At 41.9% G+C, this 112,855-nt stretch overlaps 1 protein-coding gene, 1 long non-coding RNA gene and 1 pseudogene across 3 annotated transcripts; 1 reads left to right on the top strand and 2 right to left on the bottom strand.

The window, feature by feature from the left end:
* Positions 1-11,718: 11,718 nt before the first annotated feature.
* Positions 11,719-52,444, bottom strand: LOC142834050 (uncharacterized). Of its 2 annotated transcripts, XR_012907493.1 has the most exons (4): positions 52,392-52,444; positions 20,092-20,218; positions 19,841-19,901; positions 11,719-11,961 (listed from the first exon to the last, which is right to left on the bottom strand). It is a non-coding gene; the product is annotated as an uncharacterized LOC142834050 (long non-coding RNA). The 2 variants fall into 2 exon arrangements; XR_012907492.1 differs by lacking the exon at positions 52,392-52,444 and having other exon boundaries at positions 20,092-20,501.
* Positions 52,445-60,383: 7,939 nt separating this feature from the next.
* Positions 60,384-85,106, bottom strand: LOC142833649 (HAUS augmin-like complex subunit 8). The gene is made up of 10 exons (XM_075945288.1): positions 84,936-85,106; positions 79,532-79,581; positions 76,764-76,816; positions 65,651-65,717; positions 64,636-64,694; positions 64,285-64,350; positions 64,043-64,201; positions 63,593-63,734; positions 62,348-62,510; positions 60,384-60,607 (listed from the first exon to the last, which is right to left on the bottom strand). Exons 1-10 carry the CDS (start codon positions 84,962-84,964, stop codon positions 60,484-60,486), a joined length of 912 nt encoding a protein of 303 aa, XP_075801403.1. The 5' UTR covers positions 84,965-85,106; the 3' UTR covers positions 60,384-60,483.
* A 20,935-nt stretch (positions 85,107-106,041) lies between these two features.
* LOC142834432 (OTU domain-containing protein 6A-like) lies at positions 106,042-106,917 on the top strand (annotated as a pseudogene).
* Positions 106,918-112,855: the final 5,938 nt, after the last annotated feature.

The following is a 112,855-nucleotide window of genomic DNA, read 5'->3' on the forward strand; positions in this document are numbered from 1 at the left end:
CCCCCAAGATAGAGCTCCAGGCTAGCCAAAGCTATATATAGGTAAACCCTGTTTTGGGGTGGGGGAGAAAGAGGGAGAGGGAGAGAGATGAGGGTAAAGAAAGTGTCATATAAGTTAATATACAGAAAAGAGTTCTGTAACACAGTTGTTTCTAATTTAGTCTATTTTTCATTTTGCTGGACTTTTGTACCTTTATTATTATTACAAAAATAATATAGCATCTATTATAAGATTAATACAGTCAGGTTCAAAGGCATATGCCTGTTATCCCAGTTTCAGAGACAGGTGAGAGATAGAAGGATTGCAATTTTAAGGGCAGCTTAGGCAACATAGAAAAGACCCTAGGGTTGTAGGAGGAGATGGATATAGATGCACATAGATAGTAATCAGAGAACAAAACTGCCCTCATTGTCAATGTGGCAATTTCTCAGAAAATTAGGAAACATCCTTCCTCAAGACCCAGTAATACCACTTTTGGGTATCTATTCAAAGGATGCTCAATCATGCCACAAGGACATGTGCTCAACTATGTTCATAGCAGCATTGTTTGTCATAACCAGAACCTGGAAACAACTGAAATGCCCCTTGACCAAAGAATGGATAAGGAAAATGTGGTACATTGACACAATGGAGTACTATAAAACAGAGAAAAATAATGATATCTTGAATTTTGCAGGCAAATGAATGGAGCTAGAAAACATCATTTTGAGTGAGGTAACCCAGATACAGAAAGACAATTATCACATATACACACTCATAGGTGGTTTGTAAACATAAAGTAAAGAAAACCAGCTCACAAATCAATCTCAGAGAACCTAGACAACAATGAGGACCCTAAGAGTGACATACATAGATCTAATCTACATGGGAAGTAGAAAAAGACAAGATCTCCTGAGTAAATTGGGAGCATGGGGACCTTGGGAGAGGGTTGAAGGGGAGTGGAGAGGTATGAAGGGGAGCAGGGAAAAATGTAGAACTCAATGAAAATAATAATAAAAAAACATAATCTCAGTCTTTTCTTGGATTTTATTAACCAAATAGTTTTTGATATTTAATATTCCAACAAATTTAATCATTGAAAATGTGCTTTGATATGTTGTCTTCCCCTTTAGGAAGTATTTAAAGAAAGAATTGGCTATATGCACGTTTGAGGTATTAAAATCTTTGGGTCCCATCACTAGAACTCCTTAAAGAACTTAAGAATATAGTAAGTTTTTAACCATTGTGATGTGAAGTTCCTTTGTTTCAACTTTAAGAATAGTAACTAACCTTTTACTTCTGTGTCACTTTTCAGGCTGTAGAAGGTGATCATACTTCAGTTAGTATTTTGGGCATTAGTAATGTCCATCCTCTCTTGGTTCTTATCCAATGAATTCCAGAGCTAGAATCACATGACCTACAAATATTCATCTCTGATTGGCTGAAAAAAAATTGTTGTATTAATAAACAGAGCCAAACTATGTGTGTGAATGCAAACATGGGAATGAGAATCATTGAAACCCTTGAATCCCATTCTTCCCTACATCGAACTTGTGCTGAATCCATCAACTACTACGATTGCTGAGAGTAGATGAATCTGAGTTTATTCACCCATATGCCATTCCTGTGACTCATGCAATTCTGACAATGGCACGGAAACTCAATCTTGAGAGTGCACTGCAGTATTTTAATTTGGAATTTCTGTGCCTGCCATTGAGAAATGGCCTGGGTCTGCATTTTCCTTCTCTGCTTGGTTTTGCTTAGATCAGGATCAATTACCCCTTGACACTGCTAACAAAGGAGGAAAAAGAAAACAATTATATAGGTAATGGTACAAATTGTGGAATATAAATGAAGATTGTCACATTCTTAAGTAGGATAATGTATCTATAACAGTTTATATGAAATTTTTATTTTGTGCCTGTATATAGTTTAGAAGTGCTTTATTACTTTTAAAATAGTTCTGTATCTTATATATTTTCCTGGCTAAATGCTGAGTAACTTTAGGAAACAAAAATGAAAGTAGTATAAAAGTGGAGAAGAAATAGTAAACCGTTCCACTGCAGGAGTTGTGTTCTCATGTAAAACATTCAGGCCTCAGGTAGCTAATAATTTTTAATATGCCTTATTATTAAAACTTTTATGTGTGCTTTCTGGATATTTGGAAGACTTTAAAAGATTTGAAATTTGTGGTTTTGTTCTAGCTCAGAGGTTCTCAACCTGTGAGTCCTTTGGGGGCCATCGAAGGACCCTTTCACAAGGGTTACCTAAAACCATTAGAAAACGCAGATAATTATATTTGCTTTGTAACAGTAGCAAAATTACAGTTATGAAGTATCACTGAAATAATTTTATAGCTAGGGGTCACTACAACAGGAACTGTATATTAAAGGCACACAGCATCAGGAAGGTAGAAAACCACTGTTCTAGCTTGATAATGAAATCCCACTTCCAGTGTTACCTTTTATAATTTTTTTTAACTTTTATGCCAAAATGGATTTAAAAAATGACTGAAACCAAGTCTGTTGTATAGCGATAAAATTAAGATTGCAGCATTGTTGATAAAGATATTTGTAATCACATTATATGTTCACGATGGTGAACTTCAATGATGAAGAGACTTGTCTACTTTATTTCAGAGGTTCTGATAACATATATTTTTGTTAGTTTTTTTTTTTACAGGTAATGGAATGGGTTTTGAAGCTTTTATCACTCACTTAGGTATGTTGGTTGTGGCAGTGTGCACAAAAAGAGAATAAGCAACAGTTATGTTCCTGACCACAGTTTCTGTGATTCTCTCTGGGTAAGACTTCAGGATGCCACCTCAAACTCTTCATTCTATCTTTCCTTTAAGATGTATAACAGTTCTCACCTTTAATCTCAGCACTCAGGAGGCAGAGGTAGGTGACTCTGTGAGTTTCAAGGACAGCCTGGTCTATAAAAGCTATTTTCAAGGCAGATTCCAAAGCTACAAAGAAACCCTGTCTCAAAAAAGAAGTATAACAGTTTGATGCATTTATAGGAGACGGTTTTGTCTGCCAATATTCATTTCTAATGAATTAATGTTAAATCAATGTATTTTTGTTGCTTACTTCAAAAACATAAAATGGTTCTCCTTGAAGAAAATAATTTTAAGAATATTTAGAACCTTAGAAAATGCAGAAGAAACAATTTTTGTAAGTCTCTGATAAAGACTTAATTGTTTTACAGTACATGAAAATTGTTACTTGTTTTGAGAACATCATTGAGTCAGCATTTTAGCTTTCCTTAATATTTTCTTCACACAAAGTATGAAGTAATAATCTGTAAGCATATGTCATTGCAAAGACATGATGTAATTTTAGTCATTTTAATGTGTGCTTTACTTCATTAGCACAACATAACCATTGTTCACATGCCTGGGCAAAGGCCCTTTTGTCAGAGCACCATCTATATCTATGACAATGGACAACAAAAGGTTTCTGCTCCTCTCAGATTCCCTGCCATGAATGAGGTCAGTATATGTAGCTTCTTTGTTTTTTAGGACCCTAATTGATTGCAAAATCCTAAGAATATTTAGAAAATACATTGTAAATATTTTCCTAAAATGCTATGATATACTTTTCTATCTCTGTGAAATATGAACTAGTGATGAAGTAGCTTCAAGCTTTATTCTCCACACAGGTTAGAAAAGCTTTTGGAGATGGGCTAATTTAAGAAAGTCATCTAGATGAAGTAGAATATTTGTCAGAATGATTTTCCTAGTAAGTTTCTTATTTCTCATCATGACTATTGAAGGTAGCTTTTAATTAACATTATACTGTTACATAATACTCAATAAATTTTGTAGGGGAAAAGTAATTATCTCTCTTTTAGATAATAGTAAAGCTCTTTTAACTTTTAAAAATAATGCCCATTGCCGCACAGTAGTAAATCCAACACTCAGGAGGCAGAGGCAGGTGGATCTTTGTGAGTTCAAGGCCAGCCTGGTCTACAAGAGCTAGTTCCAGGACATGCTCCAAAACAAAAGCAAAAAAAAATTCAACTTGAAAAAACAAAACCAAAAACCAGACAAACAAAAATACCCATCAAAAAGACTTACTGATTCATAAAAGTAATGTCTGGTTTATCTCAGTTAAAAATAAATTTGATGTTGATGCCTTAGGTATATACTTCTCTATTTATGTTGTGATCCTGTTGAAAAATTGACTTTCACTTCTATTTTCAAAGTATTTGCTTACTTTTATATAAATGATTTCCTCTTATTTTTACTTAATTTTTAAATTTAGTTATTTATCTTTCCATCGGTTGGTATCAAACCCAAGCTTCATACATGCTAGACAAGTACTCTACCATGGAGCTACATGTTCAGCTCCATAGTATCTCAGTTCATCGTTTAGTTTTGTGTTTTTTAGGATAGGGTCTTATTATCAGCTCATGATCCCTTTGCTTTGGCCTTCACCAATGCCAGGACTTAAGTATGTGCTACCAGCTTTACACTGTTTAAATGTGAAGAGAGAGATATATTTCAAATTGTATGATTTTAAATAATTTTTGTCATTTGTTGTTTAATTTTTAGAAATTTACTTCCTGTTGCAAATTGGTTCAGCTGAGCAAAGAACCACTACTCCTCCGCCATCATTAATAAGAAAATGTATGACTTTGTCTCATGTAAAATGTTAGCTGCTGGGTGCTGTGAGCTGACACATGGAGTTACAGCCAATGGCTGTGTCTCAATCATCTGAGCTGATTAACTGTGTCAAGCAGGACTGAACATATCTGCATGGGAGAGTTCACTAATGGAAACTAAATGCTTAGTAGTTCAAGCTCTCCTCCCTAAACTGTACACCCACCGGTGTCTGTCTTCATTCACACGGAAGGAATTAATATATGATGGAAAATCACACACTGTGACCCATCAGATCCTTCTTTGTAATGGACACCCCTGCCACCCATGACCTTAAACTTCAGTCTGTGATCTAGCTATTGTCCAATATGTCCCCTGCAGTGCACACTGTACACTGTTCCTACTCTTCTGGTCTGAAGCTCATGACCTTAAACTTCAGTCTGTGATCTAGGTATTGTCCAGTGTGTCCCCTGCAGTGCACACAGTACACTGTTCCTACTCTTCTGGTCTGAAGCTCATGACCTTAAACTTCAGTCTGTGATCTAGGTATTGTCCAGTGTGTCCCCTGCAGTGCACACAGTACACTGTTCCTACTCTTCTGGTCTGAAGCTCGTGACCTTCGACTTCAGTCTGTGATCTAGGTATTGTCCAGTGTGTCCCCTGCAGTGCACACAGTACACTGTTCCTACTCTTCTGGTCTGAAGGGAGGAGCCATGCTCTATATGACTCAAACTGATAATTTTAGAACTCACAATAAAATCCAGAGAAGCTGGAGGACACTCATTTACTCATCTATTATCCTTCTCACTGAGCAGTTAAGGCCCAGTCTTGAAGCAATTGCAGAACTTGCTTTCTGGGCAGCAGGAGCAGGATTAGGTGTTCAAAGCAATTCTCAAATATGTAGTGTGAGATAAGCCTAAGCTACAGGAGACAGAAATAAATAATCAACAGAATTTGAGAAAAAATGGAAAGAAATTCTTAATGACCTGGAAATAATAGGGAATAGAAACAAATAGATTAGAGCAGAAATTAGAGCATTTAAAGTAAATAAAATTTAAAAAGTGAAAATAGCAATTATCTTTTAAAAAACATAAATATAATTTTTTAAAAACACAGTTATACTGACTTTGGACAAGAGAAAAACACTCCCTGGTAAAGAGACTGACATTAAAAAGGCATGACTTCACCATGCCCCATGTGCAGTGTCAGCTGCTGAGACCTGTGACCTGAAACACACAGCTGCAGCTAATGGATAGAATCATGACAGGCAGGATTGGACATATAAGCATAGGAGAGTTCCCTTGTTAGAAAGTCAATATTTATTGACTCAAGCTAACCTTCCCGAATTACACAGCCCAAATCTAGCCTGCCTTCATTCTCATGACAGATTAACATATGCTGGGAAATTACAAAATCACTGATCCTGTCACAATCAGGTCCTATTTCATAATGGTGACTCCAGCAGCTGTATGCCTACCTACAGTGGATGCAATAAACTATTCCTCCTATTCTGGTCTGAAAGTGGAAGCCATGCTCCGCATACAAATCCTTTTCCTGTTACTGTAATGGACAGTTGACTACATGTCTTAAATTTTCAATTTTAGAGCTCAGTGGTCATTGTGTTTTCATCCAAGAATTTAGTTTAATTACAAGGACAACAAGGTCATTGCTCTGGGGAGCAATGGTGTGGGATCAAGGCTACCTAATCCAACAAAGAAATGTTTTTCTCAGAAACATTTTTCTACAATGCTTGAGGTACTGCTATTCTAGAATTAATATGTCTTCCCAGTGATAAATCATTCACACACTTAAAGTTTAATAGACATAAATTCCGTTAGTAACAGTATGCATTCATGGTGGTTAATGCTAAAAGAGGAGACCACCTGGTCCAGATTTTGCATTCCACATATGCTGTCATCCTTAAGTCTTTTTTTTAGGTTCAGGCCTGAGGTTATACATTGAACAGTGTAAATAGGGACAGGAGAATGCAAGTCTAGCCACTTAGGCAGATGGAGATTTACAGAACAAAACTATCTTTGAGATTATGCATTATGATAAAAATAAAATATATCACAATGTATGACTTAAAAGAGAAATAGATCTTAATATATGATCTAAATGATATATTTAAGATGTACTGATGCTACAATCCTCACATATACAAAGGACATAGAATACAAATTAAAACAATGTTATGGGAAAGTCACCTATCCACACTGTGATTGTTCTTAAGTCAACAGCTGTTCTGAGCCATTCTAACCTCAAAATAATCCTTCTTTTGCCTCCAAGCTAGCTGTCTCAGAGAAAGGCCACAGATGCTTTTTTGATGAACAGCCCTGATTGGTGTTTATTTCAAGTCTGTGACATTACTGTACAGAATCTCGTTTTTTAAGTTTTATTTTATGTATATGGGTGTTTACCCACAGGTGTCCCTGTGCAGTACCCGCAGAAGCCAGATAAGTGAATCAGATCCCTTGGAACTGGAGTTGCAGGAGATGGTTAGCAACCATGATTTTTGGCAATGTAACCTGTGCCAACTGCAACAACACCCAGTGTTCTTAATTGCTAAGCTATCTTGCAAGCTGCATTTTTATTTAAAATTTATTCCCAAAATTTTCTTTTCTAATTCCTTCCTTAAGTCTGTATGAATAAGGATGTGCAACTATATTAATAAAACCTGCTGAGTCCATTTCTGTTGGTTTTGTGTTATTGTTTCAGAACTGAACATGTTGTTTCAGATACATAAATAGGGATCTCATCCCCGCCTGAGGCTAATTCACCCAATTGTAGGAGAATTGCAATCTTTATTGAGCAACATAATTCTGACCCTTAAGTGACTTAGGCTGACTTGGACAGAAAACATTATCAAGAATAAAAAACTTAGATTGGCAAATACCTCATCTAACATTTGCTGGTGCCACAGCCCTGAAGTTGTAGGGCTGCAGGAAAGACTATGGACACTGTCCTGAGCAAACCACAGGCTCCCTGGGTTCAATGGGCCTTCCACCATATCCTACTGACCATTCTCATTTTAGATGACTTTGAAATCCTGAAATTCCTGCCTCCACTTTCTAAGTACCATGGTTATACATCTGTAACCATGCTTGACTTAGTTGGCTTTAACTCCATTTAATCATTCGTTAGAAAGTTGGGGTGAGTAAGATGAGCAGTTACACTTAATTATATTAAAACTCCACCAATCTCCATGAGCCTGGGTTTCAACCATCTGTAGAATAAAGACAGTACTGTGCTCTAGTCTCTTGATGAATTATAATACAAAGATAAAGAAAAACAATTTTGCTCATAGTTGGAAGACAGTGGACCTTAAGACAGGAAGGCTGCATTTGATGGGAGTCAACTGTTACTTAGATCAACCAGTCACACGTTATTGCTATTAATGGCATGTTCATGGGACTGAATAGAAGGCTCAGCACTTAAAACACTGGCTGCTCACCCACAGGGCCTGACTTTTGATTTCCAGCACCCAAAAGACAGCTTACAATTGTCAGTAACTCTAGTCACAGGGGATCAGACAACATCTTCTAGTCACTACTGGTTCCTGGCATGCCATTGGTATACTCACTGGCAAAACTTATACACTTAAATTAAATTTTATTCTTTTCTAAGGTAATAGACACATGAAGAAAACCCTTTTAACAATATGTAATCATATATATAGATGTCTTTCCACCATTTGCATATCTGGTTCCCTAGGAGGCCAGATGAATGCACCAGATCTCTAAGACTGGGAAATACAAGTCATTCTGAAGAATCAGATATAGGTGCCAGGAATTAAACTTCAGTATCCAAGAGGAGCAGCACTACTGAGCCAACTCTCCAGGTCATAATAATGCTAAAGATGAAGATGAGCTACTATTCCTTCTGTCTCCTATCACTTGAAGGTGAGGAAAGTCCCCTCTTGATGGTTGTCAAAGAATTTAATGGATTTCTTTACCTCTCCATATTGTTTCTGAGTTTTATTGTTAACACAGTTCTCTTGATGTAAGACTATAAAAGCTTCTGTTAAAACCATTCAGAGTCCAGCCAGATTATATTAGGAAAAGTTCCAAAATTTGAGATAAGATTTTATTTTTGGAATTTTTGACCCAGGGTATGTCCACAGAGCCATAGCTGCAATGGAATTCACTATGGGCGCCAAGATGGCCACAGACTCAGAGACTGGCCAAACACAATCCTTCAAGTGCTAGGATTATAGCCATACACCTCTAAATCCAGTTGAGGTATATGTTTTTAAATGACCTATCATTGAATCAGAGAATGAAAAATAAAGTATGATTTAAAAGGGACCATCATTGTTCAGATGAAGAGTAAATTTCTTGAAATTCTGTAATTGAAATGTGCAATCATTTAATATGTGCTCAATAATTGGGTCATTGTCTTTACTTTATTAACTTTATCCATGTAAAAATGTTTGAAGAGTGTTTGTGTGTATACACCTGGGCAACTCACAGGTGTCTATTATTTTCTTCCCCTATGTGAGTTTTAGTGATGAAACCTAGGGATTTCTTTGACTGCAATTGGTCTCAATTGCACTTATTCAGGATTAAAAATTATTTATGTGTGTAGGAGTGTGCATATGCCACTTCCCAAGTTTAGAAATAAAAGAAAAAACTTGTAGGAGCAATATGGATCACCCAGAGATAGAACACAGGTCATCAGGCTTATCAGCAACCAATTTTAATGAATGAGACAATTAATTGGAATTCAATTGTGGTTTTTGAGAAAGTGTTATAAACAAATGTTTAGTCCCCAGAATAAGCAAGTTAAAAAAATGTTTGTGCCATGGACCGGCTTAGGGGAGCCACTCAGACCATGGGAGAAGCAGGGTCCTGGTAACAGGAAGGCACAAGTTCGGTGAATGACAGACAGACACAACACACAAGAGAGTGGTTGGAATCTGCTGCGATTTTACTGAATTCATGTTTTCATTATATAGTATTCAAACAAAGAACAAATCAGAAGGTCAGGTGTCATTGGTTGACACAGTATGAAAGCTTCTTTTAGTCACATCAGCAATATCTAAGAAAAGTACATTATCAGGAACAGGTGTTAGACATAAAGCATCCTTAGAAGAGGAAATCTTGTCCTTGGGACTGTAAACCTCAGACAAGTGGTTTCATCTTAAGAATAGAAAGTTTCTGTCTCATTATCGCTATCATGGCCCTTCCTCTTCCTAACCCTTTATTTCATCTAGTGACCAAATATACCTAATCAGTTCTCTGCACCTGTTGAACTATACTTTTTAATACCTTCTTATGCAGCAGACATCATGGGGGTTGGGATCTAGCAAGCCTATCCATAAAGTTCAAAGTATTATATAACAGTTTTTGTCCATCAACATTAACCCATCTATTCCCTTGCTCATCATACACCCTGTGTATAACAAAGGTTCTGCTGTAGTCTTATACATTCCCATACTGTGCTTCCTTATCCCAGAGCTGTTTCTGAAGAGAATGATCCTTGTCTTGAATATATATAAAAACTATCATTATTATGAAAGAATTTGTGCAAAGTTCATATCCCGCATAGCCATCTAATCGAAAAACCCGTCTATGCCTCAGCGGTGGCTAATACCAGGCTGTCTTCCATTGACCTCCAGGAAGGCTAGTCCCATAGGATACATAGCTCCCATCCGGTATAATGACATATGTCATGTCACAGAGATGACACTGGAGTTGGTGTGGCAGTTTGATCATACAAATATTTTCCTATGCAAAGAGGATTTTGCATTCAAATTATACAGTGTTCATCTGTCTTGTTTACAATCTGAAAAGAGGACAATAGTTTACTATTATAATATTCCTCATAATCTTATTTGAGGACCAGGGAAATGGCTCCATGGGAAAGGTCTGTGGTGTGCAAGGATGGAAAACTGACCTTGATTATCATATTAAGAGGACCAAAAGTAGAAACTGCAAAGTGGTCTTCTGGTCTCCAAATATCTGCATTGGTCCTAAAAACCCATAATCACATTGCATACACACTGTAAATCTTTGTTACAAAATAAATCTTAGTGCCCTTACATTACCTGACATCTTTGGATAATTTCCTTAGAAGGCAATTCTTCAAGATAAAATGGTTAACTAATTGGCAGGGAAGCATGGAACATCAGTATTATGTATATATATATATTCTAATATATATTTACAACACACATATAAAACATCAAGCTATGGTATGAGATACACAGTTGAATGTTCATTATCCTACTTTATTACATCTCTACCAAATAAATGAAAATACTGTTTTGAGTACACACACGAGATCATTAATGTTTCTTATATTCTCTTCTATTAAGCATTTTTAACATTAACATTGTTAAATTGTGTTGACCAAAGAGCAAATGTTGTGAGTACTTCATCTACCCTTAGACTTGTACTAAGGAGGTAGACTCATGAGGATCAAGAGTTCAAATATATCCCTGAATCATTACTAACATTTAGGCAAAACTGAATAACAAACAAGAAAATCTCAAGGGAATTTGTGGAAATATGAAAAACAAAACCAGGAGCAACAACCCACCACCATTTCATAGATACTCTTACTTAAAAAGTATGATCACACACTGCCTGATATTTAGATAAAAAAATGAATCAATTAGATGATGGGGTTACCATTCTACACATTATAGTAGAAAAATACAGATTAACAAAAGTCACGGAAGAAAAATAAGGACCACAAAATAAACTTTACTAAATGGATTTGTCACACATGGAGCACACTTTAGTATCTACCTCAAATGTTTCAAAGTAGAAACCACAAGGCAGTGATCTCTACCATCAGTCTTCAGTGAGCATGGTAAATAATTTACTTCCTTCAAGGTTATAATGAAAAATAAATGGACCATTATTTTTTTCTTGAAGCTGAAGACAACTGTAATGTCTAAAGCCTTTACAAAATCATTTTCAGAAAGCGTTTTCTTTTATGTGAGTTTATTCATATTTCTGTCTTTTAATTGATACACATAGGCTTTAAAATATTTAGAGCACTAGAAACATGGCTGGGCAGTTAAGAAATGTTTGCTACGTGGCCCAAGGTCTGATTTTTTGACAACCTCCTGTAATTTCTGCAATAAAATCCTAGCATCTAATATATCAGAAACCAGCATGCACATTCACATACCCACACAAAGCACACTGATATCACATAATCACAATTAAAACAACTCTTTAAACATATTTTCAGTCATGAAAGTTTTTCTCATGTAAGAATTCATTCCTATAATATAGGTGTTAAGGCACCTAATGGCTTACAGAGTTTTTCTTCACCATGAAGCAATCAGGCAGGCTTGAAGTCTGAGAAATCAATCCTTCTAAGTTGATGGAATCATTTGGGAAGACTTATGAAATGCTGTCCTGCTGGAGGAAATAAGTCACTGTGGGTAGGCTTTTCTAGTTTACACCCTCTGCTTCATGCTGTAAGTTAAGGATTTGAGTTCTTAACCTGTTTTAGCTGTCATGTTAGACAGTTGTAGCAATAACACTTTCTTTCTTTCTTTTTTGAGAAAGTGTTTCTCTGTAGCTTTGAAGTCTGTCCTAGAACTAGCTTTGTAGACCAGACTGGCCTCAAACTCACAGAGACCCACCTGCCTCTGCCTCCTGAGTGTGGGATCAAAGTATGCACCACCACTGTCCAGCTGTCATGTCACTTTCATGGTGATCCTGTATGTATCCCGCTGGAGCCAAAGGCCAACTTAATTTTTATAAGTTGACCTAGACATTATATCACAACAGAAAAGGAACAAATATAAATCAATAAAGTTTTACACTTGAATCAGTGATTCCATTCAATTGAGGAGAAATATAAAATCTAAAAGGGTTACATTACTGTTTAAATTCATAGTGCAAGTGTTACAGCTCGGGGGGGGGGGGAATTATCCTGACTGCCAGAAGTCAGACTATACCTACAGCTATGAAAGGAAGGTAGTCTGGATATTTATAGCTGTGTAGAGAAAGATACCCTGATCTGATGTGGGATTCCCCTCTGTGTGATGTGATTACCATTAATGAATAACGAAACTGCCTTGGCTTGTTGATAGGGCAGAACTTAGGTCGGCAGGGATAACTGAACTGAATGCTGGGAGAAAGAAGGGAAGAGTAAGTGAGATGCCATGGAGATGCTGAAGAGAGATGCTGGGAATTTTACCCAGTAAGTCACAGCCACAAGACCATACATAGATTAATAGAAATGGGTTAAATTTATATGTAAGACTTAGCCAATAAGAAGCCAGAGCTAATGGGCCAAGCAGTTGTTTAATTTATACAGTGTTTGTGCGATTATTTCAGATCTAAGCTAGCCAGGTGCCTGGGAACCAAACAAGCAACCTCCCTACAACACTGACTGTCAGAAGTCAGGCTATACCTACAGTTGTGAAGAGAATGTATCTTGGGATGTGGGATTCTCCTCTGTATGCTGTGAACATGATTTATTACCATTGGTAAAAAAAAAGTTGCTTTGGCCTACAGCAGGGCAGAATATAGTCAGGCTGGAAGAGAGAGAGAGAGAGAGAGAGAGAGAGAGAGAGAGAGAGAGAGAGAGAATAGGTGGAGTAAAAGAGATGTAGTTGTTCAAGCAGAAAGATGCCAGAACAGAACATTACTGATAAGCCACAGCCTGTGATGAGATTAATAGAAATGGGTTAATTTAAGATGTAAGAATTAGTCAATAAGAATCTTGAGCTAACAGACCAAACAGTGTTGTAACTAATATATTTTCTGTGTGACTATTTGGGTCTAGATGGCTCCAGAAACTTCCTGAACAGTCTCAAATTACATTCCTGGATATCTACAGCTGATAGGAAAGCTACCCTGACTGTTATTAAGTCAGGCAATGCCTGAAACTGTGGAGAAAAGGTATTCTGAATAGTTATAGCTCTAAAGAGAAAGGTACCCTCACTGACCTGTCAGGACATACCTACAGCTGTGAAGGGAAAGTATACTGGATACCTACACCTATAAGGAGAAAGGAATCCTGACTGTTGAGAAGTCTGGCTATCTCCTTCTGCTCCTGATTTGGACCTTGAGATTTCTGTCCGGTGCTCCCATGTGGGTCTCTGTCTCTGTCTCCTTTCATCATCTGATGAAGGTTAATATTCATGAGGATGCCTATGTGTTTGTCTTTGGATTCACCTTCTTATTTAGCTTCTCTAGGAACATGAATTATAAGCTCAATGTCCTTTATTTATGGCTAGAAACCAAATATGAGTGAGTACACCCCATGTTCCTCTTGGAACTCAGGACCAAGAGGGGTGCACCCACACACTGAGAAAATGAGGATGTTCTATCGGGAACTCACCAAGGCCAGCTGGCCTAGGTCTGAAAAAGCATGGGATAAATCCGGACTAGCTGAACAAAGCGAACAATGAGGAATACTGAGAACTCAAGAACAATCGCAGTGGGTTTTTGATCCTACTGCATGTACTGGCCTTGGGGGAGCCTAGGCAGTTTGGATGCTCACCTTACAAGACCTGGATAGAGGTGGGCAGTCCTTGGGCTTCCCACAGGTCAGGGAACCCTGATTGCTCTTCGAGCAGATGAGGGAGGGAGACTTGATCGGGGGAGGGGGAGGGAAATGGGAAGCAGTTGCGGGGAGGAGGCAGAAATCCTTAATAAATAAATAAATTAAAAAATAAATAAATAAATAAATAAAAACCCTGGTTCGATTCCCGGAAGTCTGGCTATAACTGAAGCTGTGGAGGGAAGGTAGCCTGATAGCTAGGGCTCTGAAGAAAATGGTAGCCTGATTGTTAGAAGTCAGGCCATACCTACAGTTGTGAAAGGAAAGTGTACTGGATACCTACAGCTATGACAAGAAAAGGTATCCTTGTAGAGGCCCCAAACCATGAGCCTATTTCCACCTTGTCTGAAGGTCAGAGTTTCAGGGTGGCAAAGTTGTTAACAGGTGTGGTTACACACCCTGACCTAAGGTGTGGTTGTTTTGTGTTTTGGACTTTAAGAAGGCCCAGGCAGATAAATCCACTCCCCCTTGAGCAAAGGTGAGAGAATTCAAACATACTTCTGCTCCTTCTTTTGAATTAAGATGTTTGGCCTAAGGAATGACTGCCTTTAGGATCCTTGGTCTAGGGTCGGTTCACTGCCTGAATAACAGAATGTTTTTCTCAATAATCAAGGACTTGATGGATCAAAGTATTGAAGCAAGTAACTGTTCTAGTTGTCCTTGGCATTGTGTTAAAGCAGTCTTCTGTCTCCCCCCCCCATTGTATTGGGGTATAAACATAATGGGAAATTAAATGCAGGCAGATTTACAGTATTCACTGGAACTCCCTGCCAGTACTATCCTATGCTTCTGCTTTATTATTTTCACTTGTGTCTTCATTCTCTTTGCTTATTTTTCTAATCCCCAGGCCCCTACCCTGGTAACTGGTATACTTGTCAAAGATGGTCCCTGACAAACACTGGCTATTGGGAAGTCCGGCTATATGTGAGGCTGTGTTCCAGTGGGAGATGTTCTCCATGCAGGATGTAGCAATACTGCTCCTCTCCAAAAGAGCCATCACAGCTGGGCCCTGCTTCATTCTGCTAAGAGAGCTTCAGAACAGAGATGTCCATGGCTGTTATACTCCACTTCCCTAAGGGAGTTTCCTAGCAGAGATGTTCAATGCTTCTCTGTTTCACCCCACTAGGGAGTTTCCTAACAGAGATGCCAAATTTTTTCTCAGCTTCAGCCCAAATTGTTACTTCTCTGCTTCACTGGAGTTAATGGGAAACTTGCAGAAATGTTGAAGTCGCTGGTGAAGAGTTGCTACTTCTGCTCTGCTCCTTTAAGGGAGTTTGCCAGCAGAGGTGACCAAAGCTTCTCTGTTCCAATCCACTACAAAGTTTCTTACCACTACAGTGAAGGTTTTCACCCAAAACTCATTCAAGAAACTTAATTGGAAGGGAAGAATCCAGGAGAGGGGCTCTCTCTGCCAGGGCAGAAGCCAGCTGAACATGTACAGAACTTATATAGGACTTCTTAGTCACAGAGTATTCCCAGGGAGAAGGTTCTCATGGTGGGAATTGGTTAGATGTCAATCTCTGATCTTGAACAATGCAGAGATTGGCTGGATTTCATGTTCAGGGGTTGGTAGATCTTGAGCTTAGGGATTAGCTGGTTTTGTGCTCAGTTGGTCAAGGGTAGAGTGTGTTTCTTTGGCTTTTGTTTTAGAGTCAAAGTGTGTTCTATCACTTGCCTTTTATAGTCTTTTAAGTCTGATTTCAGGGTCAGGTGTTTCTTTCATTGGCTCTGGATTCAGAAACAAAGTGTATTTCCTTGTCTTGGTTTTAGAGTCAGGATGTATTTCTTTGTCTCCAGTTTCAGAGTCAAAATTATGTATTTCACTGGCTCTGATTTCAGAGTCAGGATGTGTTTTTTTTTGGCTGTCCCATTTACCCTACACATAGGACTTCATAAATTCATTTTACCATGAGTTTGTAAGTACAAACAGTATAAAAACGACATCATAATGCTTGAAAAGATTGTTAACACTGTCAAATTAATTTCTACAGAAGAAATAGCTCTGTGTTGTAGGCAGAAGATCCTTGTTCATTCCTGGCTGCCTAGACCCAAAATAATGACACAGAAACAATATTAATTAAAACACTGCTTGGCCTATTAGCTTAAAATTCCTTTTTTTTTTGAGACAGGGTTTCTCTGTGGCTTTGGAGCCTGTCCTGGAACTAGCTCTTGTAGACCAGGCTGACCTCACACTCACAGAGATCCGCCTGTCTCTGCCTACCTAGTGCTGGGATTAAAGGCATGCACCACCACCGCCCAGCTAGCTTAGAATTCTTATTAACTAACTCTGACATCTTTTTTTTTTTTTTTTGGTTTTTCGAGACAGGGTTTCTCTGTGGTTTTGGAGCCTGTCCTGGAACTAGCTCTTGTAGACCAGGCTGGTCTCGAACTCACAGAGATCCGCCTGCCTCTGCCTCCCGATTGCTGGGATTAAAGGCGTGCGCCACCATCGCCTGGCTAACTCTGACATCTTAAATTAAGCCATTCCTATCATTTTGTATTTTACCACAAGACTTGTGATTTACCAGTAAGATTCCAGGGCATCTGTCTCCAGACTCCAGATACATGGAGTCTGACTCCACTTTCTTTTCTCCTCTATCTCTGCTTGGAATTCCTGCCTTGCTCTATTCTGCCCTGCTATAGACCCAAAGCAGCTTTTTTTTTATTAAACAAAGGCAACAAAATATATTCACAGCGTACAGAGGGGAATACCAAATCACTTTGTAGCTGATTATAAATGTTTTGGCTAAAGATCTGACCAAATACTGTATAATAAGAAGTCCTCTTTTTTATTTCAGGTAGTCAATGTCTACTGTAATATGCAAAGATTTTAAAAGATTGCTGCAAATAAAAATTTTACTCCTATATAAAGCACAAATTTTACCACACTGAATATATTTATAGGGTTTCTCTGCAGTACGATTTTTTTCTCATGATTTAGATTATTCATACATGCAAATGCTTTATCACACTGATTACATTCATAGAGTTTATCCCCAGTGTGTGATCTTTTATGCATTTGAAGAGTACTGTGACGTACAAAGGCTTTACCACACTCATTACATTCATAGGGTTTGTCTCCAGTATGTGTTAGTATGTCTTTGAAAATGACTATAATAAACAAAGCCTTTACCACACTAATTACAAACACAATGTTTCTCTCCAATATAGGTTCTTTTATGCTTTCGGAGGTTACTGTGACATGCAAAGGCTTTACCACACTGATTACATTCTGTAGTAATAAGGGCGGTGGGGCTGCATTCCCAGCACCCCGGCCGCCTGCACTGCTAGCTTATGCCCCGAAATAATTACACGGACACTGTATTCTTTTAAACACTGCTTGGCCCTTTAGCTCTAGCACTTATAGGCTAATTCTCACATCCTGATCAACCCATCTCTAATAATCTGTGAGAACCGGTCTTACCGGGAAGACTCTAGCCTAGTCCATCCTGGGTCTGAGCTTCATGGCGTGTGTCTGCCCAGGAGCGGGGCATGCCATCTCTCTGAGGTGTCTGCCCCGAGAGGAGAGCTGTCGAGTCTGAGCTCACTTCCTCTTCCTCCCAGCATTCTGTTCTGTTTACTCCACCCACCTATCTTCTAACAAATAAAATGGGCCAAGGCAGTTCCTTTATTAGCCAATGACCTTCCTCCATCAACATTCATAGGGTTTCTCTCCAGTATGGCTTCTTTCATGCCTTTGTAGGTTACTGTGACATGCAAAGGCTTTACCACACTGGTTACATTCATAGGGTTTCCCTCCAGTATGAGTTCTTTTATGCTTTCTGAGGTAACTGTGACATGCAAAGGCTTTACCACACTGATTACATTCATAGGGTTTCTCTCCAGTATGGGTTCTTTCATGCCTTTGTAGATTACTGTGACGTGCAAAAGCTTTACCACACTGGTTACATTCATAGGGTTTCTCTCCAGTATGGGTTCTTTTATGCTTTCTGAGGTAACTATGACATGCAAAGGCTTTACCACACTGTTTACATTCATAGGGTTTCTCTCCAGTATGGCTTCTTTCATGCCTTTTTAGATCACTGTGACATGCAAAGCCCTTACCACACTGGTTACATTCATAGGGCCTCTCTCCAGTATGGGTTCTTTCATGCCTTTGTAGATTACTGTGACATGCAAAGGCTTTACCACACTGGTTACATTCATAAGGTTTCTCTCCAGTATGGGTTCTTTCATGCCTTTGAAGATCACTGTGACATGCAAAGGCTTTACCACACTGGTTACATTCATAGGGTTTCTCTCCAATATGCCTTTTTTCATGTGTTTGAAGAGTACTGTTATGTGCAAAGGTTTTAAAACATTGATTACATTCATAGGGTTTCTCTCCAGTATGAGTTCTTTTATGCTTTCGAGGTAACTGTGACATGCAAAGGCTTTACCACACTGGTTACATTCATAGCGTTTCTTTTCAGTGTATGTCTTTTTATGCATTTGAAGATGACTGTGATGTGAAAAGGCTTGACCACACTCATTTCCTTTATAGGGTTTTAATCTAGTAGGTGTTTTTTCAGGCATGTGAAGATGACTGTCACATGTAATGGCTTTAATACATTGAGTATATGCAGAAGATTTCTCTCTAGTTTGACTTTTTTCATGCCTACAATGATAATGGTACATGTGAAAGCATTACTACATTTAATACATTGTTGAATTTTTTATCTGTATAAATTAATTTTACAATTTAGTCCTTTTTTAAGGAGGAATTAAATGTTAACATTTTATTACCATGTTTACAATTTTGTTTTTCCCCATTAAGGCTTGCTTTTCATCTTTGAAGATACATGATTCACATTTACAGAATCTTTTTTCTACATGAGAATTTTCGTGTATTTGAAGAGAACTGAAAAAACTCAGAGCTTTACCACTCTTATTGCATTCATGTGTCCTCTACTGTGAGTGATACTACATTTGCTAAGTAAACTAGGACAAAGAGAAATATTTGTACAGTCCTAGTACTCATGGTGCTTTTCTGAAATGTGAGATTGTTGATATATTAACAATGAGGCTATAAAACTAATTACTTGTATACTTTTATATCAAATTCAACACGTATACTCAACATGGAGACTGCTACACATCTTCTGTTTGTTCTGAGAGAGAGGTATGCTATATCTTTTCACATCCCTATGCTCATGTGGCTTGTATCCAGAGTAACATATGATATACCTAGTAAAGGAAGAATAACAAATACAAGATTTCCACATTGAGATCACACTTTATGTCCTCATAGACTTGTGGCATCTGGATTAAGGCCTCTCCACAACAGCTGCCCCTTGATTCATGACTCTAACTGCCCCCTCACTGAACTTAACACAGTCACAAGTATATGGGTTAAACTACCTTTTCTATGTACTATTAGTGTAGTAGAGAGTTTTAGAGATATACTTATCATCTTTTCAACATGTATATCTTTTATAATATGAATAATATGAAATAAACAGACAATTTTACAGTATAGTTCTCATTGTATTATGATTCAAATGGTAATATAAGTTAAGACATTGTTTCCTTGACTTCTTTCTTAAAAGAATGACTTGCAAATGCAGTTCACCTATCTGAAATTAAGGTATATGTTTTTGTGAGAATTTAATAATTATCAATGCATGTTATTATATACACTGCTGGTGTTGTTTAAAACATATAGGATGTATTACAATTCTTCAGAGGTATATTTGTATATTTATAAATGAAAATTACCTTTCATGTCTTCTAGAACTTTGACAATGTTCTTCAACATTATGGTCTTCCCAACTGTATCCTAAAATATAGTGCCAGACATTATATATTAAAAATTGTAAAAAAAATTTAGCCACCATTTGTAGTAAACCTTACAACCATGCCTGATTTATTTACCCCATTCTACTTTCTCAATCATATTACAAAAGAGCACCATTAACCAATGAACAGTTGTCCCCTTATTTGAAACATGAAAGATAATTCAGCCCTACCTATAGTAGTGAGGTTTCTGTAGGTCTTCACCATCACATCTTTGTAGAGATTCTTCTGGGAAGGATCCAGCAAAGTCCATTCTTCCCAATTGAAGTCGACATGCACATCATCATGGGTCACTGTATTCTAAAATATGCCATACATGTGTACAACCAAAAGCACGATTCTGACAACACTGTAAATGTATACTTCTTTGACAGTATAGTCATATAATTCTGGTGCTCCCCATACTTACTCCATGACACAGACATCATAATTTAATCACCAAGTCACTTTAGAAGCAAAATGAATAGGAGGCTCACCTCTGTCATTTCTGACCCTTTGAATGGGATATCACCTTACAAGAGAAATGCCTACTGACCAACAATGAAAGATATGTAAACAGATCAAGAGTACAGAGTACAGATAAGAGAAACTGTATGAAAGGTTAATACCTACCTACAAAAAGAAAAATAAGATGAAAAAGCCAGATGTATTGAATCATACCTCTAATCCTTATACTCAAAAGGCAGAGGCATGTATATCTATCTTCCTCTGAGTTGAATACCAGCCTAGTCTATGCAATCACTGCTAGGACAGCAAGAAATACATATTAAATATCTGTTTCACATGAAAAATATCAAACAAATATAAAAGAAATAACTCATAGGTTTTTACTGGTTTCTACAAAGAGTTATGCATTCACTTGAACTCTTTATTCATCTACCAGAAACCTGAAGTGTCCCAATTTTAACTGCAATGTAAATAAGATTTTACTAAAAGCACTGTGTGTTTAAAGTTACAAATTGACAAATGAAAACAATAGCAATGAATATGCTGATTATAAATAATCAACACAGAGCAAAAAAGATAGATCAACAGTAAATAGTCCTCCTGGTCTTGCATACAGGTGGGCTCAAGGACTTACATGGGGGATCATAACTATCCATTGTTCCCAGCTTAGGGTTTCTAATACCATCTTTTGATCAATGTAAAGACCAGGTACTCACATGGTGCATATCCATGCATACAGGTAAAATACGTAGAGGTAGGCAGAGTAGATAGGGTTGAATTCTGGAAGGAAGAAGGCAGAGTCATAGAGAACCACCATGGAGGTGCCAATATCAGACATGTTGCATCTTTCCCGGTAAGCCACAACCTTGTGGTGATATCCAGATTACTAGAAATGGGTTAAATCAATATATGAGAGTTAGCCAATAAGAGGCTACAGATAATGAACCAGGTAGTATTTAAATTAATACAGCTTCTGTGTGATTATTTTGGGTGTAAGCTAGCCAGGACGACAAGCAATCCCATCTTTGTCGCCAAGAAGGGAACAAAGGGCCACCCTCCTCCTCCTACAAAAATATTCTTTTTAAAATAAAAATTCAAAACAAACAAAACAGGCAGGAAGAAGTTTATGCACCTGCAATCCAATGACTCAGAAGGCACAGGCAGTATTAATGTCATGAATACATGCCATTCTGGGAAACATAATGAAACCTTCTGACAAATTTTAAAATTCAAGATATGGGCGAAGCTCAGTACAATAGCATATGCTTGATAGGAACCGTCATACAACAATATTGAAACAAAAGCCAGGAATGCTGGCCCACTTTTAATCCCAGCACATGGGAGTCAGAGTCAAAAGATCTGTGAGTTTGAAACCAGCCTGGTATATAGAGCTAGTTTCAGGACAGCTAGGGCTACAAAGACAAACCTTGTCTCCAAAAATAAACAAACAAAAATGAAAACAGTGGGCTATTAAACCACCTAGGCACCAAATAGCAGCTAATTCTACTGAATCTTGTGTGATTTAGTGTTAGAATTTATGATGGTGGGGAAGTTATGACAGCAAAAGAAGAAAGCTGACTGATTAGTTTCAACCACAACATGGTAGGCACAAAAAACAGGAAATGGGTTGAGGCTACAGAAACTCATATTGTGGGATTCCCTTCTGTATGCTGTGATTATCATTAGTTAATACAGGAACTGCTTTGGGCTTAAGCAGAGCTATGGGAAAGAACTTAGCTAGGTGGGGAAAACTAAACTGAATGCTAGGAGAAAGAAAGTGGAGTCAGGGAGAAGTCATGGAGCCCCACCAGACACAGATGATGAGAACTTTACTATGCCACAGTCACATAGCAATACACAGATTAATAAAAATTGGTTAAATTAATATGTAACTGTTAGCCAGTAAGAAGCTAGAGCTAATGGGCAAAGCAGTGATTTATTAATACAGTTTCTGTGTGATTATTTCAGGGCTGAGCAGCTGGGAACTAACAAGTGGCTTCCCACAACAAACTGGTGCTTGTGTGGCCAACTAAAATCCACTTAAAATCTTAGAGAGCTTGGAAAAGGATTCTAGACACTAAAAAAATAAAGTTTAGCCACATTTATTTCCCCAAATGGGGTTTGCTTACTGGTGACATGCTGCGGTTCCTTTAAGAGAGTTTTTCTGATTTAGAGATAGCAGGAAAAAAACCTGCACCATTTTGAAATGCCGGCTTTCTGGACTGTGCTGCCACCGTGAACTCTTGACTTTCTGGAGGACCAGCTATGGGATCTGTGAGCAGATTGCTACTGGCAACTTAGATCCCCTATATGCCTGAAAATGGGGCAATGTACATGGCTCTCAGAGGCAGCAAGCATACCTCTGCCATGTTGGACTGGATGGAGCAAGCAGGCAGGCCGTATTTGCTCTACCAATGGCACAGCTTAAGTTCCACAGTGCTTAGCATTTTAAGAAGCGCTCCTAAACAGTAAAGCATTACAGACACACAATAGGACAGATTCATACCTAAAAGATCTCTAAATGAGACATGGTGTGTTTAAAAAATGTACATAGGCTTGGGAGAGAGAAGAAAACTATAGAAAGTTATAAAAAGAAGTAAATGATTTATAAAAACGAAACAAAGTCTTTAGAGAGACAGAGTATAGACAATCATAAATTAAAGGAGTAAAGATAATAAAATAAATATTAAAAAGTAATAGAATAAAAAAATAAGCCACATAAACATGGACTATATACAGAGTCTCTGGATTATGTATATTATTGTGTTTTCTTTAATTTTTTTTGGCTGTAAAGGAGCTAAGTAACCAACATATATATTTTAAAGGTATCATGTCTTCAGGATTTGGGTCTAAGGATTTGTTGCTTTGCAAAAGAGGTTCTCTTTTTTTTCCACAAAGGATGAGAACCTGTGGAATCCCTCCAGACTAATGTGGTTTGATGAAGCAAGACCGCCCAAAAGGTCACTATGAACACACCCAAAAAATTACTTCACCAAATAAAGAGCAGGAAGCAGTTTGAAGAGAACTATGCCCATATTCCCAAATACTGTTCATAAATGTTTGTTTACATTTAAAAGGGAATATGCTATAGAGATTTGCATTGGTATGGATCTTGGTTCATTGATACTATTTTAAGGTCAATTTTATTTATGCATTTCTGCTCTTGATTAAGTCATTGTATTTGTTTAGCTCATTTAAAAATGTAATGTATAATTAAAATATAGGTAAATAGAGAGTCATCTATAATAGTAATAGTTAGTAGCATATTAGATTTTCTCGATGTATAGAAATGTATTTCAGATAGATAGGGATTCTTCAAATCTTTCATAGACTTTCAGAATATGACCTTTAAAATGTTTTAAGAGCTTAAGACTTTTCATGACAATGAGACACATCTGCTCCTGGCAGCAGCAATCTACTTCAAGAGGATAATCAGCATCGAAGAGGCTCCTTATGGAGTTGGTTAGCCATTTGGGCAAGAAACTGCTCTAGGCTGGACTGCTTGATGAACTAGACATGCAGGACTCACAGGGTTCCTGATTCATGAAAGCGTCCGCCAGACATTCTGCAGGACACAGAAGAAGGCAAATGATGGACTTTTCCATTGCAAGGCAGAACAGGTCTTCAAATTTCCTACTTTATGGAAAAGTCTGCTTGATAGTATGGACCTGTGAGCTGAAGATTGAATGCCCCCAACAACACAGAATAACTTTGGGTGACTATCCAGGCAACAAGATGTCTTTGTCATTTCTAGAGTTTTGGAAGTTGCTTACAATATACTTCCTGTTTACCTAGGTAATATTATATCCTTCTGGAGTCTCTGTTGGAGTTGAAGAATTGGGAGGTGATCTGGAATTCCTCTCTCTATGCTGTGATTATCATTGTTTAATAAGGGAACTGTTTTGGACCTATAGCAGAGCTATAGGGCAGAACTTAGGTGGGGCGGGGGTAACTAAACTGAATGCTGGGAGGAAGAATGCGGAGTCAGAAAGAAGTTATGTAGCCTTGCCAGAGACAGATTCTGGGAACATTAGCTGGTAAGCCACAGCCACATAGTGTTATACAGATTAATAGAAATGGGTTAAATTAAAATGTAAGAGTTAGCCTTAAATAAGAAGCTAAAGCTAAAAGGCCAAGCAGTGATTTAATTAGTACAGTTTCTGTGTGATTATTTCAGGGCTGAGCAGCTGGGAACAAACAAGTAGCCCTCTTTACTACATCATATCACAGCCCCAATGAGAGATTTTATCCAGAGAGGCTCCTCCTACTAATGATTTCACAAGCAATCAAATGAAAGTTACCAAGAAGAGGCACATGTTAAAATACATCTTCTTATCTGGGAGGTTTTCATTCAATCAATTAAATTCTAACCTGGGTCACTAGAGGCTTATGTTCATCCAAGAAGAAAATTAATTTGGTCATTTCAATGATATTCATAGTCTGCAATAGCCCCTACACTTTTCAAATGTTAAAAGTCTCTTCTGATGCTCAAAACAATCACTTGACAGTGACTTGTGGACAGAGGTTTCTGTCCTACCTGGTCTCAGTCATTCAATCCCAGAGAAACACACAGAGGTCTACATTAATTATAAACTGGTTGGCCTATTAGCTCAGGCTTTTTATTAACTAATTCTCACATTTTGCATTAGTACATGATTTTTGTCTGTGTTAGCCACAGGGTTTGGTACCTTTTATCAGTGAGGCATTCTCATCTTGTTTCGTCTATGTCTGGGTGATGACTGCAGACTTAGCCTTTCCTCTTCCCAGAATTCTCCTGTTCTGGTCACCCCACATATCCTTCCTGCCTGGTTACTGGTAATCAGCATTTTATTAAACTAATACAAGTGACAAATCTTTGCAAGGTACAAGACCAGTGTCCCACAGCAAATAATATCTTGTAAAAATCAGAAAACAGGGATGGAACCCGGTCGCAGAGGCGGACGGAACATGGTCGCAGAGGCGGACCAGCGGCAGCAGAAGACGCAGGCCGCAGGAAACGGAAACCATTGTGGCAGCAGATACAGGCTGCAAGGACCGCACACCGAGACCAGATCGCCGCTCATCAATTAAATCAAAGAGGTAGGCCTTTGGTTGGTGAAGTCCGTGGCAAAGGAGGAGCCAGGCCCTATTCCTGAAGACCCTTCTGAGGGGTGAGAGGGACCTTGGCCCCCCGGCAGGAACCAGGAAAAAGAGTGAGGGCATTTTGTAAGAGGAGCCCCTGGCCAGCAGGGAAACCTGAACCAGTTTTAAAAGACCCATTAGATAGCATCCATAGGAGGAGATGGGCAGGCGCCAAGGCAAGAATTCACCCAATAATCTGAAAAACAGCATGAAAACACCAGAACCCAACGATCTTACAACAGAAGGTCTTCAACACCCTAACACAGAAGAAGTGGAAAAAATTGACTTTATGAAAGCAATAGAGTCCCTTAAACAACATGTAAAAAATGCCCTTATAGAAATGGATGAGAAGTATAACCAAAAGTTTGAAGAAATGAGTAAATACGTACATAATACCCTGGGAAACCAAGAAAGAACAATCAAACAGGTAATGGAAACAGTTCAAGATTTGAAAACTGAAATGGAAGCAAGGAAGAAAACACAAACTGAAGACCAGCGGGATATGGAAAATCAATGAGCAGAGCCTACAGAAACAAGCATAATCAATAGAATACAAGAAATAGAAGAAAGAATCTCAGATTCTGAGGACACCATAGAGAAAATAAATGCAATGATCAAAGAAAACTGCAAAGCCAACAAATTCTCATCACAAAACATTCAGGAATTTTGGGACACAATAAAAAGACCAAGCCCAAGAATAATAGGAATAGAAGAAGGAGAAGAGTCACAGCTCAAAGGGCCAGAAAATATTTTTAACAAAATATTGGAAGAAAACTTTCCCAACATAAAGAAAGATATTCCTTTGAATATTCAAGAAGCATACAGAACACCAAACAGACTGGATCAAAGAAAAACATCCGCTCGCCATATAATAATCAAAACACAAAATATGCAGGTTAAAGAAAGAATATTAAGAGCTGCAAAGGAAAAAGGCCAGGTAACTTATAAAGGTAAACCGATCAGACTTACACCTGACTTCTCTATGGAAACAATGAAAGCCAGAAGGTCCTGGATAGAAGTACTGCAGAAGCTAAGAGACCGTGGATGCAAGCCCAGACTACTATACCCAGCCAAGCTTTCGTTCACTATAAATGGAGAAAACAAGACATTCCAGGATAAGAACAAATTTAAACAATACGTAGCCACGAATCCAGCCCTACAGAAAATAATAGAAGGAAAATCGCAACCAAGGAATCCAACACTGCCAACACTGCCTACAATAACTGAGGCATCTAGCGACCCTTCACTAGCACAACTCAAAGAAGGGAGACACACAAATTCTACTTCCAAAAACAATAAGAATATCCAGAGTTAACAACCACTGGTCATTAATATCACTTAATATTAATGGTCTCAATTCACCTATAAAAAGGCACAGGCTAAGAGATTGGATACGAAAACAGGATCCAACATTCTGCTGTTTGCAAGAAACACATCTCAACCACAAAGACAGGCATCTACTCAGAGAAAAGGGCTGGGAAAAGGTCTTTCAAGCAAATGGTCCTAAGAAAAAAGCAGGTGTGGCCATATTAATTTCTAACAAAACTGACTTCAAACTAAAATCAATCAGAAGAGATCGAGATGGACACTTTATACTCATAACAGGAACAATTCTTCAGGATGACGTCTCAATCCTGAATATCTATGCCCCTAATATAAAAGCACCCACTTATGTAAAAGAAATATTACTAAAACTCAAGGCAGACATTAAACCATACACACTAGTAGTAGGAAACTTCAATAAACCTCTTTCAGCAATGGACAGGTCAATCAGACAGAAACCTAAGAGAATTAAGAGAACTACTGGAGGTAATGAAGCAAATAGACTTAACAGACATCTATAGAACATTCCACCCAAATAGGAAAGAATATACCTTCTTCTCTGCAGCTCATGGAACCTTCTTGAAAATTGACCACATACTTGGAAACAAAGGAAACCTCCACAGATACAAAAAAATATCAGTGTCCACCTGTGTCTTATCAGATCACCATGGATTACAGTTAGAAGGCAAAAACCACGCTACCTCCAGAAAACCAACAAACTCATGGAAACTGAACAGTCAATTACTGAACCACACCTGGGTCAAGGAAGAAATCAAGAAAGAAATTAAAGTCTTCCTTGAATTTAATGAAAATAAAGGGACAACATAATCAAACCAATGGGACACTATCAAAGCAATGCTAAGAGGAAAGTTCATAGCACTAAGTGCCCACTTAAAGAAAACGGAGAAAGCATACATTGGAGACTTAACAGCACACCTGAAAGCTTTAGAAAATAAAGAAGCAGACGTGCCCAGGAGGAGTAGAAGACTGGAAATAATTAAACTGAGGGCAGAAATCAACAAAATAGAAACACAGAAAACAGTCCAAAGAATGAATGAAACAAAAAGTTGGTTCCTGGAGAAAATCAACAAGATCGACAAACCCCTATCCAAACTAATTAAACAACAGAGAGAGAACACGCAAATAAATAAGATCAGAAATGAAAAGGGGGACATAACCACAGACACAGAGGAAATTCAGAGAATCATTAGATCTTACTACAAAAGCCAATATGCCACAAAACTAGAAAATGCAAAAGAAATGGACATTTTTTTAGATAAGTACCATATACCAAAGCTGAACCAAGACCAGGTGAACAATCTAAATAGACCTGTTAGTCACGAAGAACTAGAAACTGTTATCAAAAAATCTCCCCTCCAAAAAGAGCCCAGGACCATATTGTTTCATTGCAGAATTCTATCAGAACTTCCAAGAAGAGCTAATACCTATAGTCCTTAATGTATTTCACAATATAGAAACAGAAGAGGCATTGCCAAATTCCTTTTATGAAGCTACAGTTACCCTGATACCAAAACCACACAAAGACCCAACCAAGAAAGAGAATTACAGGCCTATCTCACTCATGAATATCGACACAAAAATTCTCAATAAAATACTGGCAAACCGAATTCAAGAACACATTAGAAAAATTATCCATCATGATCAAGTAGGCTTCATCCCAGAGATGCAGGGCTGGTTCAACATACGAAAATCTATCAGTGTAATCCATCATATAAATAAACTGAAAGAAAAAACCATATGATCATTTCATTAGATGCTGAAAAAGCATTCGACAAAATTCAATATCCCTTTATGATAAAAGTCTTGGAGAGATTAGGGATACAAGGGTCATACCTAAAAATAATAAAAGCTATTTACAGCAAGGCAACAGCTGACATCAAATTAAACGGAGAATAACTCAAAGCCATCCCACTAAAATCAGGACACGACAAGGATGTCCACTCTCTCCATACCTCTTCAATATAATGCTTGAAATTCTAGCAATTACAATAAGACAACATAAGGGGATCAAGGGGATTCGTATCAGAAAAGCAGAAGTTAAGCTCTTGTTATTTGCAGATGATATGATAGTACACATAAGCTACCCCAAAAACTCTACCAAAGAACTCCTACAGCTGATAAACACCTTTAGTATTGTGGCAGGATACAAGATCAACTCCAAAAAATCAGTGGCCTTTCTATACAATAAGGATAAGGAAACAGAGAAGGAAGTTAGAGAAGCATCACCTTTCACGATAGCCACAAATAGCATAAAATATCTTGGGGTAACTCTGACCAAGGATGTGAAAGATCTATTTGACAAGAACTTTAAGTCTTTGAAGAAAGAAATTGAAGAGGACACCAGAAAATGGAAGGATCTCCCTTGCTCCTGGATTGGGAGGATCAACATAGTAAAAATGGCAATTTTACCAAAAGCAATCTATAGATTCAATGCAATCCCCATCAAAATCCCATCAAAATTCTTCTCAGATCTGGAGAAGACAAAAATCAACTTTATATGGGAAAACAAAAAACCCAGGGTAGCCAAAACAATCTTATACAACAAAGGAGCGTCTGGAGGCATTACCATCCCTGACTTCAAACACTGCTACAGAGCTACAGTATTGAAAACAGCTTGGTATTGACATAAAAACAGAGAAGTCGACCAATGGAATCGAATAGAATTCCATTAACCCACAAACGTAAGAACACCTGATTTTCGATAAAGGAGCTAAAAGTATACAATGGAAAAAAGAGAGCATCTTCAACAAATTGTGCTGGCAAAACTGGATGTCAACCTGTGAAGAATGAAAATAGATCCATATCTATCACCATGCACAAAACTCAAGTCCAAATGGATTAAAGACCTCAATATCAGTCCAAACACACTGAACCTGATAGAAGAGAAAGTGGGAAGTACTCTACAACATATGGGCACAGGAGACCACTTCCTACGTATAACCCCAGCATCACAGACATTAAGGACCTCATTGAATAAATGGGACCTCCTGAGACTGAGAAGCCTCTGTAAAGCAAAGGACGCTGTCGCTAAGACACACAGGCAACCCACTGACTGGGAGAAGATCTTCACCAACCCCGCAACTGACAAAGGTCTGATCTCCAAAATATATAAAGAACTCAAGAAACTAGACCGTAAAAGGATAATCAACCCAATTATAAAATGGGGTACTGAGCTGAACAGAGAATTCTCAACAGAAGAAGTTCAAATGGCCAAAAGTCACTTAAGGTCATACTCAACTTCTTTAGCGATCAGGGAAATGCAAATCATGACAACTTTAAGATAATATCTTACTCCTGTCAGAATGGCTAAAATAAAAAACACCAAGGATAGCCTTTGCTGGAGAGGCTGTGGAGAAAGGGGTACACTCATCCATTGCTGGTGTGAATGCAAACTTGTGCAGCCACTTTGGAAAGCAGTGTGGCGGTTTATCAGGAAATTCAGGATCAACTTACCCCTGGACCCAGCAATACCACTCTTGGGAATATACCCAAGAGAGGCCTTATCATACAACAAAAATATATGCTCTACTATGTTCATAGCAGCATTGTTTGTAATAGCCAGAACCTGGAAACAACCTAGATGCCCTTCAATTGAAGAATGGATGAAGAAAGTATGGAATATATACATATCAGAGTACTACTCAGCAGTAAAAAACAAGGGCTTCTTGAATTTTGCATGCAAGTGGATGGAAATAGAAAACACTATCCTGAGTGAGGTAAGCCAGACCAAAAAAGAGGAGCATGGGATGTACTCACTCATATTTGGTTTCTAGCCATAAACAAAGGACATTGAGCCTATAGTTAGTGATCCTAGGGAAGCTAAATATGGAGAACCCAAAGAAAAACATATATAGGCATCCTCCTGAATATTAACCTTCATCAGGCGATGAAAGGAGACAGAGACAAAGACCCACATTGGAGCATTGGACAGAAATCTCAAGGTCCAAATCAGGAGCAGAAGGGGAGAGAGCACGAGCAAGGAACTCAGGACCGCAAGGGGTGCACCCACACACTGAGACAATGGGGATGTTCTATTGGGAACTCACCAAGGCCAGCTGTCCTGGGCCTGAAAAAGCCTGGGATAAAACTGGACTCGCTGAACATAGCGGACAATGAGGAATACTGAGAACTCAAGAACAATGGCAATGCGTTTCTGATCCTACTGCACGTACTGGCTTTGTGGGAGCCTAGGCAGTTTGGATGCTCGCCTTACTAGAACTGGATGGAGGTGGGGGTTCCTTGGACTTTCCACAGGGCAGGGAACCCTGATTGCTCTTCGGGCTGAGGAGGGAGGGGGACTTGATTGGGGGAGGGGGAGGGAAATGGGAGGCGGTGGCGGGGAAGAGACAGAAATCTTTAATAAATAAATAAATTTAAAAAATCAGAAAACAAGTTACATCTTTCCAACATACAATGGTATAGAATATGGAACACCATTTACACTGCAAAATAGAGAAATGGAGACATAGTGAGAGAAGATTGAACCAAGAGAAGATTGAAGCATAGCAGGACAAATATCAAATCCTGTAGCTCTGTCTCTGATACACAAGGCTTCAGTTTCAAAGGGCTTAGATGGCCCTATCCCTGCATCTAGTTTTCGTTGTGTTTTTTTTTTTTTTTGAGACAGGGTTTTCCTGTAGCTTTACAGCCTGTCCTGGAACTAGCTCTTGTAGACCAGGCTGGCCTCGAACTCATAGACATCTACCTGCTCTGCCTCCCGAGTGCTGGGATTAAAGGCATGTACCATACCACCCAGCCCTGCATCTTTTCATATATCTCTGTGGTTAATTTCACTCCCTATATTCAGCTAGTTCTCCACAGAAGATGTTTTATAGTTTAGGCATCTCAATATCTTATGCTATCAAAATGCAACCTAGGCTGTATCAAAATACAACCCTGGCTGTTGTGGAATATTATTGTAAGATGTGTTATATTTGTTTATGTTGTGAAACAATTGTTTCAATGATACAAATATGTGTTGCATTCTTTTATGTTGCATGTGTATAATTCTGTGAAGCTATGATACTGGGCTGGTCTAAAATACCTATTTGGCCTAATGAACAGTCAGTAGCTTGGTAGAAAAGTATAAGAAGGGCTGGCAAGCAGAAACAATAAACAGGAGGAGAAATCTTGGAGGAAAAAAAGGAAGGATGACCAAGAAAAGGAGAGAAAAGTATGGGCCAGTGACTCAGATACACAGCAAGCCACAGAATAAGAAGTAAATAAAAATTTATACAGAATAGAGAAAGATAAAAGCCCAGAAGCAAAAGGTAGATGGGTCAATTAGTTTAGAAACGCTGGCTAGAAACAAGACAACCTAAGACCAGAAATTTATAATAATAATAATAATAATAAGCCTCAGTGTATGTCACTTTTTGAGAGCTGGGTGGCAGACCTCCAAAAGAGTAAAAAAACAACACCAGGTTTTGTCCTCATAGCTTCATGGTAAGAACTCTCACAATCTCTTCACTGGGTTTCTGTCTCTGCCAAACATGGATGCCAGTAACAATGCTGAATTGTAACCACAAACTAAAAACCCAGTACCCTAAATTTTGATTCTTTCTTGTTTACAGGACCAGCACATGATGAGTGGTCCTGAAAAGCTTAACTTCTTAATTGACAGACACTAACACACTTGGACCACAGGTGTAGCAGATTTTGTATGAAATTGCTTCCTAGGATTAGGAATCACTTTGCTTACTCCTTACATAAATTGAAGATTTATGTGGATGGAGTCTTACTCCTGGAGCACCTTGCTAGACTTCCATTCCATGGCAAGGGCCTGTCTATAATAGTAATAAACTCCTTGAAAATCCCTGCTTCTTTCAGTAATTGGTGGCCACCTGAAACTACCTTTTCATTTTCATTTATTTCAGCCCCACGTGTTTTCTTTTTACTGTAGACCTGAATGAATCATCAGTAATAACCATCCAACAGATCCAATATTTCATTTAAGGAATCAGCCCATTTTTTAATTGGGCTTTACTAAATATCCAGGTAATAGAAAGATTTTGGAGCCAAAATATCAAACAACGACCTCTAGCTTAATCTGTTATGGAGTCTATAATTTCCAACTGAAATCCTATGATCTCAGTCTCTACTTTCTGGCATTCTTCTTAACATTTCTGTCTTCCTGGTCCTATAAGAACAGCCAAATTAGTTCTGTGTAAAACTTTCTATATTTTTTTCACCACCTAAAGTCTAGATATCTTCTACACTCTTTCAAGAGGCATCATTCCCAGGTTCTGCCTAGCAACAATATTACTTTTGGTTTTCCATTTCTTTGTCCTACTTGCATTTATGTTGCTCTGATTAAATCCTCTAACCAAATCAGCTCAGACAATGAGTGGGGTAATTTGACTTCATCATTTTTAGAGCTTAGGATAGAAAATCATGTTAATAGTTGAATGCAAAAATCCATGGACAAAGATTGTTCCCTGGCTTTCTCTCTTGCCCAGTCACTCCTTCATTCATGCTAAGATAGCTCCCTTTTGTAGCCCAAGCCCACTTTCTTAGGGATATTGCCACCCTCATTGGAGGAGCCTTCCCACGTGAATCATCAACACAATCTCTCCCAGATACAGCAGTCATGGCTTTTATGAACCACGCCACTCTGAACACAGTTGAGCAAATGTCCTTGTGGTAGGATCTTTTGGATATATGTCCAAGAGTGGTATAGCTGGGTCTTGAGGTGAATTGACTCACAACTTCCTGAGGACTGCATGTTGATTTCCACATTGGCTGTACAAGTTTGCACTTGTAAAATGAATCCCCTTGCTACATGTCCTTGCCAGTATTAGCTGCCCCTTGATTTATGGAGCTTAACAAATCTAACAGGTGTAAGATAAAATCTCAAAGTAGTTTTGATATTCATTTTCCTGATGGCTAAAGATGTTGAACATGTCTTCAAGTGTTTCTCAGTCACTTTAGATTCTTTTACTGAGAATTCTGTTTAGAGGTGTTCCCCATTATAGTTGGATTATTTGCTTTGTTCTTGTCTAGTTTCTTGAATTCTTTAATATCCTAGGTGAGGAAGCCCATAATCACATGGAAAAATATGATATTTACGCACTTATAGGTGGATATTAGCAGTTAAGTAAAGTATAATCACAGTAATCACAGTTAATCACAGTACAATCCATAGACACAGACAGGCTAAGTAACAACAACTCTAGGGGAGATGCATGGATCTCCCTGGTAAGCAGAAATAGAACAGATCTTGTGGGTATCCTGGAGGCAGGGGGGATGGGAAGAGGAAGGATCAGGTGAGCGAGGAAGAGACAGATGGGGAGAAGACAGGGAAAGATGATGGGAATAGAGAAGCTTTTAACAGGGGATGTGGAAACTGTAGTGAAAACATTCTGGAAACTATAAAGGTGACCCTAGTGACTGTTCCTAGTAATCAAGAATATGGAGGTTGAACTAGCCGTTTTCTGTAACCACATAAAGCTCCCAGTGGGACTGGGACACCAAGCCAGCCACAAAATATTCAACCCACTTGTACCACCTGCAAGATATGCTGGGACACTGGTGACTCTGAGATTTCTTAATGGCCAAAAAATGACTGGTCTAACTTGAAGCTCATACTATGAGAGGAAACCCATAACTGAAAACTGCCTAGATGGCCAGGAACCAGAACTTGAATGGCTCAGAGAACAGGGGTAGAACCAAATAACAGCTGACCAAGAAAAGATATCAATAAAATGATTCTTAACTATTTCTTGCTATAATCATAGGTTGACACCTGGCCTACTTGTTATTAAAGAGGCTTCTTCCAGGGGCTGATGGAAGCCCATCAGAGATCCTTACCCAAACATAAGCTTGAGCTGTATTGATCTTGTAGAAGGAGGGTGTGAGGATTGTAGCATTCAGTGGTTGAGGAAATCAGGAGAACATGGCCCACACAATCAACTAAGTAGGGCATATAGTGGCTCAAAGAAAACTGATGTAGCAATCACAGAGTCTTCATGGCTCTGTTCCAGGTCCTCTGCATACATGCTATAGTTCAGCTTGGGGTGTTTGTGAAACTCCTAACTGTAGGAGTCATGGCATCTCTGACTCTTTTGTCTGTTCTTAGGACCCTTTTCCTTCTATTGCATTGGCCTTGTCTAGCCTTGAAATAAGAGTCTGTGCCTAGTCTTATTGCACCTTGGTATGATTTATTTTGTTGATTTCCCTGGGAGGTCTGCTCTTTTTTTTTGAAGGGAAAAGGAAGCAGTGGGGCTGGGACAATGGGATTTGGTGGGGGAGGAACTGGAATGAGTAGAGGAGGGTGAGAATTGAATCAGGATATATAGAATATGAGAAGAATAAATACAAATAAAAATAAAATGCATTTAGTGTAAGTTCAATGATCCTTATAATCTGTAGCAGCCCAAACATCACAAATGTCCAAAGTCTCTTCTGACATTTTAGACAATCTCTTGACTGTCACATGTTGTAAAATAAAAAAAATAAAGATTTACAACATATAATGGCACAGGGCATAGTCCCATTCATAAAAACAGGAATATGACTGTGTTACACCTCCCATCTTAGGCAGACTCATGTGTATGTCACACCAGTGAGAACAGATAGGCAGACCACAAACCCATGAAATTTCCACACTCCCTACATTCCCACAGACATGATCTTTCAGCAACCCTACAGCTGCTACCCTCAAAACCATGTACCCACCCCTATATCAGATGCATAGCCTCTGCTCAAGTGCAGGCCACGTGAGCCAAAATAAAAAAAAAAAAACAGGTAGGAAAAAAGAGGTAAAGACTCTCTGCTGGACCAGAACCTATGGAAGTCACCAGAAATTCACATGGGTTTATCTGTGCACCTCCATTCTTTTAATAATTCCACAACACTATCCCCAATCCCACTTCCCTCCTCTTCTCTGTGTTGTAGCCTTCAACTTCAACTATCTGCAAGAAGTCTATGTAGGCCACCTTCCAAATGGCCTTCCTCAGTCTCTCAGTCCCCATCAACACTATCTCCAAATTCCCTATGGTCTCCTCTCCTTTCATGCCCAAACATTGGGTGAACACCATTTGTAAGATTTCCAGCTCTAACTTGGGATGAGAGCACCTGCTCAACCATAGGCCACATAAAGCAGAAAATTAGAAAGCAAATAGAAACCAAGCAAAATAACACCCATGCTGTCAGGAGCCAATTTCCTCCTAAAATCATTACAGGAACCATCACCCTGGGGAGTCTGCAGAGAACCCCACACCCCTAATTGTGTTAAGAATGGTTCTATTGACAGAGCCTACCCCACACCCAAATTGGCTGTTAATGAGAGCTATCTGTTAGCGGAACCCATCCCACATTCCAAACTATCTCGAGAACTAGGTGTGTCATCTCCTAGTTGCGACTTCCAGGCCTACAGTGACCTGACCGAAGGTAACCTGGCTACGTGACCAACGAGAACCACGTGACCTACGTGAACCACGCGGCAAGAGCCCAGAACCCTGTGCCCATACCCCAACTCTTTACTCCATATAAAGCTATACCCCATCTGTAATAAACGGAGGCTTTGACAAACTTTGCATGGCCTTCTTCCTGTCTCCTAGCCCATATCTTCCAGGTAGTGCCTCTCCGGGACCCTGGAATAACTGAACTGCCAGGCGGGCTACTAACCCTAGACTGAGTAGCCCGCCAAGGCAATCGACACCATGCAACAAAGACAAACTGAGAGATGAGTACCTAGATCCACAAATTCCTAAAACCCAGATACTTGGACAACAACATAAAAACACAATCAACAACAGCCAGAGCAATAAGTCACTACCAGATTCCAGGTATCCTACTGCTGCAAGCTCTGAATATTCCAATAGAGTTGAAGCACAATTAAGACCAACTTTACGAAGATGACAGAAGTCCTTAAAGAAGTAAATGAATCCCTTTTAAAAAAAGTAGAGAAAAGATAAATGCAGTATTGGAGAAAATTAATATATCCCTTAAAGAAAACCAAAAACAAACAAAGAAACAGTTGGCAGAAATGAAGCTGTTCAAGACCTTAAAATAGAAATAGGAGCAATTAAAAAATATGAACTGAAATAATTATGAAAATGAAAATCTAAATAATCAAATAAGATATTGAACAGGGAATTTCAGACTTTAAAGGCATGATCAAAGAAATGGACATATTGATCAAAGAAAATGTTAAACCAAAAATTTCCTGAAACATAACATCCAGGAAATCTGAAACACTAGAAAAATACCAACCCTAATAATAACAGGAAATGGAGAACTATCTCACCCCAAAAACACAGAAAAAAATTTCAAAAAAATTCATAGTCAAAATCTTTTCTAACTAAAATAATACAGGAGAATGCAGGCCACAGAATCAACTAAGCAGGGCTCTTAGGAGCTCACAGAGGCTGAAATAGCAATCATGGAGCCTGTAGGAGTTTGCCCCAATTCCTCTCTATATGTGTTATCATTTGTAGCATGCTATTTTTGTGCAACTCCTAACAGTGGGAGTGGGGAATGTCTCTGACTCTTTTGCCTGCTCTTGGAACCCTTTTTCTCCTACTAGATTGACCCATGCAGTCTTTGATATGTGCCTAGTCTAATTTCAATTTGCTATATATGGCTTTATTGATATCTCTTGTGTGTCTGCTCTATTCTGAAGGGAAATGAAGATTGAGTGGATCTGGTGGAGAAGGGAGTTGTGGAGAGGACTGAGAGAAATGGAGAACAGAAAAACTGCAGTTGGGATATATTATAAGAAAAGTGATGTGTGATGTCCTTCTGTATAAGTGTTGCTTTTATTGGTTAATGAATAAAGCTGCTTTGGCAAGGCAGAATATAGCCAGGTTGGAAGAGATATATATAGAGAGTAGGCAGAATGTAAGAGAGGCCATGTAGCTGGCAAAGCAGAAAGACGCCCCAGAGACTTATCAGTAGGCCACAGCCTCGTGGTGACACAGAGATTAATAGACGTGGGTTAAGATGAAAGAGCAAGTTACTAAGAAGCCTGAGCTAGTAGGCCAAACAGTGCTGTAATTAATATAGTTTCTCTGTGATTCTTCGGGTCTGGGTGCCTGGGAAATGAATAAGCAGCCTGTGTTTAGAAGAAGAATAAATTTTGAAAAGAGAGAGAGAGAAATGTGGACACAGTGAGGGAAGATTGGTTCATGGTAACACGAAAACTCAGTAGGGCAAACAACAAATCCTTTAGCTGTGCCTCAGACAGGTAGGGATTCATTTTCAAAGAGCTTAGATAGCACTATTCATGAAAAATTATATATATATATATATATATATATATATCCTTATATATTTATTATATATATGTATATATCTACCTCCTATATGTAGTTCTCCATGGCAGATATCTCATAGCTTGGGTATTACAACATCCTATCATCTAAAAATACAACTCTGTCTTCATCTTCACAGCTTCATGCAATAAAAAGTTTCACAGTCTCTTCAGTGGGTTTCTGACTCTGCCAAACACAGATGGACAAAACCATGTTCAACTGAAACTAAAGAGGAAGAATTTATGACTTTAAAATTTTGCTTCTTTCTTTTTTCCAGAAACAATACAACATGGGTCCCTCCACAACACACACAATTTGGCTTCTAAGTTGTTGTGGATGCTACTATGCTTCGTTCAGAGTTCCAGCAGCTTCTGCATGAAGTTGCTTTCTCAGATTAGGAATCAGGTTGCCTATTCCTTTGAGAAATTGAAGACTTGGATAGATGAAATCTTTCCCTAAGTTACCTTCCTAGGCTTCAAACAATAAGAAGGGCCTTCTCTTTAATGGTTCTAAACTTCTTGAAATTTTGTCCTCTTTTTCATGACAGGACTGCCCTTTGAATCTTCCTAGTGTTGTTTTTCTCCACAAAACTGACTTTTTGTTTCTATCCACATCACTCATTTTTTTCCACTGTAGACCTAAATAAATCATCAGGAATAAATACCCAACTGAATCAATGCTTTGTCTAAGAAATCTCCCAACTACTTTTTAAGTTGGCCTTACTCAACTTCTTAGGGAATGGAGAAAATTGGAATGATTTGGGAAGAAAATATTATACAAATGACCCATAGATAAATTTTTCATGAAATCTATTTCCCACTGAAATCCAATGAGCTCCACTGTGTGCATTACTTTCAACACCCCCATATTCCTAGTCCTACAGGAATTGTTAATTAAGCTCTGTACAGTTTTCTATTCCTTTTGCCACCTAAAGTCCTAATATCCTCCACATTCCTCCAAAAGACAACGTTTCCACATTCTACCCAGCAACAAAATCACTTTTGGTGTACCACATTTTGACCTAATTTATTCATTTCTTGCTGTGATTAAATTCCCTAAATAAAAGCATGTGAGGTAATAAACGGGTTTCTTTGACTGATATTTCCAGATCACAACCCACAACTGTGGAAGCTTAGGATAGAAATTCAAGTTACAAAATGAAGGCAAGAGACACTAAGGAAAAATATTTACTGGTTTTTGCTCTTGCTTAGTCACTCTCTCTTGTTCAGCTAGCCTACTTATCCCTCTCAGTCCCACTTTCTTAGGGTATTGAAACCATGAGTGGAAGAGAAGAGCCTTCCCACATGAATCATCAATCAACACAATTTTCCCATAGTTAGGAAAAAATAGCAATTTTGATCTGGGCAAAGCCTCAACTGATGTTCTCTCAAGATGACTCTAATCTACATCATGTTGACAGCTGAAGCTAATTAAGGTAGAGATGATAATATAGGAGAAGAAGATTTTTTAACACAAAATCAATATATTAACCATATCAAACATGAAGAACTGAAAAACACAGATAGGTCAAGAAATGAGAAAAAGTAAGCCTCTAAGATCAAGAGGAGAAAACTAAAACTGTTTCTCCACAGAAACTTACTAAACCAAGAAATGCTGATGGACCTATGAACACCTGATATTCAATAAAGGAGCTAAAAGTATACAATGGAAGAAAGAAATCATCTTCAACAAATGGTGCTGGCATAACTGGATGTCAACCTATAGAAGAATGAAAATAGATCCATATCTATCACCATGCACAAAACTCAAGTCCAAATGGATTAAAGACCTCAATATCAGTCCAAACACACTGAACCTGATAGAAGAGAAAGTGGGAAGTACTCTACAACATATGGGCACAGAGACCACTTCCTACGTATAACCCCAGCAGCACAGACATTAAGGACCTCATTGAATAAATGGGACCTCCTGAAACTGAGAATCTTCTGTAAAGCAAAGGACACTGTCAACCCACTGACTGTGAGAAGATCTTCACCAACCCCACAACAGACAAAGGTCTGATCTCCAAAATATATAAAGAACTCAAGAAACTAGATGTTAAAATGCTACTTAACCCAATTAAAAAATAGGGTACTGAACTGAACAGAGAATTCTCAACAGAAGAAGTTCAAATGGCCAAAAGACAATTAAGGTCATGCTCAACCTCCTTAGTGATCAGAAAACTGCAAATCAAAACAATTTTGAGATACCATCTTACACCTGTCAGAATGGCTAAAATCAAAAACACCGATAGCCTTTGCTGGTGAGGATGTGTAGTAAAGGGTACACTCATCCATTGCTGGTGGGAATGCAAACTTGTGCAACCACTATGGAAAGCAGTGTGGTGTCTCAGGAAATTTGGGATCAACCTACCCAGCAATAACACTCTTATAAATGGACAAATGAAAACATCAAATATTTATGTTGATCACAAATAATCAACACTGAGCAGGAAACATGTTTCAACAGTAAAGAGTACTCCTGGTCTGACTCAAGGAATTACATGGGGGGATCACAACTATTCATTATTCCAAGTTCAGCGTTTCTAGTTCCATCTTTTAATCAATATAAGGATCAGGCACTTACATGGTACACCGATAGCCTTTGCTGGTGAGGATGTGTAGTAAAGGGTACACTCATCCATTGCTGGTGGGAATGCAAACTTGTGCAACCACTATGGAAAGCAGTGTGGTGTCTCAGGAAATTTGGGATCAACCTACCCAGCAATAACACTCTTATAAATGGACAAATGAAAACATCAAATATTTATGTTGATCACAAATAATCAACACTGAGCAGGAAACATGTTTCAACAGTAAAGAGTACTCCTGGTCTGACTCAAGGAATTACATGGGGGGATCACAACTATTCATTATTCCAAGTTCAGCGTTTCTAGTTCCATCTTTTAATCAATATAAGGATCAGGCACTTACATGGTACATATCCATGTACAAGTAAATACTCATATTAAAATAAAAATTCAAACCAAACAAAATAGGCAGGAAGAAGAAGGTGATGCACCTGCAATCCAATGGCTCAGAAAGCACAACCAGTATCAATGTCATGAATACATGCCATCCTGGGAAACATAATGATACCCTCTGTCAAATTTTAAAATTCAAGATATGGGTGAAGCTCAGTACAACAGCATATGCTTGATAGGAACAAAAATCATCATAGAACAATATCAAAACAAAAAATCCAGGCCCACTTTTAATCCCAGTACTTGGGAATCAGGTTCAGGGGATCTCTGAGTTTGAAGCCAGCCTGGTATATAGAGCAACTTTCAGGACATCTAGGGCTACACAGACAAATCTTGTATTCAGAAATAAACAAACAAAAATGAAAACTGTAGGCTACCAAACTGTCTTAGCATCAAATAGCAGGTAATTCTACTGAATCTAATGTGATTTAGTGATAGAGTTTATAATGGTAGGGAAGTCATGACAGCAAAAGAAGAAAGCTGACCAATTAGTTTCAACCACAACATAGCAGGCACAAAGAACAGGGAATGGGTTGAGGCTATAGAAACTCATATCACGTGTCCAATGAGGAATTTCATCCAGAAAGGCTCATCCTCCTACTGGATTCACAAGCAATCAAATGAAAGTTGCCAAGAAAAGAGACATGTTCAAATACATCTTCCTATATGGGAGGTTTTTATTCAATCAATTACATCCTGACCTGGGTCACTATAGGCTCATGGTCACCAATGAAGAAAAATGCATTTAGGGTTACAGTTGGGAATCACTTTGCTTACGCCTTCCATAAGTTGAATGCTTATGTGAATGGAGTCTTACCCTTAGAGCACCTTGCTAGGCTTCCATTCCATAGCAAGGTCCTTCTCTATAATGGTGATAAAATCCTTGAAAATCCCAGCCTGTTCCAGTAATTGACTGCCATAAGAAACTGCCTTTTCATTTTCATTTATTTCTGCCCCACTTGTTTTTTTTCCACTATGGTCTTGAATGAATCATCAGTAATAACCATCCACCACATTCAATATTCCATTTAAGAAATTAGCTCATATTTTTAAATTCTGCTTTACTAAATTTCCAGGTCACAGGCAGAAAAAGACATATTTTGGAGCCAAAATATCACACAAATGACCTCTACCTTAATCAATTTCAACTGAAATTCTATGATTTCAATCTCCACTTTCTATCATTTCTCTTAACATTTCCATCTTTCTGATCCTACAAGAAAAGCTAATTAATTCTGTGTACTACTTTCTATTTTTTTGCCACCTAAAGTTTTGATATCTTCTATACTCTTCCAAGGGACATCATTCCCAGGTTCTGCCTAGCAACAATATTACTTTTGGTTTTCCATTTTTGTTCTAACTTGCATTTATGTTGCTCTGATTAAATCTTTTAATGAAAAGCAGCTCAGGCAATGAGTGGGGGTATTTTGGCTTCATCATTTTGGGAGCCTAGGATAGAAAAGCAAGCTAATAGTTGAAGGCAAAAATACATGGACAAAGATTGTTTCCTGGCTTTCTCTCTTGCCTAGTCAGATTGGTGCCTTTTGTATCCCAAGCCCACTTTCTTAGAGATATTGCAACCCACAGTGGAGGAGCCATCACACATCAATCATCAATCAACACAATCTCTCCCAGATATAGTAGTTTATGGCTTTTATGAACAAAGCCACCATGAACACAGTTGAGCAAATGTCCTTGTGGTAGGATCTTTTGGGTATATGTTCAAGAGTGGTATACATTGGTCTTGAGGTAGATTGACTCCCAATTTCCTGAGGACTGCATATTAATTTCCACATTGGCTGTACAAGTTTGCACTTGCAACAGCAATGAATCCCCTTGCCAGCATTAGCTGTCACTTGTGTTATGGATCTTAACAGTTCTAAGACTTGTAAGATGAAATCTCAAAGTAGTTTTGATATTCATTTCCCTAATGGCTAAGGATGTTGAACATGTCTTCAGGTGTTTCTCAGTCACTTTAGATTCCTTTACTGAGAATTCTGTTTAGAGGTGTTCCCCATTATAATTGGATTATTTGGTTTGTTGTTGTCTAGTTTCTTGAGTTCTTTAATATCCTAGGTGAGGAAACACAGAATCACATAGATAAACATGGCATGTATTTACTTATGGGTGGATATTACCAGTTAAAGTATAATCACAGTAATCACAGTTAATCACAGTACACTCCATAGACACAGAAAGGCTAAGTAACAAGAACAGCTCTACGGGAGATGAATGCATCTCGTTGGTAAGAAGAAATAAAACAGATTTTATGGGTGCACTGGAGGCAGGTGGGGATGGGAACAGGAAGGATCAGGTGAGTGAAAAAAAGACAGGTGGGGAGAAGACAGGGAGAGATAACTGGAATAGGGGAACTTTTAACAGGGGATGTGGAAACAGTGTAGCGAAAACTTTCTGGAACCTATAAAGGTAACCCTAGTGAGGACTCCTAGTATGCAAGAGGAGGTTGAACTAGCCATCTTCTGTAACCACATAAGGCTACCAGTGGAACTGTGACACCAAGCCAACCACAAAACATTCAACCCACACTTGTACTACCTGCAAGATACGCTGGGGCACTGGTGACTCAGAGCTTGCTTAGTGGCCAATAGATGACTGGTCTAACTTGAAGCTCATACTGTGAGAGGAAGTCCATAACTGACACTGCCTACATGGCCAGGAGCTGGAACTTGAATGGCTCAGAGAACAAGGGTAGAACCAAATACAGTTGACCAAGAAAAAATATCAATGAAATGATTCATAACTATTTTCTGCTATTATCATAGATTGCTGTTTAGCTTAATTGTTATTAAAGAGGCTTCTTCCAGGGGCTGATGCAAGCCCATGCAGAGATCCCTACAAACAAAAAGTAGGAAGGAGTATGGAGAGAACTACTACCAAATTCCCAAATATTGTTTATAAACATTTGTTTACATTTAAAGGAGCCATGAAATAGAGATAATACTTTGCATTTGCATAGATTTTGACCTATTGATAAAAATTTAAGGTCAATTTTGTTTATATATATATATGTTCTTGTTTAAGGTATTATATTTGTGCAGCTCATTTAAAGATGCAATACAAATTAGACCCGCCCCCCAAGCCTGCCCTGTTGTCTGCAAGATCCTTGGCTCAGGAATAGTTTCCTGCTCCTGCACCAAGGCTACCCAACCAGAGGGGTGAGTGCCTGCCTATCAGGCAGGCCTGAAGGTCCCCTGCAAGGGAGCGAGGGCACTTTCACCTTGTGCTGCAGGGTCTCCTGTGTTCTATTCGACCCCGCCCTGCTTCCCACGTTAGCCCTTCTGTCCGTGGGTCTTTAGGCTACCAGGCTTCCCTGTTTCAGTGCTGAGGAGTTCCATCTGGATGGTGCTGAGGACTTCCATACAGACAGGAACAGTTCCTGCTTCTACACTGAGGAGATCCACCCAGAGATTCAGTCACAGCAAAGACTGAACCAAGACACCAGGCCTCTCCTGGCTCCATTTGAAGGAAGTGATGGGCAGGCACCAATGCAAGAATTCCTCCAACAACCTGAAAGGCAACATGACATCACCAGAATCCAGGGATCGCAAAACAAGAAGAACTGAACACCCTACTCCAGAAGAAATAGAAGAAATCGACTTTAAATGGAACTATATGAAAATAATAGAGGACCTTAAACAGGAGGTGAAAAACTGCCCTAAAGAAATAGAGATGACAAACAAAAAGGTAGAGGAAATGAATAAATCTCTCCAAGATACCCAAGAAAAACAAGAGAAACAAGAAAAAGCAATCAAACAGGTAAGGGAAACGGTTCAAGACTTGAAGAATGAAATGGAGGTAATGAAGAAAATCAAACCAAGGAAGGCAGGAGATGGAAAATCTGGGTAAACGAACAGGAACTACTGAGACAAGTATTACCAACAGAATACAAGAGATAGAAGAAAGAATCTCAGACACTGATGATACCACAGAGAAAATAAATGCACTGATCAAAGAAAACAGCAAATCCAACAAATTCTCATCACAAAACATTCAGGAAATCTGGGTCACAATAAAATGACCAAATCAAAGAATAATAGGGGTAGAAGAAGGAGAAGTACAGATTAACGGTCCAGAAAATATATTTAATAAAATTATAGAAGAAAACTTTCCCAACCTAAAGAAAGTTATTCCTATGAAGGTTCAAGAACCATAGAGAAATAGACTGGATAAAAAAAATCTCCATATAAGAATTAAAACTCAAAACATACAGAATAAAGAAAGAATATTAAGAGCTGCAAAGGAAAAAGGTCAAATTACTTAAAAAGGTAAACCTATTAGACTTACACCTGACTTCTCTATGGAAACCATGAAAGCCAGAAGGTCCTAGATAGATGTACTGCAGACACTAAGAGACCATGGATACAAGCCTAGACTATGTTCCTGTGACAAAAGTTCTTCCCAGACACACAGCTCATTGACATAAAAGCCTAGCCCAGGAACAGCTGCAGGCAGTTGAAGTAGTTTTGGGAAGACAGGCTCATCCTGTATTGGATGTAGTGGCATTTCATTTATGTTGTAATATATAAAGCTTGCCTGAAGTTCAAAGAGTAAAACAGCCCCATTGGTCAGTCTTACTGGCCAGGCAGTGGTAACACACACCTTTAATCCCAGTAGCCATACTAGCTGCTATAGAAACCAGTCCTAGAAAGGAATATAATATAATATAATATAATATAATATAATATAATATAATATAATATAATATCCCCAATTTCTCCAAGATTTTATTACTCATGTTCCAGTTGGACAGTCACAGCTTGGAAAGCTTAGAGAAAGCACTGCCATCATAAGGGGATGAAGAGGAGGGAGGGGTTCAGGTTCTGGTGGCAGCTGCTGGGGAACAGGAGGTGAGGTGGCAACACTCTGAGAAGCCCTTTCCTCATCATGGACTTAGAGAAGATGATCAGTCTAAGCCTCTACTGATTTAAGGCTTATTCCAGGAAACCCCAAATCTGCCTCTACCTATGCAGCCCACAGGCAGTGATGCATACACACAACAGAAAGGCCAGATGATGCCCGAGTAGGCAAGGGAGGCCAGGCAAGCATAGTGTTTTAATAAATGTGTCTTCTAGAGGCTTTCAACATACTCAGACCTATGGGACACTATGAAAGCAGTGCTAAGAGGAAAGTTCATAGCACTAAATACCCACTTAAAGAAAATGGAGAGCCGGGCGGTGGTGGCGCACGCCTTTAATCCCAGCACTCGGGAGGCAGAGGCAGGCGGATCTCTGTGAGTTCGAGGCCAGCCTGGTCTACAAGAGCTAGTTCCAGGACAGGAACCAAAAAGCTACGGAGAAACCCTGTCTCAAAAAAGAAAAAGAAAAAGAAAAAAAAAGAAAATGGAGAAAGCAAACATTGGAGACTTAACAGCCCACCTGAAAGCTCTAGAAAAAATGAAACAGACTTACCCAGGAGGAGTAGAAGACTGGAAATAATCAAACTGAGGGCTGAAATCAACAAAATAGAAACACAGAAAAAATCCAAAGAATCAATGAAACAAAAAGCTGGTTCTTGGAGAAAAAATCAACAAGATTGATAAATCCCTATCCAAACTAGTTAAACGACAGAGAGAGAACATGCAAATTAAGATCAGAATGAAAAGAGGGACATAAACACAGACACAGAGGAAATTCAGAGAATCATTAGATCTTACTACAAAAGCCTGTATGCCACAAAATTGGAAAATGTAAAAGAAATGGACATTTTTTTAGATAAGTACCATATACCAAAGTTGAACCAGGACCAGGTGAACAATGTAAATAGACCGAGAGTTGTGCAGAATTAGAAGCTGTTATCAAAAACCTCCCTACCAAAAAAAGCCCAGGTTCATAGGGTTTCAATGCAGAATTCTACCAGAACTTCCAAGAAGACCTAATACCTATACTCCTTAATGTATTTCACAACGTAGAAACAGAAGAGTCATTGCCAAATTCCTTTTATGAAGCTACAGTTACCCTGATACCAAAATGACACAAAGACTCAACCAAGAAAGAGAATTACAGGCTAATCTCACTCATGAACATCGATGCAAAAATTCTCAATAAAATGCTGGCAAGCCGAATCCAAGAACACATTAGAAAAATTATCCATTATGATCAAATAGGCTTCATCCCAGGTATGCAGAACTGGTTTGACATATGAAAATCTATCACTGTAATCCGGCATATAAATAAACTGAAAGAAAAAGCCATATGATCATTTCATTAGATGGTGAAAAAGCATTTGACAAAATTCAACATCCGTTTATGATAAAGGTCTTGGAGAGATTAGGGATACAGTGGTCATACCAGTTAGTTCCTTGGGCAACTGAGGAGAGGGAACCTGAAATGGCCCTATCCTATAGCCATACTGATGAATATCTTGCATATAACCATAGAACCTTCATCTGGTGATGGTTGGAGATAGAGACAGAGACTCACATTGGAGCACTGGACTGAGGTCCCAAGGTCAAAATGAGGAGGAGAAGGAGGAAGAACATGAGCAAGGAGTCAGGACTGCAAGGGGTGCACCCACACACTGTGTCAGTGGGGCTGATCTGTTGGGAGCTCACCAACGCCAGCTGGACTGGGACTGAATAAGCATGGAATAAAACCGGACTCTCTGAACATGGCGGACAATGAGAGCTGATGAGAAGCCAAGGAAAATGGCACTGGGTTTTGATCCTACTGCATGAACTGGCTTTGTGGGAGCCTAGCCTGTGTGAATGCTCACCTTCCTAGACCTGGATGGAGGGGGGGGGGACCTTGGACTTCCCACAGGGCAGGGAACCCTGACTGCTCTTTGGACTGGAGAGGGGGAGGGGCGTGGGGGTAGGGAGAGAGGAGGGGAAGAAGGGGGAGGAGGGGGAGGGAAATGGGAGGTGGGGAGAAGGCAGAATTTTTTTCAATAAAATAAATAAAAAGAAATACAAATTAATAGATTGTCTTTTATAACAGTTAAACTTTTAGTCATGTTAGGCTTTCTAGAAGTACAGAGATATATTTCAGATGGGATAAGTATTCTTTAAATCTTTCAAAGACATACATAATATGGCATTTAAAATGTTTTAAAAACTTAGGACTTTTCATGACAGTGAGCCACATCTGCCTCTGGCAGCACATATTATTTCAGAGAGGTTGATGGGCATTAAAGAATCTCATTATGGAATTTGCCTTCAATGTGACTAGCCATTTGGGCAAGAAACTTCTGCTGGAATTGCTTCATGGTATGTTTTATAAACTGGACACTCAGGACCCACAGAAAAATGACTGCTAAAGTTGCCTAAAGAAGGTGAGAAAGTCATTCAAAGTTCCTGCTCCATGCAAGAGTCTGCCAGACATTCTGCAGGATCCACAAAAAAAGGTGACTAACAAACTGCCAATATAGGCAGAACTGTCTTTGAAATTTCCTGCTTCATGGAAAAGTCTGCCAGACACTATGGGCCTATAGGCTGGAGATGGATGTCCCACTGTTACAGAAGAACTTTGGGTGACTGTCCAGGCAGCAAGATGTCTTTGTCAATTCTAGAGTTTTAGAAGTTGCTTACAACGTACTTCCTGTTTACTTAGGTAGTAGTATATCCTTCTGGATTCTTTGATGGAGTTGAAGAAAGAGACAGTTTTATAATTATAAAAAATAGATTAGACATAAAACCTTAGACTCAAAAAGATGGAATAGATGATATAGTATTTTTCTTAACTTGCCAAGTGTAAAGGGACTAAATATTGTAACTCTAATTCTTGCTGGATAATGGTTTCATTATATGTAATCTTGTTATGTCAAAATCGAAACCTTCCTTTTTATTTAGACAGAAAATAGGAGGTGATGTGCGATTCCTCCTGTATGATATGAAGATGTTTTATTACCATTGGTTAATAAAGAAGCTACTTTGGGCTTATGGCTTCACAGAATAGAACAAGTGGAAATTCCAAGCAGAGATAAAGGAGAAAAGAAGACAGAGTCAGGGAGATGCCATGTAGCTGCCGAAGGAGAAAGATGCTGGATGGAACCTTACTGGTAGGCCACAGTCATGTGATGACACAAAGATTAATAGAAATAGGTTAATTTTAGATGTAAGAGTTACTTAATAAAAAGCCTAAGCTATTGGCTAAGCAGTCTTGTAATTAAAATAATTTTTTATAATTATTGCAAGCCTAGGCATCTGTATACACCAGGATATAATAAAATTTGCAAGCTATACAGTGTACACAAGATTAATGTTTAAATTGAATTGTCATGTTAAACTTTCATGATTCCTTGACTACTAAGGGATCATACAAAGAAACACAAATCAGCCTGAACGTTTCACTATCTGAGGGAATTCAACTGGAACTGAAAAACCTATGACACAGGTCTCTCAAGGAAGTTAGGTCAGGCCAACTCCATGGTTCCCTGCAGAGCTTACAACCCACAAAAATTTTATGACTTTGACCTCCACTCTCTGCCATTACTCTCAATATTTCCATCTTCTAGGTCCCAAAAAACAGCTGATTAGGCTTTTTGTTCAGTTTTATGATATCTGTAGCATTCTTATAACAGTCAACATTCCAAAGTCTTTTGCAGCACTTGAGTCCCATTTTTGTTCCAACTTTCTTCCCTGTTGCTGCTATTACATTATCTAATCAAAAGCAACTCAGGTAATGAGTAAGTTTATTTGGTTGTTAACCCTATTTCACAATTCTTAATTATGGGAGCTTAAAGCGGATACTCAAGCTAAAAATAATAGCTAAAGGCAAAACATGTGGAACCATTATTTTCTGGCTTTCTCTCTTGTTTTGTCAGTGTCTTGTGCTTAGCTAGCTCTTCTATCTATCCCAGAGCTGCTTGCTCAGGGATATTGCCAACACAGTGGAAAAACCTTCCCATATCAATCAAAACCAACACAATCTCTCTCAGACAATTTAATCAGACATTCTGATCTAGGAATACCCTAATTGGTGTTTTCTCAGATCACTCTAAGCTATGTCATGCTGATAGCTGAGGCTAATTAAGAGAAAAAGACAATATTATACAAAAATATTTTAAAGATCTAAAGGCAATGTACTAATAGCATCAGTCACTTGACCAGCAAAAACACAAACATGAAGATAGATATGCCAGAAAATGGAAAATGGCAAACATATAAGATAAAGAAGAAAAAACTAGTACTGTCTCTCCACAGAAACTTCCCAAACCAATAAAAACTCAAGGAACTAATAACATGAGAAATTTTTTGAATACAAAGTTAGTGAGACCATTATTTTCCAGAAATGAAGAATATTCTTAAATAACAATTAATAAAATCAATAACATAGATGACAAAGACATATTGTGCTCCTTTAAATAAAAACTACAAGATTTTAACCAAAATCAAACTCTAAGAAATCACTGACCAGCACTCATCCTATAGACTTCAGTTCTCTCTCCTTTAACAATAACAAAAAATGGCTTGGGTGAGGAGGGATATTCCACCAAAATTGGAGAGATTCCCTTGAAACCTTCTCATGTCTTAACTTCGTAGAAAATAGTTTTGACTACTAAAAGGATCTCATTATCTTAAAGTAAGGAATAGGATGTCTCCTAGGGTCACTTAGACACCATTTGTATCCCATGATTGATAATTGCCTGTAAGTCTGCAATCAGAGTGAGGAAATGAAAACATTTTTAAACAAAATGCAAGATAACAGATTTTTTAAAGAATCAGTGTACACCTAAAGCAACTTGTTTTACTTTAATTGCTTTATAAGTCAAAAGTACTTTTGAAAACAAGTTTATTGTTATTTTTTGCATATATTTTACATGAGTTAGAATATCTTCCATATGTATGCAGGTGACATACAAAAAAGAAGGGTTCAGATGCTTTGGATCTGAAATGGAAGAGTTATGAGCCTAACAACTTGAGTTAGGTATCTGAACATAGGTCTTCTCCAAAATGAGTATGTGATGAGCCATCTGCCAACATCCATAATGGCTTTTATCAAATAAACCAAAAGTCTCTCAGATTAACAATAATAGCAACAAAACCAAAATAAATAAAGAAGTAAATAAATGACCCTTGGAAACATGATGCATCAAAATTAAGATGATGTGTGTGGTAAATTTGCATGATAAATACATTAAAATGACAATGCAAAACAATTTATAACAGGAAAACTGATTACAAAGTTATATTCATAGTGGAAACACCCAGAGTAATCAGTGGGATTATGAAAAAATAGTACACAAATTGACATAATATGAATTCTTGCTGGGTTGTGGTGATGCACACTTTAATCTCAGCACACGGGAGGCAGAGACACATGGATCTTTGTGAGTTCAAAGTCAGATGGTCTACAGAGCAAGTTCCAGGACAGGCTCCAAAGCTACAGAGAAACCCTGTCTTGGGGGGAAAAAGCAACAACAATCAAGAATGTGTACAATATTTGAGAAAGAATAAAGGAGATGGAGAGAAAAAGAAGAGAGAATAGGAAGAAAAATATCATTAACTATTAATAAAAAGACCAAAGAAAACTTAGAAGACATGTGATCTTAAAAAATGTTACTCACCTACCTATGATTCTATGTGTAGAGAAATTAAATAAATAAAGACTTCACAATTTTCACAAAACTACCTCAAAATGACCCATAAACTCTTCTTTCTGACCCTACAGCTACTGGTATTTGTTCCAAACAGCGAGGCCCCATGCTCTAGAGACCTCTCCTTCGGTCTTGTTATGTTTTCAGGTAAACCCAGTCTCACTGATGCCCAATACCAAAGCAATATAGTATAATTTCTGCTTCCTGTCACATGGATTATGGCACAAGATATAGATTCTGCCCTATCTACCTGCCCAACACCATACACACCTAAGAAACCTCTGCAGCTCAGAAACTCTTTTTGTCACCTGGAACTAAATATCACTGAATGACATCATTGTGGCTAGTAGTATCAGACAAATTAGAAACATTTTAATCATGTATTGCTAAAAGACAGTCAACATCACCATAGTTCTGCCAGCTTTTAAATTATTTGAAACATTTATAAGACAAACTTGAAAGTAGAATGTAATATTCAGAACTTCTAGAAATAAAACTATAAGTTTTCAAATCTGTCTTCCCACTGCACACCAAAAGCATGACTCTGTGTGTACACTGGACAGTGATATTACAAGTATAATATTCTACCTTGCCGGGGCTGTAGAGTGTCCCTCTTCCCAGGAAATCCATATACAGGGAGGCACAGAGGACAACGACCACTGCCCAGGTCATTACATAGGGCAACAGAACCACAGCCTGGCTCATGGTCCATCCAAATCCCAGCAGAAATGACAGTTCAACAGACCTTCTCTGAACACCCTATACTCACCATGGCATAGCTTGTGGTATTCCTAGGGCTGGAGAGATGGCTCAGTGGTTAAGAGTACTGACTGCTTTTCCAGAGGTCCTGAGTTCAATTCCCAGCAACCACATGGTGGCTCACAACCATCTGTAATGAGATCTGGTGCCCTCTTCTGACATGTGGGCATACATGGAGGCAGATTTTTGTATGCAAAATAAAAATAAATAAATCTTTAAAAAACAAAATAGTATAGTTAAAAAAAACTCACTTCAATAAAAGTAGAAAAGAATCCTGAAAAGAACCTGCAAGAAACCTGCCACTATTATACCTGATTGCTAAGACTTTCAAGAATCTCTCCTTGGCTAGGGCCATTCATCTTGGCCTCAGAATATTGTCAGCTCCCCTACTGGGTGATCAAATATCAAATGACTCAGATAGCACAGTACTTCCTGTTCTGTCCTTCCAGCCCAGTGGTCAGGGCCCTAGATAGAAAGTGAGTAATTTAGTAGATAATCCTCCACTTTCAAAGAGCATATCCTGTTCCTCATCCAAAGCACAGGGTCTTTTGTGTGCACATCCTATTACACACTCAATGTGCACTGCAGCCAACCCATTGCCTCATACCTGGGAAATCTTGCAGCCAAACACAGGTCACATTTACAACTGCTATTAAAGACAAGTGGGCCATGAATTAGAAGACACTGAGGGATTGTGGTAAGTCTTGGGAACAGGCAAGAGAATGTGGATACAATACTGGAAAGAACCTGTAAACTATCTCCTGCTGGTGCTCCTAATTGCCAACCAGAGTCCCTCATTAGCTAGGACCACCCAGCTGGGCTTCCAGACATTGGCAGTTACCCTACTGGGAGAGCAGAAATCAAATGTCTTAGAAAGCAAAAATCCTCCAGGTTTGTCCTTCCACACTATGGTCAGACAAGATACTAATCTGGAAATTTTGTAGTTTAGTAAAATCTTCCATTTTCCCAGAGCACTTCCTGTTCCTCCTCCAAGGCACATGGTCCTATATGTACACTTTCCATTACACACTCAAGGTCCAGAGTAGCCAACCCCTTACTTCATAGCTGGGAGGTCTTGCAAACAAACACAGGTCACAAACAGTAATTGTTATTAAACAAAAAGAAGCCATGAGAATTAGAACACAACAAAGGGTCTATGGGAGGGCTTAGAGGCAGGAAAGAGATAGTGGAAATAATGTATTTATAATCCTGAAAAATTCTGTTAAAAAGTTGAAACAGATTTTATGGTCATGTGCCCCAGAGACCAGGGATTTGTATCAGAGCACACGAAGTGCTACTCACATCATTTCTCTCACAGTATACATCTTAAACCTAGAAAATAAATCATGGTAGGCAGGGCCACACCATTTTATCCAGCTCTTCTATTTTACTTGAACTACTGTAACTACAGTAATTTGCTTTAATGATAAGTTAATTTCTTTATATAGATTCTTGTATGCATGGTCTGTGGACCCATGAAATGGCCAGTCAGCACATTTATGGAACATTTAAAATTGATTACCTCACTACTCACTGCTAATGTCAACTACTGTCACAGTAGGAAAGCTTTTACCTTCCTTCTTTCCCATCCCTTTTTCTGATGTGACGATACTGGCTTTAGAATTGGTCCGTGAACTCAGTTATTACACAGGTCCCACTTCACTTGTAAATTCACAATAAAATCTAAAGAAGTTGGAGTATACTCATTCACTGATCTATTTCTCCTTCACACAGACCAGTCAAGGTCCAGCATGGTAGGAGTTGCTGGACTGTTTTTGCAGCACTAGGTAGCAGAGGCAGGATTAGGAGTTCATAGCAATTCTCAGTTACATAGTATGATGCAAGCCCGAGCTACAGGAGACACTGATCTAAACCAGTTTTTCGCAATCTTCCTAGTGCTATGACTCTTTAATACAGTTACTCATGATGTAGTATTCTCCCCACCTATAAAACAATTTTCACTACTACTTCATAACTATATTTTTGCTGTTATGAATCATAATATAAATATCTGTACTTTTTGATGGTCTTAGGCCTGTCCTGTGATAGGTTCATTTGATCCACCAAAATGAGTCATAACCCACCAGGTTGAGAATCACTGCTCTAATCTGAAATAAATAAAAAGATGAATAAATAAACAGCTCTTAAAAATGAAATTCAAAACCTGGGAAACATTAGAAAATACAAGATTATAGCAGTTATGCCTTTGAAGAAAATGAAATCTAAAATATGACAACCATTAATTGATTTCTTAAAATAATAAAAAATAATTGAACACTTAGTTATACTGACTTTGTTTTTCTTTTTTTTTTTTTTTTGTTTTTTGGATTTTCGATAAGTTATAATGACTTTGAAACAGAGTAGGCACTTCCCTGGTAGGGAGAATGCCATTAGTAAGAGAAAGCATGACTTTGTCCCATGTAAAATGTTAGCTTCTGAGTGCTGTAAGCTGACACATGGAGTTACAGCCAATGGCCTGTGTCTCAAACATCTGAGCCGAATTCACGGTGTCAACCAGGATTAAATATACCTGCATGGGAGAGTTCACTAATTGGAAACTAAATATGTAGTTGTTCAAGCTATCCTCCTTAAACTGCACACCCACTGGTGTCTGTCTTCATTCACATGCAAGAAATTAATGTATGATGGGAAATCACACCAAAAGTCACACACTGTGTCAATCAGGTCCTTCTTTGTAATGGATACCCCTGAAGCTCACTCCCTTAAACTTCATTCTGTGATCTAGTTATTGTCCAGTTTTTCCCCCTTCCAGTGTACACAGTATACTGTTCCTACACTTCGGGTCTGAAGGGAGAAGCCATGCTCCACACACAAATCCTTTTATTGTTATTGCAATGGACACCACCACGATAAGACTCAAAGTGGTAATTTTAGAACTCTGTGGTGCAGCATACTTTTAATCCAAAAATTTATGGCAGTTAACTAAGAGGATAGCAAGGGTAATGCTCTGTGGGGCTACAGACAGGATTCAAGTCCACCTCAAACAGTATAGGGGACATTGACTATAAACTGCTTTTTTAAAAACTGAAAAATGCAGCTGTCCTAGAATTATTATACTTTCATGGCACACAGGTTGTGACCCTGTAATGGCCCCTTGGGCAGCATGTTAGAGGTCTTTGATGGGGAAGTGGGTCTTTTGGCTGGTTGTAAATCATGGTTGTCTCATTTATTATAGAAATGTACCTTACTCACTTATTAATCCTGGTGAACAAACATTTGCATCTCATGATACTAATCTCTAACAGGCATGGCCAGCATACTACTTATCTTCGGGGAATTTGGGATGCAGTACTCCCTCACTTAAATTCTACTTTGTGTGACTTAATGTCTCCTAAGAACTGGCAAATCCTTAAACTATTAATTCTATACTCAATTATGCTCTCCTACTTCACAGTTTAGCAGCGGAGTGCCTCTACACAGGAGAAACCATTTATGAGCTCCACAAAATTAACTACAGATGGATCCTAAACATAAATGTTAAAAGTGCAGAACTTCTGTAGATACTGGAGAGACCAGTAGGCTCTGAGTTTGGAAAATTTGGTGATATCTCTCCACATGCGACAACATAAGCACTACAGGCACCACCATTTGCAGCTCCCAAAGCTCTGCTCTGTGCAGACACAACCCACCCAGGCAGTGAAGTTATTCAGAGTCTGCCACAGGGAGTTGCAAGGATCACTTAGGGCTACTTAGGATGAGGCAGGAACACACTAAACTCTGTGTTTGTCCACTGGCTCCCGCCCAGCCAGGCGAAGATGCATCACATCAGCCACGAGCCTCAGCAGTCCGCTCCACCTAGTTTGGGGACAGCAGCCCCAAACACACCAAGCCCAGCCACTCCTCCACACGTGGGAAGAGCAACCACGTGCACCAAGGCCAGCAACTCCTCCCCACCTGGGGACATTGGCCCCTTGCTCTCCTTGGCTTGCCTCTCCTCCCATTCGGGAGAGCAACCATTCACTCACCATGGTGCAGCTGCCTAGCTGACAAGCTTTAACCCCACAAGGGATCACAAGGCGCAGTGCATGAGAGAGACTGTGATTTCTTCAGGAAGTGCTAAACCGGAAGTCTGGCTCCCGGAAGAACCCTCCCATTTGACTGGTGGAGGCTCTCATTGGCTAGTAAGGTCTGAGTGACAGAAGCAGGTAAGCAGAAGGGACACAGCACAGCATTCCCAGCACTGGAGGCTAATCTACAGAAACAAATCCCAGATTGGTTGGAGATCTAAGTCAAGTTCAACAGCAAGTCTTTTGCTAATGTAAATCAATGGGTTTGGTTTTAAAAGGAAGTATACAAATTCAGAAAGAGGCTAATCAGAAAAAGTTGCACGAGAAGAACATTGGGTAAACCAAGAACATTATAAACAAAGTCCACAGTGGTGTTGGAACTGATAACCACAGCTTTCACCCTTCTGTGTAAAGGTTTGGGTTCTGAGGATCTGAAACAACCCTTTTCCAAAGGCCCTGTCCCCACATCTTTGCCAGCTCTCCCACCCAAGCGTATTCCTGAGATCAGAGACAGAGCTCTGTTGTTGCTCTATACATCATTGCCTTAAGGAAACCTCCCAAAGCCTAGGCGGGTTGCCAAAGTCAGAGAGGCCTAGTTTCAAGTATTTTCTAGAAGTTCTGCACTTAGCACTTGACATTTAGGTGTAAGGTCCATTTGGAGTTAATTTGTGGACGTTGTAAATGGGGTCTCATGTACTGTGTAGTACTCTACTACTCAGTCGCAATGTAGAATTGGTGATATAAAGGATTGACCAATGCTTAGAGAGTAAGCCACACAATATAGAATTTAGCTGAGGGAGGGCTGCCTTTGAAATACACCCAAAGACAAGTAGTATGTTAATCAGAACTATTAGAGATTTGGATGCAAAGATGTAAATGTTTATTTAACTTTTTTGTATACATGTCTGTAGTGAAAAAAGCAAATGAGATACTCACCCATAGAAAGGATAGAGAGTCTGCCTGTGTAACTCTCTAGAGTAAGCTGGAGCATCACAGTTTTAAGAGGGATTTCTTAGTTGTGTTGGACTGGATCAATTCCATGATATTTTGTTATGTGTTTGCTGTTTCTTGGTATCAACTACATACATTAAAACCCAAAAGCATGGTTATAGTGGTGAAATACCTGGTTAAATCCAGACCCTCCCAGCAGGAAGAAAATAGCCAAAAATCTAAGCAAGAAAAGAAGAATCAAGAATCTAGGATTAGCCAGTTCAGTGACTGTGTTTCAAGAACTAGCTGAAGATAAAGTTAGATTGTAATCTTGGAAGTGATCTTGAGAGGCAGGGAGTTGCCCCCTTGTGACCAACACTGGATTTTTGAAATTTTCTATGACACTTTTGGATTACTGGGCTATGGTTTCTTCCCTTAAAAACTCCTTATCCCAGTCACTCAGGGTCAAACTCTTCCCCTGCATGGGTTATGAGTCTTGGCCCCAGTGTACTGGTTCCCATCTCATTGATTAAAGCCTCCTGTGATTGCAGCAAAGATGGTCCTTTGTGAGTTACTACGGGGGGTGTCGTGTTATCCCAAGACTTGAGTGAGAGTCTCCCAAGAACTGGGGGTCTTTCAGTAGTAATGCCAAGTATCATATGAATAATGTATTGTGTTTTATCTAAGGTTTAGTTGAACAGTTTATACCTAGGAAATACTAATTTATTACATTATCATATACAGTTTCTATTCAGATTTCTTTTGTTGTTACTCAGCACTATCTAAAGACAAACAATTGGTACCTTCCTGTGATCACTTGTGACTGCTTACCAAGGATGACCACCACCGGGTTTGCTGACTGTTGATATTCCATCATGAAAGAAAGTATCCCCTCCATCTGAGTACACAGCCTCTTTTCCAGTCACCTATATGCAAATCATGCCTAATGACATGTGACCTTCTGGTTTCAGAGATGAACTAGAGTACACAGCCTGGAAAAGACTTGGGAGGATGTACATTCTTTGTATGCACCTATGAGAAAGCCATTTTTAAAAGTGGGGATTTACCTTGAGTGCTATCGGGCTTACTTTCTACGTTCACTGAGAAATGTATTGTAATGGAAAGCATATGTGCGGTGGAAGAGTAGAGAGAAGGTAAGCTCCACATATGCAGCTATGGGAGAGCCATTGTACATACTAGATGGAGATGTGCCTGCCTTTTGGGTATCTTAGTTAAAGCTTCTATTGCTGTGAAGAGACACCATGACCACAGCAACACTTATAAAGGAAAACATTTGATTTAGGCAAGCTTACAGTTTCAGAGGATTTAGTCCATTATCAACATGGCAGAAAGCATGGTGGATGCAAGCAGAAATGGTGCTGGAGAAAGAGCTGAGAGATCTCCATCCAGATCAGCAGGCAGCAGAAAGTGACTATGAAATACTTCAACAAGGCTACACCTCCTAATAGTGCCACTCTCCATGAGACTTTCGGGGCCATTTTGATTCAAACAACCACAGAATCAAAACCCTTGTAAGTACCTTTTCAACCACACTCAATAAGAAAATAAAAGGAAGATTTTGGAGCCAAAATATCACACAAATGACCTCTAACTTAATCGGTTATGGAGTGTATCATTTCCAACTGAAATGCTATGATCTCAATCTCTACTTTCTGACATTCTTCTTAACATTTCCATATTCCTGGTCCTATAAGAACAGCCAATTTAGTTCTGTATACTAATTTCTATATTTTTTTCACCACCTAAAATCTAGATATCTTCTACACTGTTTCAAGAGACATCATTCCCAGGTTCTGCCTAGCAACAATATTACTTTTGGTTTTCCATTTTTTTGTCCTAACTTACATTTATGTTGCTCTGATTAAATCCCCTAACCAAAATCAGCTCAGACAATGAGTGGGGTAATTTGACTTCATCATTTTTAGAGCTTAGGATAGGAAATCATGTTAATAGTTGAATGCAAAAATCCATGGACAAAGATCGTTTCCTGGCTTTCTCTCTTGCCCAGTCACTCCTTCATTCATGCTAAGATAGCTCCCTTTTGTAGCCCAAGCCCACTTTCTTAGGGATATTGCCACCCTCATTGGAGGAACTTTCCCACGTCAATCATCAACACAATCTCTCCCAGATACAGCAGTCTGTGTCTTTTATGAACCACGCCACTCTGAACACAGTTGAGCAAATGTCCTTGTGGTAGGATCTTTTGGATATATGTCCAAGAGTGGTATAGCTGGGTCTTGAGGTGAATTGACTCACAACTTCCTGAGGACTGCATGTTGATTTCCACATTGGCTGTACAAGTTTGCACTTGTACATGTCCTTGCCACATATCCTTACCAGCATTAACAGTCCCTTGTATTATGGAGCTTAAGAAATCAACAGGTGTAAGATAAAATCTCAAAGTAGTTTTGATATTCATTTTCCTGATGGCTAAAGATGTTGAACATGTTCACGGTGGGTTTATCATCTTATAGTTCTACCAGCAATGGAAGAGGATTTCAGTCTCTTTACAGCCTCATCAATACTTGTCGTTTCATATATTTATGTGTATGAGTGTTTGCCTGCATTTGCTGCTGTCCTTAAAGGCCAGGGATTGATTGCTGGCCTAGGATGCTGTGTATTTTAGGAAATGTCTGTCCAGGGTGTGTGAGCCAGCCCAATTGTGAAGACCGGAGGACAACTTGCAGGGGTGAGTTCTCTCCTTCCATGTGCATGTGGGTTCCAGGGATGAAACTTGGGGTAGGTATGGCAGCAATCAGCTTTACTTGGTGATCAGGCTTGCTGGCCCTGCAGTATCTTCAGAACTTCCTTGTGGACCTTACTGGGTGTGGGGACTCCAAGGGTGTTCAGTGACCATCCAAATCTGCCTAGCCTCTCCACTCATTGCCCCCCACTGTAGGCGGCATAATAACCAGGCTAGCTTAATATGAAACAGCAAATTTTAATGAACTTACAACACCAGCCATCCAGTGATGAGCAGGAAATACAGACAAAGAGAGCTGTGGGGCTCATGCTCGCCAGATTTATAGGTAACATTAGCCCAAGGCGAACACGCCCCCTAATGGGCTGGGCTTATCCCTACACCCCACCACCAGGAGTGTGGACATTGGTGATGTCTGCTGCCTATGGACCGAAGTACCACTGGCTGCACGAAGGGGTGCCTTGGGCCTCTTCCCAGACTTCCTGGTTCATCAAGGCTGCCTCCTTGCTGGCCTGGGAAGAAAGCTCCATGGCCAGACTGAAGATCCTGTGGGCAGAAGAAAGAGAAGGGACAACTTCGCCTCTGGCCAAGAACTCTAAAGGAGATCTTAGAAAAACAAACTTGTTAGAGAAATAGGTTCTCTCCTTCCATACAGATCCTGGGGACTGAACTCAGGACACCAGACTTTCCTTGCTGGCTGATCTCAGGACCCTAATGGTGTCTTTGGAAGTCAACAAGGGTGGCTGCCAACTTGGGGGCAAGTGTTCATGTGTCCATATGGTGCTGCAAACAGAAGCAGGGCCTGTGTATACTGAGTTCCCTCCGTCCCCAGCTCTCCCTCTTTTGAAGGAGACAGCACCTAAGATTCCTAGGCTGACCCTAAACTGATGACCCTCCTGCCTCAGCCCCCAAGCATCTGAGACAGCTGACAGATCTGTGCCCCCAGGCCTAGCAGGAAAGAGCTGTGTGGCGAGCCTTGAATGCATCCTTCATCCTCCTGTTCACCTGGGACCTCAGTGCCCCACACCCTCAACAGTGGGCAAATTTGATGTGAGGAGACCTTGTTGGTGCCAAGCTAGATGTGAGATTCAGCCATTACCACATGGTCAAAGGCCAGGTGTCTGAAGACTTTAAGAGCCCCTAGATGACGGAGGGCATGTGTCCAAGAGTGAATACCAGGTACATCTGTACTGCTCAGATACTGACTGGGAAAACTTGTGGCCATACAGTGGTCACAAGCACAGGGAGACATCCTCAGTCTATGCTCCATATGAGTGATGGCTGACCCATTCTGTAGGCCAGCGCTGGGTACGGCGCTTCAGAATCCCTGAGAATTCCTATGGGCATCTCCTTAAATGCATTTTTTTGGAGGTGGCCAAAATGGCCAAGCCTGCCTGATGACCTCAGTCTGATCCCTAGGGCCCACAAAGTGGAAAGAGAGAACAGACCCCAAAGCCGTCCTCTGACCTTTACACTCCTGCCTTGGCATGCACATGCCCAAACATAAAAATACGTAAAAAAACAAAAACAAAACCCCAACACGTGTGATGTTCACACCTGCCATTCTAGAACTCTGCAAGCTGAGGTGGAGGATTTCTGCACGTTCAAAGCCACACTCGGTGTTACAGATTGAGACCTTGTCTTAGAAAACACACAAAACAACAATGTCCCTCAAGAAACCACGAGACTGGCTAGGCAGTGATGGTGTGCAGCTTCACTCCCAGCTCTTGGCAGGCAGAGGCTGGCGAATCTCTGAGTTCGAGACCAGCCTGATCTACAGAGCGAGTTCCAGAGTGAGAAACTCTGTCTAGAAACAAAACAAAACATACAAAAAGAAACCCCCAAACATCCTGCTAAGACTGACTTCTGAATGACGTTTAACATGTGTTGAGCAACTGTCTGACTCAGAAAAGGCTCTCTCTGTCCCCTGCTGACCTGGAGCTGCCCTATCTAGGGCATGAGACTGAGTGTGGGATGCTTTCCTTGCCCGTGGTGACCTCAGGTCTCTACGGTCCCCAGTCCTACTCTGCTGGACTCTGGCACAGTATGAATTGATGGCTTCACTGCACCCAAGGTCCCAGTGTCTCAGAACTCAGAAGTGGGCTAGGAGTGGAACAGTGCTGTAGTAGTGAGGCACTCAATAGCTGAGTCCTCAAAAGCCCAAACAGTCTTCACCTGAGAGAGCAGCTGGGTGGGGTTCCACCTCCAGCAACCCAACTGAAAAGAAAGGGATGATGGAGAGAGGAGGGGAGGGATGGAGGGGAAAGGGGGAGGCCTGACCCACACCTGTAGAGCTCTTGGTCCTTCTTGGTAATCAAGTCCCTGAGTTCCTCCAGCAGGCGTGACACCTGCGCGCTGGTGTCTGGCACCTGCCCACTGGCGTCCGGGGAGGAGATGCCCAGCTCGCCCAGGAGCTGCAGGGTGGTCTTTAGGGCCGGCTCCAGATCATCTGTGGAGATACAGGCTGTTAGCAGAACTCCGGTGCCCAAAGCAGCAGCTGTTTGAGTTGTGCAGCGTTGGCTCTTCTCTCACACTCAGGGAACAGGGCCATAGGGAGGGATCTTAGGAGATCTCACTCGTCCCTGGAGTGTGGGTGCCAAGTGCATGCTGGGAAGGCAAACCCAGTGGGGAGCGCACAGGTGCTTCTGTGACTGCTGCCCAGTAGACTCCTGTGGACCAGGGGAGCTGGGGCTTCAGGCTGCAAGCCACTGCTCTGTTCTCTCACCCTCTGTCCTTCCACTACGAGCGACAAGCAGGATGCACCTGCCAGATGTGGCTTGGACCTGCACTTCCTGGCCTCCGGATCTAAAGAGCTGAGGTTCTGGTATCTGTAGCAGCTGTGTGTCCCAGGCACAGACCTGCACCACACACAACCCAGCAAGGTCATGAGGGTTAAAGGACCTGTTCCTGCTGTGTCGTGTCCTCACCTCACCGTCAGTGCTGGGGTTTTGCTGGGTACAGACTTGCGAGGGGCAGTTTGCTAGGAGGATCGCTACAGCTTCCAGGTCAACACTATGCTCTTTTATGGAGCCAGGGTCTCACTGTGTTGTAGCTCAGGCTGGCCTGGAACTCACAGCCTCCCAAGAGTCAGACAATAAATGTAGGTCACCATACCTTTTTCATTTGTTACGTAGCCCAGGCAGAGTAAACCCTGTGCAGCTAAAAAGTCCTAAGGAGGATGTCTGCTCCAGAGAATCCCTCAAATGACCTCTCAACACCTCCACCCTGTTGGTAGGGCCCAGGGCTCAGGGCCGGTAGATAGGTCACCCTGCCCCCAGAGGACTCAGGGCCGGTAGATAGGTCACCCTGCCCCCAGAGGACTCAGGGCCGGTAGATAGGTCACCCTGCCCCCAGAGTCTTCCAGCTGTGAGGTCCAGCGTGGGGTTGGAATCGTGACTCAGCTGCCTGTGTCCTACTTGGTCCACACGGGTTCCAACACCACCCCAGGGTAGAGGCACCTAGAATATGGTGCATGTGAGACTTGAGGCTCCTTCCTGCTGAGGCAATGCCACACAGCAAGGCTGTTCTTACCTAGGAGTTCCTGCCCACTTCCCTGCATGTGGATGCCCTGCACGGGAAGCTCATGTCGTGTGGCGTCCAAGGCTGTGGCCAGTGTCTTGTATTGCTCCTTGAAGCGCTTTGCTACAGCCTCGAGAGGGCCCAGCACCTCCATCTGCAGGCAGAAGGGGACACTGTAAGACACACCGCTCACTCGCACAAGAAGGGCCAGCTTCCAGGTAACAGGACCCCCTCTGACCTGCCCTGGACGGGGCCCTGTTGCTATGCTAAGCTCCACGGTGGGACAACATCAATGCTGGCAGGTGCCAAGTATTCTGCAGACTGTGTGGCAGAGACAGGTGTCCCATACAGAGTACCACATTCGTATCAGGAGCCTAAGCAGGGCGGGCAGAATGTAAGTGGTGGCATCCTGATCCTGGCTCCCTCATGCACCCCTAGCCTCAGGAGCATGCTCAAACCCACCTGGGCATCCAGGATGGTAGCCAGCTCCTGATGCTTCTGCTGGAGCAGCAGCTGGCGCCGCAGCTCCAGCACCTGCTGCTGTAGACGCTCCTTCTCATGGCATAAGGCCACCAAGTCCTTCTCAGCCTTCTCCTCCAACACAGCCAGGTTGTTTTCCATCTGTGGGTCGCAAGACCAACTCAGGTGGGGTGGGGGAGGTGACAGAGGACACACGCTGTTTCGTGAGTCCCAGTTAAGCTCACCTTCACAGACAGCAGGGTCAGCAGCAGTGTCTGCGACTCCATCATGTCCATGGTCTCCTGTAGATCCTGCAAGGGTCCTGCTGTTCAATTCCCAGTAAGCCATGTTGACCTGGCTCTTCCGGGCATGGCAGAACCCCAACCTCTGTGCACTTTATAGGTTCAAATGGTGTCCGCGGGGCTGAGGATGGAGTCAGGTCACACCTTGCCCAGAAGTGTATGGGTGTCTCCCCACTCAGTATATGGGCACACTGACCTGAGCAAGGACCCATGGACACCACAGCCCTAGCCTCCATCCTGGAGGACTGGCTGCCGGGAGTCAGACCTACCCACCGTCTGCTCCCCAGTGCTCACCTGTCTTTTCTGGGGAAGGTGTGTCGTTCCTTTTGGGCCAGTCAAGGGTACATGAGGCCCTGTGTCAAAAAAATGGGATGGTTTGGCTGGCTGAGCCCATAAAGATGCTTCCTTGCCTGGCAAGCCCGATGACGCACTCGATCCCTGAACTCGCAGGAAGCTGGAGGGAGAGAACTCCAGAGTTGTCCTCGGACATCAAATGTGCCAAGGCATCAGGAACAAGAACCAATGACGACAAAATGACAAAAACAAAAACCAACAAACAACGTTCCTCAGCTTTGGTACTGCAGACCTCTGGGCCAACTAGATGCTAGCCAGGGGCATCCTGTGCACCAAGGGCCAACCGGCAGCTGTGGTTCATCCATCAGAAGCCAAAATCCAAATAAAATGTCTGCATACACCCTAACCCTAGTCAGTCCCTTTTGGTGAGCACCTGTTTAGGCCAGGCAGGTCCTGACTCCTGACTGGCCCGTCTTCAGGAGGTGCTCACGCCGCACATGAGAACACCCTAGCCAGGCCCATGTGCTGTTCTCATCCCCACCTGGGAACAGAGAAATTTTTGTTCCTGTGTTTTGAGATAGGGTCTCATGCACACCCTGGTTCAATGGAGCCCACGTGGCCAAGGATGACTTTGAACTTCTGATCTTGCCACCACCTCCCAAGTGTCCAAATGTCAGGCACCCCATTGGTTATAATTTCTGTAGCATCCTAAACTGACAGCAAGTAGCAGCTCCTGGATCCGCAAGTAGTTCCGTGGATATATGGTTGGGCCTCAGACACTCTGCCTATGCTCCCATCACACACTTGAACCACATCCTTTCTGACAGAGACCCTTAATGCTAAGTTTTCCCTCACAACCTGACACAATCTAGGATCACCGGGGAATTGAGGGACTTTTGGATCAGGCTGGACTGTGGACAGTCTGTGATGGGTTGTCCTGATTGCCCTGAGGGAGGCCTGGCAGCTCCTTCCCTGCTGCCAGAGTCCCACCCTTCCAACCCTAGCCAGGACTCACCTTTGACCTTCTGCAATGTGCTGGGCTTTCTTCCCTCTGGTGACTTCCCTCCAGCAGATGCAGAAGCCTGTTATGTAAACAGACAGTCAGAGGTCAGGCCACTTGACCTTTGATGCATTTGCTTAAAGGTCAGACAGAGAAGCAGGAATTTTGAGACTGCGAACACGGGAGAGTCAAACAGTGGACAGCTACGTTCCTCAGACATGGGAATTAACGGCACACGTGCTGGACTGCCATCTCGATGGGTGTGTGTTTGCGTGTGCTGTGGAGGGGCTGGCGACCGACTTCCTATGGCACTCTCAGGATGCGCTGACTTCTACACAGGTTACTCTGGACTTCAGGAGACACTGACTTCTCCCTGGCCTAAGTCTACAAAGCTCACAAACAGCAGCTGCACCACCAGCAGCAGTGGATGCCCAGCTGTCAGGTACAAGAAAGGCAAGGAGCACAGTGGGGGTTGTGTCGTGGTTCATTCTCATGCACCACTGGGTCTGGGGACCCTCTGTAGGAAATAAGGAGGCAGCAGGATGGAACAGGAAAACTAAAACCTACTCCTTGTCAAAACTACCCAAGCCTATTCAGACTAAAGCAAAGAAGTTTTCCAAGCCTGAGGGTCACTCTGGGCAACCACCTGCAATGGCCCTAGGTGTCAGGCCAGCAGGCAGCAGACTCCACCCTGCATAGGTGCTGCCAGCCAGGCCCTCAAGGGCACGAAGAGAATCAGCTGTGAAGAACAAAGTGCAAGCTCTGCTTCTCGCCTGCCTGACAGTGGGGCTCTTGACCACCCTGGCCACGATTGCACAGGAACTGCTGTGGCCTTGGCTCCGGAACTCGGGGTCATCGTGCTCTACAACTGCTTGTGCCAGTGCCCTCCCCTCAGAACAATCTGCATAAGGGACCACACACTCACGCAGACCTGGCTACCCCGGGTGGTACAACAGCCAAGGGCTGTGGGGTTTAGGGTCAGATACTGAAGAACCCACAGTGAAGGTAACTGGACTGAGTGTGACCAGAAGCTGAAGAGTTGACTCGCTGGTTAAGAGGAGAACTTGGATTCAACTCCCAGCAGTTGGGCCAGTGTGTAAAGGTGCTTGCCACCAAGATTGCCAAACCAAATTGATGCGCAGGACCCATGTGGTGGAAGGTGAGAATCAATTCCCACAGGTTGTCCTCTGGTAACCATATGTACAGTTGGCCCAAACCCTTCTCTAATGAATAAAAATGTAGTTAAGTTTTTAAAAAGTCACCATGAATCTCATTATTTGTACACTCAATTCCAATTAAAATGTTTCAAAAGCACACCCCTAAGAATTCCAGACTAGCCTTTGTTTACGAGCTACCCAAGCAGCACGGAGATCTGATCTGGGCTCCAGGAGAGCCATCATTGGGGTAAGTGAGTGCAGCAGCAGCCCGGAACAGGGAACTCAGATGTTCCTCATCCCTCCTACACTTCCTGGTCATCCTGCAGGGGCTATACTGCCCAATACCTCCTCTCTCTTTCTATCCCACCCAGCTTGTATCCAGAACCCTCCCCACCCTGTTTGCCTCCCTCCCCTCTTTGGCCACATAACATCTTCCAGCTCAGCCTGTTCGGGTGCTGGGACCGAATCTGAATCGGGAGGGCAACCGGGAGGGCAGCAGTTCCTTTGTTTCAATAGCCTGCCTGCAGCAAGAAAGGTAGGCCCTTTGTTTACGAGCTATCCAAGCAGCAGAGAGATCTGATCTAGGCACCAGGAAAGCCATCACTGGGGAGTGACATCAATGGGAAGGTACATCAGTGGGCAAGGAGACCTGATCCTGTAAAAGAAGATCCATAGGGGAGCATTCGGAGGAAGAGATGGGCAGGCACCAATGCAAGAATTCACCCAACAATCTGAAAAACAACATGAAACCACCAGAATCCAGCGACCTCACAACAGGAGGACAGGAACACCTTAATCAAGAAGAAGTAGAAAAAATTGACTTTATGAAAGTGATAGAGGCCCTTAAACAGCATTTAAAAAAAGCCCTTATAGAAATGGAAGAGAAGTATAACAGAAAGTTTGAAGAATTGAATAAATCAGTGAATGCTACCCTAGGAAACCAAGGAAAAACAATCAAACCGATAATGGAAACAGTTCAAGACTTGAAAACTAAAATGGAGGCAAAGAAGAAAACACAAACAGAGGGCCAGCTGCACATGGAAAATCTAGGTAAACAAATAGAGACTACAGAAACAAGCATAACCAGCAGAATACAAGAGATAGAAGAAAGAATCTCAGATTCTGAAGATAACATAGAGAAAATAAATGTCCTGATTAAAGAAAACAGCGAGTCCAACAAACTCTCATCACAAAATATTCATGTAATATGGGACACAATAAAAAGACCAAACCTAAGTATAATTGGAGTAGAAGAAGGAGAAGAAGTGCAGCTCAACAGTCCAGAAAATATATTTAATAAAATTATAGAAGAAAACTTTCCCAACCTAAAGAAAGATGTACCTATGAAGGTTCAAGAAGCATACAGAACACCGAAGAGGCTGGATCAAAAAAAAAAAAAACATCCCCTCGCCATATAATAATCAAAACACAAAGCATACAGAATAAAGAAAGAATATTAAGAGCCGCAAAGGAAAAAGGCCAAGTTACTTATAAAGGTAAACCTATCAGACTTACACCTGACTTCTCTATGGAAACCATGAAAGCTAGAAGGTCCTGGATAGATGTACTGCAAAAACTAAGAGACCATGGATGCAAGCCCAGACTACTATACCCAGCCAAGCTTTCGTTCACTATAAATGGAGAAAACAAAATTTTCCAGGATAAAAACAAATTTAAACAATACATAGCCACAAATCCAGCCTTACAGAATGTAATAGAAGACAAATCACTAACCGAGGAGTCCAACAATGACCACAATAACTCAGACATCTAGAGACCCTTCACCAGCGCAACTCAAAGAAGGGAAACACACAAACTCTACTACTAAAAAAGTGACCGGAGTTAACAACCACTGGTCATTAATATCACTTAATGTCAATGGGTTCAACTCACCTATAAAAAGGCACAGGCTAAGAGATTGGATACGAAAACAGGATCCAACATTCTGCTGTTTACAAGAAACACACCTCAACCACAAAGACAGGCACCTACTCAGAGTAAAGGGCTGGGAAAAGGCTTATCAAGCAAATGGACCTAAGAAACAAGCAGGTGTGGCCATACTAATTTCTAACAAAGTTGACTTCAAACTTAAATCAATCAGAAGAGATGGAGAGGGACATTTTATACTCATAACAGGAACAATTCATCAGGATGAAGTCTCAATCCTGAATATCTATGCCCCTAATATAAAAGCACCCACATACGTAAAAGAAACATTACTAAAACTCAAGGCAGCCATCAAACCGCACACACTAATAGTAGGAGACTTCAACACTCCTCTCTCACCAATGGACAGGTCAATCAGACAGAAACCTAACAGAGAAATTAGAGAATTAATAGAGGTAATGAATCAATTGGACTTAACAGACATCTATAGAATATTCCACCAAAATAGGAAGGAATATAACCTCTTCTCTGCAGCTCATAGAACCTTCTCAAAAATTGACCACATACTCGGTAACAAAGCAAACTTCCACAGTTACAAAAAAATATTAGTAACCACCTGTGTCTTATCAGATCACCATGGATTAAAGTTAGAATTCAACAACAATGCTACCCCCAGAAAGCCTACAAACTCATGGAAACTGAACAGTCAACTACTGAGCCATACCTGGATTAAGGAAGAAAGAAAGAAAGAAATTAAAGTCTTCCTGGAATTCAATGAAAATAAACAAACAACATACTCAAACTTATGGGACACTATGAAATCAGTCCTAAGAGGAAAGTTCATCGCACTAAGTGCCCACTTAAAGAAAACAGAGAAAGCACATATTGGAGACTTAACAGCCCACCTGAAAGCTCTAGGAAAAAAAGAAGCAGACTCACCTAGGAGGAGTAGAAGACTGGAAATAATCAAACCGAGGGCTGAAATCAACAAAATAGAAACACAGAAAAAATCCAAAGAATCAATGAAACAAAAAGCTGGTTCCTGGAGAAAAGCAACAAGATTGATAAACCCCTATCCAAACTAATCAAATGGCAGAGAGAGAATATGCAAATTAATAAGATCAGAAATGAAAAGGGGGACATAACCACAGACACAGAGGAAATTCAGAGAATCATTAGATCTTACTACAAAAGCCTGTATGCCACAAAACTGGAAAATGTAAAAGAAATGGACACTTTTTTAGATAAATACCATATACCAAAGTTAAACCAGGACCAGGTGAACAATCTAAATAGACCTGTTAGTCATGAAGAATTAGAAGCTGTTATCAAAAACCTCCCTACCAAAAAAAGCCCAGGACCAGATGGTTTCAATGCAGAATTCTACCAGAACTTCCAAGAAAACCTAATACCTGTACTCCTTAATGTATTTCACAACATAGAAACACAAGAGTCATTACCAAATTCCCTTTATGAAGCTACAGTTACTCTGATACCAAAACCACACAAAGACTCAACCAGGAAAGAGAATTACAGGCCAATCTCACTCATGAACATCGACTCAAAAATCCTTAACAAAATATTGGCAAACCGAATCCAAGAACACATTAGAAAAAATATCCATTATGATCAAGTAGGCTTCATCCCAGAGATGCAGGGCTGGTTCAACATACGAAAATCTATCAATGTAATCCATCATATAAATAAACAGAAAGAAAAAACCATATGATCATTTCATTAGATGCTGAAAAAGCATTTGACAAAATAAAACATCCCTTTATGATAAAAGTATTGGAGAGATTAGGGATACAAGGGTCATACCTATATATAATAAAAGCTATATACAGCAAGCCGACAGCTAACATCAAATTAAATGGAGAGAAACTCAAAGCTATTCCATTAAACTCAGGAACATGACAAAGCTGTCCACTCTCGCCATACCTCTTCAATATAGTGCTTGAAGTTCTAGCAATAGCAATAAGACAACATAATGGGATCAAGGGGATTCGAATTGGAAAGGAAGAAGTTAAACTTTCGTTATTTGCAGATGATATGATAGTGTACATAAGCGACCCCCAAAACTCCACCAAAGAACTTTTACAACTGATAAACACCTTTAGTAATGTGGCAAGATACCAGGGCAACTCCAAAAAGTCAGTTGCCCTCTTATACACAAAGGATATGGAAGCAGAGAGGGAAATCAGAGAAGCTTCACCTTTCACAATAGCCACAAACAGCATAAAATATCTTGGGGTAACTCTAACCAAGGAAGTGAAGGATCTATTTGACAAGAACTTTAAGGCATTGAAGAAAGAAATTGAAGAAGATACCAGAAAATGGAAGGACCTCCCTTGCTCTTGGATTGGGAGGATCAACACAGTAAAAATGGCAATTCTACCAACGGCAATTTATAAATTCAATGCAAGGTCCCTTCAAAATTCTTCACAGATCTTGAGAGGACAATAATCAACTTTATATGGAAAAACAAAACACCCAGGATAGCCAGAACAATCCTATACAATAAAGGATCTTCCGGAGGCATTACCATCCCTGACTTCAAACTCTATTACAGAGCTACAGTAACGAAAACAGTGTGGTACTGGCATAAAAACAGAGAAGTCGACCAATGGAATCGTATAGAAGACCCGAATTTTAATCCACAAACCTATGATCACCTCATTTTCGATAAAAGAGCTAAAAGTATACAATGGAAGAAAGAAAGCATCTTCAACTAATGGTGCTGGCACAACTGGATGTCAACCTGTAGAAGAATGAAAATAGACCCATATCTATCACCATGCACAAAACTCAAGTCCAAATGGATTGAAGACCTCAATATCTGTCTGAACACACTGAACCTGAAAGAAGAAAAAGTGGGAAGTACCCTCCAACAGATGGGCACAGAAGATCGCTTCCTATGTGTAACCCCAGCAGCACAGACATTAAGGGCAACATTGAATAAATGGGACCTGCTAAAACTGAGAAGCTTCTGTAAAGCAAAGGACACTGTCACTAAGACAAAAAGGCAACCTACTGACCGGGAGAAGATCTTCACCCACCCTGCAACAGACAAAGGTCTGATCTCCAAAAGATATAGAGAACTCAGACTTTAAAATGCTAATTAACCCAATTAAAAAATGGGGCACTGAACTGAACAGAGAATTCTCAACAGAAGAAGTTCAAATGGTCTAAAGACACTTGAGATCATGCTCAAACTCCCTAGCAATCAGGGAAATGCAAATCAAAACAACTTTGAGATATCATCTTACACCTGTCAGAATGGCTAAAATCAAAAACACCAATGATAGCCTTTGCTGGAGAGGCTGTGGAGGAATGGGTACTCTCCTCCATTGCTGGTGGGAATGCAATCTTGGGCAACCACTTTGGAAATCAGTGTGGCAGTTTCTCAGGAAATTCGCGATCAACCTACCCCTGGACCCAGCAATACCACTCTTGGGATTATACCCAAGAGATGCCCTATAATATGACAAAAGCATTTGTTCAACTATGTTCATAGCAGCATTATTTGTAATACTCAGAACCTGGAAACAGCCTAGATGCCCTTCAATGGAAGAATGGATGAAGAAAGTGTGGAATATACACACATTAGAGTACTACGCAGCGGTAAAAAACAATGACTTCTCGAATTTTGCATGCAAATGGATGGAAATAGAAAACACAATCCTGAGTGAGGTAGCCTAGACCCAAAAAGATGAACATGGGATGTGCTCACTCATAATTGGTTTCTAGCAATAAATAGGGGTCACGGAGTCTACAATTGGTGAACCTAAAGAATCTAAATAAGAAGGTGAACCCAAGGAAACTCATATAGTTATCATCTTGGCTATGGGAAGTAGACAAAATTGCCGGGGAGAAAATTGGGATCTTGGGGGTGGGGTGGGATTGGGGTAAGGGATGATGGGCAGAGAAAAGTGAGAAAGGGAGGATGGGGGGAACTTGGGGAAACAGGATTATTAGGATAAAGGAAGGTTGGATAGGGGAGCACAGAAGCACAATTAATAGTTAAGGGAGCCACCTTAGGGTTGGCAAGAGACTTGAACCTACAGTGGCTCCCTGGGGCCCAAGGCAATGTCCCCAGTTAGTTCCTTGGGCAGCTGAGGACAGGGAACCTGAAATGACCCTATCCTATAGCAATACTGATGAATATCTTGCATATCACCATAGAACCTTCATCTGGTGATGGATGGAGATAGAGATAGAGACCCACACTGGAGCAGTGGACTGAACTCCCAAGGTCCCAATGAGGAGCGGAAAAAGGGAGAAGATGAGCAAGGAAGGCAGGACCACGAGGGGTGCACCCACCCACTGAGACAGTGGGGCTGATCTATTGGGAGCTCACCAAGGCCAGCTGGACTGTGACTGAAAAAGCATGGAATAAAACCGGACTCTGAATATGGTGAACAATGAGGGCTGATGAGAAGCCAAGGACAATGGCACGGGGTTTTGATCCTACTTCATGTTCTGGCTTTGTGGAAGCCTAGCCAGTTTGGATGTTCACCTTCCTAGACATGGACGGAGGGGAGAGGACCTTGGACTTTCCACAGGGCAGGGAACCCTGACTGCTCTTTGGACTGGAGAGGGAGGGGGTGAGGAGTGGGGGGACGGGGAGAAGGGTGGGAGGAGAGGGAGGGAAATAGGAGTCTGCGAGGAGGCGGAAACTTTTTTTGTCTTTTTCTCAATAAAAAAAAAAAGAATTCCAGACTAAAAGGGGCACGTGCCGAAGCCAGATGCCACCCTCACACATCATACATGAAAGCCTGTCAGAACCCAAGAAGAATCACAGGGTTCAGGTCTTGAGACCCCCATGCCAGCACGTCCCTGACGCTGACTTGGGAGCCCATGCAGTCAATCCCCAGCAGGTGCTGGGCTCTGGCACATGAAGGCCTGGGCTCCATCACCAGGTCTGTGTACACACCTGATTGCTGTTGGATAATCTTTTTGTATGCTGTAAAGATGTGTCTCTGCCCAAGGCACCTTCTGATTTTTTAAAAAGAACCTGAAAGACCAATAGCTAGGCAGGAGAGAACAGGTGGGGCTTCCAGGAGAGAAGGGAACTCAGGAAGAATCAGAGGCTCTCATAATTAAGCCAGGGAGACACTGAGGGAGTCAGCAGTACAGAGAGGTAAGGAGCCACATGGCAGAATGTAGACTAATATAGACGTGGTAATTTTTTTTAAGACAGATTTTTCTGTGAAACAGTCCTACTGCCCTGGAAATTTTGACCAGGTTGGTCTTGAACTCACAGAGGTCTGTCTGCCTCCTAAATGTTGGGATAAAAGGTGTGTGCCACCACCACCACCCGCCAGAGCTAGTTGGGAACAGGTCTAGACTAAGGTCAAGCTTTCATAATTAATAAGAAGTCTCTGTGCCATCATTTGGGAACTGGCAGTCTAAAGAAGGTCCAACAACAGATGACCAACAATTGCGGTTGGACGTGGTTGCCCTGCCTTTAATTCCAGCCTTCAGGAGGTACAGGGGTGGATCTCTCTATCTCTCTAAGTCCCGGCCATGTAGGAATATGTAGAGAGACACTGTCCATAAAAGAAAAAAAGGCAGAAAAATCCATAATGGTCTTTTATTTGGGGGGGGGTGAGATAGGTTTTCTTTTGTATTTTAATAAATAAAGACTGCCTGAAGATCTGAGAGTAAAACAGTCCCACTGGTCAGCCTTACAGACCAGGTTATGGTGTCACACACCTTTAATCCCAGCCCTACAGAGGAAAAAGATGGGGGAGACAGTTCTCAGACATAGTCTCATTCTGAGAAATCTGGAGGCAGGATCGCCATTTCAGACTGAGGGAGAGGCAAGAGCCAGTGGCTGGCTGTTTTGCTTTTTAGACCTTCAGACTGAAACCCAATTTCTGACCCTGAGCGTTTATTAATCATGCTTCAGGGTTTCTCTGTGCAACAACCCTATCTCTCCTGGAACTAGCTCTTGTAGACCATGCTAGCCTTAAACATACAGAGATCCGCCTATGCCTGCCACCACCGCCGGGCTGGAATATTGATTGGTCTTTTGAAAGCAAATTCAGAACTTGTGCTCAATGACATGAGAGCTGCTGCCTGTGGCTGTTGACAACAGGCCACGAAAGCCAACCACTGAAAACCCTGACTCACTAGCGAGAAAATGTCCACGGTAGAACATGTAACAAACAAACCAGCAACAAAATGAGAATTTAACGGCCAACAAGCAGGGCTGTGTGGTGTGTAGTCTGGCAGTCACTTTGCAAGTCTGAAGACCTGAGTTTGAATCCCCAGCATCTACACAGAAACAAATCCACTGTTGGGCCCTAAAGCCCCACCAAGGAGAAGGTCACCCCAAGAGACATTCACAACTCGGTTGATGCAATAGCAAGAGGAATTTTTATTCTGCCGCGGCAGAGGTCCCCCAGCCTCGAGAGGAGAAGGACGACTGCTTTGTCTATTACAAGCTCTTTTAAAGGAAAAAAAACACAAAATCAAGGAGGGGGGAGTACAAAATCAAAGGGAAAGCCCAAAAATCATTTGTCTACTATTTTGACTAGTTCATTTAATGGTCAGCTAACTCTACTTAATCAATGTTGTAACAGTTACAAGGTGGAGCCTTGATCAATGTCATAGTTACAAGGAGGAACCTTGATCAATGTTATGACGGTTACAAGGTCGTCTCACCCCAGTTCCAGGGTCCAGGTCTATACAATGGAGATGGAAAGTACTCAAAGCTCTCGTGCACGTGTTGTTGGTTACCAGGGCCCTGGTTCCGAGGAAGGGGGTGCAGTAGTGCTAAGGGGCCTCTAAGTCTTTCACCACAAGAACCTCTCACCCTAGCAAGGGATGAGGAACACAAAAGGATCCCAAGAGCTGGCAGTTCAGTGAAATCCTGTCACAAAAGAAAGATTTCACTCTGGCATCCATCCATGTGTACATGCATGGTTGTACAACCTGCAACACACACACGTACACACACACACACAAAAATAACAAGGACCAATGCAGAGCAATGCCCACCACCAACTGCCTTGGAGACACCTACTGAAGTCACAGAAGTGTGCCTGGGAGAAACGTGAAATGGTGTTCAGGAGGAATGGGAGCACACAGCACAGCCCAAGCACTCCTTATCCACAACTGAAATCTGAAACTCAAGATCATCTGCCCCACACTCAGGGAAAGGGCTGCTCAGCTGGAAGTGGGCTCCACTCAGGACCAGCCCTTCTGAGATCCATTCAGCCTCAGGAGAAAGCGCAGGCTAATGTTACCATGACAACAGACACTCAAGACTCCAGCCAGACCAAGGTCACCTGATGGGGTAGCAGAACCAAAATGCCTTGTATAAACACATGGGGGCACTGTGGCCAAGCCTTCAAGGTGGCAACAGCCACAGGGTGAATGGAAGCAGGGATAAGTAGCTTGGGAAAGCTGTCTGCAGGGTGATGTGAGAATCCCTTCCCTTAAACCAGACTTCCAGTCAGAGCTTCAGGAATCCTGGGAACCCTCACCACACTTCCTGGGGCACAGGCCAGGCAGATGGGAAATTAACCTTCTGATTGTCATAAACCAAGCCTGTGCTCAGCAGTCCTGCCTGGCCATGACAGACAACCTGGAACTGGATCCTGTGCTCCAGGGATGTGTCACCACAGGGATGAGCCTGCAGCTGACCCCAACATGTTTCCCCCATTCTTGCAATGCAGTGCAGCTTTTGGGGCCTCAGGAAGCCCTGCCAGCCTTGCTTATTGACAGCTGAAAAAGTATCACACAGGAAGATGCAGAAGTGAACGTCACCCCTGCCAGCTGTGCCTGTGGCCCACACCGAGTGCCGCTGCCACTGCCCATCACTCAGGAGCCTCCTGGGTGTGAAGGGATAGTGCTGGAGGACAGATCTGACAGAACAGAGGCCCTCAAAACAGGAGGGGCAGAGGAGGTACATACGACTGATGGACACTGGTGTCACTCTCACCAGAGACTCAGGACTGTGCCCAGAACCTGGAGGCGGCAAAGGCCCCAATGGTGTCTTCCAGGATCGGGCTGCAGCTGCCACGTGCCCTCCACCTATTCCTAGTGGCTCCAAGAGTAAAAGACTCCATTACCTTCTTAGTTTTCTTCTCATATTGCAGGTATCTGGACTCAACCACTCTTCCTCCTGCAGACGACACAGTGTGTAGTAGGAGCTGCGGGCTGCATTCCTGCCACCCAGCTCCCAGCCACCTGGCTAGCTTATGCCCCAAAATAACAACACACAAATTGTATTCATTTAAACACTGCCTGGCCCCTTAGCTCTAGCTTCTTACTGGCTAATTCTTACATCTTGATTACCCATTTCTATTAATGTGTGTAATCCCAAGGTATGCTTACCACGAAGATTCTAGCCTACATCCATCCTGGGTCAGAGCTTCATCGCGTCTGCCCTGGAGAGGAGCAGCGGCATGGCCTCTAACCTCACTTCCTCTTCCTCCCAGCATTCTGTTCTGTTTACTCCCCCCACCTATGTTGTAACCTATCAGGGCCAAGCAGTTTCTTTATTAATTAACCAACAGTGTTTGTTAGAGAAGAGGAATGCTGCAGCATGAAGACATAGAGCATGAGCAGGACCCCACAGTGGAGAGCCGGGGCCAATGACAGGAAAAGCACCAGCCTTACAGCCCGATGCAGACTGGCTCCTTCAGTCTCCCCAGTATGCACATGGGAGCTACTGCAACTAGTACCTTCACAGGACACTCAGTGTCCATAAGACACTGATGGAACGTCTCTTGTATGTGGGTCCTTGGAGTAGGAGCAAGTGCCAAGTAAGTTCAAAGATAGAAACATTCTAGACCGTGAAAGCCAGGGGCCAGTGGGATGGCTCACTGGGTGGAGGGCTTGAAAACAAGCCTGATGACTTTGGTTCAACTCTCAAGAGCCTTCCTCTGACCTCTATATGTGCACCTTGGTATCCCCCTCACCTTCAGTAAATAAGTGCATTTTTTTAAAAAAAAAAAAAAAAGGAGCAGGAGAGATGGCTCAGTGGTTAAGCGCTTGTTGCTCTTGCAGAGGACTGGAGTTAGGGTCCCAGCACCCACAGGGATGCTTGCAACTGTAATATCAGTTCTGGGAGATTCAACACTCTCTCTGGTGTCCAAGAGCATCTACATTCATGTGCACAGCCCCCTCCCACCTACCAAAACACAAAACAACAAATCCCACAGCATTTTGGGTCTATCCCTCTCTGGTGGAGTCCATCTCTGTTTGTGCTTCAGTACAGTAAAGCTGGGCTGCCCACCGTGGTCTTAGTATTCCCACCTTCCTATCTTTAAATCAGAGGGATAAAGATCCACTCCTGTAACCCTAGATGATGTTAACTGTTGTGAGGGAATGGCCGTGCTGGCATGGATTTGGGGGTTCTCGCTGAGATCCTGCAGAAGCTCTGAGAGCATAGGTAATGGACGTAAAAGGCTAAGTCAGACTCTGCCTGGGGCTTGTGCCAGGAAAAAGCTTGGAAAATGCAGCCCAGATGTAGGAATCTGACCCTGGTTCAGTTTAAACGTGTTGAGCCTGCAGCCAGGACAAACAGGCCCACTGGTCTATGTGCCCAGGCCAGCTCTCAGACCCTGCTTGCCAACCATGGAAGACTCCAGATTTCTCATTACAGCTGGTCTGTGGTCGTTTGTACCTTGACCACTCATGTTTCTCAATTAAATGAAGCTAGCAGATTAAAAAGTAACAATAAAGTTAAAGACAGGAGAAGAGCCCACAGCAGCCCAGGGGCAGGGAAGCTGGGGCACACGTGAGCCATGTCAGACTCTGTACCTTTGGGTTGGGGAGGCCTATGTCCATGCTCTGTCCTCACCACCACTCCAGCCTTTATCACGGGTGGACCCTCATGAGACTCACGCACAGATCCAGGCCCCCTTGGCGGTAGCTGGGGCATCTGGCCTGGCCAGTGTTAACAAAACCAGGCAGCATGCAAACATGTCATAGCTTACACACAAAACTGCCAGGCTGGGGCCACTCAGTGGCACGGTGCTCAATTGGCACAGTGAGGGCCCCAATTCTACTTCTGCCATCGCAGTAAACAAACAAACAAAATATCTGCTGAGGATATAGGTCAGTGGTTAGGCGCTTGCCTAGCAAATGTGGGGCCCTGGGCTCCATCCCTAAGACCAAACCCCAAGCCCCAAACCCAACCAGGTCCAGTGATCACTGTCAACCCTGAGGGTCCGAGTTTAGTCCTCTGGACTCCTATGGTGCAATGAGAGAAACAACCACCCAAATTATGCCTAACCCCCATGTGTGTGCCACATGTGCTACCTGCCCCACACGAAGTGTAACAAAAAAAAGGAGCCTATGAGGCTGAGGAGTACTTGCTCTTCCAGCACCCACACCGGGCAGCTCCACAGGTTTCTGAAGGAACTTGGATCTGTGGCCTGTGCACATCTAGAGCTACACTTTCGAGGGACTTCAACTCTCCAAAGGACAACTACAGTCACAGGACACCTCAGGGACAAAGACAACCCCGAGTCCCCAAAGGCATGCCACTGAGCAGTGGAAGTTTCAGACTTGTCTCTGTCTCCCCTGCCCCCAAGAAACCCCTTTCATGAACTAGATGGCACCCTGGAGGTTGAGGCAGGAGGATCAGGAGCTGACCGGCAACCTGGGATCCATGAGACTTTCTCAGAGAACAGTAAGGTTCAGCATGTAAGGCACTTGCTTGCTACCCAGCTTGATTGATGACAAATTGACTCCCACAAGTTCCCTTTTGACTTCTATACTCATGATACAATATGCACACCCCTCCAAAAAGATCAATACACGTGTAATAAAAAAATTGAACAAAAATTGTTGATGAAGACAAAAAAAACACTTTCCTTAAAGTGCTCACCTTGTACTCTTCTTCCTTTTGTCTTGGGGGCACCAGTGGCTGCGGGCTTCCTACAAGAGAGAAGAGAGGTGTGCTATTCATCCATCTACAAGATCTGCAGAGGCCAGAGCCACCTTCTGTCAGCTGCAGCGGGGCATGTGAAGATCGTCCCTAGACAAGCAGGAGGTGGAACCCCCACAAGACCAACTTCCTCCTGAAGGCAGTAGAACACTGGCCCACAGGGATCAGAGCTTCCCTACCAGGAAGATCCCTGTCTCATCAGGCTGGTGTGACAACAGCCAGAGAGGTGGGAGGGCTTTGGAAGCGCTGGGGCTGAGGTTTTGCAAGCACAGGGGTTGGAGAAGACAGGAGGGAAGAGTCCAATGGTAAGGATGAGATGGCAGGTTGGGGAGAGGACGGTGACACAGCCTTTCTCTGCAAAGTGTCAGTTTCCTAGGCTCCCCGGTCACTGTCATGACCAGCAACTACTCAACTTTGCTATTCTAGTACCAAAGTTGACAGACACAATGCGTGGGCCATGTGGCAACAAAACTTTGCTGACATAGCACATTTTGGGTCACACATCGCTCATATGTCACCAAAAAGTTGTATTCTCTAAATATTTTCATTTTTATTTATTCTGTGTATGTCTGTGAGTGCAGCTGTGTAAGTGCCACCAACTGTGCGTACCGTGGTGCCTCCAGAGAGGTTAGGGGACAATCTCAGCATAGGTCACGTTCCACCTTCTCATCCACGGCTGCGTATACCAGGCTAGCCAGTCCTCACTCCTGCAGACTCTCCTGTTTGGCCTCCCATCTCCCTGTAGGGTGTGCTAGGAGTGCAGGCACTACTGCATCCAGTTTGTACGTGGCTTCTGGGGACCCAAACTCAGGTTGTCAGGCTTGTTCAGTGATAATTAACACACACACACCCACACCAACAGGGTCTCACGCTACAGCCAAGGCTGGCCCAGAACTCATCATCTTCCTACCAGGGCTGGACAGACAGTTTGCAGAATAAAGAGTTTGCTGCTCTTGCAGAGGACTTGAGCTCAGTCCCCAGCAGTCCAGCTCTGGGGGTCTTAAGCCTCTGCTGCTGGCTTCTTCCTGAAGCCTACAGATGGTAGGGGCTTGGCTTTGGGAAGCAGGGCAGGTGCACCTGCTGTGGTCCCTCAGGATGCCCCGGGGTCTGCCCATCAATCATGGAGGCCTCAGCAACATGGCCTTGACCTGACCTGTGCCCATCACTACCCGTGTAAAGAGCTGGAAGTCTGAGGTATAGTGCTGGTCAGGAGGCTCCACCCACCGGCCTCTTCTCTGTAGCACTTCAGCCTTTTAAATCTGATGCAGTATGTGGTGCTCACGTCCTCTGACACACGGGAGGGCAAAGGATGACTTTTGTAGTTGGGTCCTGGGAATCCTGAGGCTATGAGGCTTGGTGGCAGCACCTTTACCTGCGAGTAAGGAAGCTGCCTGGGGCCGAGTGTGGTGGTACAAGTCTATAAGCTGCAGAGGCAGAGGCAGGTGGACCTCATTGGGTCAAGTGTCTAAGTGAGGGGCCTACTTAACTTATCATCTCTCAGCATCCCAAGTGCCTGTCACAGAGCCAGCCTGGCAGGCATACCCTGCCCCTACCCTGAAGTTCCCCAGCTTCTCTTTTCTATATAACTCAGCCATTTTGTCCACTTGGTCTGTATGTTTCTAGTGCTCTCTTTGCTCCCTCTCTCTCTTCTCATGGCCTAGTTCAGGCTGCTGGGCAGGTTCAGTATGGACTCTTCCTGATGCCTCTGGCTGTACTTTCCCTCATATCTACAATAAACCTTCTGCTCGACCATATACGTTGGAGCAGTCATGTCCTCATTTTTCTTTTCTTTTCTTTCTTTACTTCTTTTCTTTCTTTACTTCTTTTCTTTCTTTCTTTCTTTTTGAGACAGGATTTCTCTGTGTAAAAGCCTTGGTGAGAGCTACCTGCCTCTGCCTCCCAAGTGCTGGGATTAAAGGCCTGCAGCACCACTGCTGGGCCACATCCTCATTTTTCATTCAGATCTCTGTGATCTGTGAGCTGGAAGCTCACAGGGTCTCCACAGGGAGTTCTGTGACAGTGTGCTAGTATTCTTTGACTTATTAAAATATTCCTTTTAATCGTCTTACATTCACTAGCATTGGTAAGCTGTAACTAACTGGATAAAATACATGCCTAAATTTAGCTTATATGTCCAGTTTAAATACACCAGGTAATGGTGCCCAATTCTCAAGTGCCTTTACAGATCTGAGAGTATGGCAATTTAACAAAAGTGCTTCTAACACAGACATGCCAGCTCCCATGGCACCTATAGCTCCTCCAAGAAGATACATGGTTACAAAGATCTTCCGCCTTGAGGCTTGCCTTTGGGTTTTGCAAAGACACCCACACACCAAAAAGCGGCCTTTTACCTCTTCAGCTTCCTGGATGCCACCCGGGGACTCAATCTTCTCATCCTGCCATGACAGGTGGACTAAATCTTCCCCCCACAGGAAAATCTTGGGGCCTCTTGTACCCAGCAGCTAACGGCAATCACTGCCTCCAGGCTGATGTTCTCCGAGGACTAAGGAGAGACTTGGGATTGCCTGTGTAGCTAAAAAAGGTGTCTCATTTTTGCCCATTTATCCCCTTAGATCTGTCTAATGGCATTTGGTGACTTAGGATACTGTTCACTTATTACTTCATCCATGGCATTTGACAACTTAAGGTACTGGTAGCTCATTACTTCATTTGAAGTTTCCTGCTAAAATACAAACAGGTGTGCCTCTTTCAAGGCTTCATAGTTCAGATTAACAGGTGTATCTTAAAAATCCAGAGTTCCCAATTCCCTTTAATTGTCTTCTAAAATGTGCAAACCTTCTAACCTAAAGCAATAGCCTTTTGCTATGACACTAAGATGTAAATCTGTTCCAGTTCTCTTACAGATACCTACAGGTTTCTGGAAAAAGTTCTACTGCTGTATCAAAAATCAGGTCTGGTAATAATAATAATAATAATAAAAACCCCAAACAAACAACTAACAGTTTTCCAGAGCCTGTTTTTTTTTTAATTTTTAGATTTATTTGTTATGTATACAACATTCCTTCCGTGCTGGGCGGTGGTGGCACACGCCTTTAATCCCAGCACTCGGGAGGCAGAGGCAGGCAAATCTCTGTGAGTTCGAGACCAGCCTGGTCTACAATAGCTAGTTCCAGGACAGGCTCCAAAACCACAGAGAAACCCTGACTCAAAAAACCAAAAAAAAAAAAAAAAAAAAAACCCCAAAAAACAACATTCCTTCCATGTATGCCAGCAGGCCAGAAGAGGGCACCAGATCGCATTATACATGGCTGTGAGCCACCATGTGGTTGCTGGGAATTGAACTCAGGACCTCTGGAGGAGCAGTCAGTGCTCTTAACCTCTGAGCCATTTCTCCAGCCCTCCAGAGCCTGTTTGAACCCCACCCATTTTCACGCATATTTTACAGGTCACTCTGGCCATCTGGGCCAAGACCAACTTACAAAGCGCTCTCCAGAAATTGCCAACACCTGCACCAGCTCCTGGGACTTCACCACTGGTACCAACTCTCCTGGATCAAGGACACCTAACAACTAAAATCTGGTTTTATCTGCTAGTTTGTCCCAATTGTACACCCAAGCCTCACCTGTACAACTAGGGCACTTCTCTGTCCCATTCTTTCTGGCAGTTAATGACTTCCCATGGCTAGCCCTATTCATAGGGCCAATGATAACAAATGCCTCCTGCCTTCTCATCTCCCTCAACCAACCGCTGCCTGAGGTCTCCCGGATGACAGTAAATGGGAAGCCGCTCCAGCCACGCCTCTCATGAGCCCACCAACTCCCCCCTTGCCAATGTCACTCCATGCTCACAGGAAGTGGCCAGACCTGAGTCGGGTCCCTATATCCAAGAGTCTGGGATGTTTGGGTGAAAGCGTCACCTCAGCCCCTGGCATCCATTTCAAGCCCCCTCCCCTGTGAAAGCCCACCAAGCCTCCCCAGGGAGGGTCAGGACCACTCCCACAGGGTTTTTAGGCTGTCCCCCAAAATATGAACATGTGGTCTCCCCTTCTCTCTCTTCCCCTCACCATGCTTTCCTGGTGCCACCCAGGAGCGCTCCATCAAACATGGGCATCTTTTATTCGGTCTAATTTGGTCTGATTGGAATTATTTGTGTTGGCAGAGAGGCTCGTCTAAGAAATATTCCTAACAAAAACAAAAGCTGGCCAGGTGGTGGTGGCGGCGCACGCATTCAATCCTAGCACTAGGGAGGCAGAGGCAGGTGGATCGCAGTGAGTTCGATGCCGGCCTGGTCTACAAGAGCTAGTTCCAGGACAGGCTCCAAAACTACAGAGAAACCCTGTCTTGAATACAAAAACAAAAACAAAAAACCAAACAAAAACAAAAAATGGTTTATTTGAGACAGGTCCTCAGGTAGGTAACTCAGGCTGTCCTTGAACTCGGGATTCTTCCACCACCACCTCCTGCCTGTGCTGACAGGCAGGCTTCTAGTGAAGCTCAGGTGGGGTGGGAGAGTTTCTTTACCATCACTGAGTACTTGTGGTTGCCACTAGCATCAACCCGCCCAGGTGTAGATTTTTATCAATTTCCAGACCATAACTCTCAAGCGATTATTTTGTAACTCCCCGACTCTTCCCCCCTTTTAAAAAAATGTATTTATTTATTTATTTATTCATTCATTCATTTATTATGTATACAATATTCTGTCTGTATGCCTGAAGGCCAGAAGAGGGCGCCAGACCTCTTTACAGATGATTGTGAGCCACTATGTGGTGGCTGGGAATTGAACTCAGGACCTTTGGAAGAGCAGGCAATGCTCTTAATCACTGAGCCATCTCTCTGCCCCCCCCCCGACTCTTCCCTTATCAGTGCTTCAAAACTCCTTTCAGGAAAAAAGTAAACCTGAAATTCTAAGAAAAAAAAAACCTATCCAGGCTCCAATACTTCCCAAGCTCACTAACAAGGATGAATCCCCGCAGTGCTGTGGTGCAGCAGACTGGTCCAGCTGCTGCTGGGGGAGCACACTAATCATCCCCGCGGGAAGAGTGGCAGGAACTGGAGAGTTCGAAGCAAGCCTGGCTTACAAGAGACCCTGTCTTGGAACCAAAACAGAACAAGTCACACACAGAACTCAGGAGGTTGAGTGCTCCCCTAGATGCAAAAGCTAGGAACCATGAGGCTAAGTTACCTGCTGCCAACACCAAAGTACCACACACAACTCCATTCTGAGCCCCACAGGAGATGCTCAGAGCCTGGGCCTCCAGGCTGGGAGGGATTCGGGGAGTGGCTCTAAGGAGCCCCGTTCTCCCGCTTGGGCACCCGTCAGCCCAGGCTCTGGCCAGCCCTCGGGTGCCCCTAAACCCCGCCCTACTGTGTCCCCAACTCACCCCGCGTCCCGCTCCGAGGAGTCCGCCATTTTCCCGCCTTCCACTCAAAGAGCCTCTTCTTGGGGCTCCGCTCTCTAGGAGGCAGGCAGGACAGTGGGGCACTGGGGCCTGTCAGCAAGTGAAGCCAAGGAGCCCGCTTTTTTGGGAGCGCGCTCTGAGGGGGCAGGGCTCTGTAGCGCCCCGCCTCTCACAGCTCGAGGGAGCCAGAAAACCGGACCACACCAACAGCAGGGGCGTGGCTCTAGTGGGCGTGGCCCAGAGCACCCCTCCTCCCTGGAGCAGGGCGGCCAAGGTTCAGGTGAGTTCTTTCAGTGGTTCTCCTGATGGGAGGATAGAGCCGGGGTTGGTGCTGGTGTCCCAGGGCGCGAGGGTGTGACGCGGCCTGGGGGTCGCGGGGTGACTGATGGGGGCGAGAATGGCGGGCTTACGGGGCTCGAGGGCGCCTTTGAGCGGTGGCTGTGGAGAGGACGTGGCTGAGGTGGACACTGAGGAGGGGGTCTCAGGAAATCCAGGAGGCCAGGAAGGCGGAGCTGAGGGCCCCGTGCTGGGGAAAGAGGCATCTAAAGCGCGGTCCTAGCTCTCGGGTGTCGCCGAGGTGTGCCAGGCGCTCAGAGAATGGGACAAGTTCTGCGGCTGCCCTCTAATGGGAGTGGAGCCTGCAAAAGATGGGCCTGGAAAGCCATGCAAGAACAGCTCCTCAGAGAGCCTGAGGTGGGGGGGAGGAGGAGGAAAGGGCTCCAGCGGCCCGGGAGATGACAGGGTGCAGCCTCTGGAGACTCGCCCCCGCCTTCCCCTTCTTGATTCATCATCTTCTTCCTGACTTCACACCCTGACAGCTGGGTGATCTGCAGGGGAGAGTCCCAGCGTCCTCTGGGTCTGTCTGTCTCTGCCTTGGAACGTGCATCACTTTCGGCTCCAGAAAGGACTAGCCAGGTTCTAGGGGAGCTAGGGAGAAGTGCTAATGCTCCAAATGGCCAGGAGCCGGGTAGGGTGGAAGCCACCCTCTCACGAGAGTTGCATCCATGGACTTAAATGGGTAAAGCCCGACATACAGGAAATGTGTCCCCCGGCAGGGGTTGTGAGATCAGCACCAGGGAAGCACAGCTGCCAGCAAGCCCTCCGTTCTTTTTCCGGGGTCTCCTAGCCCTAGGGCTTCTGAGGGGAGGCCTATCTGCCTCTTTGGCTTGGATGCAGCCCCTCATGTTACAGCTCCTTTATTCCCTGAGTATTGTCTGGTCTTAGACTCCAGTCCAGGAATGACTGGAGGTGGCATTGACAACTGAAAAGTTGTCAAAGGCCCATCTGCTCCTACAAGGGCCTGGAACTGCCTAGTTTTGGATGGCATGACTTTCTTCTTTCCCCTCCCCTATTGCTAGGATTCCCTATCTGCTGTGTGCTTGCAGAAGAAAACCAGGTTTAGAGTTCCATTTGGTACACAAATCTGAATATAAAGAAAGTCTCAGAGACATGACTGCCCTATTCACTTCTGGAATGGTCTGTAAGAAAGCTCTCATCTTAGCCTGCCCTAGGGCACACTGCTCAGTCATGCCTCTTGCAGTGTCAAAGACTGCTTGGGTCTGGAGACCCCAGGGAGGACCTGAATCTTCCTATGCCAAGGCCGTGTGGTTTCCACTGTGCACTCAGAGCATGTGACTGCGTGGGGGTCTCCTGGAAGAAGTGCCCTGTGTCTGGTGTCCTCCTCTGCAAAGTAACTGGATTGGTCTGTGTCAGCTTTTTCCATGAGCTGACCCCACTCACTAACTTTCGTGTTTCTGGTACATACCCTTTGGTTTTATGCAGCCCCGACTTTCTTCTGTCTCCTGCATTGCAATCCTGGGCATGGAACATAGAGCCTTACACGTTCATGCTGGGTAAGTGTTCCACCATGGAGCCATACCCCTAGCCAGGTATCCAGTGTGCTTCTTGCACAAAGCACAAAGCTGTGGCTTTGACCTCCTGGTTGGGTAAAACCCTCTCTCAAGTCCAGCTGATGACCGTGTGGGTCAGTTGGGGACTCAGGACTCCTGGCTTGACACCCTTCCTGACAAGACCATGAAATAGTGGCATCTCTTCCCTCATCTCTGGAGTGGCATGTGCTGGATGGGTCCAAAGTCTGCCAGAGCAAGAGCCGGTTGTGCCAAGTGCTTGGCTGCCTCCTGAGAGCAGAGCTGAGATCTCCTTGTGCCTCAGGGACGACTACTGTTCCTTTTCATAGAAAAAATGATATTCCCATTGGGCAGGTGCACAGAGTGACAGGTGGCATGTGTTATCAAAAGGGCAGAACTGGAGATCGAGGTTTAGGATGAGGGGAGTTCATTATATATCCTCCGAAGAGGTGGCTGACCCAGCCACACCTGGGAAGTCATGTTAGTGATGAACCGCAATGACTGGAGCAGAGACCCAGTTGCAATGGGGTCTCTGCTGTTTGGCACACTTGCTGGCCCCTGCTTTTGTTTGTCCCAGCTGTCTATTCCATTCAGCCACCAGGAGAGGGTCTTTGTTCTCTCAAAGTAGTGCTAGCTTTGGAGCTGGAACCCTAGACTCTGTAGAACCAGGGAGCATGGCTGACAGGCTAGGTTCATGCTCCAGCTCTCAGCACATTCAAGGCCCAGTCATCTCCAGCACCACAAGAGAACAAAAAGCCAACAAGTCCTTGATCCTCAACCCTCTACAACAGCCCTTAATTCAGATGTGGCTGTCAGACTGTTGTGATATTTGGTGTGGGTTCATTCTTTGGCCGCAGGGCCAGCTTGTCTACCCTGTGATGCTGTAGCATCCTTGGCTCACATTATCATGAGGGTGGTGACCAGAGATGATGACAGGTTGTGTCATGTGGAGTGAGCCACATGGAATGCACCCAAGGTGAGAATAGATGCTGTGTGTGAAATTATGGCTACAGCCCCTCCTGGCCTCAGTGCTTCTCCCAGGCATTTTCAGGAGTTGGGGGAGAGGTGGGGAGACCTTGGATACTAATTCTGCTAGCTGCTGGGTGGGAGGAGAAATACCCTGGAGGAACCAAGGCAGGTGGGCCCCATGAGGCAGCCTGACAGGCACAGCAGGGCCATTGTCTCTCTTGCCATTGTATCACCACTGACCTGAGTTTGTGGAGACTCTGTCCTCATCTGGGAACAAACTCTCACTTTTCTTGCAAGATTAGCTATACCAGACTCCAGCATGAAAGGTTGTCTGATCGCCATGCCTCTGATAAACGGCATTATCTCCTCCACGGCCCAGGCCGCCAAGGTACTCATCCTTTCCCACACTGTTGAAGTTCTTTTGGGGTTTGTGTCTTTGTTCCTTGCTGTCCCCTCTCTTTCTGCCTGTTCCTTTTGACTCCTCTCACCAATGACCATGACATAACTGCTTTCTTCAGTGGGAGAAGGTCGCCTAATCTGGAGCTCCTCCAGCTAATGACCCTCTCTTAGATGTGCACCCCTCCCCATGTCCCACCTGCCAGGAATTTGTGTCTTTGAGGTCCCCAACCCAGCTGTGCCAGGCAGCCCCTGCCCGGCCCATCATTCAGCCAGACCCAGGCGTGGCCTCCTCACAGAGCAAGACAGGCCATTCTCTTCTGCCCTCATGGTTCCCTGAGGGACAGAACAAAGGGTCTTGTCTCTGCACTGCTATCCACTTTGGCTGGGAAAATCCTCCACTATTAGGCACGTTGGAAAAATGCAGCCGATGAGCTCGGGATCTGCTCATTTCCTAGTCAGGGATCCCTGAGAAGTGATTCAGGGGTTCAGCCTGGAGGATTGTGCTGTGATGAATAAGCTGGCAGAGTTGACTCATGTAGATCCTGGCTCTGCAGGGTGTCATAAGCACATGTGTGGACCTGTGAGGTGGAGTCAAGCTAGAGCCAATTCTGGCAGTCTTGCATCTGCCACAGACTAGATGGACAACCCACAGGCCGTCATGAGGTTCTGAAGGCCAGGAGTCCAAGACCACATACAGACATGGCCACCTCCTTTGGGGTTCATGGTAATCTACCCCAGGCTCATGGGTGACCCCATCTTCCCCCTTTGTCTCCTGTCATCTTTCTTTGAGCTTGTCTCTGTGTCTTGACTAGGAGGACACTAACCGCACAGATGAAAGTCCATGTTGGGGATCTCGCTTCATTTTAATCGTCATTGTAAAGAACCTTGTTTCCTGATGGAGTTGTCTTTAAAGTCAGAGGTGGGGATCTTGGAGTAGCCTTACGTGTAGTCCCAGCAGATATGCTGAGACAGGGAGGAAGATCCTGAGTTGAGACCAACCTGGGCTGTAGAGCTACAGTTTCAATGAACAAAAAGTAAAAGTTAGCATCCTGGGCTTTAAGAATTGAGCTCATGAGCAAAGGGTGAGGGCGTCTTGGCCCTTAATGCTAGATCAGTGACAAACTTGGTTTTCAGCCAGTAGAGGGCCTTGGGGAGACAGATCATCCCCCGACACTCCCCCCCCCGCACTGTGTTCGTCCAGTTCCTTCTCTGTTGAATAAACACTTGCGCATGCCTTTAATCCCAGCACTAGGGAGGCAGAGGCAGGCGGATCTCTGGGAGTTCGAGGCCAGCCTGGTCTATGAGAGCTAGTTCCGAGACAGGCACCAAAAGCTACAGAGAAACCCTGTCTCAAAAAACCAAAAAAAAAAAAAAAACCACTTTAAGGAATGAGTAAGTTGGTTGACCACGTCAACTCTGGAAAGCTCCTGGGAAGGGAGTTCTCTGGATTCTACCCTCTTATGTTCACAGTAAATCCAGAGAGGCTGGGATTCTGTCTGGAAGTAGCTGGTGATCTTTGGGGACTTTTGCGTAGAGGGATTGCCCAAATTGGCCTTGAATTCCCAGTCCTTCTACCTAAGCCTCTCAAGTGCAGGATGACAGGTTTTGAACCACCACACCTAGCCTTTTAGATATTCAAGACAGGGTTTCTCTGCAGCTTTAGAACCTGTCCTGGAACTAGCTCTTGTAGACCAGACAGGCCTCCAACTCACAGAGATCTGCCTGCCTCTGCCTCCCGAGTGCTGATATTAAAGGTGTGCACCACCACCATCTGGCTTACACCTGGCTGGCTTTCTTTTGTGGTTTGCAAGGGGCTGTGAGTGTTGGGTAAGGGACCAGGTGAAATTTACAAACAGCATGAAGTGGGATGCCCTATTCATATCATTTCTTGTCACGGAGAACAACATCCCAAAGCTACTCCATCATGGATCAGCTACTGCCTGAGACAATTGGTTTAAAGAAGCTTCTGGAAGGGTTTCAGAATCTTTCAGTGAGAATGGAGGGTTGATTGGGAGCCAGGCTTGGAGTGGGCCCTTGGGGACAGTGAGGGGAACAGGAACTGTTTTGTCTGTGTAGTCAGGAGTTCACACCATGGCAGGAGCTGTGAAGGTGTCCAGGGGCAGAAAACTTGTTTCTAGAGCCACGGGGAAGCCTGGAGATATGGCTCAGTGGTTAAAATTGCTTGCTGCTTTTCCAGAGGACCAGAAATATGTTCCCAGCAAGCCACTGTGGGCAGCTCACAGTCACCTGTAACTCCAGCCCTAGGTGACTCTGATGCCGTCTTCTGCCCTCTGCAAATGCTGCAAACACAGCACAGACATACATAATTTAAAATAAACAAGCTGTTATGGAGACCAGGAAGCCAGACCTTGGAGGTAATAATGCTGCTTCCAGAGCAGCAAGGCCACAGCTGTGCATCAATATCAGCACCCAGACCTGGGTTCTTCCTACCGCCCTTCCCAGAGTCAGAGCCACCTTCATTTGTTCTTGAATGAGTGAAGCCAGTAAGGGACTCCCGTCTCTGTCCTTAGGTCCCTGGAACTTCCTCAGGCACTCATTTCCTGGTGAGGATGCTGGGGTCCCTGGACTTGGCTTGGGATGGTGACAGGATCTCCTTGTCCACAGAGATGGAATTTATCGGGGTAGGTAGGCATGACCTGAGGAAAGGAATTGTGAGCACCTGGTCCACAGGGGACTTGGTCTGACTTTCCTCATGGGCTTAGCAGGGAAAGACAGGTTGGAGGTGGAGTGTGGACTTGGCCACCGAGGCAGGTGTTTATTTCTTGAGGTCACTGTGTTTACATCCCTTTGCTGGATCTGTCATGTGTCTTGTGGGCATGGGGAGGGGCCAAGCTACCTTCTCCTGTACCCCTGAGACTCCAGGGCACCCCTGAACTGTGTGGCAGTCACTCCGTGATGTTTGGGGATGGTAGTTGTTCTCTATAGCAGGCAGTATTCCGGCCTTGGTCTGTGAGGATTCAGTGACACCATACTGCCTGATGATATTGTTCCCTGGAGATACTTAGCCCAGTGGCAGTCACTGATGTACATGAGAGACACGCTTTCCACACTACCTGTCCATGCTGGCCCTAGGGCCTGGGCTTTGCTTGGTGACATGAGTGCCACCGAGCTCCCACGTGGATAGGTTTCCAGTGGGTTAGGTGGTGAGTGTCACCAAAGGTATACACAAGGGCAGGGCTTGTGGTGCTTGGTCTCCTGGTTAGATCCCTTCTCACAGGTCACAGAGGTCCTGAAGGCGGAGTCCCTGTGGACTTTGGAGGAAACTGGACAGGAGTTTGTTATTGTTAATATTTGGGATTTTGTTCTCACTGTTGGAATTAAACCTGGGTCCCCGCATGCTAGGCAAGGGCTCTGCCACAGCAGAAGATCATTTCCACATCCAAACTCATAAATTCTCCCAAGCCTGGAACTTTCTGAGCCACTCACATGATGCCATGGATAGAATATTCCTCATGCGGCAACATAAGATGGATTGCCGTCAACAGAGACCCAGTGCAAATGTTGCAGGGCTGACAGATGAATGGCAGGGTCGATGCAGAAGCTTTTTGGCTTATAGTTGGGTGGAATCTTCAGCGTGACTTTTTTTTTTGAGAGCTAGCCTGCTGGCCTGGAACGTGCAGTCTTCAATCTCCATTGTAGCAATCTTCTGCTTCAGTTTCCCAAGTACTGGGATCACAGGCATGTATGCAGAGCTGCCTTTTTTTTGTATTTGTACATGTTGTAAAATCCAGAAATATCAAAAATCTAAAATGCTCACAGGCATTTCCCACAGAGGATTCTTGACCTTTGGAAACATAGGAGAGAGTATTTTTTGAGTGACTACTTCAATCCCAGCCTGAGGCCCAGCCTCACATAGCCAGTGAGATGGAGAGTCCCATGGTATGACATCACTGGGGAGTTCCCACACAGAGAGCTGTTAGGCTGGGGAAACCCACTCAAGAGCCTGACACTAGGTCCCTACCACCCTGGGGGCCTTAGATGACCCCAAATACAGAACCTTAATTGGCCTTACCTCCTACACTGTAAGTCAACTGCCCTTCAAAACAAATTGGGAGCCCAGTCACTCTGAGGCAGGAGGGTTAGGAGCCTAAGGCCAGTGTGGACTCCATGGGAGGACCCTGTTTCAGTAATCAAATGTGTGGGATAAAACCGGACTCTCTGAACATGGTGAACAATGAGGGCTGATGAGAAGCCAAGGACAATGGCACGGGGGTTTGATCCTACTTAATGTGCTGGCTTTGTGGGAGCCTAGCCAGTTTGGATGTTCACCTTCCTATATTTGGACGGAGGGGTGAGGACCTTGGACTTTCCACAGGGCAGGGAACCCTGACTGCTCTTTGGACTGGAGAGGGAGAGGGAGAGGAGTAGGGGGAGGGGGAGAAGGGTGGGAGGAGGGGGAGAAGGGTGGGAGGAGGGGGAGGGAAATGCGAGGCTGGGAAGAGGCAGAAACTTGTTTTTTTTTCCTTTTCTCAATAAAAAATAAAATAAAAAAGAGTCTAAGTCTTGCATTGGAAATGGTTTGGCTAAATCATAAGAGGAAGATAACTATGACTATCTAATCTTCAACCCCCTTGAAGGCCTGAGAAGGGAGATAATCTTACTTGAGTAGGCAGGAAGTGAAATCAAGCAGCTTCCAAAATGCACAGTATATGAGAGAAGCAACTGGCTACCTGGGCAATCACTCAAAGTCTCATTTGCAATGTTGAAGCAACCAACTTTGACCAAGGCCTTAGTGTAACTGACAGACCATTTTCAGAGGCAGGAAAATTTTTAGAACCATCTTACCCTATTTTGGCAAGGTTTGGCAGTCTTTTTTCTTGTGTCCTGCTATACACCATGTGCTTTGTCAGTGGTCGATGAATGGGCAATTCCTTGACCAAAGGCCAATTGTGCCAAGAAGAAAACAAGCTCCAAGTGGCATATCTTTGCTGTTTAACATTCTCTTGGGAGTAGATCAGTGCTCTCAGGAGCAATTGTATTGTGTCTCACATCAATGGAACCCTAAGTTATTTAAATGCCATGTTCTACAGATCCTTGAAGTGGTTGAAAATTACCTATTTATGCACACATATTTCTATGTATCTAAAAAACCTAATTAATCTGACTATATGTATAACAAACTTGAATAACTATTGACCTATTATACTTAATACCTGTATAACTTAAAGACTAAGACTTTATATCAGAATATTAAACATTTAAACAACTTTGCAGTAAAAAGGAACAATGACCTCAAAATGTAAGCAATATATAAGTATCTTGATCAGAGGTAGGAATATATATTGTAAAATGATAAATATATACTAAAATTGTATCAGTATACAAAATGTCTTAAAAAGGTAGAAACATGTATGCATACAATCTGATGAAATAACTTTGCATGGGTGTACAAATATTGTAAACAGAAATAACAAATATAATTTGAACTTTGATGTGGGAGTGTCATATATCAATCTGTTGATTTCATTGGTTAAGCAATAAAGAAACGGCTTCGCCCTCATAGGTTAAAACATAGGTGGAAGGAGTAAACAGAACAGAATGCTGGGAGGAAGAGGAAGTGAGCTAAGACTTGACAGCTCTCCTCTCAGGGGCAACGCCTCAGAGAGACGCCATGCTCCCCACTCCCAGGCAGACACACGCAATGAAGCTCCAACCCAGGATGGACATAGGCTAGAAGCTCCCTGGTAAGCCACCTCGTGGGCTACAGCAGATTATTAGAAATGGGCTAGTCCAGGTGCGAGAGTTAGCCTAGAAGAGGCTAGATAGAAATGGGCCAAGCAGTGTTTAAATGAATACAGTTTTTGTGTTGTTATTTCGGGCATAAGCTAGCAGGCGGCCGGGGTGCTGGGAACGCAGCCCCACCACTCTTATTACAACAGAACTTGTATTAATATACAACAAACTATACAAATGTAAATTGTCCATAAGTAATAGCTCAAAAATTTTTACTTTATTACTCACTATGATTATTATTAGTATGAATAAGATCACACAAAATTACCTGTTACCCCATTCAATTTTTCTCTTTGTTTTCTCTTTAGATTATTGTCTAGTATAATTGCAAATGATTTCTGAGTAGTCAATAGGGTTTTCAAAGTTTTTCTTTGAAGTTCTGACCAGAATGTTGTGAGAACGTGCACCATTTTAGCAGCTAATACCCAAAAAACTGAACTTTATTTTAGTGCTGTCAGCATCATGATTTTATCTTAACCAGGTGGAGTCATTGCTGTGGGGCCACATCTTCCTGGAAACTTTAAAGATTATTGGAGGAAAGGGATCTGTAGAAAAATCTAATGTTTATTGTGGAAAACTAAACATCATTTATAAAGACATATATTCAATAAAAATACAATATAGACAAAATAGGCATGGAGAAAGAAAAATTTTCTATTTTGTAACCTAAGTAATTGACAGAATCTCCTCTTTGAATCTTTCTAGGAACAATTTGTAATCCCCATTTAGGCATTTTTTTTTTTTTACTTTTTGAAACATTGTTTTTAAGGTATCTGCATTTGAATCAGATAACAAAATGTCATCCATGTAATGGTAAATTACAGTCTTATAAAATTGCTTACATATTATTTTCAATGACTGACAAAGTTTTGGCACAGGGTGGGGCTTTTGAGCATTCTCTGTGGGAGGATGGTTCATTGGTATTTCCTAGTAGGTGATGGGGGAGTGTCATATATCAATCTGTTGATTTCATTGTAAGCAATAAAGAAACTGCTAGGCCCATTGGATAGGCCCACCCTTAGGTGGGTGGAGTAGACAGAACAGAATGCCGGGAGGAAGAGGAAGTGAGGTCAGACTCCACAGCGCTCTTCTCGGGAGCAGACGTCCGCCATGCTCCCAGCTCCTGGGCAGACACACGCGATGAAGCTCTGAAGCTCCGACCCAAGATGGACTTAGGCTAGAATCTTCCCGGTAAGACCGGTGCTACACAGATGATAAGAAATGGGCTAGTCCAGGTGCGAGAGTTAGCCTAGAAGAGGCTAGATAGAGATGGGTCAAGCAGTGTTTAAAAGAATACAGTGTCTGTGTAATTATTTGGGGCATAAGCTAGCCGGAGCCAGGCGGCTGGGGATTTGGGGACGCAACGCAACCCCGCCGCGCTCATATTACTACAAATGACGCCCAGACGTGTGGCTAACTGAGTCCACAGAAAACCTGAGAAGGCTTAAAAATAAGGGAGAGAGAGTTTAACACAGATTTTTGCTGTTTGTTGGTGGCGTGCTGTAGAGAGATTTCCTGATTCGGCAACAGCAGCAGAAAAAAAGCTGCGTTATCTTAAAGCACAGCTTCTTGGGGCTGTGCCGCCAGTGCAAACTCTGGCTTTATGTTTGTGTTCCCGCTTGGGATCGGAAGGAGAGTGCTCTGAGACCGTGACGATGATTCAGAGCTCCCGCCTGCTTCTGGGCAGAAGGCAGAATCAGGCTTAGGCAGGCGGAAGAGCATGGCGGATTCCTGCCGCCATACAGAGACGTGTTTTTAGACTGCGCAGTGCTCTGCCTGTCAGATTTGGATGTTACTTGGATGAAAAGAATTTCTGTGCTGCACGCTCAGTCTCAGAATTAAAGTGCTGAGTGCCGCTCCTACCTGGTAGCCCCAAGAGGCTTCCTGACTCAGCTTTAGCTGCAAAACCCTGCGGCTCATTAAGAGGTCCTGCCACAAAACACTTAAACAGTGTTGATGAAAAGCTGAACACATGCTTTTCGGTTTTCAGCCGTAGCAGGAAAAAAGCTGTGCCGTTTAAAAATGCCAGCTTTCTGGGCCATCCTGCCAGGGCAAACTCTGACTGTTTGAGGCAGGAGGGCCGGCTACAGAGAGAGGACTTGAGTGTTGTCTGTTGTAGCTTGCTGGCTGGCAGGGACCTTGAAATGCTATAAACATGGCTACAGCCAGTACCTCAGCCAAGAGGCTGAAAAGCTAAGGAATGGACTGGATCTAGCTGGCAAAGCCACGCCTTTAGTCCTACTGATATTGCTTGGTAAATTAAAGCCTCGTGTGGTCAGAAAAAGAGAGAGAGATACAGTAAAAAGAGAGATTCAAAGACAAAGAAAATTTCTGAATGGTTTACTGTGTGTTAAAAATATATGCAAGCTAAAAGTTGAAGTTCTTAAAAAAAAAAAAAAGGAAGAGAGTTGTTGTGTGTCGTAGTACACACCTTTAATCCCAACACTTGGGAGGCAGAGGGAGATAGACGTCTGTGACTTCAAGGTGTGGTAGCACACGCCTTTAATCCCAGTGCCTAGAAGGCAGAACCGAACAGATCTCTGTGAGTTCAAGGTGTAGTAGCAAACACCTTTAATCCCAATGCCTGGGAGGCAGAGACAGGCGGATCTCTGAGAGTTCAAAGACAGCCTGGTCTACAGGGTTATTCCAGGTCAAAGATGTGCGCTCAAAAAGCAAAAAGTTAACCTAGGAATGTCACAGCTTAGATTCTTAAGCGCCTAGTGATGTAAAGGTGCAAATCAAAAGTGCTCCTGGATAGTAAAAAATTGCAGATTCACAATAGGACAGATTCAGACCACTAAACGAGTCACACTGTTGGATGAATGTACGTTGGCTTGGGAGAGAGAAGAAAAAGAATATAGAGAATAAAGTTAATGGTTTAAAAAAAAAAAGTAAAAGTAAAGTCTTTAAAGAGACAGAATAAAGTAAAGTGATAGAGTAAAACTAAGCCGCGTAAAAATGAAAATTTCACAAAGAGTCTGGATTATGTACATTGTGTTTTCTTTAAAATTTTTGACTGTGAAGGAGCTAAATACAGAGAGACATTTCATTATATGGGCTGCCAAGCTAAACCAGAATGGATATAAGGGTATTATGATTTCAGAATTTGGGTCTAAGGATATGATGCTTTGGAGAGAGTCTTCTTTTGTTTTCACAGAGGATGAGACTCTATGGATTTCTTCTATTCCGATTTGGTATGATGGACCACGTCCTCCTGAAGGGTTGCTGTGAACATCTTCAGAAAATTGCTTTGCTCAACTGCCAACTGAGATGAAACTAGCACACAGGTTATACCAAGAAAGACCTAATTAACGACGCCCCCATTCAGCAGGAAGCAGTTTGGAGAGAAAAACTGCGCCCATGTTCCCAAATATGGTTTATAAATGTTCTTTTACATTTAAAGGGGGATATGATATAGATATGAATAATTTGCATTAGTATAGATTTTGCTTTATTTATAGAGATTTAAGGTCAATTTTGTTATATGTATAAATGTTTCTGATGTAACTTTTACTTGATAACTGTTTTGTTATATGTAATTTTACTATGTTAAAGTTAAAGCCTTTCTTTTTTGTTTAAACAGAAAAAGGGGAAGTGATGGGGGAGTGTCATATATCAATCTGTTGATTTCATTGTAAGCAATAAAGAAACTGCTAGGCCCATTGGATAGGCCCACCCTTAGGTGGGTGGAGTAGACAGAACAGAATGCCGGGAGGAAGAGGAAGTGAGGTCAGACTCCACAGCGCTCTTCTCGGGAGCAGACGTCCGCCATGCTCCCAGCTCCTGGGCAGACACACGCGATGAAGCTCTGAAGCTCCGACCCAAGATGGACTTAGGCTAGAATCTTCCCGGTAAGACCGGTGCTACACAGATGATAAGAAATGGGCTAGTCCAGGTGCGAGAGTTAGCCTAGAAGAGGCTAGATAGAGATGGGTCAAGCAGTGTTTAAAAGAATACAGTGTCTGTGTAATTATTTGGGGCATAAGCTAGCCGGAGCCAGGCGGCTGGGGATTTGGGGACGCAACCCAACCCTGCCGCTCTCCATATTACTACAAGTAGGCTGAGAATTTTTATAAGTAGGCACTGTGAAGGCAAATTTTCCTCAGTCCTGTTTTGTAGAAACAATCCTTTAAATTAATAGCTATGACAGGCCATCCTTTTGATAACAGACAAGGCAGAGGAATTTCAGATTATAAAGAGCCCATAGGTTCAATAACCTTGTTAACAGCTTCAAGATCTGTTGACATTTTCATTTTTCAAATTTCTTTTTAACAACAAATACAGGAGAATTTTAAGGATTGGTAGAATTTTTAATATGTTGAGCATCTAGTTTCTCCTGTACCAACTGTTTTAAAACTTTCTGTTAGAGACCATTGTTTAAACCATATTGCTTTCTCAGTTAACCATTTTAAAGGCAAGACCATTAGAATCTCTGAAGATTTGCTGGTTGTTTTGTGTTCTTGTACAGCCTGAATGTCTGATGACCTTTGTCTTAAGTTTTTGGTACTGCAGGAATGTTAACCTCAATATTTCATTGCTGCAACAGTTCACAACCGCATAAATTCATTGCAGTATTAGCTACATAAGGCCTCAGCCTTCCTTTTATTCTTTTGGCCCAATGCTTTTACCCCATTTCATGCATTGTTTTACTTGAGATAGGGTTTTAATTCCTAGGAACTGAATATCTGCTTCTTGATGAGGCCAATTCGGATGCCAAGATTCTGGAGTAATGATATTTACATCTGCACCCATGTTTATCAAGCCCTCAATAACAATGCCATTTACATTTTTAGCTTTGGTCTTTGATCATTTATAGAAGTCTGCCAGAATATGTTTTTTTTATTTCCTACTAGAGTTTTTGATTTATCCTCCATATCTATTTTATCATTCAGACCAGTATTGTTTTTTTTTACAGTAGGCACTGGATTTTTTAAATTTTTTTGTGGGACATGTTTGCCACAGTAACTGAGAAAGATTGGGCCATTGGACCTGTGAAAGGCCCACAAGGGAGTTCTCCAATGGTATCGGATTGTCCTGTCTCTCCTTTGTCAACCTACATTATTGGACCAATGTTAGTCTTTGCCATGCCTCCTACAGACACCCAAAGGCTGAGTCCTCCTATTCTTGCCATTTCTATAGTAGATATTATTTCTAGGAATTTCTTGTCTAAAATCCTTTCTCAGATGTTCTATTTTACCACAATTAAAACATTTAGCATTTTGCTGTTTCCTTATACCATTGGAAATCACTTCTCCTACCCAATTTATTATTATAGTCAAATGTCTCAACATTCATTGTATCCAGATCCATTCATCCATTAGTACTGATCTGACCTTTAGAGGCCCAAGGATCGTTTTCCATTCTAAGTTGTCATTTTTAAAAGCTAAATATTTAATAAGTATACATCTATCTTCTGGGTCTGTTACTCCTATTTGTCCAGCCTTAGTTAATCTTTGAAAAAAAGTCACTAAAAGGTTCTCTCTGACCCTGTTTAACCCTAATATATATTTTTTCTATTTTGGTTTCTGAATCCTGTACCAAAAATTTAAGGCTGCTGTGCTGCATAAGTATAAGGTGTGTTTTTTGTAAAGAGCCTGGTCCTTAGGATCAGAGTAAGGACCTCGCCAAGAATTTGATCTCAGGAACTCTCAAGTTCTTTTGCTTTTTACTTTTGTTAAAAAATTTTTGTCTTTTTTTCCCAAAAACCTTTTTAGAGAAGCTGCAGTCCATCTTGTAGGACCCCTGAGATTAACTGAAGCCAAGCTTGTAGGTTAGCCTTATTGCTTGAAGCCCACGTTTTGATCATTTTCCTAACAAAGGGTGAATGTAGGCTGTAAGAAATGATTGCTTGGGGCTGGAGAGATGGCTCAGTGGTTAAGAGCATTGCCTGCTCTTCCAAAGGTCCTGAGTTCAATTTCCAGCAACCACATGGTGGCTCACAACCATCTGTAAAGAGGTCTGGTGCCCTCTTCCAGCCTGCAGGCATACACACAGACAGAATATTGTATACACAATAAATAAATAAAACAAATATTTAGAAAAGAAAGAAATAATTGCTTACTTAATTTCTTTTAGATCACTCATATGAATGGGTTCCCATTTATATTTTTTGACTACCTTAGGGTACTTGGTGACAGATGGTCAGTTAGAACTCTGGGTAAGCCATCCAGGAGTTTGGTACATACTAATCGGGCTAAATTTTGTCTTTGTAACTTTTGTCCCTGCTCAAATTTTTGATAATTTTTTTTAATCTTTAAATTTTTTTTTTACTCCTGCCTTTTGTAAAGTCTGGATCTCCTGTCCAGTATTTTTTTCTAATGCCCTCCTTGAAGATTTCAAAGTATGAAGTCTGTCCTTGTACAGAATTTTTTTACAGTTTTTTATTGATTTTTATTGAGCTCAACATTTTTCTTTGCTCCCCTTCCTGTTTCTCCCCTCCCACTTTCCACCCTCCCCTGAAGTCCCCATGCTTCCAATTTACTCAGGAGATCTTGTCTTTTTCTACTTCCTGTGTAGATTAGATCTATGTAAGTTTCTCTTACTGTCCTCATTGTTTGTTGTCTAAGTTCTCTGGAGGACAAAAAAAAAAAGATGGAATCTTTTTTAGATTCCTCTGTTGAGAGTTCTCTGTTTAGGTCTGTAATCCATTTTTTTAAATTGGATTATGTGTTCTTTTGATGACCAATTTCTTGAGTTCTTTGTCTATTTTAGAGATCAGACCTCTGTCTGATGTGGGGTTAAGTGAAGATTTTTTTCCCATTCTGTAGGATGTCGTTTTTTCTTGTTGACCATACCCTTTGCTTTACAGAAGCTCTTCAGGTTCAGGAGGTTCCATTTATTGTTTCTCTCAGTATCTATGCTGCTGGGGCTATATTTAGGAAGTGGTCTTCTGTGCCAATGTATTCAAGTGTACTTCCCACTTTCTCTTCTATACTGCTCAGTGTGGCTGGCTTTATCTTGAGGTCTTTGATCCATTTGGACTTGAGCTTTGTGCATGATAATAGATATAGATTCTTCTACATGTTGTTATCTAGTTATACCAGTACCATTTGTTAAATATGCTATATTTTCTTCCATTGTATAACTTTAGCTTCTTTGTCAAAAATCAGGTGTTCAAAGGAGTGTGCATTAATATCTGGGTCTTCTATTGGGTTCTGTTGCTCCTTCTGTCTGTTCTTATGCCAATTCCAGGCTGTTCTCAGTACTGTGCTTTATAGTAGAGTTTGAAGTCAGGGACTGTGATGCTTCCAGAAGTTATTTTATTTTACAGAATTATTTTGCCTATCCCGGGTTTTTTGCTTTTCCATATGAACTTGAGTACTGTTCTTTCGAGGTCTGTAAAGAGTTTTGCTGGGATTTTGCTGGGCATTGCATTGAATCTGTAGATTGCTTTTGGTAAGATTCTACTTACCCAAGAGCATGGGAGATCTTTCCACTTTCTGGTGTCTTCTTCAATTTCTTTCTTCAAAAATTTAAAGTTCCTGTCATCCAAGTCTTCCACTTTTTTGTTTAGAGTTACTCCAAGATATTTTATGCTATTTGTGGCTATTGTGAAGGCTGTTGTTTCTCTAATTTCTTCTCTAGCCCTTTTTATCATCTGTGTCCAAGAGGTCTACTGATTATTTTGAGTTAATCCTGTATCTTGCTACATTACTGAAAGTCGTAGAAGTTCTTTGGTAGAATTTTTGGGATTGCTTATGTAAACTATCATATCATAAGCAAACAGTGAGAGTTTGAATTCTTTTTCTATTCTGATTTCTATCCCCTTGATCTCCTTTTGATGTCTTATTGCTCTAGCTAGGACCTCAAGAATTATATTGAATAGATATGGAGAGAGTGGACAGCCTTGTCTTGTTCCTGATTTCAGTGGAATTGCTGGGAGTTTCTCTCCAATTAGTTTGATATTGGCTGTTGTCATGCTGTCTATTGCCTATATTATGTTTAGGTATGTTCCTTGTATCCCTGTTCTCTCCAAGACCTTTATCATGAAGGGATGTTGTATTTTGTCAAAAGCTTTTTCGGCATCTAATGAGATGATCATGTGGTTTTTCTTTTTCAGTTTTTTTATATGGTGGGTTAGATTGACAGATCTCTGTATGTTGAACCATTCCTGCATCTCTGGGATGAAGCCAACTTGATCATGGTGGATGATGGTTCTGATGTGTTCTTGGATTCGATTTGCCAGTATTTTATTGAGTATTTTTACATCAATGTTCATGAGTGAGATTAGCCTGTAATTCTCCTTCTTAGTAATGTCTTTCTATGGTTTGGGTATCAGGGTAATTGTAGCCTCATAAAAAGAGTTTGGCGATGTTCCTTCTGTTTCTATTGTGTGGAATAATTTGAGGAGTATTGGAATTAGCTCTTCTTTGAAAGTCTTGTAGAATTCTGAGCTGAAACTATTTGGTCCTGGGCCTTTTTTGGTTGGGAGACTTTTAATAGCTGTTTCTATTTCTTCAGCAGTTATAGGTCTGTTTAATTTGCTTATCTCTTCTTGATTTAATTCTCATAAGTGATATTTATCCAGAAAATTGTTCATTTCCTTTAAGTTTTCCAATTTTATGGAGTACAGGTTTTCAAAATATGACCTGATGATTTTCTGTGTTTCCTTCATGTCTGTTGTTATGTCCTCCTTTTCATTTCTGATTTTGTTAATTTGGATATTCTTTTGCTGCCTTTGGTTAGTTTGGATAGAGGTTTTCTGTTTTGTTGATTTTCTTGAAGAACCAACTCTTTGTCTCACCGATTTTTTGTATTGTTTTCTTTGTTTCTATTTTGTTGATTTCAGCTCTCAATTTGATTATTTCCTGTCTAGTTATGTTAGCTGAGTTTACCTCTTTCAGTTCTAAAATTTTCAAATGTTCTGTTAATTCACTAGTGTGCTTTTTCCAGCTTCGTGTAAGTGTTTAGTGCTATGAACACTTAACACTGCTTTCATTGTGTCCCATAAATTTGGGTATGTTGTGTGGTCATTTTCATTGAATTTTAGGAAGTTTTAAATTTCTCCCTTGTTCCATCAATGATTCAGGTGAGCATTGTTTAATTTCCATGTGTTTGTGGGTTTTCTGGAATTAGTATTGCTCTTGACTTCTAGTTTTAAAACATGGTTATCTGATAAGGTACTTTGGGTTATTCCAATTTTCTTTTATTTGTTGAGGTTTGTTTTGTTACCAAGTATGTGGTCAATTTTTGAGAAGGTTCCATGAGATGCTGAGAAGAAGGTGTATTCTTTTCTGTTTCGATAGAGTATTCTATATATGTCTTTTAAGTCCATTTGAATCACAACATCTGTTAGTTCTCTTATTTCTCTGTTCATTTTTTGTCTGACTGACCTGTTTTGTGGTGAGAGTGGAGTGTTACAGTCTCCCACTATTAGTGTGTGGGATTTTAATATATTATTTAAACTTTAGAAGTTTTTCTTTTACATATGAGGGTGTCCTTGTATTTGTGGCATAGATGTTCAGTATTGAGATTTCTTCTTATTAGTCTCCTGGACTAATATGAAAAATGACCTTCTTTATCTTTTTTGACTGATTTTAGCTTGAAGTCTATTTTGTTAGATATTAATGACCAGTGATTGCTGTCTCCTGTTAGTTTACTTTTCATTCTTGGTAATGTTAATTTGTGTGTTTTTCTCTTTGGGATTTGCTGCTATGAGACCATCAATTGTCTATGTTTTTGTTGGTGTAGCCAACTTCCTTGGGTGGGACTTTTCCTTCTAGTATTTTGTGTAGGGCTGGGTTAGTAGCTAGGTATTAGTGAAATCTAGTTTTGTCATGAAATATCTTGTTTTGCCTTACTATAGTGATTTTAAGTTTTGCTGGATATAGTAGTCTGGGCTGGCATCCATGGTCTCTTAATGACAGCATAACACTTGACCATAACCTTATGGCTTTCATTGTCTCCAGTGAGAAGTCAGGTGTAATTCTGATAGGTCTACCTTTATATGTTACTTGGCCTTTTTCCTTTGCAGCTCTTAATATTCTTTCTTTACTTTAGATGTTTAGTGTTTTGATTATTTGGCCAGAGGACTTTTTTTTAAAATTGAGTCTATTTGGTGTACTGTAAACTTTTTGTTTCTTCATAGGCATATCTGTTTTTTAGGTTGGGACCATTTTGTTCTATGATTTTGTTAAATATATATATTTTATGTGCCTTTGAGTTGAACTTCTTCTTCTATACCTATTCTTAGAATTTCTTTTCATTGTGTCCAATATTTCCTGGTTATTTTGGGTTAAGCTTTTGTTAGATTTAATGTTTTCTTTGACTGATAACTCTATTTCCTGTACTGTATCTTCAGCACTTGAGATTCTTTCTTCCATCTCTTGTATTCTGCTGTTCATGCTTGCTTTTGTGGTTCCTGATCGTTTCTCATGATTTCTGTTTCTATAATTCCCACAGCTTGTATTTTCTTTATTGTCTCTATTTCAGTTTTTAAGTCTTGAATAGTTTCTTTCATATGTTTGATTTCCTTTTCTTGTTTTTCCCTGAGGGATTTGCTGATGTCTTCCAAATTTTGTTTGTCCTTTCCTCCATTTCTTTGAGGGAACTTCTCATTTCCTCTTTAAGAGTTTTAAACATTCTTTTGAAATTATTTTTAGGTCATTTTCTTCTGCTTTATCTTTATTTGGTTGTTCAAGTCTTGTTGTTGTAGGGTCTTTAGGTTTACTGGTATTGTGTTGCTATTTCTGCTGTAGCATGTGACCTTACCTTTTCTACTCATCTTTTCCTCTAATAGATGTGGTTGGGGCTGTCTGAGATTCTGTTGATTAATCTTTTAGGTGCTAAAGAATCCAAAGCTCAGATGGTTGTTCCTTGTGGTACAGTCAGTGCCACAGTTCTAGTTTACCCATTGGTTACTCTGTGTTCCTGGAGATAGCTCAGTGCTCCTGTGTTTTTCTCTGCTCCCTTGGAGTTTGTTGTCTCAGGCCTACTAGGTTGCTGGCTTTTACCTGTTTCTGTAAATCCTGGTCTGGATCCCCTCCTGTAGATGTCCCTTGCCTGGAGTTGGTCCTGCAAAGGTTTCTGGTCTACTGACTCAGCGTTCCCAGGCTTGGGTGCACCCAGAACAGCAGAGGACCTAGCTCAAGCTTACTCCCTCAGAGGTCCCAGACTCATGGTTGGACCCGCAGAGGTTCCAGGTCTCTGCCTATTGCCTTTGATGTTCCAGAACAATGCCCAGGCCCACAGAGGTCCTGGCTAAGGCCTACTCCCTCTGACGTCCCAGACTCATGCCTGGCCCCAAGAGATCTCTGGTTCCTGCCTACTCCCTTGGAGGTCCCAGATGCGCGCCTAGACTGGCAGAGGTCCTGGCTCAGGCCTAGTTCCTGGGAGGTCCTAGGAACTCATGCTGAGACCCACAGGGATCCTGGCTTAGGTCTACTCCCTTGAAGGTCCCAGGTTCACGTTGGGACTCTCAGCAGTCTCTGGCTCTGGCTCGCTTGCTCAGCGGTTACTCCCCAGTACCTGTTTCAGTGGAGATCGCTTACTCTGGATCTTGGACATAATTTTTATGGCATACATATTACCTTCATGGACAGACACTCTATCCATCAATCTATCCTAACTGTTTAACAGATTTTGCTTAATACATTCAACAGCTTGAATTCTCTCAGACAGTGTCTCTTCACCCTCCATCATTGACTGGGTTTGGGCCATCAAATTGGTTGTATCCTTCTCCAGAGTGCCGATTTTTCCTTTCAGCTGGTCATTATCAGTCTTAAAGTGCCTCATTCATGGCTCATTAGTTATCAAACCATTTTTAAAGGTGAAAATATGAAATACAAAGCTAATCCCTGGAATGAAATATAGGGATGTAGGATGGAAATCACATAAGCCTTGCATAATACCATACATGGTATAAGTTAAAAAGCTGTTGTCTTGTATTGATAAATTACTTGTTATGTTGACATTATAAATCTCACCTGTCGAGAGTGCCACAGCTTCCTCGGGCAGCGGTTCTGTGAGGCGGTCTGGTCCCTAGGGCAGCGGTTCTGTGAGGCGGTCTGGTCCCTCGGACGGCGGTTCTGTGAGGCGGTCTGGTGATTTGAACTGTTCCAGCTTCCTTCCAACTACAATTCTCGCCTTCCACTGCGATAATGGATGACCCCGAGACCGAATTCCAACGGGTGATCCGCCACCATTATCGCGAAAAAAGAGAGCTGCAAGCTCACATCCAGGCCCTCGAAAGTTCTGTCCCGAAAAATGACAGGAACAGAAGAAAGCAGGTGTTTGCTGATACTGCCCGTCTCAGGGCCGAGATGGAGCAGAGGCACCGTCAGGAACTGGAGAGATTTCAAGAAGAGCCTGACACCAGCGTGGAGTCGATTGCAGCCAACCTCAAAAAGATGAACCTTGAAAATGTGCCCCCACGCCCATCGAAGGCCCGGTAAAGGCGTGAGCGAAGAGCTAACCTGCAGAGACAACGCCCGCAGAGGATCCCAGTGGCCCAGAGCGAAGAGCAGGCCGCCTACCGCCGCGAGGAGGAAGAAAAGGTCGCTGCCATTTTGGCGGCTAGAAGTCTGGAGATGAAGCCCATCCCTGCCGACGGCCATTGCATGTACCGTGCCATCCAAGACCAGCTGGTGTTCTCGGTGACTGTGGAGAGCCTGCGCTACCGCACGGCCTACTATATGAAGAAACACATTGATGACTTCTTACCTTTCTTCACGGAACCCGAGGCCGGCAACTTCTACACCCGTGAGGACTTCCTGAGGTACTGCGATGACATCGTGCACAGGTCATTGTGGGGTGGCCAGCTGGAATTGAGAGCCATGTCGCATGTCCTGCAGACCCCCATCGAGGTGATACAGGCCAACTCGCCCACCATTGTGATCGGGGAGGAGTACACCCGGAAGCCGATCACACTGGTCTATCTGCACTACGCCTGTGAGTTCGGGGAGCACTACAACTCAGTGAAGCCCATCGAGGCCGCGGGCACCTCCGCCGCTGCCATGGCGCCGCGCCTGTTCTAAAAGTTTCCAGCAGCCACGGACCTCGGCTCTACGCGCCATGTTTCTGCCATGCTTGACACCTGCAGATCCTGGGAAAGCTGGAACAGCTATGGCATTTCTCAGTAGGAACACTTGCATTTTCCTTGGCTGGTTTATTTTCTTCCAAGATTTACTTAAATATTGAAATTCGTCCCTTCCAATCCTGCCTCATTTTGGTTGTTTTGTTTTCCGACTGTTATGTGTGTCTTCTTTGGGGGACAGGCTTACGGACGGAAGAATACCTCCTCGGGACAACCAAGAGACTTAGGTTTCATTGAGTCTAACTTCATTTGGCCCTGAGGTACTTTTGTCTCCTTCAGGCTTCAATTAATGGTAAGCTGAAAATGGAAATGTTGGACTTTGCTTATTGTTTACCCGGGCGTGAATGAGTTTAGCAGAAAGGTTCAGTTTGTGGGACTTTTCCTTATGTATCTATCAAATCACTTGATAAGAGGAGTTTGTGTGGCTGAAGTGGTTTATGAGTGTTTTTCATTGTTTTTTCCAGAAAAAAAAAAGCCACAGCTGGCCGTTTGGTTTGCTTTTAACCGACGTTCCAATGCCAGGGTCACGAGCAAGTCTTCCAGTAGTAATTTGATTGTTTTGTTTTTCATTCAAACTTGTAAAGCTGCAAATGGATTTTAGTTGCTCAATGTTTTCTGAGCTTTTAAAAAATATGTTTTCAAATTTAAATGCTAAGCGTAACTGTTAGATACAGAAATTCAGTTTAAATGAGCCAGTAGAACAAGTAAGGGTTACCTCAAAGATGTGGAAGATCTGAATTTAGTGACTTTCCTTAAGAGGAAAAAAAATTAAAGCAACTTTTGGAAGTTCTACGGTAGTTGATGAGCTTTATGTAAAAGAAAACAGTGAACAATCCAGCTCTGTGTTTGTTAAGGATGAGTTGATATCCTGAATATGCCAAAAGAAGAGCGGCACGGAATGATTTGTGTAATTTCTAAGGTTATTCATAAGGTCCTAGATTTCAGTGAAGTTACTTCAATTCATTTTGAAAAACCTTCGTCCCTTCCAAATGTTCCCAAATAATACATGTCGGTTCAAAAATGTTTAAAACCAGTTGTGCAATGTGTTAAAAGATAAAAACAGCATTTGAAATAAAAAAAAAAATAAATAAATCTCACCTGTCATAAGGTATATCGAATTGAAGTATGTGCAATAACTGTTACCGGCCAGCAGGTGTCGCAGTTGTATTTGCCTGGTAGGAAAATCCTAGCCAAGGACTTTTCAAATTGGTTTTAACCCATTATTTACTGAAAGATATGCTTAATTTAGGATCAGTTATTAAAGTGATCAAAGTGATTTTGAGAGTTGGTGACGAGGATAAAGAGAAAATCCAGAGCCTTCCATCAGTACAAATCACAAACCCTGTACTCCACAAAGATCCCTCTGTGGCCGCAGCATGGGTACTGGAGGGACAGGAAGGCAGCAATGCCAACAGAGACATCCAGGGAACCCCACACCCCACCTGTGCCTTTGCAACGTGCCCGGGAAGCCAGACCCAGAGCAGCTCTGGGATGCCACTGAGGCCAGAGATTGCTATAGAGCCATGCACAAGGAGGATCAGTGCCCAAATACCTACGTGTGATCCAGTGGTGGCTGGGTGGAGTTGCGTGGGTCCTAAAAAGTGGATGTAATGGTCCCCAAGCCAATTGTTGAAGGACATGGGTCAAAGAATCCCAGGCTAACTCCAAGATATACCAATTATATTTTTTCTTTATTATAAGGGGCAAACTCACAAAACAGGAACGAGAAGTCCAGCATCAGCTGTGTAACATGGGAACCACAGAGAGAACCCTGGGCAGGCCAGTGGTTTTCTCCAGGTACCCAAAAGGTCACTCTCTATCCTGGTCCACCCTCTTAAAGATCATTGGCTAACAGAGATTCCCCATCAAAACAACATTATTCTTACCCTTGGCATGCAATTTATTCTTATAGGTAACTGGTTTTTTGTTTAAACCTTTTTGTGGTTGGTGTATCTATTTTTGCCTAATTTAATGGACTGATTTTGTATTTTCTATGTTTTTGGTAGTCTTTATATTTTATTTTTAATCTTTGAGTTTAAAAAATGTGCATGATTTTAGGAACACTATGTGAAATTGATGCTCTAGATCATTTAGACACAGAGAACAGAGAGAAAATTCTTTGTACTCTTACTTTGGCCACTAAAATTTGAGCATTGTTATAGACCTAACTCAGGGCCTCCAGTCTGCTACTGAGCTACATCTCTAGTCCTTGTTATTTAAGTTGGGTCTTAGTATATAGCCTGGGATGGCCTTGAACACTCATTTCTTCTGTCTGTACCTTCCTAGTTCTGGACCACCACACTAATCAGGAATCTGTCTAATCTAGACCTTTCTTGATGTTTTTCCCTTCTTCCCCCCACCCCCAAGATAGAGCTCCAGGCTAGCCAAAGCTATATATAGGTAAACCCTGTTTTGGGGTGGGGGAGAAAGAGGGAGAGGGAGAGAGATGAGGGTAAAGAAAGTGTCATATAAGTTAATATACAGAAAAGAATTCTGTAACACAGTTGTTTCTAATTTAGTCTATTTTTCATTTTGCTGGACTTTTGTACCTTTATTATTATTACAAAAATAATATAGCATCTATTCTAAGATTAATACAGTCAGGTTCAAGGGCATATGCCTGTTATCCCAGTTTCAGAGACAGGTGAGAGATAGAAGGATTGCAATTTTAAGGGCAGCTTAGGCAACATAGAAAAGACCCTAGGGTTGTAGGAGGAGATGGATATAGATGCACATAGATAGTAATCAGAGAACAAAACTGCCCTCATTGTCAATGTGGCAATTTCTCAGAAAATTAGGAAACATCCTTCCTCAAGACCCAGTAATACCACTTTTGGGTATCTATTCAAAGGATGCTCAATCATGCCACAAGGACATGTGCTCAACTATGTTCATAGCAGCATTGTTTGTCATAACCAGAACCTGGAAACAACTGAAATGCCCCTTGACCAAAGAATGGATAAGGAAAATGTGGTACATTGACACAATGGAGTACTATAAAACAGAGAAAAATAATGATATCTTGAATTTTGCAGGCAAATGAATGGAGCTAGAAAACATCATTTTGAGTGAGGTAACCCAGATACAGAAAGACAATTATCACATATACACACTCATAGGTGGTTTGTAAACATAAAGTAAAGAAAACCAGCTCACAAATCAATCTCAGAGAACCTAGACAACAATGAGGACCCTAAGAGTGACATACATAGATCTAATCTACATGGGAAGTAGAAAAAGACAAGATCTCCTGAGTAAATTGGGAGCATGGGGACCTTGGGAGAGGGTTGAAGGGGAGTGGAGAGGTATGAAGGGGAGCAGGGAAAAATGTAGAACTCAATGAAAATAATAATAAAAAAACATAATCTCAGTCTTTTCTTGGACTTTATTAACCAAATAGTTTTTGATATTTAATATTCCAACAAATTTAATCATTGAAAATGTGCTTTGATATGTTGTCTTCCCCTTTAGGAAGTATTTAAAGAAAGAATTGGCTATATGCACGTTTGAGGTATTAAAATCTTTGGGTCCCATCACTAGAACTGCTTAAAGAACTTAAGAATATAGTAAGTTTTTAACCATTGTGATGTGAAGTTCCTTTGTTTCAACTTTAAGAATAGTAACTAACCTTTTACTTCTGTGTCACTTTTCAGGCTGTAGAAGGTGATCATACTTCAGTTAGTATTTTGGGCATTAGTAATGTCCATCCTCTCTTGGTTCTTATCCAATGAATTCCAGAGCTAGAATCACATGACCTACAAATATTCATCTCTGATTGGCTGAAAAAAATTGTTGTATTAATAAACAGAGCCGAACTATGTGTGTGAATGCAAACATGGGAATGAGAATCATTGAAACCCTTGAATCCCATTCTTCCCTACATCGAACTTGTGCTGAATCCATCAACTACTACGATTGCTGAGAGTAGATGAATCTGAGTTTATTCACCCATATGCCATTCCTGTGACTCATGCAATTCTGACAATGGCACGGAAACTCAATCTTGAGAGTGCACTGCAGTATTTTAATTTGGAATTTCTGTGCCTGCCATTGAGAAATGGCCTGGGTCTGCATTTTCCTTCTCTGCTTGGTTTTGCTTAGATCAGGATCAATTACCCCTTGACACTGCTAACAAAGGAGGAAAAAGAAAACAATTATATAGGTAATGGTACAAATTGTGGAATATAAATGAAGATTGTCACATTCTTAAGTAGGATAATGTATCTATAACAGTTTATATGAAATTTTTATTTTGTGCCTGTATATAGTTTAGAAGTGCTTTATTACTTTTAAAATAGTTCTGTATCTTATATATTTTCCTGGCTAAATGCTGAGTAACTTTAGGAAACAAAAATGAAAGTAGTATAAAAGTGGAGAAGAAATAGTAAACCGTTCCACTGCAGGAGTTGTGTTCTCATGTAAAACATTCAGGCCTCAGGTAGCTAATAATTTTTAATATGCCTTATTATTAAAACTTTTATGTGTGCTTTCTGGATATTTGGAAGACTTTAAAAGATTTGAAATTTGTGGTTTTGTTCTAGCTCAGAGGTTCTCAACCTGTGAGTCCTTTGGGGGCCATCGAAGGACCCTTTCACAAGGGTTACCTAAAACCATTAGAAAACGCAGATAATTATATTTGCTTTGTAACAGTAGCAAAATTACAGTTATGAAGTATCACTGAAATAATTTTATAGCTAGGGGTCACTACAACAGGAACTGTATATTAAAGGCACACAGCATCAGGAAGGTAGAAAACCACTGTTCTAGCTTGATAATGAAATCCCACTTCCAGTGTTACCTTTTATAATTTTTTTTAACTTTTATGCCAAAATGGATTTAAAAAATGACTGAAACCAAGTCTGTTGTATAGCGATAAAATTAAGATTGCAGCATTGTTGATAAAGATATTTGTAATCACATTATATGTTCACGATGGTGAACTTCAATGATGAAGAGACTTGTCTACTTTATTTCAGAGGTTCTGATAACATATATTTTTGTTAGTTTTTTTTTTTACAGGTAATGGAATGGGTTTTGAAGCTTTTATCACTCACTTAGGTATGTTGGTTGTGGCAGTGTGCACAAAAAGAGAATAAGCAACAGTTATGTTCCTGACCACAGTTTCTGTGATTCTCTCTGGGTAAGACTTCAGGATGCCACCTCAAACTCTTCATTCTATCTTTCCTTTAAGATGTATAACAGTTCTCACCTTTAATCTCAGCACTCAGGAGGCAGAGGTAGGTGACTCTGTGAGTTTCAAGGACAGCCTGGTCTATAAAAGCTATTTTCAAGGCAGATTCCAAAGCTACAAAGAAACCCTGTCTCAAAAAAGAAGTATAACAGTTTGATGCATTTATAGGAGACGGTTTTGTCTGCCAATATTCATTTCTAATGAATTAATGTTAAATCAATGTATTTTTGTTGCTTACTTCAAAAACATAAAATGGTTCTCCTTGAAGAAAATAATTTTAAGAATATTTAGAACCTTAGAAAATGCAGAAGAAACAATTTTTGTAAGTCTCTGATAAAGACTTAATTGTTTTACAGTACATGAAAATTGTTACTTGTTTTGAGAACATCATTGAGTCAGCATTTTAGCTTTCCTTAATATTTTCTTCACACAAAGTATGAAGTAATAATCTGTAAGCATATGTCATTGCAAAGACATGATGTAATTTTAGTCATTTTAATGTGTGCTTTACTTCATTAGCACAACATAACCATTGTTCACATGCCTGGGCAAAGGCCCTTTTGTCAGAGCACCATCTATATCTATGACAATGGACAACAAAAGGTTTCTGCTCCTCTCAGATTCCCTGCCATGAATGAGGTCAGTATATGTAGCTTCTTTGTTTTTTAGGACCCTAATTGATTGCAAA

Source organism: Microtus pennsylvanicus, chromosome 13 (assembly GCF_037038515.1).
Source record: "Microtus pennsylvanicus isolate mMicPen1 chromosome 13, mMicPen1.hap1, whole genome shotgun sequence".
In the NCBI taxonomy this organism is placed as follows: Eukaryota; Metazoa; Chordata; class Mammalia; order Rodentia; family Cricetidae; genus Microtus; species Microtus pennsylvanicus.

Coding starts and splice junctions, on each gene's coding strand:
- LOC142833649 (XM_075945288.1), bottom strand. CDS start 84,964: ATGGCGGACTCCTCGGAGCGGGACGCGGG. Junction 64,351..64,635: donor ACCTTCCCCAGAAAAGACAG/GTGAGCACTGGG, acceptor GGACCCTTGCAG/GATCTACAGGAGACCATGGA. Junction 60,608..62,347: donor AAGGACCAAGAGCTCTACAG/GTGTGGGTCAGG, acceptor TTCTGCCCACAG/GATCTTCAGTCTGGCCATGG.